This window comes from Polypterus senegalus, chromosome 1 (assembly GCF_016835505.1).
Source record: "Polypterus senegalus isolate Bchr_013 chromosome 1, ASM1683550v1, whole genome shotgun sequence".
Lineage (NCBI taxonomy): Eukaryota > Metazoa > Chordata > Cladistia > Polypteriformes > Polypteridae > Polypterus > Polypterus senegalus.
In genome coordinates this window covers 206,852,766-206,976,478 of record NC_053154.1, presented here as the reverse complement: position 1 = coordinate 206,976,478, position 123,713 = coordinate 206,852,766, and the positions used below count along the sequence as shown (strand labels likewise).

Sequence of the window (123,713 nt, the reverse complement as noted above, 5' to 3'; positions counted from 1 at the left end):
TTGTTAAGGGTGAATATTACAGAAATGTTAGGATGTTAATCTTCACACAAGTACCATTAACACATGAAATAAATGATCAAGTGCACTATTAAAAATAATGGTTCTTAAATGGCACTTTATGGTTCTTTACTGATGTCATGTGGTTCTTCTTAGAACTACCTGTATTGTTTTACAAAGCAACATTTCATTCTGGGAAAGGTTCTTTGAAAAACTTCCTAATATGTAACTGTAACATTTAATATATTATAGTCTACCTAGGTCAGGTCAGCTTGGGGAGTATGTGCTGATACAGCACTGGAAATGACTCTCTATCTGCCATAGCCAGGTGTTACTTGTCCAGCCACTCAGGGAATAGCACCACATGGCCATTGTGCTGTAACTGACACTCCTTTAAAAAGCAGGTAATGTAGCTCATTCGGGACTCCACAAGATATCTAGCAGGACAAAAACTAAGACCTACTGTTTTATTATATGCTGCAAGAGCCACTTTAAAATCATGCTCCATTGGTATTTTACAATTCTGTTACCATCTATTTTTAGTTATTTACTGAATGGACCTGTTTCAGATTTAAATAAATAATGGTTCTTTCTGGAACCTTAATGAGGGTAGGTCTTTTGTGAACCAAAAATGATTCCTCTAAGGCATCGCTCTAAAGAACCACTGTAGAACCTTTACTTTTAAGGGTGTAGAGTGGTAGAGAGCAGGACTTTAGGGACATTCAAAATTTAACTTGATGTTATTTCTGATGAATTAGGTGAATACGATTAGCAAGCTTTATAGGGCTGAATAGCATGGTATCTAATATGAATTTTTTTTTATAAAATTCCACTGGGTAGCCATCAGGGCCAGCTGCTTTCCCACTTTGCAGTGAGTTTATAGCATCTAGTAATTCTGAGAGTGTCAGAGGTTTATCCAGTCCCACAGCACTAAGAGTATCTAGTATCTATCTGTAATGAGTCAAAAAACTCATTAGATTGTGTCTTATCTTCTTTAGACTGAGTAGAATATAAGGACTTTTAGTACTCTCTAAATCTGTGGATTATATTTTTATGGTCTATGATTTTATCTCTATTCATGTTGATAATTGCTGTTATTGCATTGTGGACTTCCTTCTTGTGGATTTGTTGGGATAAAATCTTATTGGCCTTGTCTCTGTGTTCAAAATAATAATAAGGTTGCGATTTAAAGATGAGCTGTTCTGTTTCTTTAGTAGTCAAAAGGTTAAATTCTGATTGCAAAACATTTTCTATAGATGGCCTTATTTGAAGACCTGGCATATTCTAGATCTGTTCTGGTAATTGTGCTGATTAACTCAGACACCTTCTTGGTTTCTAATTTATTTTTGTGAGAAAGATGTGAAATATTCCATCATCTTAAAAATGCCTTAAGAGTTTCCCAGAGTATTCCTGTGGACCTCTGGGGATGCATTTGGGGGGTGGGATTTGGGGGTGATTAATGATGGCAGCTACTAGATGACTGTGTAGGGCATAGTGCAAGTTCCATGCATGGGCATCGTAGTGGGGGGCTTACGGTTGGGAGCCCTCGAAGCTTGGGATGAAAAGTTTGTTTTTGAGAGGAAAGGCCCCACAGAGACTGCTTATGTATAGAACCTAGAGTTCTGTGCTACACCCCTGCATCATGATCAGTTAAGTTCGTTCCACTATTATTAGCAATGTTTATACAAGCTAGAGACAACAAAAATTCTAACTCAAACTTTTCTCCAAGCATTAATCTCTGTCATTCCTAAGAAAAATAAGGACTTACTATTGTGCACCATACGGACCAATCTCAGTCTTGAAAAATGACGTTAAGATACACTCCAAAGTTTTAGCTAGAAGTAGTAAGAAAATAGTGCTCCCTTCGGTAAAATCACAAGACCAAACTGGATTTGTTAAAGGCAGACAGTTAGCTTCTAATCTTCAAATGTTTTTTTAATGTACTGTGATATATTCACCCTTTAAAACTAAACCCCAGAGATTTTACTATCTTTGGATGCAGAAAAAGCATTTGATATGGTTGAATTGGACTATATATTCACCACATTGCACAGATTTGGGTTCAGTCCAAACATATGTACATCGATCAAACTACTTTATATTAGTCCAGAAGCCTCAGTTCATATTAACAACATTATTTCAGACTACTTCAAACTAGAACGTGGTACTTGACAAGGACACACCCTATCACCATTGCTCTTTGCAATCTCGATTGAACCATTGGCCTTTTATTTTTAAAATGCATCAGAGGTAAAGATATTTGCAGAGAAGGACTTGAACAGAAAATATCACAATATGCTGATGATATGTTACTGTACATATCTGACCCACAAAATTCTGTTCCAGCAGTCCTAAAGGCACTAGCAAATATTCAAAAGATATCGGGATTCAAAATTAATTTGAATAAAAGTGTGTTTTTTCTAGTGAACTCTCTAGCACACAATATTAGACTGGAGACCTTCCCATTTATCTTAGCAGGTCAATTTAAATATCTAGGTGTAAATATCACAAGTAAATATAAAGGTCATTTTCAACAAAATTTTGCTGTCTGCATGGAAAAAATAAAACAAGATGTTAACAGATGGTCCACCTCAATCTCACATTAGCAGGGAGAATCAACACTTTTAAGACGAATATCCTTCCCAAGCTTCTTTTTTCTCTTTCAAACCACCCCCACATATGTTAACAAATCTTTTTTAAAATTAATTAGATTTAATAATAACCTGAATTATTTGGGATTCGAAGCATCCACACATCCAAAGGGTGACTCTACAATGACCTAAAGGAGAAGGGGGTTGTTAAGTTTGATTTGATTGTATGTTATTCACTTTTAAAATTAATAAAATAAAATAAAAAAGCACAGATTGTTCTCATCAAAAGTTTTCTAATGTTCTATTTTTCTAATACATAAATTCCACACTAGTATTGAACTGACGAAGGGTTCAAACCTGGATACCTGAATAAACGTTGCACCACCCTGCCACCCCCACCCTACAATAAAACTGCAAGTAGAAAAAAAATTTGTAGCTAATTTAACCATATACACTTTCACAGTTCAGTCTAGCTAGTGCCTCCAAGGGTCTTTATTATCATTCCAACATCCATATGCAGAAACGAAATTAGATAACAGTGCCCACGATAATCCCACATAAAAAAAAACTTCATAATAAAAAGTATCCCATAAGTAGCCCTTTAACCGTCAAAACTTCATGATAAAGATATCAGAGATATACACAACAAAATATAAAAAAATACCATTTATACATTATACATTTATATAAGTAAAGTAAGATAACTATACCTAAAATTAGCAGCATTGTTGCAATGTTACTTTTCTTGGTGGTTTATTAAATTACGGATTTTTCAAATGTCAAAGGCCGGATTGCCTGTTGCGGGGCCTGCATTGGTGAAGCAGGTGAGACGGTAATGAAACAGAGGCACAGGGCTTATTGGTTTTTAAAGACTGCTTCCTTCATTGGGTTTTAACCAATGCACGTAACGAACCAACACACTATCGTCCATGCGGCACTCAGTGTGGAATGGGAGGAGAGGAGAAGGACATCCACTCCGCTCCCTCCGTCATGCTAGTCTGCTGATTTCTCGTTCAGTATACACTGCCTGCTCATGTGCCCACCTCCAACTCGTTACTCGAGTCGTTGTCTTTGTACAGTCCAGATGCACCTGTGACTCACGTAGACTTTTCATTGCTCTGTGCGGTTTTGGCTGCCTTTCTATATATAATCCACCAAGATACTCGACCATGGTGGGAGGGGGGTGTGTACAAAGTGCAGGAGTACCTAAGAAGACGCATGTTTGTCGCGGATGCGAATTGCTGTATGTAGCGTGTAAAACAGTTTGCTATAGTGCACGCGGCCGTGCGTCGTAACCGAAAACTCGTTTTTTAAAGACTGCTCACTTCATTGTGTTTTAACCTCAGTTGTAAAGGAACATTTTAAGGATCCCATGGGATACCCCTCGCAAACAGTTTTACATGCCGCATATGACGATTCACCTCCACGAGAAACATGCCTCTATTAACAGTCAACGTGGGTCGGAGCTGCATGTGACCTCTACGACAGACGAATATAAATGACGCTGGTTTTTCTGTGTTGTCGCGTCCGAGTTGGTGGGCGTGGCTCTGTGAGTTGTCGTTGTATCCAATGGTCTTGGAGTTATTGGCCGTGGCTCCTTCCTGCGTGCGCCATAGGTGTCTCACTTGTCGGCGGCTTAGTGAATCCACGCCCCTTCCGGCGTGCTTTCCATGGTTGTCTTGCCTTTGTGAATTATATATACTGCTCAAAAGAATTAAAGGAACACTTTTTAATCAGAGTATAGCATAAAGTCAATGAAACTTATGGGATATTAATCTGGTCAGTTAAGTAGCAGAGGGGGTTGTTAATCAGTTTCAGCTGCTGTGGTGTTAATGAAATTAACAACAGATGCACTAGAGGGGCAACAATGAGATGACCCCCAAATAGGAATGGTTTAACAGGTGGAGGCCACTGACATTTTTCCCTCCTCATCTTTTCTGACTGTTTCTTCACTAGTTTTGTATTTGGCTACAGTCAGTGTCACTACTGGTAGCATGAGGCGATACCTGGACCCTACAGAGGTTGCACAGGTAGTCCAACTTCTCCAGGATGGCACATCAATACGTGTCATTGCCAGAAGGTTTGCTGTGTCTCCCTGCACAGTCTCAAGGGCATGGAGGAGATTCTAGGAGACAAGCAGTTACTCTAGGAGAGCTGGAGAGGGCCATAGAAGGTCCATAACCCATCAGCAGGACCAGTATCTGCTCCTTTGGGCAAGGAGGAACAGGATGAGCACTGCCAGAGCCCTACAAAATGACCTCCAGCAGGCCACTGGTGTGAATGTCTCTGACCAAACAACCAGAAAGACTTCATGAGGGTGACCCAAGGGTCCCATGTCCTCTAATGGGCCCTGAGCTCACTGCCCAGCAGCATGCAGCTCGATTGGCATTCACCATAGAATACCAGAATTGGCAGATGCACCACTGGTGCCCTGTGCTTTTTACAGATGAGAGCAGGTTCACCCTAAGCACGTGACAGAAGTGAAAGGGTCTGGAGAAGCCATGGAGAACATTATGCTGCCTGTAACATCATTCAGCATGAGCAGTTTGGTGGTGGGTTAATGATTGTCTGGGGAGGCATATCCATGGAGGGTCACACAGACCGCTACAGGCTTGACAAAGGCACCTTGGCTGCCATTAGGTATCAGGATGAAATCCTTGGACCCATTGTCAGACCCTATGCTGGTACAGTGGCTCCTGGTGCACGACAATTCCTGGCCTCATGTGGTGAGAGTATGCAGGCCGTTCCTGGAGGATAAAGGAATTGATACCATTGACTGGCCACCACACTTTCCTGACCTAAATCCAATAGAACACCTCTGGGACATTATGTTTTGCTCCATCCAATGCCACCAGGTTGCACCTCAGACTGTCCAGGAGCTCAGTGATGCCCTGGTCCAGATCTGGGAGGAGATCCCCCACAACACCATCTGTCATCTCATTAGAAGCATGCACCGATGTTGTCAGGCATGTATACGAGAACACAGGGGCCATACAAAGTGCTACGTACAATTTTGAGTTGCTGCAATTAAATTTTGGCAAAATGGACTAGCCTGCCACATCATTTTTTCACTCTGATTTTTGGGGCGTCTTTGAATTCAGGGCTCTGTAGGTTGATCATTTTCATTTCCATCAAACGATGTGGCATCCTTTCGTTCCTAACACATTACCCAGTCTATATCAGTATAGATATCAAGGAGGATTTCTTTTTCCCATTTAGATCTGATGTGTTTTCAAAGTGTTCCTTTAATTTTTTTGAGCAGTTTATATAGATTTGCAAACCTTTCTGGAATCATCTTTTCATTTTGACATTATGGGTTATTGGGTGTGAATTGATAAGTAATAATGGCACATTTATCCACTTAAAATTAAACCTACAACATAAAGTGAGCAGAAAGTGAAGGGGTGTGAATACTTTCTGAATCAACTATATTTCTACTCAACTATATGTAAGGTCACCAGTGCAAATTCCACTAGTACAACTAACATCACTAATATAAAAGTCAGGCAAAATTCCCTCTGGGATGCAAATGATTTTTTTTATAACTTTACTGAAAGCTGACATTTAGCTATCCTTATAAATGCTTATCACTCTTTAACCTAATGATTTTAATATTGGCTCGAAAATGAGAATTTGTGATCTGATACTAATTAGAGAAAATTCATAATAATTCGAGAAAATTCATAATAATTCAAACAGAAATGGCAGCATAAAGTAACTGCCATCCTGTAAGGGTCTAAATCATAACTCTTTCACAGAAAGGAAGAATAGTGTACATAATTTTGGAGAATATAATTATGCTGCTCCACGCTGGTTTTAAAAGTCCATAAAAATTTGATTTGAACTAGGTGGCTTTTTATGATGTTGTCTAGTAAAATAGTTGAAATGTTTTTTTTTTTTTTGATTAAAATTACAAACCTAAGCTGGCAATTAAATGACTAAAATTCAATTTTATAATACTACTATAAATTCAAAAGCTTTTTTTTATTGTAAAACTTATAACTGTAATTTTAATCAAAGGAGATACACATGGTAAATAAGAAATGCAATCTAGAAAGAATCTGCTGAAAGAGTCAAGTGAAATGGGCTTTTATCAAGGATAAACAGAGACCATGCCACTGCAGTGAGGGTATCATTTCATATTTATTATCATTTCATAATCCTGACAAAAGGTGGTGCAGCGGTCAGCACTCACAGCTCCAACGAAACGGAGTCCAAATCCTGGCTCAGTCACTATTTGGGGTTTACATTTTCTATTCTTTGTTCTTTTTGGAATTTTTTTTCCTGATACTTAGATTTCCACCCACATCCAAAAAACATGCATGTTTGCATCTTGATCCTAGCTTCACCCAGTATGCGTGTGTTTGTCTTCAGATGCTTTGGCATCCCCCTTACGTTTAGTTTCTTCTATGACCCAGTGCTGCTAGAACAGGCATCACCTCCTCGTAACTGACTAAAGAACTGGATCACTGGAAGCTGTCATGGAAAAGAGGATGGTGGCAAAATTGAATGCCAACATGAAAAATCCCCACTATCCCCACAAGGAGGTGCTCTCTTGGAGCACTTTTAGCCACAATCTGATTCCTCCATGGTGTACAGCACTAAGAAACATCTTGGACGGGGTCTTTTGTGTCCACTACTATCAGGCAATTCAATCATTCCTTCCGATGCCCCAAACTAAATTCTGATACTGAAATTAATTTTGCAGTTTCTGAACAATATACATGAATTATGTGCTGATTGATTGATTTGCTCTGTGAGTCTGCATCTTTGTTTTATATTTATGCTGCTGTATACATCTAAATTTTCCCTTGGAATTTATAAAGTTCATTGAATCTAATCTAATTCAACATGCATAGAAAATTAATAGATACTGTAGAGATTATTAAAATTAAAGAAGAATATATTCTTTAACACTGTTTTTGAAAGGAAATGTAGGAGACCAAGTTTATTAATAATAGATTGTAAGGAGTTGGATAATGGATGGATGTTACTCTGAAATGAATGTGCTTGAGGCAAGCTGCAGAGACCTAGTTTGCACAGTCATAGGTTACAACAAGGTCAGAGAATGTTGATCCAGCAATTGGCTTCCTATGAACTCAGCTACTGTACTTATTCTTATCAGAGTCATGTAGTTAGTCTACCTTTCATATACAGTGGGTACGGAAAGTATTCAGACCCCCTTCAATTTTTCACTCTTTGGTATATTGCAGCCATTTGCTAAAATCATTTAAATTTAATTTCCGGCGCCGCATCCGAGTGGCAGCCTTTCCAGCAGCTCCGTATATGACTTTATCTTTTACCTTTTTATCTCTATTTTTCTCTATTTCACTGATCACTTCTACCACTTTCTTTTATGTGGAATTGCTCCCTGGACACTTTTTACTATTTTACTATTTGACATGGATTTTTACACTCGAGAATCGCCTATTCAAGTAGTCAGCTTAAAGCACTGAGAAGAAATGCTTATGCCGGTGTGGTTCCTTATTTACCTGACGAGGTAAGAAGACGATATCGGGCAGCCGAGCCGGCGCAAAGATAAAAGATAAGATTAAATCGAGACAACTTGAGAGAAAATGGCGTTATAAACCGTCGGTGCCTTCTGTGATCCTGGGAAATGTAAACTCACTACCAAATAAGATCGACGAACTGGCTGTGCTGGTGAAAATGTCAGAACCTACAGAGAATGCAGCTTGCTGTGTTTTAGTGAAACATGGCTAACGTCTACCATCCCAGATGCTAACGTGGAGCTACCCGGGTTTAGCACAGTTAGAGCGGACAGAAACGCAAGTACCTGTGGAAAGAAAAAAGGAGGAGGACTCGCTCTCTATGTCAATACAAAGTGGTGCAACTCAGGACATGTAAACGTTAAAATCTCCACTTGCTGCAGGGACATCGAACTGTTGGCCGTAAGTCTGCGCCCCTATTACTTGCCCAGAGAGTTTGGACACGTGATTGCTGTTATTGTTTACATCCCCCCTCAAGCGAACGCGGAGATGGCGAGTGACATCATCCATTCCGCAGTTGCTAAGTTACAAACGCAGCACCCTGAGGCACTTGTGCTAATCGCTGGAGACTTTAACCATGTAACGCTGGACAAAACATTACCTGCCTTCTCCCAGTATGTGGATTGTAACACGGGGAAACAGGACTATCGACCTACTGTATGCAAACGTTAAAGAGCATACAGCGCCACCCCGCTGCCTGCGCTTGGGAAAGCAGATCATAACCTGGTTCTGCTTCAGCCTCAATACAAACCAAGAGTGAGGCGCTACCTACAACTACACGCTCATTCAGGAAGTGGTCCCCTGAGGCAGAGCAGGCTCTGAGAGACTGCTTTGGAACTACAGACTGGGATATATTGCTTGGGTCACATAGTGAGAACATTGAAGAGGCTGTTGAATGCACAACTGATTACATCAACTTCTGTATGGACATTGTAGTTCCAGTAAGAACAGTATGCTGCTATGCTAACAACAAGCCATGGGTTACAAGTGACATCAAGGGCCTTTTGAACCAGAAGAAAAGGGCTTTTAAAGGTGGTGATAAGCATGAGCTCAAGTGCGTGCAGAAGGAACTCCGAGTCCAGCTCAGGGTGCGAAAGAGCAGTACAGGAGAAAGCTGGAGCAGAAGTTGCAGAACAACAGCATGAAGGAAGTGTGGGATGGGATGAAGATTATCACTGGCTGCAGCTCAAGCGGGTGCCGCCATCGAGACAGACGTGGAGAGAGCAAACCAAATGAACAACTTCTTTAATAGGTTTGATCACAGTAACCCACTCTCACCTCGAGTACTGCATCCTCCAACCATCCTTCTGCTGATACCAGCATAGGTGAGACATCCCCACCCACAATTACAGCAGCCCAGGTGAGCAGAGAGCTGAAAAGACTTTGTGCCAGCAAAGCAGCGGGTCCAGATGGTGTATCGCCACGATTGCTGAAGGCCTGTGCGTTGGAACTGGGGAGTCCTCTACAGCGCATCTTCAACCTGAGCCTGGAACAGGGAGAGTCCCAAGGCTTTGGAAAACATCTTGTATCACTCCTGTCCCAAAGGTATCACGTCCTAGTGAGCTGAATGACTTCCGGCCTGTTGCTCTGACGTCACATCTGATGAAGACCATGGAGCGGCTGCTGCTTCACCACCTGAGGCCACAGGTCCGCCATGCCCTCGACCCTCTGCAGTTCGCATACCAGGAGAAGGTGGGAGCGGAGGATGCCATCATCTATATGCTACACGATCCCTCTCCCACCTGGACAGAGGCAGTGGTGCTGTAAGAATTATGTTTTGGACTTCTCTAGCGCCTTCAACACCATCCAACCTCTGCTCCTTAGAGACAAGCTGACTGAGATGGGAGTAGACTCACACCTGGTGGCATGGATTGTGGACTATCTTACAGACAGACCTCAATATGTGGGTCTTGGGAACTGCAGGTCTGACATTGTGTGCAGCAATACAGGGGCGCCGCAGGGGACTGTACTTTCTCCGGTCCTGTTCAATCTATATACATCAGACTTCCAATATGACTCGAAGTCCTGCCACGTGCAAAAGTTCGCTGATGACACTGCTATTGTGGGCTGCATCAGGAGTGGGCAGGAGGAGGAGTACAGAAAGTTAATCAAAGACTTTGTTAAATGGTGCGACTCAAACCACTTACACCTTAACACCAGCAAGACCAAGGAGCTGGTGGTGGATTTTAGGAGGCCCAGGCCCCTCATGGACCCTGTGATCATCAGAGGTGACTGTGTGCAGAGGGTGCAGACCTTTAAATATCTGGGAGTGCAGCTGGATGACAAATTGGACTGGACTGCCAATACTGATGCTCTATGTAAGAAAGGTCAGAGCAGACTATACTTTCTGAGAAGGTTGGCATCCTTCAACATCTGCAGTAAGATGCTGCAGATGTTCTACCAGACGGTTGTGGCGAGTGCCCTCTTCTACACGGTGGTGTGCTGGGGTGGCAGCATAAAGATGAAAGACGCCTCACGCCTGGACAAACTTGTTAAGAAGGCAGGTTCTATTGTAGGATTAAAGTTGGACAGTTTAACATCTGTGGCAGAGCGACGGGCACTAAGCAAACTCCTGTCAATCATGAATAATCCACTGCATCCACTTAACAGTGTCATCTCCAGACAGAGGAGTAGCTTCAGTGACAGACTTTTGTCACTGTCCTGCTCCACTGACAGACTGAGGAGATCGTTCCTCCCCACACTATGCGACTCTTCAATTCCACCCGGGGAGTAAATGCTAACATTAATTTTATTTTAATTTTTTTCATTTTTATTACTATTTAATATTGTTTCTTTGTATCAGTATACTGCTGCTGGATTATGTGAATTTCCCCTTGGGATTAATAAAGTATCTATCTCTATTAATTTTTTCCCTCATTAATGTACACACAGCACCCCATATTGACAGACAAAAAAAATAATTTTTGAAATTGTTGCAGATTTATTAAAAAAGAACAACTGAAATATCACATGGTCCTAAGTATTCAGACCCTTTGCTCAGTATTTAGTAGAAGCACCCTTTTGAGCTATAACAGCCAAGAGTCTTCTTGGGAAAGATGCAACAAGTTTTTCACACCTGGATTTGGGGATCCTCTGCCATTCCTCCTTGCAGATCCTCTCCAGTTCTGTCAGGTTGGATGGTAAACGTTGGTGGACAGCCATTTTTAGGTCTCTCCAGAGATGCTCAATTGGGTTTAAGTCAGGGCTCTGGCTGGGCCATTCAAGAACAGTCACAGAGTTGTTGTGAAGCCACTCCTTCGTTATTTTAGCTGTGTGCTTTGGGTCATTGTCTTGTTGGAAGGTAAACCTTCGGCCCAGTCTGAGGTCCTTAGCACTCTAGAGAAGGTTTTTGTCCAGGATATTTCTGTACTTGGCCGCATTCATCTTTCCCTCAATTGCAACCAGTCGTCCTGTCCCTGCAGCTGAAAAACACCCCCAACAGCATGATGCTGCCACCGCCATGCTTCACTGTGGGGACTGTATTGGACAAGTGATGAGCAGTGCCTGGTTGTCTCCACACATACCGCTTAGAATTAAGGCCAAAAAGGTCTATCTTGGTCTCATCAGACCAGAGAATCTTATTTCTCACCATCTCAGAGTCCTTCAGGTGTCTTTTAGCAAACTCCAAACTCCTTCACAGTCAAGAAATTCAGAGCATTAGAAGCATTAGAATTTCTGTCAATCAGAAATACTGATTACTGAGATATATATTGGAGAGCATACTGGTTGACTGCATCACAGGCTGACATCAACAACTAATCTGTGGCTTTGTAATGGGTGGTTTAAATAGCCCAATGAAAAAAGCACTTTTTACTGCTTCAAACTCCAACAATCTGTTTGCTCTCTCCTACTCAGTAAGCAAATACTATAACATTAAATGGTGAACCTGCAGACTTGTTAACAATTTTGTTTACTATTAAACTGTTAACTGACATAAAGTAATCAACTTGAACTTGCCTGTCTTTTGACCAAGACCCCATTATGTAAATACCTGCCCCGCAAATCAGCTTATACTACCTTTTCCCTGTGAGTGATGACTCTGAATCTAAGGTACACATATACTGTCCAGTGTTAGGTCTTATGCCTGAAACATTCAGCATTTCTGTTGTGATGTTTCCTCATTTATTTTTTATTTGATATTGCTGCATATTTATTGCTCTGTTAAGTGATCATTATTTTATGTGCAATGCTGTGCATAATGTAATAAGTTAATCAATAAGTTAATCAAGTCAGGTCAGGTTGGGGGGGCATGCAATGCTACAGCATGTTGCTTCACCCACCACGCAATGAAACAGCTGAAGATCCTGGTTGGCAACCCTCAGGCAGACACGCACTCCATTCCCACCCTCTGGAAATGACCATCTATTTGCCGCAGCCAGGTGTTACCTGTTCCAACCACTCGTGCCCTCAACAATGAGGATCCTGTGAAACGGATCACCTTCTGGGAATTGAGGCACATATAGTGCCGCAATTAATGCTCCCTCACAATGCAGGTAATGTGCCTCATTCGGGACTCCATGAGCAACCGCTCATTCGACAACAAAGTCAAACCAACGGTACCCAAGTATTTTCCAGAGAGACACAGTAACAAAAGAGTCCTGTCTTCATCTGAGGTCACTGGATAGCATCCATGTCTCACAACCATATAACAAGACAGGAAGAACCAGGACTTTAAAGACTTGGAGCTTTGTCCTTTTGAAAAGATATTTATTAATAAATTAATAGTAAAATAAAAAAGAATTGAATCACACAACAGTGCGCATATCTAATGTTGGTAATTATGGAATTTTACAAAATGCACTATTAATTCTTCTCTTAATTTTTCTGCCAGTGTTATGAAGATCTATAAGTGAATTAATCAAATTCTGAATTATTATTTACATTCTCATAAAACTCTAAAAGTGAAAGTGGCAGTAAAATATTAACATCTTTCAAACTAATCCACCCATTCCTTAACTGAACTGTAATATTCCTGTTCTTAATGTCACAGGATGGGGTGGTATAGAAAGTAGAAAACAGTACATTCAAACTAGCCCATTTTACAGTTGCTAATAAACCTAATATACAGGAAGAAAAACTGCACTACCCTGAGAAAAACTCATGCAATGAAAGAGAAAAAATAGCCATATTAAAATTTGTAAATGGGTTGCAGTTCAGACGCACTTTGCTTCAATGTACATTAGATGTATAATCATAAAAAAATGAAATCCTAAAAGAGAAAAAAGCAACATTATTTTTGTAAATAAAAGTTTTATTGCTTTTCATTTACTTATCACTCAGGTCACATAAGACATAATGCCTTTATAGTACAAAGCAGGACAGAACATAGAAGTATATCAAAAAATGAAACTTGTGCATTAGAGCTTGCTGGTGCACGTGGCAAATCTTCGTACTGACCTGCAGAAGTTTAAACATCAAAGAAAATACACACACCTCACTGGTTATTTGCACGTTCTAGATAACACTCTAAATCTTTGGACAAGGTGACTGTACATTTCTTTTCTTATTTCTGCACTCTGTACTAATGCTGACAGATTTACCCAGACTGTAAAAATACCATCTAAATTGGGTACATTACTAATATATGCTGCTTTTCAAAATTGTATTTTGGGCACTTTTTTGATATATGACATTATTAAAAAAAAAGGTAATTGATTTTGCCTTACAGTACATTTGAAGTTTCCTGAAGTGTCTGATACAAACCATTTGCTGTACAACGAAATTCAGCAGTGCTGACTTATATTTTTTAAAACAAAGCGCTTATGAAATTATTACAAAGAGTACTTGCAGGAGTCTTCAGGTATGGTCTCCAAAGGTCTCTCAGAGATTACCTTAAATGCACACCGTAACATTAGGCACAGCAGAACAATCCCTTTATCTCAAAAGTTAGTGGCTTGTTAAAATACCCCTTCACAGCTAACCCAAAGTAACTCTGCAACATTGAACTTGCATCTTTTATTTTCTTTTTCTGATTTTTAAATATACTGTAACAATAGCAGCTCCAAGTATGAAAACAAAGAAGAAAAACAGAAAAAAAGATTGAAATACAGTAAATAGTAAGGTTTTCCACTGAAGTAGTCAAACATCATGGGGTTACCTAAATTATTGCAAGTAATGTCTGGAATGATACTTGAAGCTAGTGGCAGAGCTAATGGCTGAAAGTGTACATTTCTATATTACTGATGGAACTGCATTATATCTCAGCAGATAACCGCAGAAGCAGTACTTGTCATTTTGTGAGAAACAGTAGCTCTTGGAAATCAATTCAAAACAAAACATAGAAAGTTTGCATTTTTATTCAAGGACAGAGAGTTTAGTAATTTCAATCACATACACATCCTTGTCAGCTTAAGAGTACTAAATAGAACTATATTGACAGATATTCCTAGTTTGTAAATATTACTTCACCTTAAGTCTGGATGGCTGCACTGTGTATAAGTGAAGGTTGGATTTACACCTATGAATGTTTATAATTTACAACAAAAATCAATTTTGAAACATAAACAAAAGGCCATGAAGTTTTACATTTGCTTTCTGTTTTATTTTTTGGGGGGCCTCAGGCCATGCACCAAAAGAAGTGAGACTGGCACTGACGAACAAACTTATCTAATCCATTGACACTTCATCTTAGCTCTGCAGATTGCCAATGTAGAGGAAACCTCAGGCAGCATGTCAAAAACATTGGTCTGAGGCTCCCAGGAACTCACTGACTCAGTTCAAAATGTCCTAGAATTTAAGGTTACAACTTAAAAAATAACACCAAGTAAAAAGTAATGTTTTTGTATAGCTAATATTTTTGTTACCACTATAGAATTCAAAGTAGCAGGAGTTATAATTAGACTATGAATATTGTAGCAGAAAGCATGTATAACTGCTGTTGTCAGCCTCAAAGCTTCAACACAAAAGTTCACCCACATCAGATTCAGTGTAAGCAAAAAAAAAAAACTATTTTATTTCAATTGTCCCAAACTGCTATACCTTCATATACCTTCATAAATGCATCCAAAACTCCACATACCTTAGTAATTCATAGCCGCCAACATCATATATTTCTCTTAATGACAGCTCATACTTTCTCTCCAGTCTCCTCCAGATCTACTACATGCCATTCCTTCTGTCCTAGACGTGTCAAGAAATATTATTTCTTTTGGTCTACAGGACATTTCAACTTACATTTCCAAAGCCTAAATCTTCTACTGCGTGTCAAGAATAAAAATGCAAACATTTTTTTCTACATGTATCTAACTCATTAGAATTAAGTTGATTTTCTCAGAGATTGACAGGCAGTGTACATTAATACTTTGGACCAATCGACTCTTAAATAAAATGTATTGGACAGAAGACCTTAACCCACTGATGCATTATGTTATGGAAAAAAAAAATTAGAAAAGAAATGGGTTTGTGTTTGTCATCTGACCAAAAGGCACATGCATGAAACATTTACTGTTGTTACAATCACTTCTGGAACTTATTGTAAGAGGAAAAAAAATAAAATTTTCTTTAAAATGGACAAAAATGTAATGTACTCTACTGTACATCTGTGTAGTTAGGACACAGTAAGCACTTGGAGTCAAGAAACTCCTATCCACTTTCCACTTCAATATTGGCACCCTGTAATGAGGTAATAAACAAGTTATGAGACTGGCTGCAATGCCAAGGAGAAATAAGCAAAGCTGAGTATTGAAAATTAGAACTGGGAATGATATCTGCCCTGTACAACAGGTATACACAAGACAAACATCTTAAGAAGCTGTTGCAGTCTTACACTGAACATTAAGTGTTAGGAAGTCTAAGACACATACAGGTATAACTATTTCCTCCAGTACTTGAGAATTGTGGCTGTTCTTGCTATTCTTGTTTTCATCATTATTAAAAGTATCTGAAGGTCAGGGAGTCATTCAAACTCATCATGATTGGTCCAAATCTTCGACAACTCCAATCAAGCACTACATTTTTTATTCCCTCTTATCTCCATTAGATTAGTGAACATTTTGAAGCCTTCTTCTCTGATGTATCCAGTTTCAGATCTCTGTTCACAGGAGCCTAATTAAAAACAAAAAACAAAGATGTGATGATTTTTGAAAAGCAGGTTACTTTCAAATAATATGAATATACATTTTCAATTCTCCCCAAAGATTTCATACCAGGTGTTAATTCAATATACACACATTTAAAGGAAGATTTGTTTTTAAATATTAAATTAAATGGTGGCAGTTGACAGTACTCTGTCAACATTTATATTTTCCCTTCAGTTATATCAGAATACATTCGTAGCAGATCATACAGTGACTGCGTTTTTGCACTTGTTAAAGAATGATGCATCATGAAAACAAATTAATTGGCTCTAAAAACCTGAATACAAATTGCAAAAGACTAATTGCTAAAAACCTGAATACAAACTGCAAAAGACTAATTGCAAACAAAATTTCAAATCATCCATCCATCTTCCAACCCACTATATCCTAACTACAGGGTCACGGGGGTCTGCTGGAGCCAATCCCAGCCAACAGAGGGCACAAGGCAGGAAACAAACCCCAGGCAAGGCGTCAGCCCACTGCAGGGGGCGCACACACACACCAAGCACACAGTAGGGACAATTTAGGATCGCCAATGCACCTAACCTGCATGTCTTTGGACTGTGGGAGGAAACCCATGCAGACACGGGGAGAACATGCAAACTCCACGCAAGGAGGACCTGGGAAGCAAACCTGGATCTCCTAACTGCAAGGCAATTTCAAATCATGTTAATGCTCAAATAATTTTATTTAAATAAGGGGTAAAAACATTGCAAAAAAAAAAAAAAAAAAATGAATTTAGTAAAATCAGGACTTCTTTCTGTAGCATAATGTCAAATATTCAGTACTGTGTCTCATTGATCAGGCAAATTAACATACATTTTACAGTATGTCTTTACAGATAAATATTGATAATGTATGTGGAAACATAGAAAAAAGGTAAATAGTGAATATTTTATTATTTCAGTAAACAGTGGATAACACACTTTGCTATCCTTCATTATATAACCTAGGATAATATTATGGATTAGGCTGACATGGCATAGTTTTTCAATACTGTATTGCCACATCAAATTGGCACTTCTTAGAAATCTTTTCTCTGTCAACAAAAATATGAATATTTCCAGGTATAATACACATTCAACACATTTAATTATTCTAAAGGTTTTCACATACCTTCTTCTCATTTTTTTGAAGAATGTCTCGTGCTAGTCCCAGAAAGGCCTAAAAAATAAATGTTTTTTTTAAACCAAATCAGGGTACATTACTTACTTTAAAAAACAACACATGATTTGTCTGTAGTGAAGGGACCAAATATTTGTATAATATATACAGCAACTGAATATCACTGTATTGTGAAGTCCTTTCCACAGGATCTGGTGAACATTCAAAATCAACTGTTTACTCAAATCTGATTTGAATTCATAGATTAAGTTCTGTAAAAGAACACTAACTGTGACTCTCAAATTCACTTTAAATAAGTGAGTTATCAATATTTTTCTGATAGAAATGTCAAAATTACTAAATAAAAGGATGAAACAATACTGTACCTCTTCAACATTTAAACTTGATTTGGCACTTGTTTCAAAAAAACGAATGCCATGATCCTTTGCGAGCTGTGAAAAACAGAGCAGAAAATGTTCACTTTTAATTTTTTATGAATATGTAAAATAAACTTTAATTTCTAATAACACGGCTAAGGTTCAAGTTATGTTTTATCTGGGAAAACCACCAATCCTTGCTATTTTGCATTGCCTTTTTCCTATCATATCTGAAAGGTGATTTTTTCAGCTAGAGCTTGCTTCCATTAGTTTGATTAAACTTAGTAGTACCTACAATAACATGTGTATACTTAAATCAGTAGTTTCATTCTTCACTAAATATTTAAAAAGTAAAACAATAATCTGCAACACGTAGCTTGAGAGTGCAATTTCAAAAATGATTACACCAAGACAGTGCTATGAAACAAAACCTAATAACTGAAAGCTTAAAAACTACATAGCTTAAAAACTTTACACATATACTATACATATTTACAAATCCAGCATTGTCATTATAAAAAGCTATGTACAAGCTATTATAAAAATGTTGAAGAAAATAAAAAGTAATTTTTACATTTATTAACTGAAATTGCAAATATAGCATATACAAAGTTAATTAACAATTGTGGAGGATGGCCGGCCGTTTATCCCGGCCAATACCCCCAAGCCGCCAGGTGGAGCCTGGTGGTTTTTATGCACAGCCCTGCTGGATGCCATGGGGGCCACAAGAGGGAGCTGCAGGGAGGACGGAGGACTTCTTGGTGCCCTATGACCCGGAAGTTCGTCATAGGAAGAGCGACAGGCTTCCGGGTTGAAGAGAACAGCTTTTACCTGACCTGGAAGTGATTGAGAATCACATGGACTGGGGATTGGGAACACTTCCGGGTCAGGAGATATAAAAGGACTGTGGGAGCTCCCAGACGGCGAGCTGAGCTGGGTGGAAGGATGGCAACGCGTCTGGGAGCTGGAGGATTGTTTATTGTGATTAGTATTTGTGATTTATGTATAGTGGTGGAGAGTGTGCTTTTTGCACTGCGGAGATTTAATAAAGTCAGAATTTGGACTTTTACCTGGTGTTTGGAGTCGTGGACAGGGGTTCAAGGGAGCGAGAGCGCCCCCTATCTACCACACAATAAATATCAATACAGACCTATATCATTACTCTAGTTTGTTGTGGCCTATGAAATAAAAGAGGCTAAGCACTGGCCCCTTCACCTCTTCTACTAAAGCAAAAGAAAATAAAACACAAAACAAAAATATCGCCTAGACAAATACAGTTAATACACTTTGAGCAAACTATTAGGAAAACCTGTATACCTGCTTATCCATCCATCCATTATCCAACCCGCTATATCCTAACTACAGGGTCATGGGGTTCTGCTGGAGCCAATCCCAGCCAACACAGGGCACAAGGCAGGAAACAAACCCCGGGCAGGGCGCAAGCCCACAGCAGCTGCTTATCCATGGAATTATCTAACCAGACAATCATGGCAGCAGCACAAGGCATAGAATCATGCAGGAGCTACAATTAATGTTCAAATCAAACAATAAAACGCAGATGGAAACGCCTTGTTGATGAGAGGGATCAGAGGAGAATAGCCAGACTAGTTTGAGCTGACTGAAAGACAGGGGAAAAAAGAATACATGAAAAATGAGTGCCAACTCCTGCTGAAGCTTAACCACCACTTCACTGAGTGAAGAACAAGCAAGTTTTAACCAAACATGCACAGACACAGACAGTCATGGTAGAGTGAGACCTCTTGTATGTGCAAATGCTGCCTTGTTTTACTATTATTTTCTATCAGCTGTGCTATTTGGAGGGCAAGTGAATATGCAGTATTATACTGTCAGTGTACAGTATATCTTGTCACTGTAAGTAGTTTGCACTGTTCAAACATATATGTTACCTACTGTGGGTATTGGCTTCAAAAGTTTTGTTGTGAGATTTGGAACTTTGTGTTATTTGTGCATCTTTATTTTGTAAAGATTTATTTTTACTCATTTTTTATTTTATTATTTGGAAATAGCAGAATTTGCACATTATTTTATATTTTTGTCTGTCTTATTACATTTCTAAAAAATAAATCATTTATTATGATCAAACAATTACTCAGTACTCGAGTAGTCTTTTCACCAAATACTTTTTTACTCTTAATTGAGTAATTTTTTGGATGACTACTTTTTACTTCTACTTGAGTAATATTATTTTGTAGTAACGCTACTCTTACTTAAGTTCAATTTTTGGCTACTCTACCCACCTCTGGTGGTGATGTAATGGTGTGGGGGATGTTTTCTTGGCACACACTGGTCCCATTAAATCATCGCTTGAATTCCATGGTCTACCTGAATGCTGTTTCTGACCATGTGCATCCCTTCATATAAAGAATTTACCCATCTTTCAATATCTACTTCCAGCATGATAATGCACCATGCCACAAAGCAGAAGTCATCTCAAACTGGTTTTACAAACATGACAATGAGTTCAGTGTTCTTCAGCAGCCTTCCCAGTCAGCAAATCTAAATCCAACAGAACACTTGGGATGTGACAGAACAGAAGATTTAAAGCATTTACATGCACAAAGCGATTCTGCAAAAACTGCATGATACAATCATGTCAGCATGGACCAGAATTTCAACATCTTGTGGAATTAATGTCATGAAGAACTGAGGCTGTTTTAGCAACACAAAAGAGGTCCTACCTAGTATTAGTGTTAGTTCCTAATATTTTGCTCAGCAAGTGTATATATTCATTATTCTCAATTTCATAAACTCTGTCTTCAGCAAAGTCCTTCCCTACAGATGAAGCTGGTTGTAACAGTCTGAGAACAGCATTAATTTCCAGCCAACCTGGAAAAATATACGGGTGACCAGCAACAAACTTTGGCTACTGCTAAGGCCAACTGTACGTTATAGAAAATGCTCACTGTTTCATTGATAACCTGTTGCATTTATAGTTGGTCATTCCTGCTAGGCAACTCCTAGCCCATGCACCTCTATTTTCTATCCCTCAGTGTTGGTGTGGCGTCAGCCTTGGAATTGTGTCTAGGCACAAAGAACAGCTTCTGCTGCACTTCCACCAACTCAAACAATTGCTTTGGCCATACACTGAGGGCATGCAAGACAGTAAGCGCAAGCAAGACAGAGACCCGCCCGCCAACTCTAAGACCATGGGATACGCTCGACAGAGCCCCGCCCGCTAACTCTAACCCTCCTACTGTGTCATGGGATACGCACAACAGAGCCATGCATGCCAACTGTAACCGCCCTCCCGAGTTCAGCGTTGCTCTCGAGGCACGCAACAACTCACCAAACACAGCCTCAGTCGCCTTTGTCTGTGCAAAAGTCCACATGCACCTCTGAGCCACGTTGACTTTAAACCGCACCTAAGACCGAGAGCCACGATCACCAACTCACGGAGCCCTGCCCGCCAACTCTAACTAAGGGCAAGCAAGACAGAGAGCCCACGCAAGACAGAGAGCCATGTCCGCCAAAGCCTGCACACCAACTCTAACTAAGGGCAAGCAAGACAGAGAGCGCAAGCAAGACAGAGAACCCCGCCCACCAACTCTACGCACGCATTTAGTGTATAAATGGATATAATTGCATGTAAACGATTCTCCAAAATCTGTTATATGTAAATGACTAGCAAAATACCCGCGCTTTGCAGCGGAGAAGTAGTGTGTTAAAGAAATAATGAAAAAGACAAGGAAACATTTTGAAAATAACGTAACATGACTGTCAATGTAATTGTTTTGTCACGGTTATGAGTGTTTCTGTCATTTATATATATACTAGCAGAATACCCGCGCTTCACAGCGGAGAAGTAGTGTTTTAAAGAAGGTACGAAAAAGAAAAGGAAAAATTTTAAAAATAACGTAACATGATTGTTAATGTAATTGTTTTGTCATTGATATGAGTGTTGTTCTCATATCTATCTATCTATCTATGTTGTTCTCATATCTATCTATCTATCTATCTATATATATATATCTATATATATATATATATATATATATATATATATATATATATATATATATATATATATATATATATAGCAAATACCCGCTTGCAGCGAGAAGTAGTGTGTTAAAGAAGGACAGAGAAAGAAAAGGAAACATTCTGAAAATAACGTAACATGATTGTCAATGTAATTGTTTTGTCACTGTTATGAGTGTCGCTGTGATATATATATATAGCAAAATACCAGCCGTAGCGATGTCATGTGTTAAAGAAGTTATGAAAAGAAAAGGAAACATTTTAAAAATAATGTAACATGATTGTCAAAGTAATTGTTTTGTGTATTTGGCGGCAGCGTCACGAAGTTGTTTTCGTAGCTGCATCAGAAAATATACCACAACGTCTGACACGCCTCCTTTTTACTGTTTTCTCACAGCTTGGATTGCTGCTGTCATATATATATACACACACACATACACACATACATACATACATATATATATAATATACATATATATATACACATACATATCTTCATATCTACATATCTATATACATATCTACACACACAAATTATATATATGTGTGTATGTATGTATGTGTGTGTGTGTGTGTGTGTGTGTGTGTGTGTGTGTGTGTGTGTGTGTGTGTATATATATATATATATACACACATACATATACTTGTGTGTATGTTTGTATGTGTCTATATGTGTGTGTATAGCTTTGGTCACTGAGTGCAAGGGAAAAATAATGAAATATAGTCTATAAGTTATTAAACAGTAAAACATTAACGCTTTTAAGAAGTACAGGTACATTGAGCACTACTGGAGTGGTTGTGGGTAAACTACATTTTAAAGACTGTGTAACAAAACAGGTAAGTAACTAACAGCAGCTAAAATGTATATGGATCATCTCTCGGTAGTAGATCCCTTTTGAAAGGCGCTACACGACGGCTGTGGTATAGAAATTACATTTTCTATGTGAACGTTCAAATTTGTGCCTCTGGTAATGTGCCTTACCGCAAGTAAAGAAAATTATTTTGTGTCCTCTGCGTGTTAAGAGAGAAAGGCTTTGGTTTGGGATAAAAGGAAAAAGGTGTAAAGAAAGGAAAGTTGCCTTTTTCTTTTATATAGTATAGAGAGATGTGTTCGCTGACGTTATGATCGCCTTTTGGGGACAGTCGCGGTGGGTCTTGTGTAGACTGGTGAGACGTCCCCGCCATTAATCGGCTGTGATGGCACTGTGAGTCCTCCACTCGTATGCGTGTGTTCATAATCCGAGCTGAGGACCTGATAATCGATATCGTGCAAAAGAAAGTGTGAATCGCCTTAATATTATTTTGCCGTGGTGTAGAAAAGGGGTCCCGTGTTTGCACTTGTCTGGGCTATAGCTCAGGGGGCGGATGAAAAAAATTAAAAGTGCTCACTTTGACTTAAGGCAGAAGCGCAGTCAGCGCCTCAAAGGCCGGCACAGCTATGCACGCGCGCTGGCTGCTCAACTTTTGCTGGGCAGGGGACCCCTTTTGTACACACGCTCATGATATCCAAAGTCTCAGCTCTTTGGAGGTAATTCATATATTATATATATAGCAAAATACCCCCGCCTCGCAGCGGAGAAGTAGTGTGTTAAAGAAGTAATGAAAAAGAAAAGGAAACATTTTAATAATAACGTAACATGATTGACATTGTCATGAGTGTTGCTATCATATATATTCCTGCCTAAATAAGTCACCTCGCTCGCTCTTACTTTTTACCGCTCATTTAATCATGGCTAGTGGCGGAAAAATTATAAAATGGAAGGAGGATGGCTTTACCAAAACAATTATTGATGGCGAATCGATTATTCATAAAGCTTGAATTGGTGATCTGTTTTTCTGTGTTAACCTCATATTTTTTCATACTTCTTCTCAAACTAAGGTGGTGCGAGGGTAAAATGAATCGGGATGCGCTGATCAATGTAATCGTGTACCAGGAAATCATGCATTGACAAAGCTCCCTTTGCTTGTAATGCAAAGTGTGATTAAATGCATTATTTTTCAACGCTAGTATGGAGCACATGCATGAAGCTTCTCAGCTGTGCTTGTGCTAAGAAAATGAAAGATTTTAAAAATAGCGTAACACGATTGTCAATGTGACCTTTTGTAAGTAGTGCCTGGAGGATTCAGTGTGTTGAAACTCTAGAGACAGCGTGTGTATTAACTTGTGGATTTTTCTGTGAGTATTTGGTGGCAGTGTGACGAAGTTGCTTCGGATGACGGCGTTAGCCGCGGAGCTCAGCTCAGAGCGAAATGAGGTGGGAGGGGAGATGATGACGTGACTCCCCCACCCGCCTTAACTGTCAATCCCCCACAAACACAGTCTCGGAATTTGCATAAGCACACCCCTTCACCTACAATTTTAACTTAGTTACAAAGTGATCAAAACTCTCGTTTATATCCTGCGTCCTATCATTAAACTTGTATCCCGCATTACCTGTGGGCATGTGAAACGCCAGCAGTAGCCTGTCTATGAACTTAATTTAAAGTTTAGGTTTACACCTTGCTTTCTTTCCGAGGTAGCAGCACTCATGAATATGGTAGTATATGCCACTCGCTCGCTTCTTATTGTTTCGCTGCCTTCTCAATTATATAATGCATGTTTTCTTAAGCGCTTTTTGGAGGTCTTCCTGGTTTTCTACGCACTGCGTGACAGTCAGTTCACGTGATTACGTGGGAGGCGTGATAATGTCACACGAAACTCCGCCCCCCACGTCTTTGCAGCTCTACTCCATTACAGTTAATGGAGAAAAATACCTTCCAGTTATGACCATTAGGCGTAGAATTTCGAAATGAAACCTGTCCAACTTTTGTAAGTAAGCTGTAAGGAATGAGCCTGCCAAATTTCAGCCTTCTACCTACACGGGAAGTTGGAGAATTAGTGAGTCAGTGAGTGAGTGAGTGAGTGAGGGCTTTGCCTTTTATTAGTATAGATACAGTATATATATATATATACACACAAACACATATAAACATACATATATATAAACATATATACACATACATATATACACATACATCCACATATATATATATACATATCTACATATACACACATACATATATATATATATATATACACATACATATATACACATATATACATACATACATATCTACATATATACATATACACACACACACACACACACAAACATATATATACATACATATCTACATATCTACATATACACACACACACACATATATATCTACATATACACACACATACATATCTACATATACACACACACATACACACATATATATCTACATATACACACACACATACACATATATATATATATATATATATATATATATATATATATATATATATATATATATATATATATATATACATAAATAATAATTAAATGGGCAGGCTATTTCAGTATCAGTGCAATTCGCTGCTTGTTAAAACGGATGACTCCGCTCTTACGCAAGTCTGCGTGGATATTATGAACTATCGTTTCTGTTCAAGTTCTATTTAAATTTTAAATAGAAGGAATTTTTATTTAGTCGACAGAATATTATTCCTGAATAAATCAACTCAAACCTTAAATAACTTATAATATTTTGCTCTCCATAAAAATATATCCTGTCTAAATTATACAAGTTAGAAATAAAGTAAACGTTAAAAGAACAAACATTCAAATTTCTTTACTCTTATGTAATTTTATATAAAAATAAACTTAAATTTTAAATATCCCAAAAGATTTTGCTCTCCATAAAAATATATCCTGTCAAAATTATACAAATTCAAATATGAACATGGTGCATAACAAAACCTGGAAATATAAATAAAATTTGTTCTTTTCAGCAATAACAAATCAAATCATTCAGTTGTCTTTGCTCTTATGTCATTTTATCAGAGCTGGACGCCTGGCATCTTTTTTTGGCAACAAGTTCGTTTATGTTTGGTGTGAGGTTCTGTGTTGTGGAGATTCTCAGGATGGACTGCAGGTGCTCATCAGTGAGGCGACTCCTGTGTGCTGTTTTGTTAGTCTTCATGACTGAGAAGAGCTTCTCACACAGATATGTGGTACCAAACATGCACAAGGTTCGAGCCGCATGTAGACGGAGCTGGAGCATTTGTGCGGGAATGGAGTGAATAAACTGTGCAGGCCATGCAGTATCGTACTTTGCCTTCAGTGTGCCATTACACTGCAGCTCAATCACCTCCATCTGAATCTGCACAGGTGCAGTTTCCACATCGACGGCAAATGGGTTGCGAAACAACTCAAAATTCTTTTTTTGTTCTTCAAAGTCACCAAAGCGCCGTGCGAACTCAGTGCGCTCAGTTTATCAGCAAAGTGCGTATTTGGGAACACCGTTGTGCCGACTTGGTTCAACATTACTTGGCAACAGGGAAAGTGGGGCAAGTTGCACTGGTGCATTTGTGTCTCCCATAAAAGTAGCTTCACTTGAAATCACTTTGTGATTTTGCAGGTAAAAACGTCTGCTAAAGTGTCAGATTCTTCTTTAACTCTTCTGCTTTCTGTATCTTGTGCATTGCATTCAGGTCTTTCAGGTTATCTTGATGTTTTGTCTCTGTAATTACAGCCACAGTAGCTACACAAATGAGACACACGGGTTTACCGGCAATGTCAGTAAACATATACTCAGCCTCCCATCGGTTTTTAAAGGCTCTATGTTCAGAATCACCTTTTCTCTTTGGCATCGTGTGGGCTAGCTTCGCAATAACTTGCAGCATCATAAGCTAGACTTGATTAACGCGGTAAGTGTTCGGCAAGGCAGCTGAAGCGCTGCATTATGGGATCTGTAGTTTATTGTGTTACCAGCGCTTCATATCCCCGGCCATTAATAACAATAATACAGTATATAAAATGATCTCGCGGGCTGTAATATAATTACACGCGGGCGGATGTGGCCGTGGGCCTTGAGTTTGACACATATGGACTAAATAGAACTTGAAAAGAAATATTTTTTTGAATGTGATCGTGCAATTTAGATCGAGATGACGCGCACTACAGTACATCGAGCACGCGTGCTATTGTGGTTTTGCCTGTGTGCCTCAATAAGTTACCCTCCCCTTGCTCTTACTTTTTTACCGTTCATCTAATGAATACACTGAGTATGGCTTTACCAAAACAATCATTGATCGTGAATAAAGTATCCATTATTCATGAAGCTTCAATTGGTGATCTGCCTTTCTGCGTTAACCGCATATTTTTTCATACGTCTCAAACCAAGGGGATGCGAGGTAAAATGAATCGAGAAGCGCGCATACTTACTGCATCCCTCTCGAATCGAACCTCGGACGCCGGCGCTAAGGCTAAGCTCTACTATTAGCCACGGCGTGTGGTTTGTCTATTTGAGCGTAGCAGTGTAATTGGTTTTGTTCAGCACTCTTTGGAACTGTTGGTTTTTGTCTGCGCACTGCGTCAGTTCACGTGAGCTGCTGAATATGGTTTTATATGTCACTCGCTTGCTTCTAATTGTTTCGCTGCCTTCTTAATTATATAATGCATGTTTTCTTCAGCACTTTTTGTAGCTCTTCCTGGTTTTCTATGTAATGCGTGATTACGTGAGAGGCGTGATGATGTCACACGAAACTCCGCCCCCCACGGCTTTCGAGCTCAACTCCATTACAGTAAATGGGGAAAAATAGCTTCTAGTTATGACCATTATGTGTAGAATTTCGAAATGAAACCTGCCCAACTTTTGTAAGGAAGCTGTAAGGAATGAGCCTGCCAAATTTCAGCCTTCTACCTACACGGGAAGTTGGAGAATTAGTGATGAGTCAGTGAGTCGGTCAATGAGGGCTTTGCCTTTTATTAGTATAGATATTGTTTAAAACGTTATTGTTTTTTCATCAGAAAACCCGGTTTCCATGTCTTCCTGTATTAGTTTAAATGGCACTTTTACCACTCGCAATAGAGCGGACACGCTGACTTATCGTGTCGACTGGGCAAAACAGTGAATGCGGCGTCCATTTATATATGTCTATGTTTTCCGTAGCCTGCTACAGGAAGGTACTCTCTCGACCATTGGCATTGGTTTCACTCCTTGTTATTTTCGTTATGCTGCGACAGTGGTTTCCTAACCCTTTGTTATGCTGAATTCCTTTCTCACCGTTTTCCGTTCCTATTCTTACACTGCCGTATGCTACGGCGGGCTTCGGCTAGTACTCTTATAGTTCTCTCCTGACATGGGGCTTCTGAATGCTGGAATAACTTTATTTACACTGTTCTCTGAAGTCAATGGGTTACATCCATAACCCTCCCTCCCATGTCAGCTATATTTTAACTATGTCTGAACAAGTTAGCATGATTTATAGTATACAGTTTTCTTTCTAGTTACTAAAAATGAATAATGATTCAGGGCAATGCAAAAATATATTAAATATTTTATACTTTTATAATAGTTTATATTTTCTTTCTAAAATCTTTGAATACAATTAAAGGAATGAGATACAGTATATACTAATAAAATGGTGAACTTTTTTTTTATTGGATTAAGTGGTTTTATGAATGTTATGTTACCTTCTGTAAATAGAAAGTTTTATAGTTTCAGTTTTCATAGTGTAACCTGGGGAAATTTCAGCTGTTGATTTTCTAATCATTGCTTTAATTATAATACACTTGCTCTTCTAGCTAAAACAGTCTGCCTTTGAGGAACACTCCATGGTGTAAAATTTACTTTATACATTTTTGCATGGAAAAATTAATCTCACAGAGAAGTAGATAATTTTCAGTCATTTATCACATATTGGTGTTCAAAAGAAAGCAGATACTAGAAATAAGTAAAACAATACATGCTAAATGCAGAGAACTCTAATTCCCATTTGTACAAGATAAAATTATTTAAGGGTAAGTCCTCAATTAAAAGCTAGAAGCTGAACCTGTTTAACTGGTTGTCCTTAAAAACAGTAGCCATGGGAAAATTTCAGAATCAGCACTGAAAATGGCTGTCTCACCTGTAAGTCAAAGTCACTAAAAGTTATAAAAACCTTGGAAAAATATTTTATAATTCCTATTTATTATTGAAATAGGCATCACTTTTAGATCAGAAGAATGATTTTTGGATTAAACACAGGAGGTAACGAGTTAAAATGGAGGTAAGAATGCAGGCAACAAACTGCATAGACTTGCAGAACATGTTAAATTGGTTAGTCTTGAAAATACTTGTGGTACCCTAGAATCATCAAAATAATTACAGAACTCAGAGTTGGCCGGATAAGTGTCAGATAAAGATTAAAGTTCAGGAAATAACTGTAAAGGTTAATAAAGTCAATGTTAATTTATTTATAGAGCACATTTAAAACTACATCAGTGATGTTGTAGACAACGTGCTTTACAATAAATAATAACAATAAATAAAGTAAAATATGTTCTACTAGACTTATTTCTAGGACTGTAGGGTATGAGCTACAGTAATCCCTCGCTATATCGCGCTTCGACTTTCGCGGCTTCACTCTATCGCCGATTTTATATGTAAGCATAACTAAATATGTTCTGCGGACAATGGGTCTTTTTACTTCCTGCACATGCTTCCTCAGTTGGTTTGCCCAGTTGATTTCATACAAGGGACGCTATTGGCGGAGGGCTGAGAAGCTAACCAATCAGAGCAAGCAGTTAAGTTCCTGTGTGCTGAATGCGGTGTTAACCAGGAAGTCTAGTCTTGCTCATTCAGCATCAATGTGTTTCGCTGTGTAAAGAGTTAACTTTTGTGCTCTGTGGTGTTTATCTTTGTGCATAGTCAAGCCCTTCATTAAGGCTCCCAAACGATCTGCTCCTGCTACTGCTTCAGGGTCTGTGCCCAAACGCCAACAAAAGATGTTAACGAATGCCGAAAAGGTAAACGTTTTGGATTTGTTGAAGGAAGGCAAAAGCTACACCGCTGAAGGATGCATTACAGCATCATTGAGGCTACAATTCTATTTAAAAAGTAGGAAAGGAATATAAGATGTAAGGCCGCAGTGTCCTATTAACCAGGGTGCAAAACGAGTTGTAAGTGGATGTAATAAGGCAGTAGTCTGGATGGAATCTGCCTTAGGGATTTGGATTGAAGAAGAATAACGGCGGTTCTACACAGTTGCTTGAAGTGGCTCCTTTAGAAGGGCTGTAACGCTCTCCTTTGTTGTGCAGTAAATTTAAACTCATCATTATCGAACAAGTCAACGTGTCATTATTGGTAAGTAACCATAATTAATTTTCTGCTTACAGTACTTAGTACATGTACGTACGTTTAGTGTCACTGTACACACATTTACTGTATACAATTTTTCTTGAATTGTACGTATTTATTGCTGGTGGCCTGTCTATCGTAATGGCTGTAACATATGTGATATCGGAGACACTCGATATCTTTAAAATAATATTTAGGTTTTACTCTATATAAACAGTGTGTTTACATACATAATTTCAATGAATCCTACCTAATATCTAAGAGAATACAAAGGGATTATGCTGTATAACTGTGCAGGGAATATTTATAAACAGTGTGGGAGAGTTTATAAGGGCTTAAAATATATAAAAATAACCATACAAACATATGGTTTCTACTTCGCGGATTTTCACCTATCGCGGGGGGGTCTGGAACGCAACCCCCGCGATTGAGCAGGGATTACTGTATAAGGAAAGACTGAAGTGCTTAAAGCTTTTCAGTTTAAGCAATTAAAGATTAAGAACTGACTAGACAGAGGTGTTCAAAATTATGGGAATTACTTGGGTACACTGCTGCTGCAAACTTAAAATATGTTTTAAACAAGCACTTAGGAACAGAGATAAGAGATGGTTAATTGTAAAATTCTCAATAATTTTATAAAGTATTTTAAATTACTTACCTTTTCCCCTACCTCCTTTGAAACTTTTCTTCTGCTCTCAATATCACATTTATTCCCCAAAAGCATCTGATTTACACCCGCAGAGGCATTCTTTGGGGAAAAAAGCAAAACATAAATTATGTCACACACCACAGAATTGTTTAATATTTCTATATATAATTTGTTATAAAATTTCAAGAACTTATAATTACTTCTCTAAGCTCTGCTCTGAATGTGTTAAAAATAAAACATAGTTTACTTTAATTATTTTTTGTAAATAATATTTTATTTGTTCCATAAATATGCATTACAAAGGAAGTGTTATAGTACAGCAATCAAACATACATCCGAGTGAAATAAAATTAAGAGATTTGAAACTCTGTTCAATCAGAAACACAATCATACCCATATATCCCAAAAATAAGTCAGCTTATCAAGTGTTTCAGAGTAGGTCATAACTGGCTCAAAAATCTCAGAATGATGCAAATTTGGACCATCTCTTAGGAACAGAAGTAAAAGCATTTTATCAATTTTCCTAATTTAGGAAACTATTCCTAACTTCTCCAGCATTGACAGCTTGTGAGATGCCTTAACTCGCTAGGAGCTGCCAGACGTTGGTGTTCTGGCATAGATCAGCACACACATGCCAGGAAAGCCTGAAAGTTTTAGAAATTAACTCATAAAAAGAAACTGATGTGACAGAAATTTAATAATATTAGTAAAAATCATGCATGTCATGTGATTGCTCCATCTATAAGAAAACGCCAAGCATTGTCAGATGTCACATTCACTGCCTCTTACCCACTCATTTTTTTCTTTTAACTAGTCTCCTCTTCTGTGCATCCTTCAGACAACTTCACCTTTCTTGACACCACTGATGCAACTGACACACTATGCTCATCTAAACTATGTTTTGATGCCATCTGTCCTCTTTCTTCTAGAACTTCATGTGAAAAACCCTCCTGCCCATGACTATCTTAAGCTCTACACGGTCTACAAACCAAGCTTAGGACAGCTGAAAGGAAAAGGAGAAACTTAAAAGCCCAGGCTGACTTGGTTAAGCATCTCTCTCTTTTCTCTTCCTTTTATTCCACTACTACCAATGTTAAGGCAAGTTTTTCTCAAAACAGGATTAACAACATCTCTCCTCAGCCCTCAACCGCCTTGATTGTTGATGACTTTTTTTCAGGAAGAGAAGGGTGATGTTTCTCAGGGAAAAAGTGACTGTCATCAAAAGTCAGTTATCATCACTCTCTGGTTAGTCTGCTCCCACCTGAATACACCACAACATTCTCCTCTTTTTCCTCCCTTTCCACCACTGACATTTCCATCCACCTCTCTAATTGTTCCGCTTGCTGTCCACTTGACCCCATCCTCACACATGTACTCCTATTCTATCTTTGTCTCACACATTTCTGCAGTTACACACATTGTCAACTCAGTACTCATTCAGCACAGGGACTTTTCCTATGTTGTTTAAACAGGCCCTAATAACTGCTCTTTTCAAGCTGCCCACTCTTGACCCATCTTAAGTAAATAATTATAGAAGAATCTCTCCTCTGTAATTTTATCTAAAACATTCATTGAAACATGCTGTCTCTAACCAGGTCTTTTTCTTTCTTCAACAGAACAGGCTGCTAAGTCCTAATAGCTGAGTTTTAAGAACTCCACCATTCCACCAAAACGACCCTAATTACCATTGTCAACATGTTATAGCTGGCTAGAACTATCAATGTGTCATATATCCTCATCCTGTTAGATCTCATTTCTGCCTTCAACACGGTCAACAACCAGATCCTCCTTGCCACCCTCTCTGACCTTGGAATCACCTCAGGTGGTCTGAATCTTACTTTTTGGCCAGATCCTACCATGTGTCTTTATGTGGAAAGATGTCAAGGGTGCACCTGGCAAGCATGAGGGTGACCAAAGTATTGGCGCTGGGCCTTCTCCTGTTCTCTCTATACGCCTCCACACAGGATCCTATTATACAGTTCCATGGTTTCTCCTAGTCGTGCAATGTTGATACACAGCTATACCTGTTGTTTTTTAAAGAGGGTCATTTGGTATCAGCTAGAATCTCTGCTTGTCTCACTGATACTGCAACCTGAATGAAGGAACACCATCTCAAGCTCAACCTGGCAAAGACAGACCTTCCTGTCATCCCAGCTCTCCTGCCTGTTCAGCTTGGTTCATTATCACTAACATCTGTTCTTCAGGGACCATGCTGCTATGGTCTTTTGGTCTTCCAAGACCAGACCATATCTAACAGCTTCCAATTTGCAAGAGTACCAGGCATTTGTCAAAAGCCTGCTGCAGATGATTGAAAATAGAGCGGCACATTTGGTGTTTAATCAGCCAAAGGTGGGGACATATCACTCCTCTCTTCAGATAACTATGTGATAACTACTTGTGATAATCAATTTTGTAACCTATACCTGCAATACGAGTTTCTAAACTGTACCCCAGACTGATGTTACTCAATTATGTTAGCTGCTCTTGTAAGTCACTTTGGATAAAAGCATCTAGTAGGCAAAAAAATGTACTCTGGACTCTGGTAGTGACCTCTGTGTAATCCAATGTGACTTGCTCTGGCAGATACCCTGCAGAAGCACAAAACATGTAAACATTCAATGTGTTCATATGAGTATTAAGGAGTATGAGACTGTACTACTCCCTCGGAAATAGAACGGAACAAAATTCTAAAGTTTGAACTGCTGTGTCGGACTCTTCAAGAGGAATTTTCTATTCCCGCTGGTCTTGGCCACCTGCAAAGCACCTCTTTCTTTAGTAGAAAGAATGGGCTTGCTGCTGACAAGGTCAGTCAAGAAGCCAGCTTGAAAATTGGGGATGCTCATTCACCTGACTTCCTGGGACAGTTGGAGGTTCTTTGCAAAAGGTGCTTGTACTTTCAACCTCCTCAGAAAGGGATGCTGTTTCTGGCTCTGGGGAAGCATTGGATAGGGAGGGCGGCATTGCTGTTTCACAGAGTTCGCATGCTTGCAATGAGCCGCAGCAGCTTAGAGCTTAGAGTTTGCATTTGAGCACACACACATTGCAGAGAATTGTTAAAATGAAGAGTGGGAGGGTCCTAGTTTCAAAACTTTCTGATTGCAGGCTGATTGGGGACAGGCTGATTGAGCAGTTGGTAGTTCCGAGTGCTCAAAGAGAGATGGTATTGAAAATTGCTCACACACATGCCTTGGAGGGCCAACTCAGCATGGAGAAGACAAGGGATCGTATTTCGAAATGTTTTTATTGGCTGAATATAGGCAGAGATGTGGAGCAGTTTTGTAAGTCTTGCTCTGACTGTCAAATTGTTTCTACTCATACACCCGCTAGGGCTCCCCTTTCACCGATGCCTATTTTGGACGTCCCTTTCATAACAGTTGGATTAGACATTGTCGATCCACTTCCCAAAAGTAAGTATGGTAGTTTATTACCTTGCAGCCATTGATTTTGATCTTTACCATTGTCCCAGTTCTGCACACATCAACATGGATGTCCTCTTGGTCTGGCCGAGCCTGGTTGGGACTGTCGCTTAGTTCACACCAAAGCTGAGGTGGGGTGTGAGGTTCTATTACCCCATAATGGGTGCTTAACAACCCCCCAACGGTGCTGAAACTCTGTTTAAACATGCAGGGGTGGTTGCCCGAACTGCAAGTTTTCACGCTCACAAAGTAATGTGTCTATTGCCTGATGGTTGATGTGGGGAACATTTAAAACAAGCCAATGACCTGGCCTTGCTCTCTTTCTCTCTTTTCTCTTGTGCAGGATGGCTATCTGTTCTTTTAATCCGAGAAGGAAGCTAATGTTGGATGGCCTTCACCACCACTGCTTGTGTGCTGTGTGTGCTTAAGGGACAGCTCCCGTTTGAAAAATGCTTCAAAGATGTTCATGCCTTCCCAACAATAAAGGTGATTTTCTCTGGAACCTAGTCCCACTCCTGTCTTGTGCAAGTATGTGACCTACACATCACAATATAAAGAAAAAGTGGAAACAATACAGACAAGAATGATTGAATGGATGTGTGGAGTATCACAGAGTGAAAGCATGATGAAGATCAAGTTATGAGAAACCCTTGATGTGGAGCATATAGGTGCTGTAGTAGAAATGAATATGTGGAAGAAATGATAAGAGAAAAAGTGGGTAAAAAGATTTACCAACATGGAGGTGTAGGGGATGATTCCAAAGGGAAAGCAAAAGAAGATGTGAATGGAGATACTGTTAAATGATGTGAAAAGAGCCTATCCACTATTCCAGGGAATACACCCAGAAGGCAACATACTGCCTTAAGTTAGTCTAATGGTTTTGAGTACCCCGCTGTTATAAACTCTCTCTTTCTGGGGTTTGTTTACAGGTGACCTGTTGGGGTGTCAGAAATTTTAGAATTACAGTCTAGCTCTGCAAGGTGCTGACAATAGTCTGAACACTTCCAGTTGTGGGGCTGATGCTCCAGACAGTTTGCACAATTTACCTTGCACCTTTGTGTAACTGTGACCCAACTATCTCTCTCTCTCTGTCTGTCTGTCTGTCTGTCTGTCTCTCTGGTCTGGAGTTTCCTCCCACATCACCTTAGGGTTGCACACATTCTCCATAAAGAACACCTGGTCTAGCGCTGCCAGTTCTCTAGTACAATGCAGGTTAGCCACCTCCTCTGGTTCAGTGACCCTGAGCTTGGCCCTGAAGACAGAGCCTGGAAGGGAAACTGTCTCATTCATTAAAGGCACCCTCCAAAAATTCCAACATCAAACAGGACTGTACTGGTCTCATTTTTAAAATTTGGATTTGTATTACATAACTACTCATCCCTTATTATTAAATTTACATTATTTAACCTAAATTATTCAAATTAAAAAAGTAATATCAGGTTAAAGAACAATGGAAGTTATTTAACACTTGTTAGCCCCTTAAGCTCCTGCAATACTAACACCCTCATCCCCTCGAATGCCTGCTGTGTGCCTTTTTTAAAGTTAGTAAACTTTATTTTCCTCTGCATTCTTCCCTAACTGCTTTTATTACTTGCTTACATTCAAGCTCTGTACCTCTGGCTGCACAATTGAGACCCTTCATATTAATGAACACTTAACCTGTCACCTTCTTACTAGCCCTAACATTTCCCTGATATAAGTGCTAAGAATGTTTTTATCAAGTAAACCTTTTTTACATGCTAATTCTTTCTTGATAAGAAAATGTACTTGCCAAGTACTATTTGTCACTACACTGCTTATATTTGTACTTATTTATTTGCCAGTGTCTGCCACTGCTTGTCGTGTTCTAGTTCCCTCACTAGAATGAATGTTTACCAATCACAGAGCCCTGTGCATTTATGTATTTACTTTCAATCCCACCACCTACACGTTGCCAAAAGCTTTCTTCTTCTTCATTATTGGACACTTATGCCCTAGCTCTCTACGACTGCTAACACATTCTGGTATGACTGCTGCAGCATGTACTGTTCTATCTAAGTATTCTGTTTTTACCTAATCTCTACCTAAAAAGAAATTGCAATTACTCTTAGCTATCCTGACTACGGCACTGGTTATTTACTCACTGACTAGCTGGCTTCTGCGACTGCTTTCTCTGCTCTACACCCGACAAAATCTACAAGTACCTTGTTCAAACACTCAGCTATCTTTGCTTCTGTTCAAGTGAAAAAAAATACTTCCCACATCCTGACTCCTTAGTGGCAACCAAACTACATTTTTTTAAGAACAAAAGATATATTTTAATTAACTCTCACACAGAAATAATACATAACACTTTTTACACTTCACATGTAAAGATGACTTTAAGCACATCAGTCTCAGCTTCCTTCCAACATTCAGTCTTAGCTTCCATGGTCAGCAACAATATCTGATACACTGTCAACAATACTTGGTACACCTTTTTGAAGTGACAGAGAGAGAAAGAAGCTATGGGTTTAAAGCAGCGTTTGTTTTTACCAATTCGATACTTGTATTTCATCAACTAAGAAAGCCACAGCAAGGGAGCCAACATGAAGATTTTCCTTTAGAACAGTGTTGTCCAATTAGGTCAGCAGTGAATGTCCAAGAAAATTATTGGAAGTTGTAGAGCAGAGACCAGCTCTAACTTATAAGGCCAGACTTGTTTCCCTTAGTTGTAATAGCATGGCTCATTCATTCAAGATTAACATTTATTTGTTTGCTTTCTCAGCTTAGACAAACTGCATCAACATATAATTGAAATATAAGCATGTGTGTTTGGTTACGTTCATTAAATAATTAAAAATCTTTTGAACTTTTTTGGTAAATACCCATATAGTGCACTACTGTTATTAAAATTTCTTTCTTTTTGCATTTTTTCAGTGCTATTTGTTTATATAATACATGTATGGTTATTTTCTTAACTTTGCATCTACATTATTTGGAAAGTTAGTACTGTAGTTTACCAAAACTGGAAGAAAGCGTGTAACCTGTACTGTATAAGGTTTGGTTTTGGTTAACATCTAAACATCTCCATCTCAGGGCAGTTAAATATTACTAGATGCAAGCAGAAAAACCCAATTTTCACACAATAACATGATATGCTAATACCTAATTAAATTAAGACAAAGAGACTTAGAATTTGTTGCAGATCTTAACAAGAGAATCAAATGTCCACTTTCCAACAAATAAGAGGAAGAGCTCAAAGAGAAATTTTATGGCTCTGTAAACATAAACTGTTACTGCCCAGTATCTTGTTAGTTAAAAGAGAATCTCTGAAAAAAATGTTTGCTGAGATATAGTGCCAAAATTGGATTTCTCTTGATGATCACTTGACCAATAATGATGCCCAGCAAGATTAAATAGGTAACCTACAATGATGGAGGAAAAAAATACAATGGGATACCAAAGAGAGCTGTGTGCTTTGTTTCACAGAAACATGCCTAGCACATCAAAAATACACATGTGTACAAAAATATATATATCTATATCAAACTTCTGATTCAGCCAGCAAACATAATGGAAGTGGCATAAGATAAATAAGCAACAGTTTCTTGTGTGTGGATGAACAAGTCCCTTCCAAACTATATGTAGCTAACCTTGGAATATATCACACCTACAGTGGTGGTGTATGTTATGATACACTAGCTGTATACAGTGGTCCTAAATAATGTGAAAGCATCTTTTGTAAATATGCCACTAAAAGTTACCTTCAGCATAGTTTAGGATTGCAGACCTTAATAAGTTTTTTTATGTGGTATATTGCTCAGTACTGTATATTAAACAGACATTTTTATCTGCCAAAGGAAATACTGTAATGTCTTGGATCACTACTGTTTCACCATTAAAGCAAGGCTCCACTTCATGGAACACTGCTAGATCTGATCTGGATTTTACTATTTATTTCCTTGTATAAACAAAAAGAAAATAACACAAAATGCACACAATTGTACTTCTAGTCAATCAAAGCACAGAAGCAACTTACTGGCTGTATGAATACAGCATACTGCAAGATTTCTACACTCACTGTAGTGAATGTACTGTTCTACTGTATATTAAATACTATTTTGGCAACTGTGTGCCTACCGAAAAGATCTGGCTATGCATAATAAATACTTCAGGGCAGGTTTGATCTCATCAGAATGTCACTTGACTCACCAGGTGTGGCAATACTCTGGATCACTACAACACCCTAGTAAAAGACTTACCGTCACCCATTCAGGTCACCAATCAGTACTGCTGCTTCCAGCTTACAAACAGAAACTGAGGAGCCTGCAATGAAAGTGAACTAGGGCTGCACTAAAGTGGTAGAGGAAAAACTGTATGATTGTTTGATTCTGTAAGTTGAGATGTGTTTAGAAATTCCTTACAAGATCTGGATGAGTATACAATCATCATAAGTAAATTCCTCAAAAAATGTGCGAACTGTGTGCCTATGAAAGCAATCTTTTCATTTTCAAATAAGAAACTATAGATGTCTACTGATATCAGTAATTTACTGAAGTCTCACAATAATTTATTTCAAATTGATGGTATGAAACTAGAAAGTCTAGAAAAGCAGGTATCCATGAAACTAGGACATCACAAAGACAAAAGAGTTACAGTCCACTACAGAAGACACGTTGAAAAAAAAAATTAATGAAAAATGAGCTGCTTCAAACTCTTTGGGTTATAGACATGAAATGATCTACACACAAATGTGGCTAAACAGAACTACTTGCTTTTCTGTTTTTAATGGCTAACCTCTTTAATACTCTTCATCCAGTTCTGAATATTTTCAAAGGACTTTTCATCTGTAATGTCATAAACCAGAATAATACCCTGAAAAACAGTGAAAGAAGTTTTAATTAGTAGAATGGCTTAAGTAGTGAAAATAAGTCAGTATTTTCAAATAGTGCCTTTGATGGATCAATAAAAAGGAAAGCTCCAATCATGAACTTTTTTCAGATATTATCAAATGTAATGCTAAAAAAACACTAGGACATACCAAAAGAGGCACACCTGGTACAAGCTTTTTTCTAATTAAAGATGTTGATGCATCTTTCACAAAATATTTACATACAGTATGTAAATATATCTACATAAATATTAACTGGATACTTTTATATAAAATCACACTGGACAATTAGAATACATTATCCATGGAAATTAGAATCTATATGATTACACACATTTAATTATGCGATTCTGTACCTTATAAGACATTATTATTTTTAAAGTATATTGTAATCTCACCAATATGATTGAAACCCTGAAATATGTAACCACTCCACCAAGGTAAAATGACACCCTAACAGCTGATGCCAAAGACTGGGTGAAGGAATAGCAATAGGAAGGTGTGGTTGAAAAACAGACCAGACAAAACTTGCAAAATGTCAAGAGGTGCTAATCATTATCATAATGAATAAGGGGTATGGATGGACAGAAATTAATGAGAAATGGGCACGACTGAAGGGCAATCACACAAAGGTGGCAAAATGCCATTAGGTGTTGTCCATTAGCATAATGTCCTTGTACTCAGGAACAGTGGCTCTCTCTGAAGATAGAACATGGATATTTATTATCTTTAATTAAAGTCTAAACTGAAATCTGACAGCTTTGGGACTCTACGTGATTACCTGGCTTTGGATATTATTGGATTGGGATTTAATTCACTGACAACAGATGCCCTGTGCCAAAATTTTCTTATGGTATATTTTAAACATTTAACTAATGCAAAATAAAATTTGCAAGGTATCAGTTTTAATCAAAATCCATATTATTGGAAACATTAAACATTATAAAAGTAATTTCATCCATATTTTGTTTTATATTTACAAATAATGAACATCCACTACACCACATGTGTAGCATATTTGTTATACCTAACATGAAGTCATTTTGTAGTAATGAAAAGGAATAACAACATTTGAACAAAAAAGAATGAAAGAAATGTTAGTAATTGCTATTAGCTGTATGTGTTTTAAGAAGGTACCAAGACTTGAAAAAAATAAACACTGCTTTTAGAAACTCAAGTATGTACAATATGTAATGAAGCATGTACGGTTCTTTCAAATTAAATTCTTTTAATAGGACATTATAGAAAGATTAGGAAATGAACTAGCAGATTATTTTAAGGCCAACTGTGTTACCCAGCTTCGCCCTGAAAGTTTTGTAAGACAATGGGCCTCAGCTATAGTGCTGTCGGTTAATCGGTTGTATCCGAAGTACTGTGTAATTCAAGCTCTTCTGTATACAATATTACCAGTAGTAAGTTATTTACCAAGGGCTAATATTATTAGCAGGGAGTGTGGCATTTTGGTAAGACTTTGGACTTCAAACCCTGAGGTTGTGGGTTCCAATTCTGCTACTGTCACTGTGTGACTATGAGCAAATCACTTCACTTGCTTATGCTCCAATTCGAAGAGAAAAAAAGAAAATCACGTATGATAAAGGTATCAGTTAAAAAATAAGTAATATTATTATTAGGTCATTGACTGCTCACTCTTCAACATGATTTATAAAACTGAACATGAATAAATAATTCCTGCTTTTTCTAGTGACTTGGCTTTTGTTGATTGTTATTTCAAAATACAATTTTAAACGAAAACGCATTCTTTTGAATTGAAATGGGTAATCAGTAAGACTAATGTGAAATCTGAGTACATATTACTATTATTAAATGCTCAAGATTTTAATTTGTTTACATCATTCCCTCAAGTACGGTATTTTTTATTCTTTTACGTCAGTTGTATGTGGTCCCCCTTTAAAGTTTGCAGATACAAATGTATATGCAAACCAATCCTTGAAGTATATATTTTAAGTACTGGTGCCCTGTGCCACTGATGTATTAACATGGGGAATGTGGAGAAATAGCTTAAACCATCATGACACAACTTCTTTGCCTTCACCATTAGAAATTAAAGCGGCACAATCTAAGACAGACACTGGGGTATTGCGCTATTTAAGTAGCGTGATAAAAGATTGGTTGTGGGTTGGAGAGTAGTCCTTTTCAGAGTTATCAGCGTCGCATCTGGGAGCTGGAGGTACATGTAGCAAAATGAAGAACCATGATGAGAGCTAGTACACTACAAAATACTGCTGGTATGCAATTGAAAGTGTTGGTAATCAAAAGCAAAAAATGAAGAAGTAGTGAGCCCACTTCAAACTTTGAGTAAAAGAATTAAAAGTAACCAGACATGCATGTAAATGTAAACAATTTTAGAGGGCAGGGCAGGGGGCCATCTTTGAAAGCGTGTAGATACAAATGTATATTAAAATGGAGTAGCTTGTGGTGGGCACTTTAAGCTTAAACTGACACTGATGGTCCAAAGTCTTTGCTCCCATTATGATTGTTGTACATGGTCTTACTTATATAGTATATAAAATTGAAAAGTGGGGGAGGAGGTGCATTTATAAAAAAGGAGTAACATTGATTAGGGGCAATATTGTATATAGGGGCTTACTGCTATTGTCATATACATTTATATAATGGAGAAAAGAAATCAGACAATTAAACCTCTGAGGTTCCTATCCCCCTCCCAAAGCCACTGTGTCTCTCCTGTTTGGTCTTCGATCACAGGACACCACTTCTCTGTTTCTCTCTCACTCCCTTTATACTTCCTGCAAAGCAACATCAACACACCGCTTTAGCACCTGGTACTGGAAATCAAAGTTTATAACAAAATTGCTAACCATTGACCTTCACAACTTCATTGTGCTTTGCTGAACTTTCTCCTTCCATTTCATACCTTACTGCAGATGCTAAACATTAAACACTTAAACAGCTTGCTGGTACAGAGGTCAGATGTGACAACAGCCCCACAAAGATCCAACAAATTCTTAACAGAATTAGTGGATTCCTTGTTCTTCTTTAGTTCAAAATGTTTACTTTGGTTCATATGGTTTTTCAAGGAGGACTTACCTATATCATCAAATGTCATGCTCCTTCATACAGTAATGGCACCCTGGTAAATGCGTATTTGATTTTTCTTGTTGAAGCCAATCTTTGTAATCAGCATTTCAAACCATTTCAAGTCAAAAGCACAATTTCTTGGAATTACGGCTGCTTGCTAAATCACTGGGATATGTTTAACATACACAGTTTAATTTACTAGTACCTTGTATTTAACATTAAATGCTAGCACAACACTAGTAATTTGATTTCCAGGCTAATGGCTACTACATAGCCATACCAGTTCATGCACAGAACACAACTCAATGTAATACTAAGGTGCAAGGATATGAAATGTGATATTAAGGTGAGATTTGTTTTTTTTTGTTGGTGAAATATTTTGTTTCTAATGACATGTTTTTATTTTAATTCACTTTAATATTTTCCATGACTTTTGAGTACCATTTCAAACTTTTTAGAATTTCAAGGACTTTTCAGTACTGGATTTTCGCTTGTTAATTTTTCATGACTTTCCAGGATTTCCAGTACCTGTATAAACCCTGCCATAGGTATATGTATATTCATAACTTACTTCAGAGTTGGTCCCAGGGGGTGGGTTGGGAGAAGGCATTCTCAGTACTAGCTAGTTGATTCCATTAACACTCCATATGCCTTCTGTTCAGAATAATGAGTGGAAGAAAGCTTTCTTTTATTCTCATTATGTCATTTGCTATTTTTGATTCAAATTGTTTCCAAATACAATAAAAACATTAAAAAAAAAATGAATGTCCTATTTGCAAACTTAGCCATAAACAGAATTAATTGAAGTAACACATACATGAGATTGAGTGAGCAATGTTGTCCTGCAAGTGGGATACTAAATGACTAATGAAATGTAAACAATTATGACATAATAGCTTTTAAAATAAAATTTGCTTCCTATGATTCTATTCAGTTACATGAGGATTGTGTTACCATTGAAGTTCATATATGCATATTTTCCGAATCTCCATGAAGACTCTAGGAAGTTCTGATATAGTAATAAACTCTGTATATCTAAATCAACTTTAAGCTTTAAAAAAATTTCCCTTCCCAGTGCCCTGCTCTGTCCAGGAAAGAACTGTATTTATGCTACTTTACCCAAGTATAACTCTGTCGCCAACTCAGGAAACTGGTAAATAACTTTGGCAATTATTCTATATACTGCAGGTACAGAGGAAATGCAAAAATGTGGATAACAACAATGATAAAGACTCACCATTGCACCACGGTAATAGGCAGTAGTGATGGTCTTAAATCGTTCTTGACCAGCAGTGTCCCTGTCAAGAATAAACAAGTCAGGAATGTTGACCCTCAGAGGGACTGTGACTAATAAAAAATACTAGTCCCATGCAGGACACTTGTAAGATGTAGAATCATTCAGTTTGTCATCTGATGTATCACAGTCTTTGCTTTACTCCAGGTTCAGTTTATCAATAAATATTTAATGCTTATTTTTAAAGTTATTACATATAACTGGTTTTGCTACTCAAGTAAACATTCTTTTAATTAGTTGTAATACTGTCCACTTATTCATTTCTGAACCTGCAACCCTATAATGATAAAATGCAGATTTATAAAATGGATGGTTGCAAAAAGTATTAATAAGTTTTGTAAATATGCAATCTTATATGGATCTAGCATTACCACATTAATGAAGGGTCTTTTTTGACTAAATGACACAAGTGACTTTATTATAAAACCTCCAAGCTACAAAGAAACAAACAGAAGATTTCTAGATAAAAATACTGAGATTGCAGCTTTTATAAGATAAGGTGGATACAAGAACAAAAGAATTGAGTTTAAGAACGGGAGACTAACCACCTTTGTACACATGGGTGGGAAGTACCAGCACTACATCAACAAAGCTGGTTTTCTTTTCTACACTGTGGTACTAATGCTTTAATTGGCCTTTTCCCAATTAATTTTCTGTGTTGTTTTCTCCATTTATTTTCAATTTATTCATTTATAGCACAGTTTACTGAGTACAAGATAGGAGAATTTAGGCAGGCTTACAAATATAATAATGCAATATTAATATACAGTACATAACTTTACAACATTTGCATACATAAACAACCATATTTGGGTAAAGAGACATTTGTTTTGTCACCTGGTCCTTAGTCTCTGAAATTATTCCAAATGTTGGACAAAAGAACAGCTATGAAGGAAGACTAAAGAAGGCAACATCTGGATGATAAATTGGACTGGACTGCCAATACTGATTCTCTGTGTAAGAAAGGTCAGAGCCGACTATAATTCCTTAGAAGGTTTCCGTCCTTCAACATCTGCAATAAGATGCTGCAGATGTTCTACCAGACGGTTGTGGCAAGTGCCCTCTTCTATGCGGTGGTGTGCTGGGGAGGCAGCATAAAGATTACGGACGCATCACACCTGATCAAACTTGTTTGGAAGGCAAGCTCTATTGTAGGAATGAAGCTGGACAGTTTAACATATGTGGCAAAGCGACGGGCGCTAAGCAAACTCCTGTCAATCTTGGAGAATTCACTGCATCCAATGAACACTGTCATCTCCAGGCAGAGGAGTAGATTCAGTGACTGACTGCTGTCACTGTCCTGCTCCACTGACAGACTGCGGAAATCGTTCCTTTCCCACACTATGCGACTCTTCAGTTTCCCCTGGGGGGTGGGGGGGTTAGGGGTAAACGCTACCATTATTCAAAGGTATTGTCTGTTTTTACATGCATTTTTATTACTCTTTAATTTAATATTGTTTTTTTGTACCAGTATACTGCTGCTGGATTATGTGAATTTTCCCTTGGGATTAATAAAGTATCTATCTATCTATGTACACAAGAGAAAGAAAGAAAGAAACAAAATAAACTTACCAAACTTGGAGTTTAATCTTTTTACCATCAACGTCCACCGTCTTTACTTTAAAATCAATCCCTGTAATGACAGAACATCCAGATTTATTTTTTCAGAAGTTTTCTTGAAATTCAATATAAACATAAGTGAAGTAAGCATTTTCATGAAACCGGTCTGTTCTAAAAATGAAAGAAATAAAAGTAATTCCAAAGGATCATTCCATGTCAAATCAACCAATGGCCCATTCACAAATTCTGGAAAAATTACCAGGTATACCATAGTTACTCGAGACACCCTGTAACGTTTTTTTGACGTAAGATCAATACTTTCCAAGATACAGCCAGTTAACCAAGGGGAGACGGGTGTCAATTTTATTTAGCCTAATTTTTTTAATCACGTTTCACAAGTCCATAGCTCAAGAACTAAACCACCGAGCAGGCTCAGAATTTGCATGCTGGTACAATAATTGGTATAGAGAGAGACAAAATTAAAGCATTTGGTCCAGATAACCATGCATTGTCAAAGCAGCCCATTGAAACTGAGCAAAGTTTAATCTGAGTTTTTGGCTTTGCTATGTTTAAACCTCAGAAATACATATTTGTAACCAACACAGACTTTTATTTTTTTTTCCTTATTCAGAGAACTATATAGGCTTGCTTTCTGAAAAAGCAGTAAGCAAAAAATTATCTATATCAGGGTTTGAATAGCAGAACTCTCAAATCCAAAACTCATTTTGGTCTTCAATTTCAGAGCACCCAAGCAGCATGTGGGAACTTGCAGATAATTTAAAAAATATGTTCCACTTATTCTACATGGTCCCTTCTTTCTCCTAACACAAACCTTACCTTTATTATTACATTTTTCATGTTTATTATCCATCCAAAGCTGAGGCCGAATGCGCCAAGTGTCAATAATAGTAATCATTGACTTTTCAATCAGTAAGTTATCAAAAATGTCAAACTTTTTTCATATCAAATAATGATGTCCTATCTTATATTGCTGACCAGAAAATGCAATTCCTCATGGCCAATACAGTACCTGGTACTTGAGAATACCAGTATTATATCACCACAGAAGATGGCAAACTCAAAGTCAGCTGGGTGTCTGATGAAGACAGTCAATTGACTGTCCAAATATTCACCACTGAAGCAACGGCTGAGATCCTGCCCTCTCACAATCCCAACCCTGATGGATCAGATGCGCCCCTCACATCAGACCAGTATGCTATTGTTGGCTATGTTGGGATGAAAGATGTTGGATTGGTGTGATTCGTGAAAAAAGTGAAGCAGAATCAAACATCATATGTTTCATTCATCCAACCTATTCTTAACAGTCACGGAGCAATTAACAACTGGGTCGGTTTTAAGATGACATTTACGAATGTCTAATTTAATGATAAAGTAAACTACGAGGTGTGGTCTATGGCCGGGAATACCCTCAGGCCACCAGATGGAGCTCTCCCTGCAGCATGGAGGTGCCCCGGATACCAGCAGGGAATCATGGATGGTGCAAAAAAAAAAAAAAAGTTGGCACAGAAGATGGTATATGAGACTTTTAGAATGTATTGTGTCATTATGATGGGGAATATGCGATGCTTGAATATAAATGCACCATGAATGCATTTGTATGTCGGCATTTTGCTTCACCACATCGAACCATTAATCAAACATCGAAGCTTGCACATCGATCCTGAATGATCCTCAAAGCAGCTTTCTGTCACATGTAGATAGTAAACAGAGGCTCTGACATCACATTCCGACTTTTATCACACTGCAATCCCTGACTCATGCACGCATCGTGCTAATTTCTGAGGATGTGCTTAGAGGATGCGTAAAATGAATCCTGGGAACACATGGCAGCTATGATGCGTCCACGTTTTGAGCATGAATTATAAACGAGCCCTTACTGACAAAATGGTGAATTTAACCCATCTTTAGAATATAAAATTAATTAAGATTCACATAAGAAAAGTAAGAGTTGTTTTTTGAAAAAGAATGTAGAACACAGGAAAAATAATTTAAAAAAATGTCTGGACATTCCAGTGCATTAAGCTGGTCAAAATGATCATTTCACATTTGAAAGGTCTGCTGGTCAAATCTTGATGAAGCTTCTTGTTTGTTTATAACCTCTGAAAATTCCTATGTAGGTATCTAAATATGGAAAAAAAACAGTTAGAAGCAGGCTTTCTGAAAGCCTAAACATGGCAAATCCAAAGACACATGTTTTGTTTCCATTTTTGAAGGTCTGCTCCTACCAAGGGGTGTCATCAGGACCAAACTTTTTGATTTTGTTACATACTATACCTATAGTGGCACTGAGGCCAAGGATTTTTGCTGGCAATCAGAAGGACCCCAAGGAAACATAGGGGAAATGTGCAACCTCCGTAAAGGCAGTGGTGGGACTGGTATTAAAACCATGACATTGGAGCTGTGCAGCAAAACTTACCATGGCATCATTGGAACACCCAGAATTAAAACAGTCAGAAATATAAAGTTTATTCAGGCATACGTTTACATACATGTATGAAAAATTAACAATAATGTGTTAAACATTTATTACACATACTATCAACAGCTTTTGATTAGAATAATGAAAACTACCACTTGCTTTCTGTTTGCAGTCACCCTCCATTAATTTATAATACACTATGGTTGTGCAATACATATAGAGTGGACAACTGTTATAACATCACAAATGAAAAATAGAGTGGTATATTTTATGCAAAATATTCAGCTCTTTTCATTACTTGCTTCTGCGGTCATTATTCAGTGCTCATTCTTTATGAACATTAGGGGGCTTTTTTTGAGACTTTCGAATTTTCAGACTTCCATTATCTCTAACCTGCTCTGCATGTGTATCACGGGACTTGCTTCCAAAGGTTGTAATTATGGCGTGACTTGACCGTCTCGTGGGACATGAAAGTGTCTCTCTGTCTCTCTTCAAAAGATCACGTCTCTTCACAGGAAAAAAGTCTCATCTCAAGTTTTTTTTTTTTAATAATAGAGTGATTAGAGTTTGTGTAGGTTTGAGAACCAGCCAGCAGAGTACCTACAATTATGTTGTCACAATATAGTTAAACAATAATTACTCATTTGTTTTTAAAATGAAATTTTTATACATTTTAAAAAATATAGAGCCTGTGCTTTTTAATTTAAAACGTGCCTCAAACAACAGAACAAACTCATTTATCCAAAAAAAAAATTGTTCTCAGAGATTGATTTGTGTCTTGAGATTGCAAAATTGCTGTAAAGCAACAAATCCATCATCAATGGTGTTCACATCATTGTCTGTCTTCCTCCACAGCAGCCTTTCATCTCTAAGTTTGTGATTTCCTATAGTTTGTGAAAGCTTCATTTGTTATTTTGAGTGCTTACAGTGGTTATGGCAGTGTTCCCCAACCTGTGGGCCATGGCAGCATTGTAAGTGGGCCCTGGTGGTTGATCCCGGATGAAACCCCAACCCACTAAAAGCAAACTGACACTGGGGCTCAAATCACAGTGGCAACAATGAAGGTGAATTGCAGCCAACCACAGGTGAAACCCCATCCACTAGTTCAATGATCGCTCTCAATGTGGCAGTATCGCAAGTGGACACTAGTCTAAACTGTTGATTCACTAGATTTTATATCATTAATCTGTTGATCTGCCTCATTCTTGCCCATCTTAATGATTCTGTCATGAACAGTTTTTTTCATATAGTAGAGTGTCTTTAATTTTTTTTAACAGTATCTTCTTTATTTTTGAAGTCAGAGTTGTTTGGCCAGATTTTAAAAGCACTTTGTTTACATAATCTCCATCCAAAGAAAGTTTTTCCATGCTTTACAATCTCACAAGAAACAGCAAAACTTGCTGCAGTCACATTACTTGGAGATTGTATCCAGTTGCTGCATATCGACCTTGATTGTTACATTTTTTGCTTAAATTCTGTCACCACTTTTTTCCTTTGTTCTCTGAAAGAATTGTTTTTTGCAAATACTTCTTGTTTTCTTAAAAAGTGATGTTCAAAATTGGATTTTTTGTTCTGGGATAACTTTTCATTTCAAATTAGGCATTTTGGAAGACCCATATAGTTTTGTGCAAAACCATGATTTTCTTCCCATTTGGCTTAAAAATCACGGTTTTCATCTTATGTTTTCACTGTTTTTTCCTAGTTAGCATCTTGTGGTTTGGCATTTCAGTTTTAAATCACTCGAACATGTAACAGCACAAAGGTGACTAATACTACAACATGGTTTAGTTCTGTAGTGAATGTCTTTACTCTCATCCATCCTTTCCTGAGTAATGTTTGCTCATTTCTGCAGTCATCTGCCCTTCACTCATGTTACTACTACAACTGTGCTGAATGAGCAGTGCAAAATATACTCACCAGTCTGAACTCAGCTGGCTAAAATATGTAAATAGGAGAAATGGGAAGGAGTGGTGGTGATTTACCACAACATGTATTTGAAAGATTTAAGAATCACAAACATTAAAGCAGAGGTGCCCAATGCATCGATCATGATCGACCGGTAGATTGCATTCAAAAAAAAAAAATTTTTAAACGTTAGTCTATCATTTATCCTCCCTATGGCATTTGCCACTTGATTGACATACAGGGCGGCAAGTCTGAGATCTCTTTTCTTCGAACATACTGGTCATCCCGCACGCACTATCAAATGCGCGAGCTACTGCAAAACTCCGGCTAAGTGATCTAGTTAGCCTTTCAATTAATATCGACTAAAGAAGGGATTAAAAAAAAATGTTTGGGGAGGGTATGGGCTGAATGTTGAATTGGAAGAGGATTATTTTCTCTCACAATGTCATAATCGAAGTGTGTTTGTCTAATCTGTCAATCTATCATTGCTATTACAAATAAGGAAAATGTGGAAAGGCACTTTCGAACTGTTCATAAAAACTACGAAATTGACTTCCTTCCGAAAAGCGATCTGAGAAAGAGAAAGGAGAGGGAACTAAAATCACAGTTAATCGGACAGCCGTCATTTTTCACTCAGCTGAATTCAAAAGCAAAGGCAGACACACGAAGCATCATTCCGAGTGATATTTGGGGAACATCCAAAACCTCGTGTCAGTGCTGGAGACGCAATGGAAGGCATTGATAGACTGAAAGCCAGAAGTCTACGTGACCATCATCATCAGGTCCTTCCATGAAAACCCTAAATACAAAGAGGACTGTTTGACTTATGTTAGGTAGATTGCCCAGAGGGGACTGGGCGGTCTTTTGGTCCGGAACCCCTACAGATTTTATTTTTTTCTCCAGCCTTTGGAGTTTTTGTTTTTTCTGTCCACCCTGGCCATCGGACCTTACTCTTATTCTATGTTAATTAATGTTGACTTATGTTTATTTTTTATTGTGTCTTCTATTTTTCTATTCATTTTGTAAAGCACTTTGAGCTACATTTTTTTGTATGAATATGTCCTATATAAATAAATGTTGATTGATTGATTGATGTGCGCAACTTGACAGCATACGCTACAGAGCTGATTGAAAACTGCCTGTCAGACTTTGACAGACGGTTTCAAAACTCAGCTTTACTTGAGCTAATCGCTACATTTAAGTGCTATCCATTTAGGGAAGATGTTCAGTGTAATTCACCCGCATCAAAAATTGCAACACTGTTTCACCTAAAACTCCTCTACAGTGGAGGATGAGATTTTGACACTACAGGATGACATTCAGCTTAAGTCTGGGGCTCTTGGACAGTTTTAGAACTTACTCACAGAGGAAAAGTACCCAAAGTTGAGGAAATGTGCTACCTCCTTGACTGCATTATTCGGATTTACTTATTTATGCGAGTCAGCCTTTTCCCACATGAAGACTATTAAATCCAAATACTGTAGTTACCATAAAAGTATTGAATTGTTATTGTGCCATAAAGGTTATTCAGTTATGCAAGGTATACTCAGTATATAGATAGACTAGCAAAATACCCGCGCTTCGCGCCGGCTAAGTACTGCCTTAAAATTTTTATTAAGAAGAAAATTAAACCTTTTTAAACTGAGGGATAATATACCAATAATTATTTGTTAAGGATCTCTTTGTATACCACATTGTGAGTTCGGCCCTCCGGTTGTAATATGACCAAGCTGTGCGCTGAGCTTACTCTTGAGCATGAGTTTCATGGTTTGTTTCAATTACGACAGTATTTGTAGGACTTGTGTTGAAGAGACATTCGGCATCTGTCAAGCATTGTAAGTATACAACCGGTTTCATCGATAACTTCACATCCAGCTTTTGAGAGTTGAAACATTCATAAACATCAAAGTGTCCACTACTGAAATCGTCACCTGTCAATCTAAAATGTTTAAGAGGCATTGGCGGTAGTGACAAAAGGTGTAAAATAGTTTGCCCATTACGGTACACTTGAAAGCGACAACCGAACAATTCAGCGGCAGCTATCAACTCACATGCAGATGCATAGGTGAAGGGCTTAAGCATTTCACTTTTATAGTGCTCCTGTGTAGTATAATTATCTCCTGTACCGTCATCAGTCCACACCTTGAACCTGTCCCAGTCATTCAATACATAAGACACAATGTTTCTCCAGATATGGCCGTGCAATATGTAACAAAGAGAATGGAAAAGGTAGGTGCCATCTCCGGGCATGGAAACCACTCGGTAAGTGACCGTTCTTTGATCGATGGTGATCACCTCGATAGACATGTTAATGGGGGTATGGTTGGAATGATAAAGGAAATGGGTACCTGAACAATGTAAAGTAAGTCTAAAATACCTACACAATACCTATAATAGTAATAAATGAACAATAAAACAGCGGAGAAGCCGTGGATTTAATAAAAAGGCTGTAGTTATCAGCAGGGAGACGTGAATCCCGTGGCGAAGCAAGGAAGGCAATGTGGCCCATAAGTAACAAAGACCGTTAAAAAGTTCAATATGTCAGCCGACAGTGGCATCACACCACCGAAATAAATACTGTTGAGGATGCCAGGGGCCATGACCCAGCCGGGACGCCTTGGAGGACCGGAAGTGGGCGTGCGCCCATCTAGGATCACGTGGGGGCCGCCTTCCTGGTTGCTTTGGGGCCACGGGTTCAGGGCATGGAAGCCCCACCCTGTAGGGGCCCGTGGTCACCGCCCCAATGCCTTGGGAACCCTGGACCCCAGTACTTCCACCACACCAGGAAGTGCTGGGGGGGAAGAAAAGCAGGGACACCCGGAAAGCTTCCGGGAGAACAGCCGGCACTTCTGCCACACTGGGGCGTATCAGCGGAAGATTGTCGGGGAGCACCTGGAGCTCATCCGGGTGCGGATAAAAGGGACCGCCTCCCTCCAGTCGGCAGCAAGAGTCGGGTGGAAGAAGACGGAGCTTGGAGGAAAGGAGTGGAGGCGGTCAGGAGGACTGAGCAAGGCATTGTTGTGCGGCCAGGACTGTAAGGGGTGATTGGTGCTGTGGCACTGGGTTAGTGCACTTTCCTTGTGTTTGGAACTTGTAAATAAACGTGTGTGGAGAAAGAACATGTCTACCTGTCTGTGTCCGGGCTGTACCCCACAGTACGTACATTGGTTTCGGTTAGCGCAGGGAAGCCACCTACCAAATTTCGTGAAGTTGGGGCCATAAAGAAGAAAGTTTAACATGGCGGACGTTGTCGACCGTTACGCGTAGAATTTCAAAATGAAACCTGCTTAACTTTTGTAAGTAATCTGCAAGGAATGAGCCTGCCAAATTTCAGCCTTCTACCTACATAGGAAGTTGGAGAATTAGTGACGTTGGAAAGTTCAATATGGCGGCTGACAGTGGCGTCATACCACCGAAATAAGTACATACATTGGTTTTGGTTAGCGCAGGGAAGCCACCTACCAAATTTCGTGAAGATGGGGTCAGCCTTCTACCTACACGGGAGTTGAAAAATTAGTGACATTGGAAAGTTCAATATGGCGGCCGACAGTGGCATCATACCATCGAAATAAGTATGTACATCAGTTTCGGTTAGCGCAGGGAAGCCGCCTACCAAATTTCGTGAAGATGGGGCCAAAAATAAGAAAGTTCAACATGGCGGACGTTGTCGACCGTTATGTGAAGAATTTCAAAATGAGACCTGCCCAACTTTTGTAAGTAAGCTGTAAGGAATGAGCCTGCCAAATTTCAGCATACACGGGAAGTTGGAGAATTAGTGATGAGTGAGGGCTTTGCCTTTTATTATAGATAGATAGATAGATAGATAGATAGATAGATAGATAGATAGATAGATAGATAGATAGATAGATAGATAGATAGATAGATAGATAGATAGATAGATAGATAGATAGATAGATAGATAGATATAGTCATTTTTAAAGTAGGTAGAACATTTTGACCTGGTCATTTTAAAAAGTAGCTTGCAAGCCGAAAAAGTGTGGGCCTCCTGCATTAAAGCATATATCCAATCTCAGGTACTGAAGAAAACTCTGGAGAACATATCATTTGACTGGAAATGTAATCTCAGGCAGTCCATGCACGGGACAAACAGCATGATTCACATATAGCTAAAGAAACATCTAAATAAAAAATAATATTAACCCATAAACAAACTATCTTTATTAAATTACTGTGAAATAATATGTTGATACATGAAAATGTGACTGTGTCTGTTGTTCTGAGAAGAGCCGCAGCCACATGGTCAAAGAGCACATGTGGCTTGCAAGTTGCCAGTTGCCGACCCCTGAACTAGAGGATTCAGTTGAATTTACTGTAAAACAGTATAGGTTGTAAAGATAATGTAGTGTGAATGCATTAGAACCCGCATGACATTTCACCTCTTTAGAAATAGTTTGAACAATAGTGACACATGGAAGCTCACAGCAAGTGAAACCCCAGAACAGACGAGAAAACAAATGGACCAAGGCTTAAAATGACTTGCCTATGAAACTCCAAGTCCTGCTTCTTGTCTCTCTCTTTATATATATTGCAGACATGCACACTACACACACATTATAAAATGTCAGGCAGGATAATCCGGAATCTTACTCAGGAGAAAAGGAGGACCATTGCTGAGAAGCAAAGCCCTAGCATCCTGTCTGGGAAAGGTATGAGACTCTTGCTGAGACAGGAGGCCAAAACAAAGGAACAATGGGGGAAGGTGCCTTCACTGGAATATGTTTATCCCCAATGCGCCAGATGGCAGCATCCCAGGACCTTGGTAATGTGGTCACATGCATGGCATAATGGACCATGAACCAGCACTACTGCAGGGATTCATAATCCCATTTTTTTGGGGCTTCCCCTTGACCAGGAACTGCTGCCATCGGGCTATGCCTTGGCACTGGAAGTACTCCCAGATCTGACATAAAAGGAATCTGTCCAGCCTCCTCCAGTGTAGTCAGAGTAGAGATCAGCAGCAAGATATGGGAACCCCAATCCTGCCCCAGCCTTATTTACTGCTTTTCACAGACTATGGATTCAATTATTTAACAAGCCATCCAGTTTAATAATGTGGGATTAAACATACTCTATTATTTTGAAACCATGTTAAATTATGAAACACAAAGAAGCAGCGCTCATGCTTCCAACCTAGCAAGGTGTTGCCATAATTATGCAGTCCAATTATACACAAAAAATACAAATTCTTGAGAGCAGAGAAACTGATAGTTATCAGAGGTAGTGTAGATGATAATAGGAAACTATCATTTCAGCTAGCAAGGACAAAAGGGTCCATAACAAAACGTAAATATTTGCTTTCTTACCTTAACATGTTATACAAATACAGGTAATAACCTGCCGTACTTTAGAAATAATAAAAAAACATGTATCTACTCAAGTGACCACTATAAATTAATAATACCCGCTTTGGTTTGTGCTGTATCCTAATGTACTTTGCAATGCATTGTGTGATTCTGTACTCTGAAATATAGCATATAACATAAAAGTATAATTAGGACCTATAGTTTTAATTTGTTACTTTTATTTTGCTCTTGAGCTGAAAAGGTACTTTGTGGTTTTTAAAAACTTTGGCAGTTTTCCAAAGCTTAAGTATTATATTGAAAAAAAGCAGACTGCTTCTGCAAAAGTGAGCCAGTTAATGAAAACAACAATGGCATCACTTCTTTTTCCCATATGTAAAACCTTATTTTGCTTCTCAAATTATTATTATATAATTTTTTTTTTAAACAAAAAGAGTGAAATGTTTAGTTCTGTTCTTTTTTTATCTCTGAGGCAAAAGAAAACATGCTCACAAACACAACAGTCCATGCTCAGCTAGATATAATATCACCAGAACAACGAATGTCAAAAACAGAGACTGTCATTGAACACGTACCCCTAAATAGAACAGCCACAGATTAAACGAGTTACTTGGATAAATATGCTGGTAAACTATGGAAGGGCTCACCACAATGTAGTATTACATCCAACACATGACAGTGAAAATCATATCCACAGCCAAGCCAAGTTTTTGTTTCCTCAAAGCCTAAAATTCAAGTATAGTAATAGTATGTTAAACAAAAAAACAACAGTAAGACAGAAAACAAATATTAAAATATTTCAAACACAAAATTACCATTACATTATTTAAAAGGTACAATGTTTCCTGTGAAAAAGACCTTTTTACAATAATTTGTACCAACAGCTTTTCTAATCTTAAATGCAGCATCCATCAATTCAGGAGCACCTCTAAACCTGCCCTGGGTGGAAAACAAGAGAATACAGGCCCAGGAAACACTTTAGTGTCAGACAGCCAACACATGAGGTGCAATAAGCACCTGACAACACAGTGTTTGCCATTTCCTCTCAACTGCAAGTGTCATTTTCAATTTATCTTTCCCCAAGACATATAACAGAGTATTTAATTTAATGCTGCTTACATGGTTATCATGTATGGGCAAAAAGTGTTCATTATTATTATTATCTAAAATACAAACCTTTGTGCCTTTTAACATGAAGGAGTGTTATCAATAAAATGTGTTAAAAAATAAAGCCCTGTAACACTTTATGCTCACACATGTACCCTAGTGTGACAAGGGTCCCCATCATATGCATCTTGTTTCTTTGAGTAAAGATTTGAATCCCAAATCATAGCCACAATCAACAATTTCACACACTATTTATTCCTGACAGGGATTAATGGTCACCTCTTGTATAGCAGCACTGTAAAGTGTTACTTCTGGGTGACTAACCAAGAACATTTTTAACCAAAAAAAAAACAAAAAACAAACAAACACTGAAATAGTCAAATTCTGCACTACTAATCGCATCAGAGTAACACATCCTAAACTCTGCATTAAGGCATATGGTTTGAGGTTAGCCTACATAACTCGCAGGAACCTTTCAACTTTTAAAACCACTCAATGGATGACCAAGGGAACCAAGGTCAAGGGAACAGAATTAATTTTCTCCTTCTCCTTTTCCTGTGAAACTGTGTCACTGCCTTCTCAATAAATAAAACTGGCATTTATTGTGAAGTAGTGTACTGGTGTGGTATTTGATGGCTAAGAGAGAAAAGGATTTAGTTTAGTAATAATGCTAAATCCATAAAATCATTTGGGAAAGCAGAACAACTATGAAATCACTTAATCACTGACAATTCAATGGACCTACCCCTGCTCAGAATATTAAGATTCTGTAATCTAAGCCTACAAGATTCATTGTTCTGTGATTAGGGTCCAGAATTCAATTAAAACTTTTCTCAAGATAAATACACAGTGACAACTCGTATGTAAAACGCATTATCTAACTACAAGATGTAAAAGAAATAATAAAAATGCTAAATACAGTCTTAAAAAGTTAACTTCAAACATTTCTAATCACATCTACATTGCTTACTACACCATTGTAAACAGCATCCAAAGAAGACACTGTACTTCTGTGAGTTAATAATATTAATGTGTTACTGCAGTTCTACAGAATTTCCATTGAGTCTTTAGACCTTTGTTCCGGAACCAAGCCATCTGAAAAATGCTGGGAAGGTGCAAACCAATAAATAAAAACGTACCTTCTGGATATTAACAGTGGCACAGTGGGTAGTGCTGCTGCCTCGCAGTTAGGAGACCCGGGTTCAGTTCCCGGGTCCTCCCTGCATGGTATTTGCATGTTCTCTCCGTGTCTGCGTGGGTTTCCTCCGGGTGCTCTGGTTTCCTCCCACAGTCCAAAGATATGCTGGTTAGATGCTTTGGCGATCCGAATTCGTCCCTAGTGTGTGCTTGGTGTGTGGGTGTGTGTGTGCCCTGCAGTGGGCTGGCACCCAGCCCGGGGATTGTTCATGCCTTGCACCCTGTGTTGGCTGGGATTGGCTCCAGCAGACCCCCGTGACCCTGTAAATAGGATATAGTGGTTTGGATAATAGAAGGATGGATGGATATTAACATCACATTTATATTTCACTAGCAGAATACCCGCGCTTCGCAGCGGAGAAGTAGTGTGTTAAAGAAGGTACGAAAAAGAAAAGGAAAAATTTTAAAAATAACGTAACATGATTGTTAATGTAATTGTTTTGTCATTGATATGAGTGTTGTTCTCATCTCTCTATCTATATATATATATATATATCTATATATATATATATATATATATATATATATATCTATATATATATGTTGTTCTCATATCTATCTATATATATATATCTCTATCTATATATTATATATATATGATTGTCAAAGTTATTGTTTTGTGTATTTGGCGGCAGCGTCACAAAGTTTTTTCGTCTAGCAGCATCAGAAAATGTACCACGACGTCTGACACGCCTCCTTTTTACTGTTTTCTCACAGCTTGGATTGCTGCTGTCATATATATATATATATATATATATATATATATATATATACACACACACACACACACACATACATACATACATACATACATACACACATATATACACATACATATCTTCATATCTACATATCTATATACATATCTACATATACACACATATATATATATATATACATACCTATCTACATCATATATACACACACATATATATATATAATTTGTGTGTGTGTATATATATATATATATATATATATATATATATATATATATATATATATATATATATATATATATATATATATATATATATATATATATATATATATATATATATATATATATATACACACACACACATATATATACACACACACATACATATACTTGTGTGTATAGCTTTTATATATGTGTGTGTATAGCTTTGGTCACTGAGTGCAAGGGAGAAATAATAAAATATAGTCTATAAGTTATTAAACAGTAAAACATTAACGTTTTAAGAAGTACAGGTACATTGAGCACTACTGGAGTGGTTGGGTAAACTACATTTTAAAGACTGTGTAACACAACAGGTAAGTAACTAACAGCAGCTAAAATATATATGGATCATCTCTCGGTAGTAGATCCCTTTTGAAAGGCGCTACACGACGGCTGTGGTATAGAAATTACATTTTCTATGTGAACGCTCAAATTTGTGCCTCTGGTAATGTGCCTTACCGCATTTAAAGAAAATTAGTTTTGTGTCCTCTGCAGTGTTAAGCGAGAAAGGCTTTAGTTTGGAACAAAAGGAAAAAAGTTGTAAAGAAAGGAAAGTTTCCTTTTTCTTTTATATAGTATAGAGAGATGTGTTTGCTGACGTTATGATCGCCTTTTGGGGACAGTCGCGGTGGGTCTTGTGTAGACTGGTGAGACGTCCCCGCCATTAATCGGCTGTGATGGCACTGTCAGTCCTCTACTCGTGTGCGTGTCTTCATAATCCGAGGTGAGAACCTCATAATCGTATACGTGCAAAAGAAAGTGTGAATCGCCTTAATATTATTTTGCGTGGTGTACAAAAGGGGTCCCGTGTTTGCACTTGTCTGGGCTATAGCGCAGGGGAGGCATGAAAAAAATTAAAAGTGCTCACTTTGACTTAAGGCAGAAGCGCAGTCAGCGCCTCAAAGGCCGGCACAGCTATGCACGCTGGCTGCTCGACTTTTGCAGGGCAGGAGACCACAGTTTTTTCAGACACGTTCATGATATCAAAAGTCTCAGCGCTCTTTGGAGGTCATTCATATATTATATGATATATATGTATATATATATATATATATATATATATATCAAAATACCCGCCCCTCGCAGCGGAGAAGTAGTGTGTTAAAGAAGTAATGAAAAAGAAAAGGAAACATTTTAATAATAACGTAACATGATTGACATTGTCATGAGTGTTGCTGTCATATATATGCCTGCCTAAATAAGTCACCCTCGCTTTGCTCTTACTTTATTTACCGCTCATTTAATCACGGCTAGTGGTGGAAAAATTATAAAATGGAAGGAGGATGGCTTTACCAAAACAATTATTGATGGCGAATCGATTATTCATAAAGCTTGAATTGGTGATCTGTTTTTCTGTGTTAACCTCATATTTTTTCATACTTCTTCTCAAACTAAGGTGGTGCGAGGGTAAAATGAATCGGGATGCGCTGATCAAAGTAATCGGTGTACCAGGAAATCATGCATTGACAAAAGCTCCCTTTGCTTGTAATGCAAAGTGTGATTAAATGCATTATTTTTAACGCGTTATGGAGCACATGCATCGAAGCTTCTCAGCTGTGCTTGTGCTAAGAAAAGGAAAGATTTTAAAAATAACGTAACACGATTGTCAATGTAACCTTTTGTAAGTAGTGCCTGGAGGATTCAGTGTGGAGAAACTCTATAGAGACAGCGTGTGTATTAACTTGTGGATTTTTCTGTGAGTATTTGGTGGCAGTCTGACCAAGTTGCTTCGGAAGACGGCGTTAGCTGCAGAGCTCAGCTCAGAGCAAAATGAGATGAATGGGAGGGGAGATGATGACGTGACTCCCCCACAAACACAGTCTCTCGGAATTTGCATAAGCACACCCCTTCACCTACAATTTTAACTTAGTTATAAAGTGATCAAAACTCGTTTATATCCTCGTCCTCTCATTAAACTTGTATCCCGCATTACCTGTGGGCATGTGAAACGCCAGCGTAGCCTGTCTATGAACTTAATTTAAAGTTTAGGTTTACACCTTGCTTTCTTTCCGAGGTAGCAGCAGTCATGAATATGGTAGTATATGTCACTCGCTCGCTTCTTATTGTTTCGCTGCCTTCTCAATTATATAATGCATGTTTTCTTAAGGGCTTTTTTGGTGGTCTTCCTGGTTTTCTACGCACTGCGTTGACAGTCAGTTCACGTGATTACGTGAGAGGCATGATGATGTCACACGAAACTCCGCCCCCCCACGTCATTGCCAGCTCAACTCCATTACAGTTAATGGAGAAAAATACCTTCCAGTTATGACCATTAGGCGTAGAATTTCGAAATGAAACCTGCCCAACTTTAGTAAGTAAGCTGTAAGGAATGAGCCTGCCAAATTTCAGCCTTCTACCTACACGGGAAGTTGGAGAATTAGTGATGAGTGAGTGAGTGAGTGAGTGAGTGAGTGAGTGAGTGAGGGCTTTGCCTTTTATTAGTATAGATTAAAAGTGAAGAGTAAAAAATTGCAATAAGCTACAAAAACAAATTTCGTTTAATACTGAATAAAAGCGGACAAATATTTAAAAAATTTGAATAGGAAAGTCTTCAAACTAGCACAAGTGTTTTTAGGGCTAGACAATATCTATCCATATAAAACACAATGCAATAAAGAAGCACTTGAAACACCAAAGAGAGTTTCAGTTTATTTTAATAAATATGAAAAGTCACACAATTATTCATCTGTGAATATTCTTTCACACTGTTGCTTAAACAAATATGAGACCTGTGGCATTTATAACATATATGCAAAGATTTTAACCATACCACTCAGCTCATGTGAATATTTACATTACAAATTCTGTGCTATTTAGATGTCTCAAAACCTGACTGTGCTGTAAGATTTTCAAAGTTACACTTAATCCCAAAGGAAATTACCAAAAGGCCACCAAGTTCGGAAGCAGAAAGTAAAAAACAAAGGGTTTCGATGGCATACTTGTGTGCTAATTAATGCTTATAACTTTAAAGAGGAATGCATACATACAGTCACACAACTTCAATGTATTTTTAACCTGAATAAAATTATTGGCAAACTACATATACTCACAGAAACAAAACATATCCACCTATTGCATCAAGAAATGTGAAAAACTGTCTTGATTTACAATATGAGCAATTATTAATGTAATGTACAACTGGTACACATGGTTCTTTAACTATGAAGCCACTAGCCAATCACAATTTTAAGGATTATATGCTATTTATTTATAGAAATAGACGTCCACTGCTAACAATCTATCAATCCATTAACATGCAATGTTAAATCAGTTCAGGATGACAATGGCCCAAGGCAAGGAATCAGGACTGGACAAAGGACATTCACAAGGTATCCTTATTCATACATCAATCCTCTGCATATCAAACAAATTTATTTAAAAAAAGGAAAATTTACCATGAAGCTTTTCCTGTTTTTACTGCAGAATCCCAATTTCATATTAGATGATTTCACCAGTCAGTAAACAAAGAAAACACCAAAACTCTAATTGCTTGACTTTACCACTGGAGTCTACTGCTTATAAAATGTTGTCATCAATTATAAGTCTGTAATCTCTATCCAATGGGTATATTTATTATGTATTTAGTAATGTAACTGCATAAATTGAAAATTCAATAATCATACGTGTAGCTCAGGAGGACAATAAAAAAATAGTAGAAAGGAATGAAAAATCGGATTATCAAACAGATGGCCAGTGGCCAGATGAGCATGGAGAAAACAACAAATTAGTGTCCACTGCATATCTTGATGGATGAAAGTCACAGTTTAAAGTTTAGGGCTTATTTCATGGGCATGTACAGTCGGTGAAATATAGATATTATTAAACAATAAACATTTTATTTTAACATCGTGCCTATTTGAGTAACTGGATGGTGTTAGCAAATTTTGGCAGATCTACCTGAATGAAATGAATGAACATTACAAAGGTTAGAGTGCACTATTTTTCTGTTATTGGAAGAAACTTAATAATGACTGAAAGGCTATGTGTCTATGATAGTAAGGAATAGACAGAACACAGCAAACACTATGACCACTCCTAGAACACATACAGTATAACCAAATAGGTGTGTACATGTATATATTTTGTATATTATAAAATATGTGCAGAGTACAATGACATTCATATTTGAATGTGCTAATCAGTATGCAACAAATATATTTATTTAGAAAATAGAAAATAGTTTATATGATCTTTTTGACAATTACATTTAATATATTCTTGTTTATCGTGCCAAATTTCTCTGTACATGTAAATATACCTCTTTACATATAAAATGCAAATAGTTTAGCTTCTCCCTTATCTTTCAGAACTTATTAGTGCCTACACTCTAGAGTGTACTTTGTGATCGCAATACAATCTTCTTTAAAATTAGGAGGAAAATAAAAGCAGCACAGGAAGCACACCCACACTATGGAATTTTGTACCAATCAACATAATAGAAACTCAAAGGGTCTTGACGTTTAAATTAAAGATGAATACTCATTATTTTCAAAGAGCATACTCAGAGCTGCCAACAAGTTTATTTTATGTTGCTCTCATATTAATTTCTAGTAGCTTTTTGTTTTGCCACTACTAAATATTTTCAATTTTCTTTTTCTTCATTATCTGTGGTGGCAGATTTCCCTAAATGGATGCACTCTCACATTAGAAAGGCCTTCTTCAAGAACTTGTCTATCCAAATGATACTATCAGTTATCACCCGTCTATGGAATAATCCATTTTAGAATGCAGTTGACCTAGAACAGTTGGAATTTGAATATTGCTTTCATTATTTATTGTAGCGAAGGTTTCATGCAGTTTGATCATTTTTTCTATGTACTCTCCATGGCGTTCAATACAAGTTTTCCAGCACTTACAAAGTGCACAGATTCCTTTAGAAAAAAAAGTCTTTTGATCTTGTGCTCAGCTACTCATGCACCACCTTCTGTACCTGGTCGTTAGACATTCAACCCATTTCCTCCAAACAATGTTGCTCAAAGTGGTTTACAAGATGTCAAAAAGAAAGTGACAAGAAAAGAGAAACAAATAAGATTAGGCAATAATATTAAAGAATAAATAACAAAGAAAGAAAAAAAAAGACATGAATCTAAACCATCTTTAAAACAGATAAATATCAAGTAGAGCAGTAGCGTTCTTATATAAAGTGTCATGATTTAAGTTTCTAAGGATGAGTGTGGTGATAGGTTCAGATGGCTGGCGGAACAAAAAAAAAAAAAACAATAACTCTAGCTAGGCTGAGAAAAAAAAAATCTGAATGGGTTCCAAGGCCAAGACCAACCAGCACCCACTGACCATGTATAGTGGATGTGGAAGAAACTCAAAGTGCAAGTCCTTGATGGTTGCAACCGTTCGGAGTTTGTGGCAAAGCATTGTCATGTTGCAACAAGACATCTCTATTGTGAACCTTCACTGACTAATAATTTCAATAGGTTTCACATCATTTCAATGTACAAAAGGCAGATGACAAAATGCTACTCCTATGTGGTGCATGTTTCCACTAGCTCTCAAACTGTCAGATGACCTTACCTTAGCTGTGGACACCCCATTATACAGTGAGCCAGGCCGCTAAACAACTGAGGCTTCTCTAGCCATTCCAGTTTTTGGTTATGTTTAACTATTTAACGTATTAGTTACATAAGTACTTAAAACGAATATTTTATTTTGACAGCACTGTAAAGACAAAGTAAATATACTCCAGACAAAGAGGCATCTCCCTGTACATCTTTAAACACACAGGCCTGGCACTGAGCAATCTGAGGTGATTATTTAATTCATCTTTTTTCAATTAACTTTCAATATACAGTACCTCAACGTATTATGAGAAACATCCATTGTTAGTCCCACTTTTTCAAAAACTTTATAAATGATACAGCAGACACAAAGTAATATTACAAAGAAATGGCAATTAAAAATTTCAATAAATTTCAATACATATTCAACAGTATCAAATTAAAGAAGACGTATTAGATAAAAACGTGAAATAGCATCTGTACTTCATTACCAATTTATGCCTTCAATTTACTTTGTTTGGCAAAATACAAAAGTTGTTTCACAATGTTATGCAGAGCTTTTTAAATATTCAGATGATTATCTGTCTAGATTGGGCAATCTGTACCAGAGTCACCTTTTAAGGGAGGAGAAAAGTTTGATTGCAATTCCAGTTAATACCTCATGATGGACTGGCGTCATGTCAAGGAAATGTTCAAATTGACCTCTAGAGCACTTCATTGATGACTTCATCCACAAGGAGCATTCTCTATGTCATTTTTTTTTTTATTTGTCCAATAATGGCTTACAATTTTCTGTTTCAAACTCTATGTAAACTATGTTAACTCTTTAATACTGTTCTATTAGCCTTTTTAAAAAAAAGTCTCAAAAATGATGTATTACAGGAGTAAACTGTTCTACATTCATGCTGGCTGTCATTTAGAAGGGTGGTTCCCAGCATCAGCGGGTTCAGATAATTTATGGTTGCTAGTTTTAATTTCATTTTATAATGAGCGATTCATTCTTAATTGCAACCGACTTCTTCTTTAAATTATCTGTTCTTTTTCATCTCTTGGTTTATACTCAGAAATATTATATAATGAATAAAGGTACAGTTCCCCAAAGCTATGTTTGGATCAGATATAGATTTGACATTTAGTCAGATATTGGGTCAAGTACTCTCTCTATTGCCATCCATTCATTTTCTAAACTATTTTTATAGTTCATGATTGCAAAGTGTGCAAAAACAACTTACATTTTTCAACTACTGCAAAACTTATATTCTTTGTATTGAGCACAAATGCATCTATTGTGTATATAAATGATCACATTTTCATAAAACTATAAATCTTGAAAGTTTAGATCAAACATAAATACTCCGATTTAAGGCCATTCAAACTTACGGCTGAGGACCATAGGAAACCAACAGGGTAATAATATTCTATAAATAAAACTAACCGTAGTAATACATCTTTTGTTATAATTATTATTTTTATTATTTCACAGGGATCTCTTGTTTTCAGACTCTTTGAAGGGGCCTTTAAGGATTCTTTTGATCAGAGTGCTCCATATAGCTAATTTTTACTTAATCAGCATACACCACCCTCCCTTAAACCAGCGTTTCTCAAACTTTAAGGTTGAGAAACCCAGTTTTGTCTTTTTAACTCCATTGATAATACACTAGCACCAATTACAAACTGCCCCCTTGGTGAAACAAGCTGACATAGAAATGGGAAAATATATCACACAGTGACAGCAATTGCTTAGGCATCCCACTGCAACCCTCTTACGGACTAATGAGAGCAACCTGCAATCCAGCGTTTAAGAAACACTCCTTTACATGGTTAAGACTCAAAGATTTGTGTGTGCTGGTCGGTACCAGCAGTTAAAGTATGCATATCAGTGACCCACAGAGGCTCAACTGCAAAGACCTGTATACCGTGTGACTGACATATGGCCAAATAGCTGGATCCAAATGGAGCTGTAAAGTCAATATCATATTTTTTGTGGAGCAGGTTAGATTTGTTGAACTGAAAGTCATTGGGCTTGTTTATTTTACTGACCGAGTTAAACTTTCCAATACAACTGTTCCTGACCCTTTTCTTGACACCTAATAGCATGCTCACTGACGGAGCCAGTGCTACTCTGTACGAAGGGATAGCTGCATGAAGTTCAGCAGCAATCTCTGCTCCTTTTTTGTTTTTCCATTTTGTCATGGTAGTTAAATTCAGAAACATCAGACAGAGAAGACTGTTTTTTTAGCAAGGTCCAAAATCCTCATGCTGACTGATGCAGTCGGCACTTTTCCTCTGCTTTGCGAAAGGGTAATAACTACAGTGAGTTGCACTGCATTCTTGGCCCTTTTTTCTTTTTCCATTCTGTTTAATTATGTAAAACACGAGACATCAGAATGACAAATCCCTCTTCTGTTTGAAAGGTCCAAAACACGAATGTTCATTATTCCTCGTCACTACATTCTATGCATTGAATTCCGTATAAGCATTCATTGGTTGTCAGCTTTCCTACTGACTTTGTATACACAACCCAGCCCTTCAAAAAAATCAAACCTGTTTCATTCTATTTTAGCCAGTCACGCACTACTTGGTCTCAGGCAATATGTATGCCATATGCAGACTGAAAAATCGCTGGAAAAGTCACCTAATGTGACTGCACATGTCTGTATTAGTAGAAAATTAAAGTTTAATCATCCATTTCATTAAGATTTTCAGTTCTGGGTTTGTAAGAAACCAAAGCATATCCCAGTAACACGAGTACAAGTTGGGAATCAAAATCATTGCTATTCATAGCCTCCCCTAAAGAAAATATGATATCAATATATTACAAAACTAATCAGTATGCATTAAAATGAGAATGTGGTATTGACCTTGGGAAAACATATTGAGAACTATGATCTTAAAACTTTAAATCAGATTGTACATTATTAAATAAATTTTCACATTATAAATCATCATTAGAAAAAAGGGAGTCTTCCCAATATTGGTATGATTACAAACTGGTTTCAGAATGGCATTAATATCTTCCATGTAAAAAGAGGTTTTGAGATTTGAAAAGCAAGTTCATTGTAAAGCATGGAAAATAAAGGTCGCAGCATTTGGTGTTTTACCTGTAAACAGAATGAAATAATACTATACACCATGGTGTTCTGGATGTTCCCATTTCTTACTGGAAGCAAACAATTTGCCGATACTAACCTAATAACAGAGGGCAAAGACTGGACAGTGGCCTGCCGTCAAAATGCTATGGAAGAAATAAAGGGCCCATAGTGTCATAGTCATAAAAAGCATGTTTTCTAAGCTAAAACTAGAAAGCCATAAGAATATATGTGGTGTGATGTGGTTTTGTAATTTCAAGAGGTAGTGTGGTTAAGTGGTTAAGGCAATGAACAAACTGCAGACCATTTTTAATAAACAGTACCACTGAAATTGGTTAAGATGTTTTGGCTGAAATCAAATAGATACATACATACACAAATTAATTAATTCAATAATGTGAACTAGTTCACGTGCTTTATTTTACAGATCAAAGTATGGGAACATATTGAGGATAACTGAACCTACAGAACAGAGAGGGAGATGTCATGTCACTGCTAGACATTTAGTTTAAAGGTCGTAAAACTTTCATTTTGAAAATGTGAAGGCAAATTCCAATAGCCATTAAAGAGATGTATTTTACAATTCACAGTATTGGGTATAAAACAAAAATGACAATATCAAAAGTAGTCTGTTCTTGATAAAGTTTGTTGCCATAGCAGGGGTGTGCTATCTATGCTACTCAAGAAAATGTACAACATAGTAAGCTACTACAAAAGAAGACTGTCCTTCACAGTCTACTGTATGTAGAATGAGAAGGGTTAAGCTCAACAGGACTGCATGACCTACACTTAAAGGAATGTGGCAATAATTAACACTGCTTAGGACACCACTTTCTAAATGGGCGAAAACGGCAATTCACCCGACAGATTCCAGACATACAAAAAAGGAAGAGGCTTGGCAAAGCATTTCCCAGCTACAGAAATAATGGTGCTGTTTATTTCTGGTGGGGGAAGGGTGGCTTCAAGGGATTCTCAGATCTTCATTTACACAAGAAACGGTTTACTAGTGTTCAAATGAAGTCATAACTAAAAAACAGTGTACTTTGCTGTCTTCAGGTTACCTTTTGATTTCTTCTGGTATTATTAAAAAAAAAATCAGGTGGCTTAACTTTCTGTAAAACAATGTATCTCCAAATGCAAAGTGTGTTTCCTGGATCATTTCACTGTCACAGGTAACAGCAAAAAGAAGTCACATCTGAAAAACTCACTTTATCCATTGCACTTATCCATTACACTGTCATGGGAGCATGTAGTGTGAAACAGGACAGTCCATCCATCACGAGTCATACTTATGTACACTACCATATTTACTCAAACCGTGCTGTTTAGCTTTGCAAATTAACATGTGTTGATAGGTATCCACTCATGTAGGAAAGTATCCACAATCCTTGTCCAAGTGGGTTGAGGATTACAAATTGAAGTGGTAATGACAAACAATTGAATAATGTTTGGACTGTTGGGTCTCCAGCAGTACTTGCTGGATCCCTGATGCATATATGGGAGAACACACTACCTAGGTATTGTTTTCTCCCTAAATGAGAGCTGATGTTAAGATGTGCAGGTTCATCTGGGACTGGTAGATGCAGCTCTCGGTCACAAGATTGTACATAAGTAAAATCCTCTCTCCAGAGTTTTTCTATAAAGAGGGCCCAGGCCTACAAATATAAAGAAAACTCACATTTAGAGGTATATTGGTCTTGGAGTTCGGGTTAATCCAGGGCAACAGCTACACTGTAGGGTAGAAAACAGGCTAAAGCTGGGAGAGGAGGAGGCAGAGGTGTTTTCAGGGCTTCTTGTGTGAGACTGAACTGGGTAAGTGGGCAGTCACCCATAAAGGGTAAACAGGGGCTTTCTTCTTAGTTTGGGGTCTAATGTCTTTCTTCCTGTTTGTGTTGTACTACATGTACCCCACTTGGCCATCCTTTGCATGTGTTTTCTTATTTTACTAAATCCATTATATTAACATTTGATTTTTGGTTAGTGCCTGGGTAATATGAAGTGAAGGAGAGCCATGTGGATTTTGTTCATCCTTAGGACAAAAGACTAAATGAACAGCTATTTATATAGACTGCTGCTGCCCATACCTGAATTATATTGATAAGGTTTTATGGGCTGTCTTAATTAAAACTTTATATGTTATAATTTGCCAGACAGGTGGAACTGTAGTTAACACTGCTGCCTCACAAATCTAGCCTTATAAGTTTGAAACCCAAGCTTGATCATGTCTGCATAAGTTTCTTTTCCAAATGCTTGATTTTCCTCAATTTTTATATTTTTTTAACAAAATGTTACAACATAATATTAACACAGCAAACAACAGTATAAAGAGTACGCCTCACAATTAATCTAAGGAAATTAACTCAGCCTTCATCTCCTCCTCAAAAAGAAAAAAAGGATTCTACATGTGTAATGACATAAAACTTAGGTTAACTAGCATTTCTAAATGGCCACAGTGTGAATGTGGGTATGTGTACGAATGGTCCACGAGATGGACTAACAACCTGTTTTGAGTTGGTCACTGCCTTGAACACCAACTCTGAATTTGATTAAGTTTTTTTTAAGGATATATAGTATATGTAATCATTTTTGTTTTATACTTTCAGTTCTTTGTGCCAAATGTCAAATTGAAATCAATAAATGTTGAAATTGTGGTCACAAAATTGCTATCATTAACTAAAAAGCTTTTAATCGTTACTTGTACTCACAGCTCACAATATTAATTTCTATAGTGTTGTTGATATAAGCATGGATATTTTGCTGTTTTGTACAAATACCTCTACAAAAAGTGTGAGTAAAATAAGCTGGGAAACGTTGCTTAATACTGAATAGCAAACTGTTTCACTTATTAAATTGTGATCAAAATTTCTTTTTTGTTTCTCGGCTCCTCAAAATATTAGTTAATAAAAATTGGTGAAATAAGGTTTGATATTAAAACCAGAATAGCTAACAACAAAAATAATTTATCAAGTATACTGTATGTACACACACATGTACAGTATGTGACCGTGAATTAATGTCCTTGTCCTATCTGAGGCTCCTGATGTATATTCAATTATTTCAGCAACATTAATATTATTTAAATTACCATCACTACACTTAGTTTTCTTTCTGAAAATTGACTCATTATATGGGTTCATATGAAACTTTTTGTGATTTTCTTGGACATATTTACTTTTTTGTTGTGGTTATAAAAAATTAAATGCAACCATGTTTTATATTTGGTCCTACAGATCTCCGTATTTCTTCCTGCTATTCAGCTATTATGTCTTGCCTTTGCCAGATCTTGTTTAATTAGATAATATGTATGTAATGCTTATCCAAAGTAAAGCAAAGTGCTGCAGTTACCAGTCAATTATACAGTCTCATGACAGTGAAGATACTGTGCAAGTGGGCATCCTTAAGTTACCCTGTAATTTTTACTGAAAGACATTAACATACTAGGGGGCATGGTAGCGCTGCTGCCTCGCAGTAAGGAGACCTGGGTTCGCTTCCCGGGTCCTCTCTGCGTGGAATTTGCATGTTCTCCCCGTGTCTGCGTGGATTTCCTCCGGGTGCTCCGGTTTCCTCCCACAGTCCAAAGATATGCTGGTTAGATGCATTGGCGATCCTAAATTGTCCCTAGTGTGTGCTTGGTGTGTGGGTGTGTCCTGCAGTGGGCTGGCGCCCTGCCCAGGGTTTGTTTCTGCCTTGCGCCCTGTGTTGGCTGGGATTGGCTCCAGCAGACCCCCCATAGATGGATGAATGGACATTAACATACTGTTGCTCACATTGTTGCCATGCAGGTCCTTAGTACTGAGTTAACTTGTTAATATGAAACAATACCTCAGCATAGGTTATGAGTAATTAGTAGTTTTTCTTTTTTCCCCAGAAGATTTTTATTCTGGAAAGCAGTTTGCATTTGAATTCTCACATAAAAAAGTTTTTAGATTACTCCACACATTTTTATATTTTGGCGCTTATACATACTTAAACTTTAGTTCACAAACAATAAAATAAACTCTAAGAAAAAAACATGCCACTGAAATATTTTAGTATTACCACTGGAAAATAATATTTCATAATAAATTTTATTTATTATGAAATATTTTTCCAGTGTAATTTAAAGATGTCAATGGATAGCCATGTTTGTTCCCATTTAGCAATCAGATACAGAGTATATCAAATTATTCATAGGGTGAAGTTTGCCTGTGTCAAGTTGAAAAGTAGGCAAAGCAAAGGCCAAACTTTCTGCTTTTACTTTTTGGAGCTGAGATATCTAAAACAGAACAACTTTAGTAACCTCAAAGCGATCAAGAGGCAAAATGAGACTTGCTTAATTATCAATGTTTCCTGGCCTATTCTAAAGATCATTAACTCTTTTTTTTGACAGTAAGCCCTCATTCTAAAAGTAATAAAAAAAAGAAATCATATTCATAAACTTCTTTTCTCATTTTATATCAGATAATACTGTATATCTAAATGAGAACCAAAAAACTGTAGTGTTAATACTTCTCACTTGTACCGCATTAAATATTCTAAAAAAATCTTTAGATTAGAAAAACAAAAGCAAATGTTTATCACTGCAGCACCAAGTACAAAACAGGATATCAATTGATGGAACACACAACAGATGCCAGGCACACCCAGCAGACATACTTATAACACCACTTATAAGGGCCATTTCAGAGTCTCCAATAAACGTAACATGCACTAGACATCTTTGGGAGGGGGGAAGAAAGTAAACTACAGTGGTGTGAAAAACTATTTGCCCCCTTCCTGATTTCTTATTCTTTTGCATGTTTGTCACACAAAATGTTTCTGATCATCAAACACATTTAACCATTAGTCAAATATAACACAAATAAACACAGAATGCAGTTTTTAAATGATGGTTTTTATTATTTAGGGAGAAAAAAAATCCAAACCTACATGGCCCTGTGTGAAAAGTAATTGCCCCTGAACCTAATAACTGGTTGGGCCACCCTTAGCAGCAATAACTGCAATCAAGCGCTTATAACTTGCAATGAGTCTTTTACAGTGCTCTGGAGGAATTTTGGCCCACTCATCTTTGCAGAATTGTTGTAATTCAGCTTTATTTGAGGGTTTTCTAGCATGAACCGCCTTTTTAAGGTCATGCCATAGCATCTCAATTGGATTCAGGTCAGGACTTTGACTAGGCCACTCCAAAGTCTTCATTTTGTTTTTCTTCAGCCATTCAGAGGTGGATTTGCTGGTGTGTTTTGGGTCATTGTCCTGTTGCAGCACCCAAGATCGCTTCAGCTTGAGTTGACGAAAAGATGGCCGGACATTCTCCTTCAGGATTTCTTGGTAAACAGTAGAATTCATGGTTCCATCTATCACAGCAAGCCTTCCAGGTCCTGAAGCAGCAAAACAACCCCAGACCATCACACTACCGCCACCATATTTTACTGTTGGTATGATGTTCTTTTCTGAAATGCTGTGTTCCTTTTACGCCAGATGTAACGGGACATTTGCCTTCCAAAAAGTTCAACTTTTGTCTCATCAGTCCACAAGGTATTTTCCCAAAAGTCTTGGCAATCATTGAGATGTTTCATAGCAAAATTGAGACGAGTTATTTTTGCTTAACAGTGGTTTGCGTCTTGGAAATCTGCCATGCAGGCCGTTTTTGCCCAGTCTCTTTCTTATGGTGGAGTCGTGAACACTGACCTTAATTGAGGCAAGTGAGGCCTGCAGTTCTTTAGACGTTGTCCTGGGGTCTTTTGTCTCTGTGCTCTTGGGGTAATTTTGGTCGGCCGGCCACTCCTGGGAAGGTTCACCACTGTTCCATGTTTTTGCCATTTGTAGATAATGGCTCTCACTGTGGTTCGCTGGAGTCCCAAAGCTTTAGAAATGGCTTTATAACCTTTACCAGACTGATAGATCTCAATTACTTCTGTTCTCATTTGTTCCTGAATTTCTTTGGATCTTGGCATGATGTCTAGCTTTTGAGGTGCTTTTGGTCTACTTCTCTGTGTCAGGCAGCTCCTATTTAAGTGATTTCTTGATTAAAACAGGTGTGGCAGTAATCAGGCCTGGGGGTGGCTACGGAAATTGAACTCAGGTGTGATACACCACAGTTAGGTTATTTTTTAACAAGGGGCAATTACTTTTTCACACAGGGCCTGTAGGTTTGGATTTTTTTTCTCCCTAAATAATAAAAAACATCATTTAAAAACTGCATTTTGTGTTTACTTGTGTTATATTTGACTAATGGTTAAATGTGTTTGATGATCAGAAACATTTTGTGTGACAAACATGCAAAAGAATAAGAAATCAGGAAGGGGGCAAATAGTTTTTCACACCACTGTAGATAGAAAAAAAGGTTGTGGGCATGTGGAAAACACACAGGAAGTACTTACTTACACAAAGTCATGTGAATCTGCAACTAGTAGCTGAAGTGAAAGTCTTTACGAAAATCAAGAATCAAACATCAAAAATCAAACTTGTGTCTCCCTGAAGCTGTGAGACAGCAATGTTTATCACTGTTCCACCAGATCATCCCATGCCTAGTTTGTAAAACTAATGTACAAGTGACAACATTCACCTTTTGCAAAATGCAAAATCAAAAATTTCACCAGCATCCTCTCAGGCATATCTACATTATTTACTTACTAGCCATGCTGCCTGTCAAAGACAGGTAATAGAATAAGTAAAAAATATTTGCTATCTCTTGCACTACATACATGTACATTCAGTGCCTTTGCTCAGTATTCACTTATGTCTGAACCTCTCTTGAACATTGCTCCTTTTCTTAAGCATGTTCCCGTAAAGCCTGCTCCCAGATTCTGTCATTATTTTTGAGGTGCCTTTCTCTTGTGTTCAGTTTGATACTTTCTGTCTTTGAAGACGACTGTCTTAGTGTGCTATAGCTTTTCTTCTCCTTGTGTGTCTCACATTCATGCTTCCTCTTTGGAACGCATCGACCAAAGCCAAAATTACCAAGATTGTCCTGATGGACACACTTTAGTATTGTCACACACGTGTGCTTGGGAGGCAGTTAAATGGACCAAAAGAAAGTAATTCCACACCAGACTAGGGGGTGGTGGGGTGCATTAAACCTTCCTCTATTATCTCGGCAGACCAGACATGGGAAATTCTGCATGATTCAGGCCCGATGACGTGATTTCTAATTTCAGCGCACAAGGACGTCACTTCCAGTTCCAGACCTCAATGATGTCACTTCCACCTGCTTGCCTTAAATACAAGACAACTTCTGCTGTAACCTCAGTTCTGTTTCTGATTCAACTCTGCACACATCTCCACTACTTTTTTGCCTTTTTGCAGCCAGTCTTCAAGTATATGGGTGGCTGCCCCAAACCTTTTTTGTGTGTCAAGGCGATTTATTTCACAGTGTTTAATATATACACTAGATTTGGCTGATCTCTTTATCCAAAATGACTTACAACATTTGGGAAACAACTGGTTACATTTCTTTTATTTTTCCAATTGGAGCAAAGTCAGTGACGTGACTTACTCTTGGTCACATGGTGTCAGTAGCAAATTTTGAACCTTCCACTACACCATACTGCCTGCCTTAATCTATTATTTTGTTTATAGTGTGATGTATTAAATTGAGCAATTTTATCATGGTTTAACAATGCTAACAAGCAAGACTATGGGATATAGTAATTGGGTTATAAATCCATATATTTAATTTTGGCCAGATCCACACAGGTCCTACTAGACAGCTGTCATTAAAACCAGTATCCTCACTTCTAGGAGATTATAACATCAAGTGTAAACAAAGCAGCACTAAAAAATGAACTACACAAGAACACACCTAAGTACACAGAAAACTAGGTTACTGATTTAGTGAAACTGAGCAGAAATAATGTTCATGTCAAGCGTCAATGGAGCTAATACAGCCATAAACGAAGATCAATAAACTGTGCACTGGAGTGGTAGGTGTTCAGAATTCTTAACATCCAAACAAAAAGTGTTAACATAAAAAACCCTGAAGAAAGCAATGACAGAAGTACATACAGAACAAACTATTTTTCTAACACTATAATATTAACTATCATAAAAAACTAAATAGACCATAAAGGTAACTAAAAACACATTTGCATTATACAAACACATATATTAGAATAAAGCCCGGAACTAGGAATATAGCCAAGTCCTGTTTCCCAAAGTAAGGGATTTAAACACTCCTATTAAACAGAACAGGCTGCTTTTGCACTAATAGCAATGTTTATGTCATGTTCATTAAATTGCTGCATGGGTGACTTGGCTGAATACTTATAACATGTATTATTGGTTATTCTATTTTAATTTGAAGTACTATGTCACTGTGCTAAAAAGAGAAGAATCTCTGAGGAAAATGAGCACGTTCTGCAAAATTAAAATGCACAATATACAGCACTGAAATGTGGATAAAGATGTATTTCACAGAGCACACTTTTGGCCATTGGTGACCTAAAGTGACCGGTCAATCACCAACAGGCTACTTTTTCACACAAAGTAACAGGAACAATTAGCAAAAAATATTAAAGAAGAAAAGAAAAAAAAACAGTAAAGCACACAAAATTGGCTTTAAAATATTAAATGTTTAACCATATACTTCCATATAAATGCACATGACTGTGCAATAACAATCATTTACAAATGACACCTTGAGAAGAGTCAATGAATATAGATCTAACAAATCGTGAATATAAATCAGCCAGCCACAGTAAAACTAGGATTACTCCGATCAATCAGTCACTGATCAGTTTCAGTTGATTTTTACTAAAAAAAGACTCAATCGGTGATCAGTAAAAAGGCCGATCAGCAAAAACTGATATTTTCAGCCCCTGCTTTTCTAAGCCAGTCAGTCAGTCATTATCACGGGGGTCTGCTTTTCTAAGTTTTATAGTAAATTAGTTGCAGTGCTTCTTTACACAAGCTAATATGGTAGTTGAGCAAGCGCACATCTTTTTTTTTTCCTCTTAAAGCACACTTCCTACGGTGTAAACAAACAGCAGAGACTGGAGGACTGTTTCATCAGTGAACAAGAGGTGATTGGTATATTAGCTTTTATGTTTAAGAAAGTGGAGTAATAAAATGAAAAAAGTAATCAGAGAAGTCATCCTTTGCAAACAGCCAAATGTTAAGAAAAGCTACTTTAAGGAATTCAGACCTTTATTTTATTTTGTCCTTTAAGATTAACTTGAAACGGCTGCTTACTAAACAATAGATATTTTTTAAGATTTGTACTGTGTAAGAAATAAGTACTACATAATTAAAATTATAATCCATATTTTACAATTATACCTCAAGAACTACTAATGTCTCTTCTGATACACTGGAGGTTGAAAAAAAAAAAAAACTATATAAAAATAGTAAAGGTAGGCTATATTTTAACAGCAAAAAGCTGTAGTGCAATTAATGATTTCAAATTATTGAAACCTGTATCAATTAACTGTGTAAAAATATATTTACATATATATATTTTTGTTGTTAGAGGAATGGTGAAAATTTACTTTATTTAATTAAGCCTTGTTTCAGATAGGTACATTACAGAAAAAATGAAACAATATGATAGCTTGTAATTATGAGAAACATTTTATACTCTTTTATGCCATATGTATTATGGATTTCTGTACAATTTTATTAGTCAAAGTACACATTTTAAGGAAATTTTACTTATTTTTCATATTGAACAATAAGCCTGCAGAATTTCATTTTGTTAACATATACATCTGGGGTTTACATATCTTAATTATAAAAATACACTTAAATATAGGACTTAAGGCTTCTATGAATCTGGTTATGCAGGAGCTTAGTATAAAAAGTTTTTTAAAGGAATAAAGTAAAAAAAAATAAGAATCATCCATTCAAATAACATGAAAGTCAGTGATTAATTTCAGCCGTAAAAAACCTGATCGGAGCATCCCTAATCACTCTTCACCCTGGTACAGTACCAACCTCTGCCAAAGTCTGCAAGGCATTCCTTGAAATTGCTTAGGTTTCATGACGCTCGTTGCTTTTGATTAATTGCGTCTCCTAAACAACTGAAGAAAAGTGAGAAAGATGTAGTGAAGCACAGTACAAAAATGTAATAGTTTAAAGGTAAGCCTAAAATACTAAAGCGGTTTCTAAAAAAGTGGTTTCAGTGACAAAGAACACAGTATATGTACATTTCATATATAGCTTTGTGTTCACATACAGAATACTTGTGCATATAAATATGCACATCCGTACCATTATAGTAAAATATGAAATTTAGGAATTTATGGAGTTCTGAAGTAACCATTTCTCCCCATTATAGTCTGCTATTCCAAGGATGCAATGTACTTCACTAGTTATTGATTAATTGTACTACTGCAGACATAAAGCCTCATCTGACAAAAACTCAAAGTTTTAAGGACAGGATATGTACCAATGTGAGGATGTTCCACTAAGTATTTCCAGTCTTACCATGAAGAATGCTGATATACTTGAAACCCATTAACATTATTAAAAAATAAAACTGAGTGGGATGGAATGAGTCAAGAATTTCTCTGATGTGGTGAACTGGAAAGTGAAAGAGTGAACCACAATACTTAATATATGACAAAATATTATTGTACTATGAACCAACTATAGAGATTATATTGTATCTTAGGGCCAATGGAAAAATCCCACCCCTACATAGACAACAACTAGTTACAGAATTCAGACCTAAGACACTGGATTCATTAAGCACCAGTGCCTATCATTACACAACTGTGCTGCCAACTACATATAATTTTACTTTAATAAAAGTTATCCAAATTAATACAGAAAAGAATTATGATTACAATTTAAAATGTATACATATCAGTATGCCCCAAACACTACCTACTGCATTAAATATCCAGGAGTATTTCCTTTCATTGGAAAACAGAATCATTAAATATGGGAGGTGTTTCATTTGGAGTATATCATGACAAAGATCCACTTAACATCATACTACCATTATGCAGAAAACACACAAAACAGTCAAATTCTACTTTTAAAAGTCAATTTTTCTTCTAATTATAATTTCTGGTCCCTGGCAGTATCACATATCATAGTGACACACTTTCTCAGACTCCTTCATATTCTTTATATGCTCTTTTCACAGTCACAAATTCAACATTTAACAACTAGTGCATGGTACCTTCAGTGATATTTTAACCTCATCTGCAAAGAAATATCTGACTTATTCAGGATAAAGGTTCTCATTGAGAATAGATCTTGATCAATACACTTTAGATATGTTTGCTAGTGTTAAATAAACAAATCAGACTGATGCTATCAGTAATCCATGTTGAAAAAGTATTACAGTACTGTGTCTTAAAATGCTCCAAAGTGAAACAGCAATATGCGGGATAAATGCCAGCTGTAAAAACTGTACCCTTTCACATGCTCACAGTGGCCACTTTAGTAATTTCACCCGCTCATTAATGCAAACAGCCTAGAGAAAATCATGTGGGTACAACAAAATATATACAAAATTTCAACACTGTCAAGAGGTTTATGGGTTCTTGATCAATCAAACATTAAATTAGTAATTATGTAATGTAATCCACTTTGAGTGTGGTATGACTTCCAGCATCTCAGAAAAAACTGACCTCCTGGGATTATTACATACTACAGGCACTAGAGTTTATAAAGAATTTTGCAATAAATTAAAAAAATCTAGTGAACAGCAGTTTCATGCGTGAAAACACTTTGGCAATGACAGAGGGTCAGAGGTACAGTAAGTGCCGAACTTGTTTGAGATCACAGAAAGGAAAAAAATATTCAAACACCAACTGTTTACAAAAGTAGTGTGCAAAATGGTATCTCTGACTATACAATATGCAGCAATATACAGTACAGAGGCTGAAGTGGCAGAAGACCTCTCCAAGTTCATTCATATTGGATAAGAACAGGAACAGGCTGCAATGGAGCAACAAAACTGGATAACTTAAGTTTGGAAAAGTATCTATCTATACTAATAAAAGGCAAAGCCCTCACTGACTGACTCACTCACACACACACTCATCACTAATTCTCCAACTTCCCGTGTAGGTAGAAGGCTGAAATTTGGAAGGCTTATTCCTTACAGCTTACTTACAAAAGTTAAGCAGGTTTCATTTCGAAATTCTACACGTAACGGTCATAACGGTCGATAATGGTCGACAACGTCCGCCATGTTGAACTTTCTTATTTATGGCCCCATCTTCACAAAATCTGGTAGGCGGCTTTCCTGCACTAACCAAAACCGATGTACGTACTTATTTCGGTGGTATGACGCCACTGTTGGCCGCCATATTGAATTTTCCAAACGTCACTAATTCTCCAACTTCCCGTGTAGGTAGAAGGCTGAAATTTGGCAGGCTCATTCCTTACAGCTTACTTACAAAAGTTAAGCAGGTATAATTTCGAAATTCTACGCGTAACGGTCATAACGGTCGATAATGGTCGACAACGTCCTCCATGTTGAACTTTCTTATTTATGGCCCCAACTTCACGAAATTTGGTAGGCGGCTTCCCTGCGCTAACCAAAACCAATGTATGTACTTATTTCGGTGGTATGACGCCACTTTTAGCCACCATATTGAACTTTCCAATGTCACTAATTCTCCAACTTCCCGTGTAGGTAGAAGGCTGAAATTTGGTACTTATTTCAGTGGTATGATGCCACTGTCGGCTGCCATATTGAACTTTTCAACAGTCTTTGTAACTTATGGGCCCATCTTCAAGAAATTTGATACGCGGGTTCCCAACGCTAACTGAATCCTACTTACGTACATATATACGTCCATAGCCTGCAGCTCGGTCACCGTGTGAGGCGGCGTGGGATTCCCCATCCAAACGCCTCCCACGTTGTTGGGTGCCTGCCTATATAAGGTCGTCCGTCGCTCCAGTCTCTACATTCCCTCCTTGCTTTGCTACGGGATTCACGTCTCCCTGCTGATAACTACAGCCTTTTTATTTAATCCACGGCTTCTCCGCTGTTTTATTGTTCATTTATTACGATTATAGTTATTGTGTAAGTATTTTAGACTTGCTTTACATTGTTCAGGTACCCATTTCCTTTATCATTCCAACCGTACCCGCATTAACATGTCTATCGAGGTAATCACCATTGATCAAAGAACTGTCACTTACCGAGTGGTTTCCATGCCCGGAGATGGCACCTACCTTTTCCATTCTCTTTGTTAAATATTGCACGGCCATATCAGGCTCACTCTTGACATCCGGAGGAACTTTGGGTCTTATGTATTGAATGACTGGGACAGGTTCAAGGTGTGGACTGATGACGGTACAGGAGATAATTATATTACACTGGAGCACTATAAGAATGAAATGCTTAAGCCCTTCACCTATGCATCTGCATGTGAGTTGATGGCTGCCGCTGAATTGTTCGGTTGTCGCTTTCAAGTGTACCGAAATGGCCAAATATTTTACACCTTTGGACAACCACCAATGCCTCTTCAACATCTTATATTGACAGGTGACAATTTCAGTAGTGGACACTTTGATGTTTATGAATGTTTAAACTCTCAAAAGCTGGATGTGAAGTTATCGATGAAACTGGTTGTATACTTACAGCGCTTGACAGATGCCGAATGTCTCTTCAACAAAAGTCCTACAAATACTGTCGTAATTGAAACAAACCATGAAACTCAAACCGATTATGACAGTAGCAATCCAAGCTGTGAGATTTGAAACAAGATTACTGTTCACAAGGCCAACTGTACATTGCATGCTTAAGAGTAACCTCAGCGCACAGCTTGGTCATATTACAACCGGAGGGCCGAACTCACAATGTAGTATACAAAGAGATCCTTAACAAATAATTATTGGTATATTTACCCTCAGTTTAAAAAGATTTAAATTTCTTCTTAATAAAACTTTTAAGGCAGTACTTTGCCGCTGCGAAGCGCGGGTATTTTGCTAGTGTCAAATAAATATCAAATTTTGTTGTAAGTCAGTTTTGCACAATAAGATCAAATTTGATCAAGTTCAAGTTGAGATCAAGTTTGGCCTTTGAGCAGATTGGACCAGGTCAGGTCTAATTTCTTTTAAAACAATTAATAAGAATCTCTAAGTAGGTATAAGGAAGATGGATATAAATAAAGTCACAATATAAAAACAGCTTTAATAATGTGCATTTATTTACAGGAGCATTTGATCCAAATATACCTTACTATAAATGTGTCTACGCGTTCTATCAAAATGACAGGATGTTGGCCAAATGAGAGACTACAGCCATATCGAAAAGGGACATTTTATAATATAATATTGATTTTATTTTGTTTAACATGTCATACTGAGTAAAGCATCGTACAAATAAAATAAATCCAAGCATTTCATATTCTTGAGATTGTCAAGTATGTTTACACTGTACTGAACAAAAAGGAAAGACATTCAAAATATCAGAGGAAGGCTATTACAGTATATTATGTAAGACTTACCTGCCATGATCCCTGCAAAACATAATGGCATATCTGGTACTCTGACACACCCTTTTTTACCTTAAGGTATGTGTACAGCAAGACTAATGCTGCATCAAAAGTTAAACTACATGAGCAAAGAAGACCATTACTAGCAAACACATTGAAAAAGCAGCCCACGCTTACCACAAATGTTGGCATGATCAACTGATCACTTCGAGAATAATCAGATCTCCAAGAAATAAACCTAAAAAAACCTAAGCAGCTTATAACTGAGTGTTAGATACAAAATATAAAATAGCCATACAGCTTACATGGCACTTTTGAGTGTAGGGCATGATGAAACCTTAAAGCCACACAAAACTAAACTACCCCTTGAACTCAACCCAACATGTGACAGAATTAAACTGTTTTTATTTTGACAGGATGATTCCATGTTTACTATATCTCAATTCTAGATATAAAGTAATGACTCGGAGCTTACCCATCCTGCTATTAACCTGCAAAATGAACAACCCGGGTGTAGAATTACAGTTCACTTCTCAGAATATGTTATATGCAGCATGTACAACTGTTTACAGTAAGTGATAGAGCCGGCTATCTGCTGGGTGCAATACACATATCAAATCCATGCATTCATGTATGTAAACCCTTTTTAATACAGTTATGGGGTTGCAGGAGACCTGTCTCAGCAGAATCAAATATAAGATAAGAACAGACCCTTGATGGTGTGTTAGTCCATTCCTATGTATATTCTATTGTGACATTGGTGACACAAGATGTTAAAAGGGGGTACAGGCCATAAAATATACAGAACCACACTAGTCTGCACCAAAATAGTCCTCGTCTCAGGCAGCCTGACCCTAACCTCAACATGCTGGCCGGCTCCTAGGCCCAAAATGACACTACTGTTCAAAATATAATTTAAATGATCCAAAATTACAAACATTTTCTTCAACAGAGTAATCCATAATATTTGTGCTTTGAGAATACAAGGTCAATGAAAAATCTTTATAAGGAATTTATTCAAAAATAATAAATGAAAAGCAAAAAAGTTTGGGAGCATGCACTGATACAGCGCATTGCCACACCCACCACATGACAAATCACCTCAGGATTCCAAATTAGGACCCAAGTGCAGGTGTGCAATGGGTGACACCTCAGCACCACACTAGTTCAAAGGGAGTGGAACAGTGTGAGGTTTTTTACGGTGGCTGAAGTGCCAGTCATGCCACCAACTCCCGAGTTTTCCCTGCAAGTTGGAAGACCTGCTTGCAGGGCTGGATGCAGGTTAACGTCATACCCAAGACGGACCAATTGAAGGTAAAGGGCCTTGCTCAAGGGCCCAACAGAGTGGGATTACTTCTGGCATCTACAAGATTTGAACCAGCAACTGCCTAAGCAAAAAAAGGTGTGCCTAAAAATGAAACCCAAGATAAACAAGTCCAAATCAAGAGCAAAATCCAAGACGAAAGCAAAAAACCCAACAATACTTACATAAAGATTCTAACAATCTAACACAATTTGAACCTTTGAGGTACTCTTCTTCTCCAAATAAATATAAAAACTGAGGGCGATTTCATGGTTTCCTCATCCCCTGAAACGCTATTTTAAGTGGACAAGACACATAACTAAATATATTAAAAACAGAACAATTAAACAAAATTATACTCAACAAATAATGACAAACCGCATGAATAACAACATAGTATACAAAATAATATCTAACAAAACATAAAAATAAAACTTAAAAATAATGATTTACATGGGCCAAGGATAAAATCCTGGCTAAAACATAACACATTCACTCTCACTCACACAGAAATTTTCAACTAACCTAACTAACACATTTTCGATATATAGAAAGAAAACTGTGTCATATAAAGAGAAAAAACAATGCAGACATGGGAAAAAATTTTAATTCCACACCACTTATGTGACTTCTAGGCAAAATAATATTTAACATAAATGTTATTCCTTAAATAATGAACACTGAATAAAAATGCTGTGACCAACGTGTCATAGCTCCATATTTCTAAGTACAGTTTATTTTCAGCTCCAAAGTTCAACTCAGGCACTGTCACAACATTGTCCCTGTATACATGTGAATTTTGTCTGGTTTCCTCTTTGATCCAAAAATGTGCTTATTAGGGTAACTGGCAAATATAAATTGGTGATGTATAAGCAGGTCATAGTAGATGAGACGACTTAGCCAACTGCAAGAATCCTGAGGCATGACACTAGTAGTGTGCTACAGTAGTGTCAACACAGTAAAGCTATCTGTATGCAATTAATTACTTAAAAGTTAAATTAAGCACTTACTGTAAATACTGTACATCTATGTAAGGCTAATGGGACCAAACTGAAACTGGATGTGCTGAATTAAGAGTGGAATTTTTTCTTAATTTAACAACTTTTACATAATAATAAAAAAAAACTTTTTATTGTAAAAGGAAACATTGACCTTTCAAAAATAAACTAGGCAAACCTAATGTCAATAAAACTATGTATAATTCAGACCAATATTGTACCCAAAATCTAAAAGAATAAAGACACCTAAGAGATCTCCTAATCAGATAAGTAATGAGATAAGACAGGAAACAATAAATAAAAAGCAATTTTGGAACACAAACAAATAAAAACTCCTAGTGCTAACTATAGGGAATATAAGCAAGGGGAAACAAAAACTAAGGTTTAGGTAGACAAAGAAACGTTTGTCAAAAAGCAAACTGTTAAGAATATAAATGTTAAAGCAAAACACAACCCTGAGGAATTATTTCAATTATTTCAATATATCAGAAATAAAATAATAGATGAATAATGTTAAAATCTTTAAGGGTGAAACAAAATACCCAGAAGAGGAAACAGCTGTGCAGCTGTGAAGAGGCCAGCAGTTACAGGGACTAATAAAGAATTACTAAGCATTGTCGAGATCAGAGATAGCAAAGTGCCACTAGGATTAAAAAACAATAACAGTACCTGAAAACACTTATCCAAGAGCACTTAAACAAGTTACCACTGATATAAATCTTCAACACAAGGGTTTTTCATATATCACTAAATGCAAGGAAAATTCCTAAAAATTACTAAATATTTTCCCTTGATCGAGAATGTGTGCCTGGGTTAACCCTAGTACCTCTAAGCTATTTATCTTAACATTTTACAAATTAACAGAAGCAATTATACCATCTAATAAAAATAGCACAAAGCAAATTATGTTAACTAATATGCTGGAGTTTTAGGAGGTAGCAAGCAGTGTTGAACAATGTCTTAAAAGTTCACATCATTACACTTTTATTTCAAAACATCAACAATGTTTAATATCATCATGAGTGGTGGCTGAAGAGATGGACAGATGCTTGTGGATTACGCATAATTAGCTACCTATGTATGGCATAAAGCGTTTATATGGGTTGGTGTGGGAATGATGCAAAGGCTTTTTAGCTCAGAACACAGTTACTTTTGTTGTCTCATAGATTACCACAACTTTGCACACTCAGTGTTATTCATCAATGTTAATACGATGATTCAGAGGTGATCCAAGTTCATTTAAAATTGCTAAAAATCACGATGTGGTATTAGCACAAAATTAGATCTGACTCACAGTTTGCATCTTCATTCAGTGGTTGAAGGGTGCCCACGAGGTGACACTCTTCTGGTTATGGGTGACTTCAATGTGACTACTGGTACTGACAGGGCTGGCTATGAATATTGTGTCAGTCCCCTTAGGTCTGGCAACCTTGGTGAAAGTGTCTCCATGTTCCTTGACTCTGTAAAAGATCAGGGGCTACAGATCGCTGGATCCTGGTCCTAGCACCCTCAGACGCATCATTGGACTTGTTACTCCAATACTGATGGTGTGGTGAAGGAGATTAATCACATACGCATGGGTAGACACTGGAGGCTCTTACAAAAACTGCAGGATCTACAGAAATTCCCAGTTTGTGAATTGTGACAACAGACTTGTAGTTGCTACTCTGAATATCCAGCTTAGGTCCAGTAGGCTACCACCTACTAGGACAATGAGGCTTGATCTGGTCAGACTCCAAGATCAAGCTGTTTCTAACGAATTTGCAAGCATTTTGTGTGAGGAATTTACAGACTTCGGTGCAACTTCTGATCCTAATGTGATGTGACAGACCTTCCATGACAAGACCCTGAAGGTTGCGGAGGATCGTGTTGGTGTTACCAGTGTTCCCAGAATGAGGTGTTTCATCTCACAGGACACAGTGTGTCCACGGTTCTTGAGGCTGATTCTACAATTAGCTGTGAAACACTCAATCTCACTGAGATTGCACAGGTAGTGAACCAACTGAGGGTAGGAAAGGCTGCAGGGATTTGTGATATCCAGGATGAACTTCTCCAAGCTGGTGGTAAGGCTGTCCCTCCTGACCTTGCAAGCAATCTTGATGAGTGTCATCCCAACTGACAGGCAAGAGAGACTTGTTGTTCCTATCTGGAAAGGGAAGAGTGAATGCTTGGATTGTGGAAACTTCAGGGGAATAACACAGTTCTTGGTGCTGGGCAAGGTCCTTGCTAAGGTCATTCTCAACAGTGTAGGTGATCACTTGCTCACCTACCAGTGACCGGAGCAGGCTGGTTTTACACCTAAGAAGTCTACCATTGACTGAATCCTGATACCGAGGGTTCTCATGGAGCACAAACGCAAATATCGGCAGAGTTTCTTTGCTGCCTTTGTCGATTTTCATAAAACATTCAATCAGATGATCAAGCTGCCCTGTGTCACATCCTGAGACTTTGCAGGATCCCCTCAAAGTTGCCTGAAATCATGGCTGACCTGTATACTGGTACTGTGAGTGTTGTGCAGTGTGGAGGCAGAATCTCTGTGTTGTTCCCAGTTGATTCTGGGGTTCATCAGAGGTGTGTTCTTACTCCTACTTTGTTCTATGCTTGCATGGACTGGGTGTTGGGCAGGGTTATGAGGTCCAGAAGCTATGGGGCAACTGTTGGTGAAAAGAGATCCACTGATCTTGACTGTGTCCTGTGTGTCTGTGCTTGTGAGGTCCTTAATGACCTCTTGGGCAAAGCCAACAGCAGTGCGTCAGTCTGCGTAGAGTGTGTTGACCTTGTCGAGAAGTTTACTTACTTCGGCAGCGACAACATTTATGTCTCTGGTGACTCTTCCTATGAAGTCCGTAGACTTGGGAGAGCATAGGGGGTTATGAGGTTGCTGGAAAGGGGAGTTTGCACTATCAATATCTTTGCAAAAGGACCAAGGTCCAAGTCTTTAGAGTCATGGTGCTTCCTGTCTTGCTATATGGTTGTGAGACATAGACACTATCCAGTGACATGATACGAAGATTGGACTCCTTCGGATCTGTGTCAGTTGGGAGAATCCTTAGGTACTGCTGGTTTGACTTTGTGTTGAATGAGCAGTTGCTCATGGAGTTCTGAATGAGGTACTTTACCTGCATTGTGAGGGAGCATCAATTACGGCACTACAGTCATGTGGCATGATTCCACAAGGGTGATCCGGCTCTCAGGATCCTCATTGTTAAGGATTGGAGTAGTTGGATCAGGCCAAGAGGACGCCCACATAACACCTGGCTGAGGCAGATAGATGGACATTTTGAGAGGGTGGGACTAGAACGTGTGTCTGCCTTGGGGACTGCCAACCAGGATCCCAAGCTGTTTCTTCATATGGTGGGAGTGGCAACATGTTGTACCAGTGCATGCTCCCGAACCTCATAAAATAATTTTAAATAAATGTCTACCAAAAGGAGAAGTTAGTAATTACTTTTACTCATTCAAACACGGCATGTATATTTGATTACTGTGGAGCATATACTGCATTACATATATTGACTTTAAAAAAGCTTTTCATAATTTAACATGATGGATTAATAAACAATCAAAATGTTTTAGACGTTAATGTTGGGAAAGATCGATACAGTGCTGACCTAGACACTTATATCAACAGGTTATGCTATTTGAAACTTTATCTGAAGTCAAAGCAGAGGTACCAGAGAGGCCACTATTTCATTTAATTCATAAATAATTTAGAAGAAAATTTGACTAACAACATAATTATTCCATGAATACAGAATCTACAGTCGGCCAAACCAAAAAAGAACAACCTGAATAAAATTCATGAGAAAGTAGGCATATTGTAAATGAAGTATAACAAAGAAATATAAAATTTAACAAACATGAAGTAAAAAAAAAACTATATTTACACACTGGTCTAGAGGCTACAATATGTTACTCATAAGTAATACAAGACACTTACGAGTATGACAGCACTACAGAAATTACATTGAAGAGCTCCTAGACTGCAGGCACTGAGATTTTAGGAAATATTGAGATATTCAAATATTTTCACTAAATGGAGGTGAACGTGCGATATGATTACAGCATTTAAAGTTACAAAGAGAGTGAGCTGTGTGGATGAGAGTTATAAATACTACAAATGGAACAGAACAATGGAAGTTACCATACAGCACTATTCAAAGGAGCAACTTGTGGATCTTTCAATTCCAACTTGACAATACTTTGAAAAAGTTAAGTTGACAGAAAATGAGTTACGTACTTATTCAAAATTCTTAACATTGTAATTATTCACACTTGAAAGATTCAGTGCTGTAGGCAAGCATACTGGTGTAATAGTCGATTTATTTTATTCTGAGCAAATCATGAACAGATTTTACTAGCACAAACCTTACAATCGGGGATAACATTCATATTGACGTAAAATAATAACATAGAGTATTACTGATTCAACCAACAGATCTCCTCGCCACAATCCTGGACCTTGGCATCCCTGGGACTGCCCTCAGGTGGTTTGATTCCTACATCTTGGGCAGATTGTAAAGTGCCTCTTGGTGAGAAGAGATGTCAAAGGTACACCAGACAAGCACAGGGGTCAAGGATCAGTGCTGGGCCCTCTCCCCTTCTTTCTTTGCACCTCCTCAACAGGCCCTATCATTATGTCCTATGTTTTTTCTTATCAGTGTTTTGCCAATTATATTAAGTTGCACCTTTTGTTCCCTCCAGAGGACCACATCCTGCATTTCTGGATTAAGGAACATAATATCAAGCGCACCATGGCAAAGACATACCTTCTTGTTATGTCAACTTATCTGTCTATTCAGCTCCTCATTATTGCTAACACCTGCCAAGTCTATACAAAACCTTAGGGTGGTGATTGACGATCAGCTATTCTTCAAGGATCATGTTGCTGTGGTCAAATTATCCACAAGATCACAACATATCTGACAGAGTATGCATCACAATTCGTCCAGGCTTGGTGTTGTCATGTTTAGGCTAGAGCAACTCTCTGCTGGCAGGAGTACCAACATGTTTCACCAAGCCACTGTAAATGATTCAAAATGCAGCAGCATGTCTGGTGTTTAATCAGTTGAGGCAGACACATGACACACATCTTTTCAGATCACTTTATTGGTTCCTTGTATTGGCACATATTACATTCAAATCCTTGATGCTTGCCTACAGAGTAGTAAATCTAAATTCAGACTCTTTTCATGTGTAGCTTTCGACTCCATCAATGTGTATAAGTGGCATGTGAAGACTCTCTCTTTAGTGAATTCCTGTCTAATGGATATTGTAGCTAGGTTTTAGTAACCTAGGAATTATATAACTTGTTTTTGTTCTGAGCTCTTCACTTGTGATGATTAATTTGTAACATTGTCCTGTAACTCTTATTTTCCAAATAGTTCTCCAGACTGATATTTACTTGATTATGTTGACCTCTTTTGTAAGTCACTTTGGAAGAGTGTCGCTAAGCAAATAAATGTAAATAACAAGTTAACACATAGAGTAAAGATGAAGAATGAAGTTTTTTTTTTTTTTAAACACATGAAGGGCCAAGCACAGAGCAAACTATATAATACTGCAACTGCAACATCAAAATCTGTGAATACCTGGCTCTACCATACTTCCTTTTTAGTCGTCCAATTTTGGTTGAGATACACGTGCTTTCAACATATTTTTCTTACAAGAACAAATGCTTAATAATATAAAAATATGATATTTTTGGAAAATAAGTATATCTCTAAAGGCACATATTTTCAAAAAGAAATTATGCATGGTTAGTTTGGCTTCAAGAATGGCAATATAACAACCTCTCTGACAAATTTCATGCTTTCTTTATGTTGACACATTACCTGTTTAATCCAATTTAGGGTTGGAGCCTATCCCAGCAACACTGAGAGCAAAGCAGGAAAAACTCTAGTCAAGGTGCCTTTTCATTGCAGGGACCACTCATACACTGACATTCATGATCTGCACATCTTTGGATATGTAGGGGAAAACTGGAGAAAACAAAAGAAAGTATATGCAAACACTGGGAGAATGTGCAAACTCCACAAAGAGAATAACCAGGCCAGATATGTTCTTTATTGGTTCAAAACATAGGTTACTTAACCTTGCTTACTCTCCTCCATATCCATTTCTCCATATTTACCTTGCCAAAGTGTCTAACATGACTTGTGTCTCCACCATTTCTTTAGCCTTTACTGACATCAAAGTTTATTTTCCTCTTTCTTCTGACCATTTATTCATTTTTTCAACAGACCTTCCATGTTGTTTTTTATAGTACAGAAAGAATGTAAAAAAAAAAAAAAAAGAAATTCTACCTAACCGTAAGTGGGTTTTTGGTATCCATTGTTTCAAATTTCTTTCCCTGCTCCTCCCTTTATTGTCCATGGTACTAATTGAAAAAAAAAAAAAACTATTTCATGATTAACAAAACAGATAAGTCCATTCATCAGTTCCAACATGAAAACTCTCCTGAAAATAGTCTCATTAGCAATATAATCCAGCCCAACAAATACCTACTAAGCCAATCAGTAAACTGAACATTCACATTTCCTTAAAATTTTTATTTACCCAGTTTGCACCATTTCTTCTTTTTTCCCCCAATATAACACATTTCTTTACTTAATCAACTCTATGCCTTGACTATTTTCTGAATGTTTTGCTGGAAGAACAGTGATAAGATCTATTGTACATTATCCTTAAATTTGGAAATAGCTATAAACTGGGACATAATGACCTTCTAACAGTTTTATATTGAGTATTTGGCTACCGAGTCACAGACACTGAATAATAGCAAGCTGCTGTTTCTAATTAAGCTAATTCTGAAACCGTGACCCTGTAGTTAGGATATAGCGGGTTGGATAATGGATGGATGGATGAAACAGTGGAAACTAAAGTATTGTGAAGTGACTACCAAAATGTGGAACTAAAATGCTAAACTCCAGACTAAGTTAAAGTTTGCTTAGATAAAAACATTTACTTAAATTTACTATTTCATTTTCTTCAGTATTTCTGCATATTACAGAACTAGCTACCTGTGACAGTAATCACAAAAAATGACATTTAGTGTATTTCTGGCTTCTCATGACCATTTAAAGGAAAAAAAAATGGATCTGAACTGAACAGAAAGATAAATTATTAAATGAAGGTGCATTCCCTTTTAATGAAATAAACCAAACAAAATGAACTGTTAGGAGGAGAATGGTATAAAACAAAAACAAAGGCTCAGGTGTGCTGTATTTTACAGACAAACTCCAGCTGGTTTGGATGTTTCCTCTGAAATGATCTCATGTTGTTTAAACAAATCCATAGTCGTGCAGAGGGTTCATGCTGAGTGTCATGCACACCCCATTTAGGTGGACTAATCACAAGGAACCTGCACGCCACAATGAGTGGGAATTTACATTCAAAAAACAAAACATCATAAATGGTATAAGGAATTTCCAGATCAGATAAAAGTGTTCCAGCTCCATGTTAAGAAAAAAATGCACTGTTATGTTAAGATGCAAGTCTCTACAATGGCAAGATTGGGAATTAAATCTGAAAACATAACATTGTGAGGAAGAATGTGGCACCACAATACCTGTATTGCTAAACTATTTTAAAGTTACAAAATATGACCTAAATAAATTACATGAGGCTGTCGAAACAGCTATCAAAGTTTTTATACTATAAAGTGACCATGTACATACTCAAAACTGAAGTGTATCATAGATGAAAGCTCAATCTAGAATATCTAAATTTTGTTTTCTTGTGTAGTATACCGAAGCCCTAAGGTATAAACTAAAAAGTTAAGTCTCACTACAATTCACAATTCTAAGGCAACAGGCAAGATGTTTGGCCAGTATGCTTATATTCTACACATTTAGTGTCAATCTGTATTGAATCGGAGATTTTGGCACCTTTAGGCTCTGTTTGTCACATTGTTAAACGTGTCCTTCTAACAAAAATAAAAAAAAAGTTGTATCAACGTGGTCATGTTGTTCATAGTTACGATGTCCACTGCCAGGCACGAGAGGACATAAGATTGTGACTGAAAGCTTCTGGTGTCCAAGCATTTGGATCCATTTAATTAAAGGACAAACAGTGTTTTAAGTAAAAATAAAAACAAGTTATTTTGAGTACATTTTAACATTACTTTCAACTACAAATTTGTTTTTTTGTTTTGGTTTTAACATTTGGTTCTACATACCTCTCCTAGTTTACTGACTTTAACTTGTGCTTTAATAGCAATATAACCAGCTCTTAGGCTGCACTCAGTATGTATTGAAAGATACTATTTTTGTGCAGAATATGCAGGTGCAGCTAGTCAATGTTTAAACTTTGGGAGATGCAGTTTCAAATGTGCAGCATGCAATTTCCGGTTTGCAGAACACCATTCTCTTCCTCCTGTTCTTGACCACTGGATGCATGCTCCTTGGTGCTTGCACTTTCTCTCTCTCTCCACACTAGACAAAGTAGTAGCACTGCAGACGCAAAGAGGGATATAAAGGAAAGAACTTACATTGAGATTATAATTGCAAATCAGGGCAGACCTAGTGAAATTGTCTTGCTGCATCAGGACCTGTATCAATTGCATAATTAAATAAACAATAAATTATGCTCTGTATCATAAAAGTCTTAAGAAGAATATCGAGTAATTTGTTTGTAAGGTGAAACTGAAGCTGGAGCACAGGTGATTCATGCATCAAGATACCAATCCAAAACACAAAAACAAGTCCATATGAAAACAGCTGGAATGACGCAATATTAAAGTTATTGATTAGCCTAATCAAAGTCCAGATCTAAATCCAATACATACATACATACTCTATATATATATATATATATATATATATATATATATATATATATATATATATATATATATTCCTCCAGTGTTATAGTCATTGCAGCTTAAGGAGGTGCAACCAACTGCTTTTTTTTTTTTTTAAATACTGCCAATTCATGTATGTCATTAAATAAATGACACAAAAAGTTCTTATCTGTTCATTCACAATTTATCTAATATTAGATTGTGCTTACAGTCCTGAAAATATTAACTGTCAAATACATAAAATAACATAGAACATCAGGATGGGACAAATATTTTTTCACTGAACTACTTATACTCCCTGATGGTTAATTTACAATTAACTTTTATTGGTATCGAGAACCACAACATATTTTGCTTGTTCACTGCACTACAAAATAAGAAATATACAACAAGCAGCATCTCAAATGTCCCTCAATAGGAAGCCCTTGTATTCTGCAACACAATTTCTGCCTAAAGGAGCTGCACTTTAAGTGAACTTTGTCTGATAATTCCAGTCTTCACAAGAGACAGAAGCCACTACAAAAAGTACAGTTTTGCAACATCCAAATTGTCATAGTGGCAATATTCCTATTGGGAAATTAAAAATAATAAAAGGAATTATTAATTTATAAGGTAAAAATTATAGTGCATTTGGCAGTACAATTTCTGCTAAAGCAGCTGCCTCTCCTGCAAATGTAGCCAGGCAATTCCAGTCTTCACAAGGGACAGTGGCTTTGACTATATTAAATGTATAACAGAAAACAAAACTGCTGAGTACCAGATGTTTCTGGACCTTCACCCTTTCACAAGAAACAAAACCTTTAAGAGACACTTCCTTATTTTTTTGGATAACCCCTTTTGTTACAACATAAATAGAAGAGTATAAGAACATAAGAAACTTGACAACTGAGAGGAAACCATTCAGTCCATCAATTTTTTTTGTTTAGCTAATAGCTAAGATGTTCCAATATTGTTGTGCCTAAAATGAGTATTTATCTTGATAGATAAGCAAATAAGATTTCATGTATTCGTCTCACTATCCAAATTAGATTCTAAAGTTCAATTTCAATGATTTCTGCAAACCTATTTTGGAAACTATGGTACTCTCTATGTGTAATGTAAAAATCCAATCTTAAACATAACTGAAACACTGCACTCGAATATAAGCTAAACTCTAGTAGGCTAAAATTATGTCATACTGTAATGCAATTTGGTAGGGCAAACCAGTCATGACAAAATACCAGGCCTTCAAATGTAGTTATTTTTTTTTCCCCAAGAGAAAAAATCTAAGATGGCATACTGTGTTTTTTCTGCAACTGCAGAGCTCAGAGTTTTCCTCTTGAACACTCCAGGTCAATGAACTTCTATCTTTATGTACTCTAGCAAGAAAAGGGTTTGGTGTCACTTTATATACCAGTCTCACTCTGGACATTAAATCCATCGTGTCACTACACAACTTTGTGTGCACCAGGTGTCAATGTCCGTGGATCTCAAGCGGGATGGTCTTAGTTTTACAAATTAGTTCTACACAACATCAGGATTCTGACAAGGCAGCTAAACTGAGGAAGATAAAATGTCAAATAAGGTTTATGTCCCCCTTTATTTGGAATTTTTAGGGATAACAAGAAAACCTCAGATGTGTAACAACAAGCATGCTGCACAGAACCTTCATGGAATGTGATTATATCAATGTTACGGAATGTAACAATGGGATGGCATGCAGGCTTTCATTAATGTGATTAAACACATTTACACTGCAGCTCAAGCCAGACCAAATCCAAATAGTGGGTTTTAGTTTTGATTTACCTGATTGTAAAGTTTGAATAAAATTACATTTGAAAGTTTTTTGTACACTTGCAATCTAGTCTCAAATATGTTCTACAAGTTCTAACATAAATTATTAATCTCCACAGACGTCCACTGGTTAAAGGTCTTTCTCAGTAGCATAGGAATTTCTGTGAGAAAGCATTCAGATACTATACCATACCATTTTATAAGCCTGCTTAATCCTGAGCAAAATCACAAGGGGCTTTAACCAGTTTCAGCAAGCATATGGCAAAAGGCAGGAACCACCAATGGACAGAGTGCCAGCCCATCACAGGGTGAACACACACACACAAGGCCTGAAACAAAACTTTTATTCACAGAGTAATTATTTATTTGGCAGTTTTTTAGGCTTTCATTAGATTCTTAAATATTTTGTTCCATGAAACTTATGTTCTAGTGGAGATTGCTTGAAAAAAACATTAAGATCACAAAACTAAGTGCTATAAAACTGAGGGAACTGAAGCATTACAAGAGAGTACAACTTTGAACAAACACACTGTATCAAATATATATATATATGCATTTTTATTGTTAAAATGGGAATGCTAAAGGAGAAAAACTGTCAAAACCTCTATCTATCTAAAACCAGTAAGAAAAACACCTACCCCTTCACATACTGTGTAAAAAGCTCACAAAACTCACACTGATACTAAGTACTTTGAAACCCAACCCCCTACCCCAAACTCCCAAGAAAAGCAAGAACTGAAAGCCTTTAAATTCCAGTTAAACATTATGATTTGGCCTGGCATATACATTGAAATATTATAGTGTTTCTAAGAGTAACTAGTAGCTAAAAATGTGTGTTCCACGCAAGCAATACCATGCATTATGATATTTCATGCTTATTCAAGAAACATGCTTTTTGTCACACCAGAAAAGTTGTACAACATGCAAATTACCACAGTAGCAACATACCTATTGGAAAAATAAACATATGCAGTCTCATTAATTATTTATAGGGTAAAACTTAAAATTATAAAATAATCTCACACTGTCAACAGGGAGTTAATTATTGCAGTCTACTAAATAAACATTAAGTCATTCAATAGTAGAATTTGAAGTAGAATTTCCCATTTGCATACACTGTAAGCATGAAGTTGCCCAATCCCCATTATGTTAGCCACCTACCATCAAACCCACTAAATCCAGTTTAGTGTCATGGAAGGCAGCACTGGACATAAAGCAGGAACTTGAGTCACAAGACACAGTCATGCACAAACCCACACAAACTCATTAAGAACAAATTTACAGCTGTCAGTAGACCTAACATTACAATCTTTGGCAGATAAGAGAAAAACCCTGCTGACATGCACAGAACATAGCAATTCCTACTAGATGATGCCTGGTGGTGAATTTTAACCAAGTGTAATCTGTTAAGAGCAATGGGACAGTTCATTGTGATTTCCAGTTTTTATTTCCTTTTCCGTGTAGCACCGCGGTAACCTTTTGTATCTTGTTGTCCCTCCTGAACATGGAGAACAATAATAATAATAATAATAATATAGAACAATAATAATTATTTACATTTATATAGCGTTTTACTTACTACTCAAGGCACTACCACACAGGATATGATGTTCTTACTGTGAGGCAGCAGCACTACCACTGTGCCACCTACATGGTCTAAATGGTTCTTGTGAAAACACCAATGATAGACCCAAGGTCAGGCCTTTGTCATGATACATAACACACCTCAACATTAGCTTTATTGTTTATGTTTGGGCAGAAAGTATAAGGTAGTTCATTTTGCACATGAAATATGAACCTGATTAAATTTTGCACGCATTGCATGAATAGTAATCGCAAAGTATGTTTAAGAAACAAGTCCAATTTTCTTTAAAACAGTTATTATATTATTATTGGATTTTAATACTAGTTGTGAATTGTCCATAATAAACACAATGTTCAAACAGAAGTGTTCTCAAAAGTATATCTAGTAATATACCACCTGGGGCCAAAGAAGCCATGTCATCTGATCTAAGGACATATACTTAGATCATTCACATAGATGCCAAGCAGTCAGTTGTTCACCACTGGGTGTCCACCTGGCTCAGATAATTAAACTGTGTTAGCTGGGCTAACTAGGGAGACCCACCCAGTTTTCCTCTGGAAGAGTTCAAAGTATTATCTCTGTGAGAACTTTTACTGCCTATTGGAGACGTTAGGTAGCTAGGTGTTTGAACAGACTTTCAATGCATGATTGTGTTGAAAATGTGTGGCAATCAACCCAGGGGGCAAATGATGGACCCTAATAGTAAAGGAAGCCATCAAATTAAAGAAAGATGTCTTCTTGTTTGTAATTTGAAGTTGGAGTTGGAGTTGAAGCTGCAGTTCCCTGGAGTACTGATCATGAATTAAGCTAGAGATTATTTAGAAACTGACCAATATACTGGTGCATTGTTCAAAGAGAACCAGGAGTCAATTATTCCATTGAAGCTCTCTATTTTCTTGTCAATCTGTGTTTTCATCCTCATCTTTAGTAATGAATTTTGAAGCTATACAAACAGTAAAATCAAAAGCAGAGATGAAAAAATTAGGCACATTTACAAGTTACACTGCTTGACTCATTTACCATAATAGGATGATGGTTTCATCTATCTAGAAAGATCTCAGATTACAGTCATTGTTCCTCTGAATCAAGAGAGATAAGATGAGGTGGCATGGACATAATATAAGGATGCATACTTTGTAGCTCCAGTGAAAGGTACATCTGGCACAGTAAAGTGGAAGTAGATGTAGGGCAGACCAAAGACACTCTTAAAGGATTACATATTTTTCTTGACCTAGAAACTTCTGTAAAATTCCATAGGAGAAGCAAAACACTACTACATAGGATGCAGATGGCACCTTAAAATAGTGCCATCCTAATTCATTACAAAAGAAGAGGATAGCTAGACAATAGGTATAGCAGTGCAAAGCTAAAAAAATTAATATGCAATTAAAAACAATCCCACCCACAAAAAGCTTGTGTATTTGTATTGATTATTCTCTCACGCGCTCAACCTCAGCTCCCCCACTCTTCAATTCCACCTGGGGGAGTAAATGCTAACATCATTTTTTTTTTTTTACTATTTAATATTGTTTCTTTATTTGGATTCAGCGGGTTAGAAAATGGATGGATTGTTTCTTTGTATCAGAATACTGCTGCTGGATTATGTGAATTTCCCCTTGGGATTAATAAAGTATCTATCTATCTTCTTTACAGGAGTAATCCAACAACCAGGCTGTAAAAGATGTGTAAATTCTCTAGGAAGCGCAAAGTACTGCTTTCTTATGGACATGGACATCTGATCTGCTCTAGTGAGATTATTTGCATCATGAGCCTCACTAGAAGAAACAAACTGCCAATAAGTACAATGCTAAAAAAAATCCAGGGACCAACTAGGTTAGATTGAAGGTTTTACACTATATTTTACAAAAGCTAGATGCCTCCATTTACATAGCTTTAATTTAAGGCAAGACCACAACAAAGTCACAAAATTTGCTACTTTGCTGAAGAATCATTCTGATTGCATACTTGTGGTACATAAACATACATTTTTGTGAATGTTTTGTAATTAGGAGAAAGCACTTTGCATTGTTTAATGGTAGAAATGAGGATTCTACCCATCTTTAATCATGGCTTCCCTCAAAATAGTTGTCACTATGGCTGCAATATATTCATGATTATAGCTTCAGATGCCATGGTTAGCTTTATTTTAGAAGTCTTTAACAAACAAGCAGCAGGACTGTTCAAAAGCAGCTTAATCAGCATGTCTGTGTAAGAACAATTTGGGCTGTGATGGACTGGCGCCCTATCCACGGATTGTTCCTGCCTTATGCCCTATGCTTGTAGGCATAGGCTCCAGTTTCCCCACTAGTCTGCTCAGTATAAAGCGGGTTTAGAAGTTTGACGGATGGATTTATCGATTGAATCATAAGAAACTATTGAACAGCCTGGCACATTAAAAAATGTCAATTACTTTTGCTATCCTTGCACTCTGTTCATCACACCTGATGCTTCATTGCATGTTATGAAAAACTATACCTGTAAAAAAAGTAGGTGGTTAGACTAATGTCTAAAGTTTAACTTGGTGTGTTATAATGTAGTAGTCTAACCTTATTTAGTTGGAAATTATAAAGTTTTATTGGAGTTTCTTAAGATTTCATTAACAAGTGTAAAAAATGTTCTTTCAAGTTCCTTTAATGTCAACATGATATAATGATATAATGCTAGTATATCAAATTGATAATATCTAGCTGTGGGTTTTAAAGATAACGATGGCAGCAAAAGAATTTCTAAATTGAGGCAGAAATATGCTTTAAAAAAAAACCTCTGAATATGTTGCTAAAACCCCTTATGATATCAAGGGTCTTCATTTTAAAGTGCCAATGAACAGCATAATGAGATAAAATGGTATATTTACAGTAAAGTGCAAATCAACAAGAAGGCTTCACATCTGCATTCAAATATCTTTGTTTGGAATTGATGATTCCGATTATCTTAAATTCCTGGAGTAGCAGGAATTTCCCTCTGGGATAATAACGTCTACCTTCATGCTTAGCAAAGTCAAAGTGCTCATAATCAAATTAAAATTACCAAAGGAGATCCTCAAACCTAAGAGGTATTCTTGCAGAATGCAGAGCAAAATGTGTGCACAATCTATCATGTCAATAGTACAGAAATGCAAGCAGGCAGCAAGTATACATGATTAGATTTATTGAAATGTGAGTGAAATACCAAAATTAGGATAAACAATCCCAACTTGTGCAGGATGTCTGCTATTAACAATCAGTTCATAGAACTGCCAAGGATACTCATGTGTAGATCTGTATGTAGTGCTTAGATCTTACAAAAAAAATTGTAAAATTAATAAAAATATAGTTTTTAAATTGAAAGTTGTGTAGATAGTATCTTTTCTTAAAAATATGTTTTAGGGGCAGATTCTTTAGTTCTTCAGGTACATTAGATATGATGTTCTTTTAGAGGTACTATGTTTTGCAATCATTGACTGACACAACAAGACATATCCACGCAAGCTAGTTACAGGGTCACACTGAAGAAGGGGCAAGAAAACACATATTAAAGGAACTGTGGCTTCTGAGAAATATTAAATTCATGACTTTACATGTTTTAACTAATAACATCCTCATTCTTCATAACTACACTGTAACCAACAGGAAAGAATATTCTGGAGACAGTGGAAATTATTTCAAATGGACATTTACTTACAACCCAAGCCATAATACAGCTTTACACTGAAACATTTAGTAACAACACCAAAATGGATTTGCCTTCTGCCATACTCTTTCTTATACAGTACTACAGAATTGCATGCCTATTCTAAATACACCAAACAGAGGTATATCATATGCTGTGTTAGTACTAGGTCTACCACTGAAATCTCAGCTTATGAGTATTTTTTTGCTTTTTGTTTGATTGTCCATAAGTTTTTTCATTTACTTGTACTGCTTTTATTTCTCTTTTTTCTTCAGAAGTAATATTATTTTGTCCAAATGTGGTTCCTGCAGGTGTACACTCCCAGACCCTATCAGCTTCAAAGTATATTTAAAGGATTCAAAAACTGATGCAAAACACTACTTATAACAAAAGTTGGAGCATCATTTCTAGCTAGCAGCAAATTTTGTAGGTCTAGCATGTCATTAGGCAACTTTCCTTTCCCACACATTTGACAACAGAAGATATGCACTTTTCCAAAAAAAAAAAACATCTGAAAAAGATGACTCCCTGCCACTCACCATGTAATTTTAACAATACCAACTGGCAGCAGTGTTAAATCAACTTTGAATGCAACATTACCCATTATAAACTTTGGATTCAGTATATTCTAGTTAAGTGTGCACACTTAATACCCCCTGTCCCATGCCTATGAACTGATGGAATGAATATCGAAAATAGGATTCATTACATATAGAGAAGAAGTCCTGACACACAGTTAGAGCTTGGAAAATTACTTTAATTCAGAAAGATATTAATAAGGGCTTTTCTTACAGCACAGTTCAGCATTTTTTTTTATTGCAATCTTAAATTGAATAAACCCAACACATCATTCTGACTCATTTAAGATATGATACAAATAACAAGTGCTTACATTTACTTCATTCATCATTTAAAATATGTAATTAATTCTGAATTGAACCAGATTCAGTTCCATGATTAAGAAAGGACACCTTAGATTATTTCATTTAAACAATTTATTTTGGTATGTGGTTTGCCAGAAACACCTCGTGGAGGGATTAAAGAAGACACTTGCACTAATAATGCATAGAAAGAGCAAAAGAACCCAACTGTCTGTCAGTCAATCAGTCAATCAGTCATTTCCCATCCCACTATATCCTAAAACAGGGTCACGGGTGTCTGCTTGAGCCAATTCTAGCCAGCACAGGACACAACGCAGGAAGAAATCTCCGGGTAGGGCACCGGTCCATCGCAGGGCACACTCACACACCAAGCACACACCAGGGACAATTTAGGATCGGCAATGCACCTAACCTGCATGTCTTTGGACTGTGGGAGGAAACCGGAGCACCCAGAGGAAACCCCCGCAGACACACGGAGAACATGCAAACTTCACGCAGGGAAGATCCGGAAAGCGAACCCAGGTCTCCTTACTGCGAAGCAGCAGTGCTACCACTGCGCCACCCCAGAACCCAGCTGTCCCACCAAAATTTACATGGGTGATGCCAAACACTCATGACATTTACATTTGCTCCCATAATACATCTCAATTACTCTAGATTAATTTAAAGACTTTCTGTCCAAGGACTTTTTTATTTTCTCCCTGGTTAATATAATTAATCACTAACTAATTAACACTGCCAGAATTAGATATATCTTGAAAGGTTTAAGTATTTAAAATATGCTGGTTCTATGCAGCATCAGTAATCATTGTAAACTGTATAATAAGCTTTTATCATGAAATAGACCCCACACCCAAAGCATAAATTCATATGTATCCAGACTATATAAACAATGTACCAGTAAACTGATAGGTAACAAGCATGTGTGAACAAAGCTGAACTATCTATAAAAACCTGATAAACCAATTCTCCAGGTAAAGACCTAGCATAAATCCCAGGAATTGATCAACTCTGCTTGTGTGTGAATAAGGCCATAAAACTTCTAAGATAAAATTCAAAAAAATATCTGCACCTACAATGTAAACATGCTTGAAGTAATATGAATAAGCAGGGCCATGATGCATAATAATCTATGAAAGTCTACTTTGTAAAAATTAACCATTTGATGAGTCTGGCAACTGTACAGATTGTGAAACATGGAGGCTACTCTTCATCCAAGTGAAGGATTACATTATTGACAAACATTTTCAGCCATTAAATGGAGGAATTTGCTAAGGTAGTAGTTAAAATGAAGATATGCAGCTCTCATTCAAAGGACACTTGAAGGTTCAGATGCTTTTAGGTACAAAGACACATAAATACCATATATACTGTATATTAGCCCAACCTTCTCCAAACCTGCTTAGAGAGATTTCATACCCAGTCTCCCAGTGCTGTGAGAAGAATGCACAGAACACTGAACTATACATACATGAGCAATAATAATAATAATAATAATAATAATAATAACCAGTAGAACAAATGCAGCACTCAAATGTTGCTATTCACTGCCTGCTTCACTTCAGAGAAAAGTAAAAACATTTTGATGTTGGTGCTTGTAAAACTCATCATTTTCAACCAGGCAAATTATGTGTTAATGAGCACATTTCAATAAATGCAGGGAATGTTAAACCCAGTATTCTATATTTGAACAAAAAAAATCAAAAGAAATGGGTAACCTTGGTAATAACAGAAAGTTAGTCACCCAGTGTATCTCCAGTGGTGGCTATGTAAATGACAACAGTGGTACAATGTCCTTATAGGGTTCTCAGAATCCATCACTGGTTATTAGACAGGATCTTTGTCTGGTTTTACATGGACAGACTTCTCTTTATTCCCTGCTGATAATCCCTTTTTACTCAGGAGTAAATTCTAAATATGATGAGCATTCTTTGAACTATGATAACATTCTTTTTAAAGACTACATTTTTGAATAATCTCTCTTTTTCTAAAGAGGAGATAAGCTTTTTCATATGGTATAAACCCCCTGTACTACGAACAGCAATTTGTTAGAGTTAATCCATAAAAACAAATGTTAAATAATTTGGGATTCCTTTATCTTTTTGTTTGTAATGTTATAATGACAAATTAAACTTTAATTCCAGATATTACCGTGTTCCCTTTAGAGGTACAAATTGCTGAAAACAATTTTTTAAAGTTACATTATCTGTACCCATTAATTGTTTAAATATGTTACATTGTTTTAAAGCATTTTAAAAGATAGCTCTCAATTAAAAGGGCATGATATTATGTAAACATTTATTTGCCGGAATTCAATATTTATCTTTGAACTTTATCAGTATGGTTGTGCATGATTGCCTCAGAGCACTTTGAATCCCTGCCCACTCACTATTAATGTGGAGTTTGTTTGGGTGTTTTCTCCAAAACAACACTCTCTGAACTATTTTCCACAGATCACACCCTCAATTTCAAGTATCAACTGAGGCGTGTTAAATTTAATTTCCTCTCCACTGTGCAGATCCTTAAACGGCTCCTTTAACCTAACCTCTCTGATACATTATCCAACTACACTACAATGCTAAATGTCAAAACTTTCAACATTTTTATCCAGTTTTCACTGTCCAGGCCACCCAAACTGTAGATCCTGCCATAATGCCTAAGCCCCAATAAACTGACTGGCAATCATTGCCAAGGCCTCCGAGAACTTTCACTCATCCACACTTCGATGGTTCTTGCAATTCCTGTTTCCTTTGCACTCTAAAGAAACCTCTTCATTGTTGCTTTTAAACGGCGGACCACCACCCTAATTCTGACGTCTAAACTGTCTGAAACTCTTTACTCTTGGTCCGTGGCCATTGCCCAGTTCGGCAAAACTTCGAATTATTCTCCAGTTTTCAAGCAGCCTCAAAACAAATAACTTCTGCCAGATCTCTGTGCCCTCCTGTTGCTGATCAAATCCGTCTACGTCTAACACTGTCAAAGGCTTAGTGATTGAAAGTGATAACTTGTAATAGCTGTGCTGCTTATGAAACGGGATTAGAGTCCACGTCATAAAGCACGGGAAAGGTGAGCAAACCGCTGAGTTGGAGCCGCAAGATCTTTGATTGGAAATCGCCAGGCTCCAACTAAGGACACCACTACAAAATAACCCTTTAAGTGACAAACTTCACACACCCCACTCCCGAAAACGCGGACAATCCGCGTGGGTTCAGTGAAAATTAACTGCGCAAACATACCAATGGTTGAGATGTATGTGCTGTTGAAATTGTCTTCTGCAAACCTGATAATAAGACAGGTCTTCCCGACGCCACTGTCGCCGATGAGTAAAAGCTTGAAAAGAAAATCATATTTTTTAGCCATGCTTCGGCTCAAAGCCAAAAAAAACGAAGAACGCGAACGTTTGGCAGTTTTCCGCTTTGCAGTGTTTTAGGAGTGGCGGTGATCCACCCGTTGTCGTTTCCAACTTTTTTTCACGTCTGTCTTATTAAAGTTTTTTTTTACTAAAGACGGTTGAGACCGTTGAAAGGCCTGGTCTCCCTTTCGCTCTCCTGGGTTCTTATTTTCCACAAAGACACGTATATTCCAAACAAATAACCAGTTATCGCCAAGTTTCACCAACTTAGTCTGAGTCCCTAAAGCTTGTCGTACTCCCAAAAAAGAAAAAAATAATGAATGAAATGTTGTTTTCAACCGGTAGGCGGCGACCCGACAGTAGCTTCAAAGTTTGTAGCCTCAACATGGCCTGCTGGGAAGTTGCCGTTCAAACTGCGCATTCTGATTGGCTGTTGACTTGTTCTGCCCTCAAAATTAATCCGTGATATGCTACAGTGCAAGAAAGTCAACCTTTTGTAGAATTTTCAAGGAGTAATTTCAAAGAGATAAACTGCGTACATATTCTGTCCCGTTAGAAAAACTAAACTGGTAAACCTTTCGCATAAAGATTCTATTAATCGATCTCTACAATTACTGGTGATTTAGGAGCGCAGTCGTTCCCTCGCAGTTTGCCCTGGCTGCGCAGATTGTGCACATATTATGCGCTGATGTCATAATTCAGGACTGCTTTGCAAGACTACCAGTGTGCCAGGATTTGTGTTGCAACAATGGTTCTGCAGTAAAAAAAAAAAAAAAAAGCTACTGTACATCTGAATTTAGGTTAATTTTTGGAATATTTTGTATTTTGTATGGTATATAAATGTAATGATTTAACATTTCAGTATATTTAAAAGTATGCAACTTGTGGTGTAGTTTTTATCTCGGAACTTAACCTGCTCTATATGATGTTTCAGTTAATGTGGATTTCCAATTACTTTTTATCATGGCCTGACATGAAATTAATCGTCTGCATATTTATTGTATTTTTTTTAATTCATTTTGTTTATTTTTGACCTTTTTTAAGCACCTTTCTTTTGATCAAGGACATGTCTCAATTGTTATCCTCTTCTCAAAAAATGAATAATCCCGTCATTAGTTTGTGACTGGCAAAAGGTATGATTGGCAGCTCTCGTTGTCATTTTACAAATTAAAACGTTAACAGGTTTACAGTTTACAGTTGTCATTCAAGTATTATTTAAGGCAAGCTAGGTTTTCTTGGTAAAAAACAATAATATTAAGTAAAACCATGATTTAGTAGACCCTCTGATGAAATGGTATAAATAGGACTATTACAATATATTACAATATTAATAAAACCCAAAAACACAAGGGTAATACTCTCAAATAAAACTTAGCAATCTGTGGTGCAGAGGCAAAATATATTTTTTCTATATATTCCTTATAAAACCAACCTAATCCAGAGCCTGTACTGGCATCACTAGGAACAAGGGCACAAATCCACTGCAAGGCACACTCATGCACACATTCACACCTACTGGGTTAGTCAAAAAATTAAATTTACAATATTCTATATTAAAAAGAATGAGTAAATCACTGAAATGTTCAGTTTTTTAACTGCACAATATATATGCAAGGGTTACATATTATAATTTATAAATTGTTCTGAATTTTTGTGGCAATTATACAATTAAATGTAAATAGACTGTGATAGACTGGTCCCTTGACCATATGTTGGATATGATGCAGTCATAGCTTTAATTAAATGAGTTCAAAAACAGAAAGAAACTAAAATAACCCACATATGGAAAAAAGCCATGACACAGAGTTCACAGAGAAAACATTCAGTAACCAATTTGGTGTGATAAAATTTCTAAATTCTGAATGTAAAATTTTAAATAAATCGCAACAGGACATATTGATGGTTCTAGTTTTTCTCATTTGGTTACCAAAAGCTTGTGCTCTCCAAAAATACTGTAGTCTAGGAAAAATGAAATAGGTTATGGAAATTTATAAGAGGAACATTAATTAGATAATTTCACCACTGTAGATTCACATTTGACTTCATTACATGATTTAATACCCTATACCTGCTGTAAATTATTTGATATAAATGATTAAAATAATAAAATACAGTTGTACTGTACAATGTTAAGACACTCCATTTGAGACCTGTCTTTTAGATAATTATTAAACTTATTACAATGAAGTTTTTACATTTTTTTACAGACTTATTTATGAGCAGCAGCATGACAGCATATGACACCTCATAAGAAAAAATACACATTGGATTACATTAGGAGTGTCAAACTTACCCCATGGTAGGAAATGGTACGATACAGTGGTTCTTGTTCTATTTAAGATTGTCATAGGCTTTTTTTAAATACTTTATTGACAGAGATTTTCATTGTAAACTCAGCAGAGCATTTAAAAGTCAGCTCTTTGGAGGCTGTAGAACAGTCTGAATATCATCCCCCACGCCCCCAATTCTAATGCTATAGATACATTAACATCTTTAACCAAATGGCTGAATTTTTGTTTCCCTATATTCTCATGCCAGTTTTTGCAAGAATATTTGGCATCTCTGCATGTCTAACTATGGTAATTTCACAAAGATGACTCTGGATACTGTGAATGAAGAATAATAAACTGATTGTAAGATTTCTGGCAACAAAAACTAGCAGCCTAAAGATTGGAGTTTGCCATCCATGGATGAAGTTATCTAAAATGCCATCATTTAAATCAAATATAATCTTGCAAGTTAAAAAACCTAATAGTTCATTAGTAAAAAAATCTTAACAATTTTAAGGAACTATGTTACTTTATTAGTTATTCAGTATGTTTTTTTATATATGTGTGACAATTTCTTTAAAAATGTACTTCATGGTAAAGCAGCACTAGAAATGCAACTGCACCTTATCATCATGGCGTCCTCACCACTCCATCCGTTACTTCCGCTCCCTGTGAGCAAACCCCGTTGGTTTATATTAGAGCTCGGCTTCCGGTTTTTCCTTCTTTTCGGCAGCGGCTTGAAACACGCCAAGATGCCTGTGAGTGCTCGTTGTCAACACTTTTGGTTTTAACTCTTCAGGTTTTGATTTTCTCGCGTTGTCGTTTTCCTGAGTAGTCGTGACATTTTACTTACTTTAGCATCATGTCTTGCGAACTTCACTATTACATAAAGAATAGATTTCAAGTTATATTGGAGTGTTTGTAAGCGAAAAGATGGCGTCGCTCATGTGCCCGATACCACGGGGAGCAACTAGAGTGGGGAGCATCACAGGCCACGTTTGGTTTCATACTTTTGTTTTCATAAAGTTGACAGTGATTGTTATTATTTTTGCTTGCCACAGGACCCAGTTTTACTGTTTTGGGGGCAAAAAAGTCGCTACGAGTATGACGTAGGATGTGTTGGCTTTTTTTATTCTAACTTGCATTGTATGTAGTTCAAGTATGGAAATAATGTTGGGAGTTCGGCAGTGATCGAGTTGTTTTGATATGTCGAGGTAGTAGTTCTTGTTGAAATTGGTGGCATTTTAATTTACCAAACCTTGTAAACTTGTACTTTATCTAAAAAAAACTGCTTTTACATAGAGGGCCTAGAATCAGTTTCCGCCGCCGAAACATTTGGGGGCCCCTTATAGCTGCGCATTTTTGTTGTCACGATTTATTTTTGTAAAAAGGTCATTGTAACAAAGCTCAGTTTTATTTGGCAGTTATTTTAATTGCCTAAAGCCTATTTGTAGGTCTTATTTGACACATTTCGTTGGTGTTTATAGGCCCCAGCAGACCACGATGATGGTTTAGACTGATTTAAAATCGGGACGGATATCGATGGTATTACAGTTAATTATTCAGTACCTGTAATAAATATTTTGGTAATGGTTGCGTTTCTTTAAAATGGTGGAATTAGTAGTGTGCTTAAAGAGTGCGTTAATTTTAATATGCTTCAGTAAAGCCAACAAGTGCAGTTTTATCTTGCAGTTAATAAATACGTAGTTTTTTTCGTAATGACGCAGTTTTTGTTTGAGCTATAATAACTAAGGCCTTGCCCAGCATAATCTTGTAAGCAGTTACGTAAGAAAATGACTGATGCTCCTACGCTATTGTTTTATGGAGCTATTCGAAGTTATCACTTGACAAGTCTCCCCTTCTCGTTTCTTTGAGCTGTTTAAAAAAAAAAAAAAGGTTGATTGGATGGGGATTGTAAGTTGCAAGTTCGGAAGACGTTCGTTTCAATCGAATTTCCCGTCTGACCAATCATGATAACAAACCACTATTCAGGTATGAGGCCCGTCGTTTTTTCCTGGTACTGCCTTTCAGAAAACAGTATTAATTCACAGCAAATCGATAACGGGAGCCCACTTGTGCCAAGAGTGTACATTATTTGCCATGTGGCTTAACTTTCTGACACGTTTTATTTATTTTTTTTAAGCTCGCAAAAGACTTGTTGCACCCATCCCCCGAGGAGGAGAAGAGGAAGCACAAGAAGAAAAGACTCGTTCAGAGTCCGAACTCCTATTTCATGGATGTGAAGTGCCCAGGTAAGGTACCATGGATGACCTCTGGGACCATGTTAGAATATTTTACACAGGTTCTGATTGGATGAAATCCTATGGCATTTTTTTTTTTTACTAGTGTTAATTGGAACATTTGGTATGGTGTCACTTTATGAATCTTTGCATTCCCAAGGGGAATTCTTTAGGTCTTAAACAGTTGTGGGGTTTTCCTTGGTTGAGGATCATTTAAGCACAAAACCAAAACTTTGGCAAATTGCTGTTCAGTGACACAGTATCCTTGTTACATGTTTGGTTTTCTTACAGTGGGGTTATTACTACTGCCCCACATTTCCCTTGTCTGAAGTCAAGACCTATGCACTCTCCACAGGGTGTTTTGTAGTTCTTAACGTCTGTATGAATTTTCTGTGGTTCCTTAGTTTTTTTTAAGTGTCAAGTGTGATTTGTATTGATTGACAGTTCTAATTTGCCATACACTGTAGTCTTGGGATGGCTTGCCCTTTGATGGAATGGCATTTTGTTTGTCTTGCTTACTGCAGCCAGGCTAGGTTGTGCCATTCCTTGCATTGTTTGAGAGTAATCAACTTTATATTAAGCATGACTAGTGTTCCTGAGTTTTGAGAAATAAATTAATCCAGTGTTTACCTTTAGATGTGCAATTGTATAAATTAATGTAAATCAATTGGCACTGTTACTAGATGATGTTAATCTGAAATAACACTTAAATTGACTTTAATCCAATAATAAATGTCTATATTAATGACAAGTTAATGGGTCCTTGCTTTTCTACAGGTTGTTACAAAATCACTACTGTATTTAGCCATGCTCAGACAGTCGTGTTGTGTGTTGGCTGCTCAACAGTGCTGTGTCAACCCACTGGAGGCAAAGCTAGGCTCACAGAAGGTAAACACTTAATTTTGTTATAGAAGGATATTTTTCCTTTTAACATTAAGGTAAAAGTTTTTTTGTTTATCTATTAAAGAAGAAATTGTTTTATCACTGTTGGAGAAAAATGTGATATAATGCACATCTGTTTTCAGTGTTGGACATTTCTCCCAAATCATTTTCTTTTAAGAGTGGTATTTGCCAAAGAGCACCTCCCTATTTTATTTAACAACTTTCATTATTAGGAGATAATGGAGTACACATTTTACTCTCAAAAGCTTGTTTCACAAATAGACAGTAGCAGTCACAGATAACAGTACCAGTCAGATGAGTTGAGATTGTGAAAGTTTTTTGTTACACTTGTCACTGTTTTTTACCTTTTGGGGGTGGAAGAAAATGGTTAGTGGACTGTAGTAATCACTTAAAAGCCTTATTCTCTTTATGGGGTTGTCAGCAAAGTGGGAAGGTGGAGGATCGTGAAAAAAAAATATCTTGGAAAGTTATCCTAATTTCCCATTTCAAGATGTATCCCTATGAAATTGTCAGGTTAGTAAATGAGGCATGAAAGCCACTGAATTGCCAAATACATCATCAAAATGTTTTGTTTTTTTATATGAAATGTTGACATCCATATAAACTAGTCACTAGAATACTTCAGTGCCATTAAAATCTAATTAAATTGTTTCTGGGAATTTGAAACTGGACAACTGTATAAATAAAAGGTAAAATCCACTTCAAAGAGGAAATGTTTGAACGTTGTTTCCAGCATAAGCTGCAGTTTATTTGAGCGAAGCGTTTGAAACTGAGCCTTATGCCGTTTTCTAAAACCAAAGTGCAGTAGCATACATCTTTAGAATCATCCTATTGTTTTTCAGTTTTCTATCTATAGTGTTTGTCTCCAGTATTTTTTCTAAATCTTGAATATGACTTGCACTTGAGCATTGATACTAACCAGAATATTTTCTGTAAAATTAGAAAGTAGTATCTGTTCAACACATTTGAGCTTCCTGTTGACTGGGTTGAAAGTTTCTGCCCAGTTGCTTTTTTGAATTTTAATCCTAGGATTTGGTTGTGAAACTAATTTTCTAGGTACAGTGATCCTCCGCCCATTGCGGAAGTTATGTTCCAGACCCATCAGTGATAGGTGAAAATCCGTGATATAGAAAGACTGTGTAAATAAACATTTTTTTCATAGTTTAAGCCTTAAAATTTCCCTCCCACATGCTTTAAACACATGTAAACTTACTAAAACACACTTTACATATGATATGTGGATGTTGGGCTAAGGATATGAGTAACATCTCTGTTATAAAAAAAAAAAAAAAATATTACCAGGGAGACAAGACAGGACAGCTGCTGTACAGGCTTTTAAATGGTTGATGCAAAGTGTGTCACACAGAGCACGCAGCTGAACTGATTGCATCTCTTTAGCGTGCGTTGAGACCCCCCATCACAATGCGAGCAGCGTTATAAATCTCTTTTTAGTGTGCGTTGAGACCCCCCATCACAATGCGAGCAGCGTTATAAATCCCTTGAAAAAGGACAAATGTTTTTACAAAAGTTTTAACGTAACATTGAAAATAATGCATATGTAACAATTCATGAAATAACAATCTCTTGAAATTATTTATCTGGTAAACCAAACCTGGGGATGGGTGAGCGAAGAGAGCAGGTTGCGGATCCCCCTAGTAGTAGTAGTAATAATAAATCTGCGATATAGCGAGGGATCACTAATTTTTTTTCTCACAACAGAATCTGAAAAATTTATTTTAGACATTACACAATGCACATTAGTAAAGTGTTGTGGGTGCTTAAGAGGGCTGTCAGAGGCAAAAAGGTCTTATGAAATGTATACAAATGCAGTGTACAGTACACTTGTACAATTTTTTTATGGTTTCCTTTTTTACTGCTTGTTTCCATAAAGTATGTGCTTTTGACTTGTGCAGTGTTGCTTAAAAGGTGACACCAGAAAATGTGCCACTTCCATTTTCCATTTTCTCTTTGATAAATCCTATTTCAGTGGAGTTTGGCAAATGCTGAACTACATCTTTTCACCTGTAATTGATAATAATAATTAAATTAATAATAATTAATAACCTGAAAATTGCTCATGATTGGTCAAACACATTAAACAGCCATTTTTCACCTATATGCTTCTCTTTGATCAAGTAATGATCCTTCTCTCTCTTTTCTGTAAATTGAGTGCATGGTTTCCAAATGAAGCGACTGAATAGCCTAAAAAGTGGCCCCCAAACTTGGTCCTGGAGGCCCACTGTGGCTGCTGGTTTTTTAACCAGTGCACATTTTTAATTGTACTCCAAGCCCATGTAAGCTGTTATTCCACAGTTTATGTATTGGTGTCAATGTAGAAACTGCAAAACAAGTGTGGTTCATTTAAAATATACTAAACAGGTACAATGAGCTAATGTAAGTTTTTTTTTTTTTAATATTTTCATCCTTCTCCCAATCTGATTTATTTAATCCAGTATTTACTAAATAATGGGTCTAATGCTGAACTAATTTCAACATTTCATCATTAATTGCCTGGGGGTCGTTTTGTCATAATTAGGATTCAAAAAAAAAAACAAACTGTACAGAAAGGGGCAGAACAACAGGAAAACGACATGTTTACGCATTTAAAGCTAGTAACAAAAATAGAAATTTCTAAATGTCTTATAAATGTAAATCATACCACTGCGATTTCTGAATGCAGAGTAAGAGACCAGCTAATCAATAGTCAGTTTTTATCAGTTATCACTAATTGTGAATCTGGTTGGAAGTGGATCCCCAGGACCATGTTTAGGAACCATTTAGCTTAAAGGTTGTGTACAGTCTTTTTTTTTTTCTCAATTATTTAGTAAACATGTTTATTCTAAGCAGTTACAGAAATCTTGAGTACAAGTGTTTATTATTAACCTAGTAGTTTTATATTAAAGCACAAGAAGAAAATGCTTTATTACAAAGCTAAATGAAAGATAGCATCTCTTAAAACAAACTGTGGGTTGGCTGGGGTACCTAAAAATGAGCATTGCTGATGCTGAAAGGGCTGTACAAAAATATGTTCAAGGAATATCAAAAATGTCAGTTTCGATTGTCTTTAGGGAAGAAAAGAGAACCAGTTTTACTTAATGTGATGGGAGATTAATATTATTGGATTAGGATACGGTAGAATTGTATTAAAATCTGCTTTATATGGTATTAATAGTATTTGGGTGGAGATCTTAGTCTCAAAATGCACTGTGAAGAGTGCATTTAAGAAGCAGGAGGACACCACCACAACCCCAAAAAAAAAAAACACCTAATAAAGATGCAAGAGATCCAGTCCAAATTACTAATAGGCTGGTCCTGGAACTAAAATGTTTTTTTTTTTAAATACTGCAATATTCCATGACAGTCTCGAGAGAGAAGATAGGATGTCAGTTACTCCAAGGTTTAAAAAAAAAAAATCATGTTTGCATTCATATGTAATCTTTTATTGTTTATATGCATAAATGCCATTCCAAATTTTACTTTGTGCTATTTAACGTGTAATGTAATTAAGCAAATTCGATGGTTGAATTTTATTCTGCTGGTTATAGCAGCCTGATTGTTAGATTTTTGCATTCAGCCACAACTGTTGCATATTGCTCAACAAACTACAGCAGCAGATCTAACACGTGTTATTGGTCCATATTTTTCACATTTTCAACAACACAGCTGTATGATTAATGTATAACTTTCTCATTCCTGGTTAGTCCAGTTTTGGGTCACAGGTCAGCCAGTGCCTATTTGGAAAATATTAGGCAGAATATAGGAAGCAACTCTAAACAATGGACGCAATCATTGGGCCTTCTGCATACACACAGATGGGGCAACTTTAAAACTACCAAGTAACCCCAGCACATGTCAGTTGTAGTTAGTAATCAAATTAGACAGGATAGGCACACATTTGCAAAGAAGCACAAAGAATCCTGATATCTAAAGGTTAGTTTAAACTGTTAAATGACAATAGGCAAGTTTTCACATTGCAGGAGGCTGGTTTGAATCAGTATTGGCTCTCGTATCCGATAAAATAAACTGCATGCTTTCCCCGTGTCTTTGGGTTTTTTCTTCAAGTACTCCAGTTTTCTTACCACGTCCCAAATACATAAAGATTAAGAGCTTCCAAAATGAAAGTTGGGATGTGGTACATGGGTCCTTCCTGGAATTGGATTCAACTGGTACAGAGAAAATGTCATGTAAAAATACAACGTAAATGTTTACTGCTTTGTCAGTGTTTGCTCAGTTGTCAGATGATATTGAAATGTTGACTTTTTAAATTTTCTTCCTTGTTCATTTATTCTCACTGTATTCTTAAGCTTTGGTCATTGTTGTCACACTAGTCTTATGTAAGAAACATGGTTTTAGAACTGTATTCATATATAGTTTGTTTACAGGAAATTTCTCAGTGAAGATGTATAACATGCTCTCTCTTTAATCACATGTTATATATATATATATATATATATATATATATATATATATATATATATATATATATATATATATATATATGAAATGGACTTTCATGCACTGCATAGAGTTTGAAGCACACCCACTAAAAGGTCACAAATCAGCATTTTCATGTAAAACTACGTACAGCTGGGCGATATGGACCAAAAATCTTATGTCTATTTTTTAGCTGAATGACGGTATACAATACTTTTTTTTTTTTTTTCTTCTTCCCATAAAGTAGTAGACAATTCTGAGTCAAAGCTGCATGTCTCAAATGTCACACATACTTTTACTAACATACAGCTATAGATATCGACATGTTGTTAATGCTCCTTGAATTAAATAAAATGTTCTTTTCCTTCATAACAAAAGACTCACAGCTGTGCAATTAAAAAAAATATAAACGGAAAAGATACAAAGCAAAAATAACAAAAGGCCGATTTGCTCTTTAAAAACTGGGTTTCCACTGTAGTAGAGTTCTTTCTTTACCTCCTGTGTTTAGTCCTGTACAAACATTTACAACAAATAACAAAACATGTAACAACTGACAAAACTGAAAACTTTCTTAAACATAGAAATGGCCCGGGTGATGTGGTTATCATCCATACCATGTCCTGTAACACACAATAAAAACTTTTAAAATTGCTTTTTTTATGTAAAGAGGCAGATCACTCAAAGGCAAATTAACATCCATCTGTGTTTAATAGGGGTGTATAAGATTTAACTACGTGTGTAAACTATGTTGTGTAATGTGTAAGCTAGAAATGGTTTTAAACAATTTTTGCAAAATCACCAGCAAATGAGTGAAACAAGTGTATATTTTAGACCTTTTCAATCTAAACACTTCTGAATTTAAAATGCATCCCTGTCTCCTCTTAATTTGAGTGGTGGCAAGGATTTACTGGTGGTCGCTGGTATGACGTTAACCTGCATCCGGCCCTCCAACTTGGAAAACATGGAGTGGTGGCAGAATTGGCCCTCCAGCCACCGTAAAACCCTTTGCAGCTCCACACGGATTTACGTGGTGCCGAGGCATCACCCGTTGCATGTCATGTGTACACAGTCAATGCTGCCCTTCTCTTCTCAGCTGGGGCTCTCCTTCAGTATCACAATGCAAATGCTGCCCTTCTCTTCTCAGCTGGGGCTCTCCTTCAGTATCACAATGCACAGTCTAATGCACGCACGCATGCACATAGTCCAATAGGGCTTTATGTAACAGTTTAAATTTCATTTAAACATTTCAAATAGATTAACTTGTGGTCAGTATGCATAATTAGCCCTGTGTTTCTATACAACTTTTTACTTAACTCTTTTAGGGTGGGCAGAGGGCAACAAAAAGCTACAAACATAGATAGAACTCACCATTACGTTATAGGTAAACCCTCTTTGCTTGGAAGACTGTTAGACTCGTTGACTTAACGTTGAATCCCTGCGTGTGTGTGAGTAGCATAGAGCAAACAACGTCTATAATGACATCGGGTGAGAGAGTGAAGCGAATGTGCAAAGCAAAATACTTGGTGGGTGTCATTTTCAGTATATTTTATTTTGAATTGTTCTCTGACTTGTTGGGAGTATGATTTGGTGCAAGTGATCTGGAGATCAAGATCTGAAACTGATCAATCGGCAGCTGATGCTGCCAATCGCTGAAAGATCTCTAACACGCAGCGACAGTACACTACGTGCAGCAACATTTTGTTGATTTATGTGGGAAAGTATTGCTTTGTGTGCTTTTTAGAAATATTTGAGTTTTTGTGTAAAAATATTCAACCCTGGGAGAAAACGGAGGAAAATCGACAATATGATAAGCCACTGCTTAACTAATGTTGCCTCACTTATCACTTTTGCCTCACTTATCACTTTTTCTCTCATAAGGCACAGCACAGGTTTGTGAGTTTTGTAATGTGGTTTATTTTTTCTGGGCTGCAGCACGCATTTTCACACACTTTTCGTACTGCACTTTATGGCGCTGTTGTAAATAGTGGAAAAGAGTAGTAGCGCTTGAAGCTTTTGTCAGGACTTGTTTTCTGCATTCTGTACAGAATACATTATTCTGCTGCTCATCTGACACTTAACCTGAACCATCTCCAAATAATTGAGCCATTGTTTTTCTTTTTACCAACCAGCTCTTCTTTGATAGCTTCCTTAGTGTTTTTATCCATCTCCATGTGTCTGCCTGCAAGTGAAGTGGTGGGGGAGGAATGAGTTGTTTTTAGAGAGGGAAAGAGGTGCAAGAGACAAACTGGGAGAAGAGAAAGGCGAACTGGCAGCTGTATGAGAATAAATTTAACCCAAATTAACCTTCTATCTCGTATGAAAATTTGTTTTTTAAAAACTTGATATATTGTATATACACAAATGTTTTGATAATGTGGATTTTAGCTTAAGTAGACTTAAAATGATCCGCTGTCTAAAAGTTTGAGGTTTTCTTGATCTACCTTTAACATGTGAAATTGTAGCATATCCTGTCATAGAACTATAAATTACTTTCTTTGTGTTGTACAGGGTGCTCATTCAGACGAAAGCAGCATTAGACTGCTACTGTTTCTGGAAGATGCTGTACAGGATTCAGATTATGGATCTCTTGGAATAAAGACTGTTTGGTGCAGTCCAACCCAATGGGACCTGGATCGTCTATCAGTAATTGATTAATGGAATTTCATGTGGTGGGGCACAATTGATCTGTCCTTGTAGCTTCTGCCAATATGACTAAATAAATTTTGTTAAAAAAAAGTATTAGTGGAAGTTTGTTGTTTTTTTTTTAATTATGTTCTGCTCTATATACAGCACAACTTTAATCTAGTTGGCCTTGATATTACATGAATTTTTGGTTTGTTCTGAATATGTTGTCATGTAACTGAGATTTGTACAAAGGTAAGGCAAATGTGTACATAATGAATTGGGCAGTATTTTAAAAATAATAGTTAATTGAAGAGGAGACTCATTGAAACAAATTTGAAAGTGTAGAAATTTGTTGGGCTGTGTATAAAGCTAGTGGTTTTTATATTAAGCCAAAACCATTCAAAAACTGAATAGACCTTTATGGCACAGTCACAGAATTTAAGAAAGCTCACAATTTGAGACTTAATTCCCACTTGGTTACATGTAAGATTTGTGGACAAGTGTAAAAATCGTTATAATGAAATTAAAGCATATGTTGTGCAATATGCACATACGGTGTACATTTAAAGAAAGTAGCAAAAATGTTGAAACAGGCCTGGGTATGTTGTGACATGTTTCAAGGTTACTTATGCACAGTTGTGGTTCAACAAGAGTAACATTCCAAGATACAGGATGTCGAGAGTCCTCGTGCGAATCAAGTAAGAAAATGCTAGACTTGGAGCAACGTTCATAGGTGAAATTTCTCAGAAAAAGGAAAAATCCAGAAGAGATCCATAAATGAATGCATCAGTGCCGTCAGGAGATGTTCTGTGAAGACAAAGTGATTTTTTTTCCTTGTTTTGGTGACTAGAGGTGAGATATGGGTCTATCACAGAGATCCTCGGTCCAGACTAGTCCATGCAGTGGATGCTCAAGTCGTCCCATCCCCCACCCCAAAAAGGCAGAAAAATCTGCAGGCAAAGTCATGGCAATTGTCTTCTGGGGTATTGAAGGAGTTTTGCTTCTGGAGTTCATGCTACACAAGACACAACAGGAGAGTTGTGCTGATGCAATGATCGCTTTGCAGGAGTCAATCGAAGAAAAGATGAGGAAAACTCACAGCAGGCATGCTGCTGATTCATAACAATGTGCTGGTTCTTGTGTCACGTTAATCACAGGTTGCCATCTGAGAATGTGGGGTCCAGCAGCTGAACCATCCCATCCGCCCTACAGTCATGAATAGACTAGAGATTGTTTACTGTTTTGAAAAAATCTCTCCATGGACAGCGGTTTCCGAGAGATGAAGATACCAAGGCAGCTGTAATGTCTGAAGGTCAAACAGAAGATTTTTTTTTTTCCTTCAAAGGGGTTAAAGTCATTGCAGCAAAATTGGATGAAGTGTATGGTGCTCTGGATCCTGGTTGGTAACCCCAAGGTAGACACATACGATCCAGTCCCATCCTCCGCAAATGACTATCTGCAGTTGCCAGGTGTTACATGGGCATCCTCTTGGACTGGTCAAGCTGCTCGGATACTCAACAAAAGGGACCCAGTTAGTCAAATTGTACCACATGACCATAGTGCTGTAACTGATGCTCACTCACAATGCAGATAATGTACCTTATTTGGGATTCCTTGAGCAACCACTCTCTCGACATCAAACCAGCAGTACCGAAGGACTCTGAAGAGACAAAGTACCGGAGGAGTGTAGTCTTCATCTCATGACACTGCATAGCATCCATGTCTTGTATCCATATAGCAAAACAAGAAGCTCCAGTGACCTCATGCTCTCCCAATCAAGTCTCCAGCCAAGGTTAGTAAACCTCTTGACAAGGCAGATACTCCCTCCACAGATGCGCACACACACTGCTGATGCCTGTGTCCAAGAGGTCATTAGAGGCCTGAATCTTGGTTTTGATCCAGGACACTTGCAAGCCCAGACACACGAACTCCTCACCTAGTCAGTCTCTCGAGAGCACTAATCAGAACCTCCATTGATTCCACGAAGAACACAGCATCGTTGGTAAAGTTGAGCTCAGTGAAGGTGTGCAAGGTTCGGCATCCACTCTGCATAACACGGTACCAGTGTACATGCCAGCCATGATATCCAGCAACTTTCAGGAGATCCCAAGAAGTCTTGGGATGTCCCACAGGGCAGCTTGATCAACTGAGCTGAACACTTTTGACAAAGGCTGTAAAGAATCACTGCAGATATTCACATTTGCGCACCATGAAAATCCTCAATGCAAGGATGTGGTCGATGGTAGACGACTTAGATATGGTCACTGGTGAGGCAGTGATCATGGATCCTATCGAGGATGATCCTAGCAAGAACTAAGGACCTTTACCTGGCACTGAGAACAGTGTTATTCCCCTGTAAACAATTCTCTTACAGAATCCAAAGGTAATGTGTCAATTGAAGGTCATAATAAAACTAAGAGTGCATCATGCAGATAGCACTCCTGAATCACTGTACCTGCTCTGCTTTGCATATTGGAGGTCATGTATGTTTGTTCTGAAATTAGTACTGTGCTTTATAATAAATTGCTGTCCTAAACTATGTTCCCTGATTATAAAAATGTGGATTTAGAGAACTCGGTACAGTATTATTGTTTAGGTAGTGGATGGGTGGAACTTTTATTCAAACGTTCTAACTTTAAGGTGCCAATATTTGCTTTATCACACTGATCTCATTCTACTGTTGTAACTTCCCAAATTTCAGATGGGCTTCTATGAAAGAGAAGATCAGATCTATATTATGGCTTGCATCGATAACCATGAACTTGACTATATAGTGGGCACCAATGGTGTGTCTTGGAGCTATGTATTTAATTCACCATTGCTTGAAATGTATGAATACAATATGTAATTTATTTTTGTGCAAGCGTCTGTGCTTCTTGTTAACTTCTTTATTTAGAGCTTTTCCATTAAAATGTAACATTCTGGCCATGCGAAGGGGCGTTCCCTAAAATGCAGGTGAGGGAGGAGTAGCTGGATTCTTCACATCAGTCAGTGTGTTTTCTACACCGGCCATGCGTGCTACAGAAAGGCTAACAATCGGGCAACATCTGAGTTGCTCAACACAAATGTGAATGGAAAGTTGATTTTTTTTAGGACGAAGGTATGATCCTGCCTTATTTGACACTCAAAGTTCAGCACTGGGATTATTTAAAATTGAGGAAAACTATTTGCATTTGCAAAATGCATAGTAAGGTGTGCATTGTTAGATATCGGTAAGCTCTCATTTTACCAACATGAAGAGCTACGAGTGTGTTGTGTGGTGATGTTAACTATAGACTTGCACTCTAAAAGCCAAGTCCATAGTTTCAGATTCACTAATTGGAGCATGTGGGATGATATACTGTTAAAATTATCCAAATTTCATGTTCCCATGGGGAAATTCAGATGCATACTGCAGCTGAAATACAAAACAAATTAAACAAAACAAGAATACAGACTTGCAGGACATAATACCGCCAATTACTAAGTACATAAAAATACACTTGATGAGTACATTGGGTGAAAGCATTGATTTGCATGATAGCAGTGGGGAGAAAAGACCCCCAGAGGTGTTTCTTAGCGCACTATGGTGGAATGAGTCTGTGGTTAAAAATGCTCCAAGAGAGCTTCCTGAATGGGAATTTTCAGGACGGCATCCAATGTTGCCACCATCCTCTTTTTTCCACAGCAGCTTCCAGTGGGTCTAGGGTTCAATGGATGTGATGGCACGCAGGCTTTCCTGTTAAGTTTGTTCAGGCATTGTGCTTCTTTTGTGCTCAAGTTGCCTCCCCAGGAGACTGCAGCGTAGAACAGCACACTGGCTACCATGGTCTAGTAGAACATTTCCAGCAGCTTGCTGTACACATCAGAAGACCCGACTTTATATCTTTACTGGGAATTGTTGTTTTTGGGCCTGATGAACGGCCTGTGTAAATGTCACAGTGCAGAATGGGAGAAAGTAAGGCCCAAGTGGTGATCATGGATGTGCAAGTGCCATTAATGGAGTGCAAACTATCAAAATGGGGTATTGGGTGGGCTGATGCCTTTGAAATCCTGTTTCAGTAACTCAACTCTCATCAGATGGAAGAATGTGCTGGGGAGCGAGTCTGTCTCTGATGTTTAGTCTTTAACAATGTCAAAATGCAGCTACCAAGACTTAAATTCAATGAAAATGTTAAATCCTACAATCATTTACCGTATCATCTATGAAAAGTCTATAAATGCTGAATCAAACTACATTTCCCATATGATGTTAGAAAATATAATAGAGGCTCTCGTTTGTTACGTGTTTTAAAGTGAATTGACACATCACAAGACAAGAATTATTCTAAAATTGAATTTGAAATTACATAACCAAGATCTTGCTGCTTGCTAAATTTTAGATATAATTGTTTTTTGATAATGAGTACAGAACTTTAATGCAATGATTTGGGACACTGTTCGTCAAATATGTGGTCATTTATTTCAAGGGCATAATCAGAATGAAATGACTTGCTGAAGGCTCCTAGGCACACTACGCCCTCTTGTGTAACCTTCTAGTAGTGTTCCATCTTTGCATAAACAACGGCACCATTTTGCATGCAATGTCAGAAACATGCAGGAAATCTTTCTAAAGCACACTTCTCCAGCAGGGGGCAACAGTACTCCAAATTGATTTTTTTTTTGTATTCTTTGTATACAGATAGAATTAAGAAAGCAAATTTCACAGAAAAAGTTAAATAAAAAAATTTATATATATATATAGATAGATATCTTAATTTCCCCCTATCTATCTATCTATCTAAGTGTAAATCTGACACTACTGCACTTTTCTAAATGCAAAATAAAAGGAAGGAACGGGTCACCTAAATACCTAAATAAACAATGAGAAAGATTAATGGTAACAGTGGCTGACTGACTGAGAAAAGAACAAAAACTTGCAGAAACACGAGGAACCCTGTTGACTGAATGGTGAGGACCACCGCTGTAGATGATAATGTGAGTGAGTAGGCAAAGTCTCATTGTGAAATAATCATTACTTTCATTTCAGGGTGGTAAGGTTCTCTTTCACATATAGGCAAGACTGTCCATTCCCACTGAGGTATATTGTTAGAGATTTTTAGCATCTTTCAAAAGAAATGTAAATACTCTGTTAAAATATGTTATTGTTTAGATTGATAGATAGATAGATAGATAAATAGTGTGATGGACGGCCAGCAGCTGAACTCAGCCGGTATTCTCCTAGAATGGAAGGATGGAGGAAGGCACCTACTTGCCGACGCTGCTTCCCCCAAAATGCTAGATGGCAGCACCCCTGCAGTGTGGTGGTGGCCCAGATTAGCGCAGGGCATCCTGGTGTTTGGAGTTCTGTTTCTCTGTTGGGTGCCGTGGGTGCTGCCACTATACTATACTATATTGTCACTGCACTGGTTACCTGTGTCATTCAGGATTGACTTTAAAATTCTGCTTATGGTTTATAAAGCCTTAAATAATCTCGCTCCATCTTATATATCGGAATGTCTGACACCCTATATTCCAAATCATAACCTTAGATCCTCAAATGAGTGTCTCTTTGAATTCCAAAAGGTAAACTTAAAAGAAGTGGTGAGGCGGCCTTCTGCTGTTATGCACCTAAAATCTGGAATAGCCTGCCAATAGAAATTCGCCAGGCTAATACAGTGGAGCACTTTAAAACACTGCTGAAAACACATTACTTTAACATGGCCTTCTCATAACTTCACTTTAACTTAATCCTGATACTCTGTATGTTCAATTCATCATAATAACTATTCATAGTGGCTCTAAAATCCGTACTGACCCCTACTCTCTCTTCTGTTTCTTTTTCCGGTTTCTTTGTGGTGGCGGCCTGCGCCACCACCACCTACTCAAAGCATCATGATGCACCAACAATGATGGACTGAAAGTCTACGTGACCATCATCATCAAGTCCTTCCATGAGAACCCTAAATACAAAGAGTAGAACCCTAAATACAAAGAGGACTGATTGACTTATGTTAGGTAGATTGCCCAGAGGGGACTGGGCGGTCTCTTGGTCTGGAATCCCTGCAGATTTTATTTTTTTTCTCCAGCCTTTGGAGTTTTTTTTGTTTTTTCTGTCCACCCTGGCCATTGGACCTTACTTATTCTATGTTAATTAATGTTGACTTATTTTTATTTTTTATTGTGTCTTCTATTTTTCTATTCTTAAATTTGTAAAGCACTTTGAGCTACATGTTTTCTTGTATGAAAATGTGCTATATAAATAAATGTTGTTGTTGCCAGGGGGAGCTGTTGAAGAACCTGGAGACTCATACTTTCCTTTTAGCCCGGAAGTATGAGGTATTCATGAGGACAGAAGCCCCAAAGTACTTCCGAGCTGAAGAAATGATCAGTTCTTCATTAGACCTGGAAGTACCGGTCAGTCATGTGGTCGGAAAGGACAGCAGCACTTCCGGGTCAAGGACTATTTAAAGGACTGATGGGAACCCAATAGGCAAGCCAGAACTGGGAGGTAGTAGGACAGAGCTTGCTGGGAGGTGTGGAGGAGAGATTTAAATATTATTGTGTTTATTTGTTTATTGTGGAGGAGGTGCTTTGGGCACAATTTACTTGAAGAAATTAAACATCTTGGTGTTTTAATAACGTGTTGTCAGTGTCTGTTTGTCAGGTTAAGCGCTGGTATAGTGACATCTAGTGTTACAATACATAGAAGGAAAATGGTACTGTAATGATAGATAGATGGTTAGAAGAAAAAAGGAACTCAGTAGAAGAATGGTACTATATTGATAGACAGATAGAAGAAAAAAGGAACTCGATAGATGGAAGGAAAATGGTACTATATTGATAGATGGATGGATAGATAGAAGGAAAAAGGAACTAGATAGAACTGTATTTGCCTCACCAAGTAACCACAGCAACACATCAAAAATTGCAAAAGCATATAATTATGAAGTTCACATTGCCAAACCTTCATGATATTTTAAGACATCAGTATTGCAACGTTGATCATGGCAGTAGTGCGTAGTGCATTCACGGGCAGACACTTCTGTAATACTGTAACTGTGTTTACTGTCATGGCCATACTTAATGACATTACATCACTGCTAACATGTTCACAGGCAATCGCATTGCACTAAACATCAAATGCGAGACACACACACATATACATGTTCACATACACTATACTCATGCAATGAAGCTGGGCCTAAAATGTTCTGCCAAAGGACAGGCTCATTCACAGTCATTCAGCCTGAGGTATATCTGTGTACCATCTCCCCATTTTCTGAAACACTTTACAATATCAGGGGGAAGTCAGAGCCTTTCCTGACAATACTCAGTCCTAGACAGGGTGTCAGTCAGTGACGGGGCATAACTACACTGGAACAGGACAAGCTTGGTAACACCACTTAAGACATGTTTGATATGTGGAGGAAGCACAGAGCACCTGGAGACAATGTGACTGGGCAGGGAAAGCCACTCAGTTCTCCTGGATTTGTGAGGTGGCAGAACAGACAGTGGCAGTTCTGCCACCCTTGTACCAGAGACTAAACATACCAGTTACACTAGGGAGTTTCTATGCGTTCCCCTAGCTGCTAACCTTTGGATGATCTAACAGCAAACATCAGTGTTGCTTCATCATTCTTAGCCTAAAAACATCATTACAGCAAATTGTGTTAGTGTTGGAGGAGCTAGTGAAAGATTGTCACTCTGGCTGGGGTGTCATTGTGGCAGTCATATGTATCAGCTGATTTTTATATGTTATCATTTTGTTATCTATTGGTGTCTTAGGTACTCAGAGCCCATTTCTTCTCCTTCAGATAAGGTGCCTCTAGGAGCTGTTAGCCATAGCAGGTGGAAACAGCATCACTTTCAACCTGATGAAAGTGACAGTGGGCATTGTAGAGTGTCCTGTGAGAAGCTGGGCAGCTGGCCTAGGCATGCCACATTTAGATTTTTCTTTTACGCTTTCTGCAAGGACTGCAGTCCCCGGAGGTTTATCTTTGTGCAGATTTCACCATAATAGGAGTTTTTCTTTCCTGCTTCCTGCTAGCCGGTATTACAGTAATCATATTTAGCATTTGACATCTCATCTCCTTACACTAGTAAGGGGCACAGGCACATAGTTTTACAAATATATAATACTTTTCCCCATTTTAGATGTTTGCTTTTTGTGTTGTTCTTTCACTGGTGCTTATAATTTACATGTTGCATTCTGCCTGAAACTAGAGGTGACACTACTGACTTGGGCCTACAATATTCTACAAATGATAGAGTGATGGAGAGGAATATAATATACTGCACAGTAAAGGAAAGGAGAAGGTATGGTGCTATATGTGAAAAGTAGTATTAGGCCCATAAATTCAAAATGGCACAAGAGAACAC

At 37.4% G+C, this 123,713-nt stretch overlaps 2 protein-coding genes across 2 annotated transcripts; one reads left to right on the top strand and one right to left on the bottom strand.

Moving 5' to 3' along the window:
* Window positions 1–13,325: 13,325 nt before the first annotated feature.
* Window positions 13,326–103,230, bottom strand: rab13 (RAB13, member RAS oncogene family). Its single transcript, XM_039767921.1, has 8 exons — window positions 102,786–103,230; window positions 44,642–44,702; window positions 43,013–43,073; window positions 38,625–38,702; window positions 30,460–30,549; window positions 17,661–17,726; window positions 17,287–17,334; window positions 13,326–16,138 (listed from the first exon to the last, which is right to left on the bottom strand). Exons 1-8 carry the CDS (start codon window positions 102,907–102,909, stop codon window positions 16,070–16,072), a joined length of 597 nt encoding a protein of 198 aa, XP_039623855.1. The 5' UTR covers window positions 102,910–103,230; the 3' UTR covers window positions 13,326–16,069.
* Window positions 103,231–105,794: 2,564 nt separating this feature from the next.
* LOC120538415 (40S ribosomal protein S27) lies at window positions 105,795–115,485 on the top strand. The gene is made up of 4 exons (XM_039767920.1): window positions 105,795–105,929; window positions 107,315–107,423; window positions 108,189–108,299; window positions 115,257–115,485. The coding sequence occupies exons 1-4, from the start codon at window positions 105,804–105,806 to the stop codon at window positions 115,283–115,285; spliced, it is 375 nt and encodes a 124-aa protein (XP_039623854.1). The 5' UTR covers window positions 105,795–105,803; the 3' UTR covers window positions 115,286–115,485.
* The last annotated feature ends 8,228 nt before the right edge of the window (window positions 115,486–123,713 follow it).

Bases quoted from the DNA above. Each gene is read 5' to 3' on its own strand.
- rab13 (XM_039767921.1), bottom strand. From the start codon at position 102,909: ATGGCTAAAAAATATGATTTTCTTTTCAAGCTTTTACTCATCGGCGAC. The intron at 38,703-43,012 runs GTGAGTCTTTAT...ACTGTTTTTCAG, and splicing joins CCTATTACCGTGGTGCAATG to GGTATTATTCTGGTTTATGA. The intron at 30,550-38,624 runs GTTAGCCATTAA...TTTTCCCCAAAG, and splicing joins GGATGAAGAGTATTAAAGAG to AATGCCTCTGCGGGTGTAAA.
- LOC120538415 (XM_039767920.1), top strand. From the start codon at position 105,804: ATGGCGTCCTCACCACTCCATCCGTTACTTCCGCTCCCTGTGAGCAAA. The intron at 105,930-107,314 runs GTGAGTGCTCGT...ATTTTTTTTAAG, and splicing joins TGAAACACGCCAAGATGCCT to CTCGCAAAAGACTTGTTGCA. The intron at 108,300-115,256 runs GTAAACACTTAA...TGTGTTGTACAG, and splicing joins CAAAGCTAGGCTCACAGAAG to GGTGCTCATTCAGACGAAAG.